At 38.1% G+C, this 121,896-nt stretch overlaps 13 protein-coding genes and 3 pseudogenes across 17 annotated transcripts; 6 read left to right on the forward strand and 10 right to left on the reverse strand.

Moving 5' to 3' along the window:
• The first annotated feature begins 860 nt into the window (after window positions 1–860).
• On the forward strand, window positions 861–2,690 carry LOC121770961 (berberine bridge enzyme-like 18). Its single transcript, XM_042167749.1, has one exon. The coding sequence runs from the start codon at window positions 868–870 to the stop codon at window positions 2,491–2,493; it is 1,626 nt and encodes a 541-aa protein (XP_042023683.1). The 5' UTR covers window positions 861–867; the 3' UTR covers window positions 2,494–2,690.
• A 21,912-nt stretch (window positions 2,691–24,602) lies between these two features.
• Window positions 24,603–34,464, forward strand: LOC121771323 (putative callose synthase 8). 3 transcript variants are annotated; one of them, XM_042168102.1, is made up of 40 exons: window positions 24,603–24,941; window positions 25,315–25,415; window positions 25,577–25,701; window positions 25,799–25,880; window positions 25,981–26,085; window positions 26,200–26,319; window positions 26,415–26,501; window positions 26,593–26,684; window positions 26,752–26,878; window positions 26,968–27,105; window positions 27,184–27,260; window positions 27,335–27,494; window positions 27,582–27,707; window positions 27,797–28,243; window positions 28,445–28,497; window positions 28,582–28,642; window positions 28,761–28,842; window positions 28,927–28,976; window positions 29,068–29,154; window positions 29,239–29,373; window positions 29,442–29,536; window positions 29,657–29,747; window positions 29,831–29,991; window positions 30,067–30,190; window positions 30,276–30,370; window positions 30,468–30,606; window positions 30,683–30,834; window positions 30,907–31,013; window positions 31,098–31,220; window positions 31,303–31,371; window positions 31,455–31,623; window positions 31,702–31,813; window positions 31,885–32,004; window positions 32,086–32,201; window positions 32,288–32,371; window positions 32,443–32,555; window positions 32,632–32,861; window positions 32,929–33,777; window positions 33,849–34,034; window positions 34,109–34,464. In XM_042168102.1, the coding sequence occupies exons 1-40, from the start codon at window positions 24,629–24,631 to the stop codon at window positions 34,340–34,342; spliced, it is 5,937 nt and encodes a 1,978-aa protein (XP_042024036.1). In that variant the 5' UTR covers window positions 24,603–24,628; the 3' UTR covers window positions 34,343–34,464. The 3 variants fall into 3 exon arrangements, with proteins under 3 accessions (XP_042024036.1, XP_042024037.1, XP_042024038.1); XM_042168103.1 differs by lacking the exons at window positions 24,603–24,941; window positions 25,315–25,415; window positions 25,577–25,701; ... (2 more) ...; window positions 26,200–26,319; window positions 26,415–26,501 and having other exon boundaries at window positions 27,188–27,260; XM_042168104.1 differs by lacking the exons at window positions 24,603–24,941; window positions 25,315–25,415; window positions 25,577–25,701; ... (3 more) ...; window positions 26,415–26,501; window positions 26,593–26,684 and having other exon boundaries at window positions 27,201–27,260.
• Window positions 34,465–34,906: 442 nt separating this feature from the next.
• On the forward strand, window positions 34,907–36,335 carry LOC121770644 (pentatricopeptide repeat-containing protein At3g14580, mitochondrial-like). The gene is made up of 2 exons (XM_042167402.1): window positions 34,907–36,220; window positions 36,318–36,335. The coding sequence occupies exon 1, from the start codon at window positions 35,011–35,013 to the stop codon at window positions 36,217–36,219; it is 1,209 nt and encodes a 402-aa protein (XP_042023336.1). The 5' UTR covers window positions 34,907–35,010; the 3' UTR covers window position 36,220; window positions 36,318–36,335.
• Window positions 36,336–38,708: 2,373 nt separating this feature from the next.
• Window positions 38,709–40,980, reverse strand: LOC121772223 (pentatricopeptide repeat-containing protein At1g53600, mitochondrial-like). Its single transcript, XM_042169233.1, has one exon. It carries the CDS (start codon window positions 40,918–40,920, stop codon window positions 38,758–38,760), a length of 2,163 nt encoding a protein of 720 aa, XP_042025167.1. The 5' UTR covers window positions 40,921–40,980; the 3' UTR covers window positions 38,709–38,757.
• A 102-nt stretch (window positions 40,981–41,082) lies between these two features.
• Window positions 41,083–46,394, reverse strand: LOC121772222 (C2 domain-containing protein At1g53590-like). 2 transcript variants are annotated; one of them, XM_042169231.1, is made up of 12 exons: window positions 45,909–46,394; window positions 45,739–45,813; window positions 45,271–45,414; window positions 45,045–45,140; window positions 44,828–44,959; window positions 44,599–44,751; window positions 44,439–44,480; window positions 44,206–44,254; window positions 43,521–43,613; window positions 43,269–43,452; window positions 42,836–42,959; window positions 41,083–42,295 (listed from the first exon to the last, which is right to left on the reverse strand). In XM_042169231.1, the coding sequence occupies exons 1-12, from the start codon at window positions 46,035–46,037 to the stop codon at window positions 41,279–41,281; spliced, it is 2,238 nt and encodes a 745-aa protein (XP_042025165.1). In that variant the 5' UTR covers window positions 46,038–46,394; the 3' UTR covers window positions 41,083–41,278. The 2 variants fall into 2 exon arrangements, with proteins under 2 accessions (XP_042025165.1, XP_042025166.1); XM_042169232.1 differs by lacking the exon at window positions 45,909–46,394 and having other exon boundaries at window positions 45,271–45,404; window positions 45,739–45,789.
• A 6,532-nt stretch (window positions 46,395–52,926) lies between these two features.
• On the forward strand, window positions 52,927–55,917 carry LOC121772545 (persulfide dioxygenase ETHE1 homolog, mitochondrial-like). The gene is made up of 9 exons (XM_042169682.1): window positions 52,927–53,624; window positions 54,094–54,222; window positions 54,383–54,490; window positions 54,921–55,055; window positions 55,140–55,181; window positions 55,258–55,317; window positions 55,391–55,444; window positions 55,561–55,585; window positions 55,671–55,917. Exons 1-9 carry the CDS (start codon window positions 53,391–53,393, stop codon window positions 55,763–55,765), a joined length of 882 nt encoding a protein of 293 aa, XP_042025616.1. The 5' UTR covers window positions 52,927–53,390; the 3' UTR covers window positions 55,766–55,917.
• Window positions 55,918–57,071: 1,154 nt separating this feature from the next.
• Window positions 57,072–59,913, forward strand: LOC121772093 (dihydroceramide fatty acyl 2-hydroxylase FAH1-like). Of its 2 annotated transcripts, none has more exons than XM_042169060.1 (7): window positions 57,072–57,311; window positions 58,126–58,206; window positions 58,360–58,452; window positions 58,568–58,764; window positions 58,891–58,996; window positions 59,212–59,358; window positions 59,558–59,913. In XM_042169060.1, the coding sequence occupies exons 2-7, from the start codon at window positions 58,156–58,158 to the stop codon at window positions 59,675–59,677; spliced, it is 714 nt and encodes a 237-aa protein (XP_042024994.1). In that variant the 5' UTR covers window positions 57,072–57,311; window positions 58,126–58,155; the 3' UTR covers window positions 59,678–59,913. The 2 variants fall into 2 exon arrangements, with proteins under 2 accessions (XP_042024994.1, XP_042024995.1); XM_042169061.1 differs by lacking the exon at window positions 57,072–57,311 and adding an exon at window positions 57,391–57,634.
• Window positions 59,914–60,014: 101 nt separating this feature from the next.
• On the reverse strand, window positions 60,015–65,088 carry LOC121772094 (annotated as a pseudogene).
• A 6,073-nt stretch (window positions 65,089–71,161) lies between these two features.
• On the reverse strand, window positions 71,162–72,872 carry LOC121770832 (annotated as a pseudogene).
• Window positions 72,873–80,650: 7,778 nt separating this feature from the next.
• On the reverse strand, window positions 80,651–82,349 carry LOC121770905 (cannabidiolic acid synthase-like). Its single transcript, XM_042167679.1, has one exon. The coding sequence runs from the start codon at window positions 82,344–82,346 to the stop codon at window positions 80,712–80,714; it is 1,635 nt and encodes a 544-aa protein (XP_042023613.1). The 5' UTR covers window positions 82,347–82,349; the 3' UTR covers window positions 80,651–80,711.
• A 5,001-nt stretch (window positions 82,350–87,350) lies between these two features.
• On the reverse strand, window positions 87,351–89,059 carry LOC121770770 (berberine bridge enzyme-like 18). The gene has a single exon (XM_042167543.1). The coding sequence runs from the start codon at window positions 89,057–89,059 to the stop codon at window positions 87,446–87,448; it is 1,614 nt and encodes a 537-aa protein (XP_042023477.1). The 3' UTR covers window positions 87,351–87,445.
• A 2,111-nt stretch (window positions 89,060–91,170) lies between these two features.
• Window positions 91,171–93,016, reverse strand: LOC121769852 (berberine bridge enzyme-like 18). Its single transcript, XM_042166617.1, has one exon. It carries the CDS (start codon window positions 93,012–93,014, stop codon window positions 91,398–91,400), a length of 1,617 nt encoding a protein of 538 aa, XP_042022551.1. The 5' UTR covers window positions 93,015–93,016; the 3' UTR covers window positions 91,171–91,397.
• Window positions 93,017–103,306: 10,290 nt separating this feature from the next.
• Window positions 103,307–103,912, reverse strand: LOC121771923 (cannabidiolic acid synthase-like). Its single transcript, XM_042168826.1, has one exon. The coding sequence runs from the start codon at window positions 103,910–103,912 to the stop codon at window positions 103,307–103,309; it is 606 nt and encodes a 201-aa protein (XP_042024760.1).
• A 2,333-nt stretch (window positions 103,913–106,245) lies between these two features.
• On the reverse strand, window positions 106,246–107,508 carry LOC121771924 (tetrahydrocannabinolic acid synthase-like). The gene has a single exon (XM_042168827.1). It carries the CDS (start codon window positions 107,506–107,508, stop codon window positions 106,246–106,248), a length of 1,263 nt encoding a protein of 420 aa, XP_042024761.1.
• Window positions 107,509–113,768: 6,260 nt separating this feature from the next.
• Window positions 113,769–115,367, forward strand: LOC121771132 (berberine bridge enzyme-like 18). Its single transcript, XM_042167925.1, has one exon. The coding sequence runs from the start codon at window positions 113,769–113,771 to the stop codon at window positions 115,365–115,367; it is 1,599 nt and encodes a 532-aa protein (XP_042023859.1).
• Window positions 115,368–115,805: 438 nt separating this feature from the next.
• LOC121771925 lies at window positions 115,806–120,954 on the reverse strand (annotated as a pseudogene).
• Window positions 120,955–121,896: the final 942 nt, after the last annotated feature.

A 121,896-nucleotide genomic window follows, 5' to 3' on the forward strand; every position in this document is an offset into this window, starting at 1 on the left:
GTGAACTACATAAATAGTATCTGATCTTCCACTTTTGCACAAAAATGGATAATCTTTGTTTTATATCGTTTTTGGTACCTAAAAATCAAATTTTTAGTATCTGGTGCTAATTTTCATCCCATAATATCCCTTAAAAATCACATTTTCACATTTTTGCCATGGAGTACATTTTCGGGCATACAAGAAAAGATGATCTAAAATGATATGTAATCCATCCGTCCGTGATTAAATGTCCCATATTCTGGCAAATAATATCATGATACATATGTTTTTCGTAATTTATTGACAACAACTTCGAGAGCTTCAAATGCTTCAATCTTTGAAGATAGTTTTTCTTGAAGCACACCCTCCAAAATTGTTATTTTATCCATTAATATAGCTAAATTTTTTTGCTGATGAAAAATGGAGTAATAAACTCGGATAAAGGGGAAAACTCTTTGAAAATTCTATTATGGGCCAATATCCCTATATTATATTGCATTTAGGTATACGTACTAATATATAACACTCTGTATAAGTATTATATTGCAGTTAGGTATGCCATTTATATAATACTCCAATCATAAGTAGGTAATCCTACTCCGGGTGCAAGCTAATGTAATTGACACACTATATGTTTAAAATTTACACCATTAAGGCTTTAATTAAATGTTTTATATATTTTCTTATTTAGAAGGTTATTAATACACATTTCATTTCATTTTTATTATTTTAAATTTTTAATAAATAGATGTCACGTTTCAACCACTTTGTTTAACAAATTCAAATAATTTTTAAAACTCTGCAATCGGTCAAATATATGTCATTTAATGGTGTGTTTATAAATACAGTAGAAGAAAAACAAACAATTAAAGCAAAAACCTAGAAATGGATTGTACTACTACACTCGTCATCTTGATTTTAACAAACCTCGTCTTCCTCTTCGGAGCTTCTTCATCCAACAATCATGGCTACCACGGTTTTCTCGAATGCATAATCCATGAATTCCAACTCTCTAATTCAGCAACTGATATAATCTACACTCCTCAAAATGCAACATACTCATATCTTTTACTAGCACAAAATCTCCGGACAGGTTTCACCTCCCCGGAGAAACCCGACCTCATCGTCACGCCATTCCACGCGTCAGAAATCCAGGCCGCAGTCCGCTGTTCCCGCATTCTCGGCCTCCAGATCAGAGTCAAGAGCGGCGGCCACGACTATGAAGGCCTTTCCTACGCCTCTGAGTCGGCGCCTTTCGTAATCGTCGACATGAGAAACTTCCGTTCAGTAACGGTCAACGTGAAGGCGAAAACCGCGCGCGTGGAGGTCGGCGCCACGCTCGGCCAACTCTACCACACAATCTCCCTCAAAAGCAGGACTCTTGCTCTCCCCGCCGGCGCTTGCCCCACCGTCGGCGTCGGCGGCCACTTCACCGGCGGAGGCTACGGCATGATATCGCGCAAGCACGGCCTCGCCCTCGACCACATCGTCGACGCTAAGGTCATCAACGCCGACGGAGAAATCCTGGACCGGAAAAGCATGGGAGAGGATCTGTTCTGGGCAATCAGAGGCGGCGGAGGCACCAGCTTCGGGATTGTTCTAGAATTCACGGTGACGCTGGTCTCCATCCCAGAAACCGTAACTGTCTTTAACGTTACACGAACGTTGGAGGAAAACGCGACGGAGCTAGTCCATAAATGGCAATACATCGCCAACAAGGTCGACGAGAATCTTCTCATCAGACTTTTTATTGCTCCGGCCCACAGCCCGGAGACCGGAAACCGTACGATCATGGCATTGTTCGTCACGCTTTACCTAGGTGGGACCCGCGGTCTTCTGGCTATAATGGAAGAACAGTTTCCGGAACTGGGATTGAGTAAATCAGACTGCATCGAGATGAGCTGGGTTGAATCAGCTCTTTTCTTCGCGAGAATTGAGAATCGGACGGTGGACGTTTTACTGGACCGGACGCCGGAGGGCGGCTTCGGCTCCGCCTACTTCAAAGGAAAATCCGACTACGTGAGCTCTCCGATCCCGGTGAGCGGTCTGAGAGAGATATGGAACTTCCTTCTAGAAGAAGAAGGGCATAGCTTGCAGTTCAGTCCGTACGGTGGAGTCATGAACTCCTTATCTGATGAGGAAACGCCGTTTCCTCATCGGAAGGGGAATATATTCATGATCCATTACGGCGCGATTTGGAGGAATGAATCAGAATCACAAGCGCATCTTGATGGGATCAGACGGCTTTACGGCTTCATGGCGCGCTACGTCACCCGGAATCCTAGGGCGGCTTACTTCAACTACAAAGATCTTGATTTCGGAAGGAACAACGAAGTTGGGAATACAAGTTACGATCAAGCTAGTGTTTGGGGGCTTAAATATTTTAAGAATAATTTTAAAAGACTGGTTCGTGTTAAGACTAAATTTGACCCCACAAATTTCTTCAGAAATGAACAAAGTATTCCGCCATTGGTATCGTATAATGAGGATGGACTTCATAAACCATACTAGTCAGCCATTGGTATCGCAAAGTATTCCGCCGTGGACTTCATAAAACCATATAATGTATTGGTACTTGCCTTGTTATTTAATTAAGAGTCGGAGAAGATTATTTCTCATTTGGAATGTACAATAAAATTGGCCTATGGTGAATGTATAATGTTTAATTGAGGTATTTTTTACAATTGAAACAATTTATTTTTATTTTACTCGTATCATTCTCAATGGCCCTTCCCCAAATCTCCTCTCTTGGTATTCTGGAAATCTACATGTGATATTCTCCGTACATCTCTATCTCTCTGGTCATGTCTTTTTGTCGTGGCCCTATCCTCCCCTTCTCATAATTGGTAAAAGTAGGATAAAAGATAAGAGCATCCACAACATCGGCGTCCCGGCGTACCAGACGTCCGCCATTACGCAGAATGGAGACGGATGCGGACGTCGATGCGGACACCGGAGTTCCGCGGCATTCTGGGGACGTCCGTCGTGACGTTCGCCATTGCGCCGACACGACTGAAGTCCCGGCGGGCTTCCCGATTTTTCATTTTTTTAAAAAAAAATTTCTATATATACGGCTCGTTGAACTTCATTTCATTCACACCACTTGTTTTAATGAGTTTCTCTCTCTACTTTCATTTCTTCAGAAGATATATGGAGCACTTCGATAGTGATTCCCCGCCACGAGCGAGTCACAAACACCGACTTTTCGCCTAGTTTAGTTCGGGTGTTGAAGCTGGCTGGCCGAAGCGGACGAAGATCAATCCCTCCCGGGAGTACAGCAGCAGTGCCGGTTCCCACGAACTCGCTGAAGTCGAGGCAGAGTTCCCGACCCCTCAATCCCGCTGTCGTCGCCAGGTTGGGCAAAAGTCCACGACGCGGATGGCTAGGGGAAGCCAGCGGGTTCGGACCCGAGGTCCAATCGGCGGCTCATTCCCAGATCGATCCCGAGCTCTCTGCACTCGCCCGCATACAACAACATGATTTACTTTTAATCACCATGGAGAAGTGGCTTTCAGCAACTGGCCCCTTATACAAGATTATGCTGAAGGATGTCATGGACAATATGCGGCATGATTTAGGGATGCCACCCCTGCCCGAGAATTACGACGGGACTGGCGGCGGGGACGACGAGGAGTGATGGGGGCCGCATTTGTCGAAGTTGTAGGTTGTTTTTTTAACTATGTATTTTTTTTTAATAATTATGTATGTTTTTTGTTTTAAATAAAGTGGTTGCATTTTCTCTGTATTTGTGTCAAAATTTTAATTCCGTAAATTGTTTAATTTGGTGAATTTGTGAATTTTTATTATTGTGGGAAGTCCGTCGGGATGTCCTTGGGGATGTCCGCCATTGTGCAGTGAGATGTCCTTATGACGTGGCCGGAGGTGTTTTTGGGAAGTCCGTCGGGATGTCCGCCTGGACATCCATCCCACTATGGATGCTCTAAAGTGATTAATATAAATAGTACTACTACTATTGCGGATAGAGTAGGAAGTAAAGAGCTCTTCAGGCCATCCGCAACGCGTTCGTTGCCATCTCTATCTCTATACATTTGCATAGTGTACCTCATTTTGATGGAAGTAATCTAACCTACCGAAATTAATTGTTATTGCATGTCATTATTGTTAAATTGGGAGTTATGAGTATATACCTCAGACTGAACAACCAAATCTATCCAAAAATAAGTTCGTTTGATGCCCCCATTTTGTACCCATCTTTGCAATAACACTCCCTATGTGATCAAACTTGAAACAATACCCTAGCAAATCTATCAGCAATCATCAAGTCCCCTGACAAACATCGAATAATAATATCACTAATTTGTTGAATCCTAATGTTTCTGATTGTTGCTTCAGTTTGGCAAATCTGTAACAAACTTTGCAAAAAAACTCCTTATATGATAAACAATCAGTTTAGCAATGTAATCTGCCACTTTTACAAACGAAATGAGTTCATAATTTCCAAGTCGAATGTGATGAGGAAATGTAATTGGTACAATCCATAAGCAGCCAAAAAAATCAAAACACAAAAAAGATTAAAGAGGAACAAGTTCGGTCAACTAAACAACAAGAACTCATCTAACACCTACTGATTCTCCCGCATGTAGTTCGCCATGTTTACACGCTTTTGATTCCAACCGGGTGACGCTTCAATTGTGTCGACAAACTGGACTTCAGCTGGTGGTTCTGACTGCGCACCCTCATGGTCCCCGTCTCAATCCCCGTGTAGTGCATCTAGTTCTGCTTCAACCAGATCCACACCCATTTCCCCTCGGACATAATTATGCAGTAGGAAGCAACACATAATCAGACAGGTTAGAGTTTCGATTGGGTAGAAACTAGCGCTATGCAATATACCCCATCACATCTTTAGAATTGCAAACGCACGCTCGATGACATTACATGCCATTGTATGTCGCATGTTGAACATTTCCTTGGGTGAGGCTGGTCTCTGATTGTTAGGGCCCCATTCCTTGAGATGGTAGCGCACGCCTTTTAAAGGTGTTAGGAAACATTCGTTGTTGGCGTACCCATTGTCACACAAATAGTACGAACCTTATATAAAATGCAAGTTAGCTACAATCTGAGGTATATAAAACAATTGAAGCCACTTAAATCCAATTAAAATGTAATCGAGTTCAATCCAATCGATGCCAGTCAAAGTTTATACCTTTAGGAACTTTGAGACCATTGGGTCGAGTAACAGCATCCCTCAGAACCCTTAATCTGCAACGGACCCCTCCCATCCCGATAGAATGTACACAAACCGAAGAAACCTGCCTCACACGGCTAGTGTGTTCGTTGCGATTTCACCCTTCCTAGACCTATACCGGGGAGCATCTGCTGTACTGACACGGACATTAATGTACGTCCCGTCTAGTGCACCTAGGCAGTCATGTGAAACATACAAGTTAATAAGCTTACCCATGACAACGAAGGCATGTGTTTGGATAACGATTTGTTTACCTTAAACCATTTCCATCTTGGATCGTCACAGTTGTCATCAACCGGAGACGGTTGCATGAATAGGGTTCGATGCAGATGAATAATGCCGAGCATAACCTCATGGATGTAGCGACTCACAGTATGTTTTGACCGAAGAAATTGGAACCCAACCACATGATTTTTTGTGTGATGAGCCAGAGTGCTAAGGAACATTGCAACCTGCTCCTCCACGCGAACATACCTTTGATCAACTAATCCAAACCTATCACGGAGAATGCGACATAGGCACCCAAATGCATTGCGGTCCATACGCAGATTGTTGATGCAGTCCACGTCAGCCACCCCTGTAAATCGGTTCGTATGTGAGACTTGAACTGGCATTTTGTCTGACATGCTGTAAGAGGCTCGTGTTTCCTCATCCCGGGTGTTGTTCGAATTGTATAACAAGTTGCTAACCATATTTAAAATGGTCAAGTAGTTCTGTTGATGGTCACGGATAATGTCCTCAATCATGACTACCGCGGCCTCCACCTCCTTTCGCTTTCTTTGCCTTGGGTCTTCCATTCTGAAAATGGACAGTCGGGAAGTTAATATCCAAGGGTCTAGACCATGCAATCAGGAGCATACTCGACTACAACAAGAACCAAATAAAGAGAGCTCTATCACAGAGCGACTGGGTTGATGGAACGAGGGACGCTAGTATAGATGGTAATCTTAAATAACCGAATAACAACCACTTGAATCAATCCAGAAATAGTCCATTCACAACTCCAAATTCGAACTAGTAGGTTACTTAGAAACAACAACATAGAAGCACAAAATAGATTAGAGTAGGTGCACAAGATCTCCTCTCATTTGAGTGACATTTTTTATGGCTGGACCAAATCAATTATTCAAGACAAAGTAAAAAACATATGCAACTTTACAAACTTTTGCTCAAAGAGCAGAAGCAAAGAACTACGGCAATAACATATTCCAAATCTTAAACAACCAGACCAATAACACATTCTAATCTTAAACCAACAGATCGCAATCCACAGAAGCTCAAATTCGAACTAATACGACAGCACGGAACGGGAACTTAGAAGTACGTCCTAGCTTTTGGTAGATGCTCAACAAGCTATCCTAAAAATGATTAACAATGGAGGATACAGGACGAAATAAACTCTGCAACCCAGACTTATCGAAGACAAATTCACAAAATTGGCATAAATCCAGAAAGAATGCAACATCACAACCAGACACAATTCGCATTTTCAAAACATAAACCAACAGATCGAACTTGAAAACAATGCAATTCGACCGTTTGGTAGTTTTATAGCTACAGATGCAGAGACAAATTTGTTCAAATCAGACCCAAATTCAAATATCAACACCAAATTCATATTCACTGCCAACAGACCGAACCCCAAAACTCGACAAATCGACATACCCGGACGAAGGTAATGCGAATGAGCCGGAATTGAAAAGAGTCTGACACCGGCGATTGTCGATTTGCACACAACGACGACCAAATTTCAGCTGCGAACGATTCACAAAACGAAAGGATTTAACGACTTCAGAGGGCAAATTGGTACAATTGTAAACTTTTTAGCCTAATCGACGGAAGCCGAAAACTAATACCACACCCTCACCTTGATAGAATTGACACAAATGCGCCGATAGTAGTATGTGAAAGTCTGAAACCCGACTGTTGTTTTCCGGGTCGACCGATTGGTGTGAGGTGTACCAAACGGTGGATTAGGCGTGATGGAAGTTGGGTTTCACAGCAAATGAGGGCTACCATACGAGCCCTTAGTAAATTTGTTATATGTAATATGTAACTTAATACTTTTTGTACTAAATTGTAACATAGATAAAATATTTTATAGTATAAAATATGTAATAACCCATTTAGGAGGAGACCGAAAGACAAGCTTAAAGAAATATTTTTATATTAAAATAGAAAAATACACATAATTCTGAACATTAATTATCGCATCGTTATCATTATAAAATAAATATGATTATATATGTACGAATCTCAGTAATTACTGAATGCTCGGAACTGCAAAATAACCTAACGCTTGATTTTCACAATCATTTAATGCCTCAAACTAATCACTTTTAATAAACTACTAATCATTTAATCATTTAATAAACTAATCATTTAATGCCTCAAACTAATCACTTTTAATAAACTACTAGGAGTAATACTGAACTCGTAGAAATACAATTTTATTTGTAAGACTCTTGTAATTGAATCATCACGATTCACGGAAATAACAAAAAGTTACTATTAGTAATATAGTCTACTAGTATAAAATTGTATGGATCTTTTAATTCTATTAAAATTTTAAATAACATACATAATTTGAAATATTATTTCTATTACATTTTTTTCTACATTAATTTGAAAATATATTATAAAAATAACAATTATAAATAAAATATATTATAAATATATACCGATGCATGTTGAGATATACTTCATCCGTTCCCTTATAGTTGAGTCATTTTTTTCATTTCGAGTAGTTCCCTCGTATTCGAGTAGTTCTCTCTATTTTATTCTCTCTACTTTTTTCCATCTCTTACTTTTTTCATTTATATATTAAACACATTCAACATCATTTTTTTATATTCTGTGACGAAAATTTTTGCCTCAACTGTGAGGAAACGGGGTTAGTATATCATTAATTAATTAAGAAGACCAGATCTGAGAAAATCGGCACCTAATTTTAAATTGGGGTGCGTGATTTTAATTATTTATGCCAGACTAGATACCAGAACTTATGGAGTATTAATTAATTCATAATGGTACATTAATTAATCGTGTTAACTGATCACCAGTAGCCCCAAGCCTGATTTAATTGAATATTTAAATCTCACATAGACAACTACCTACCTCTAACATATCATTACAGTACAAATATATTCGTGTTTAACGTGGTTTACTTTATTTTAGTTGACTAATTATGTAATTTGACAAAGCATACATATTTATTTTTGTTTTTTTTGGTAAAGATACATATTTGTTTTTAGTATAGAAAGTAAATAGGCATTTGCGATTTTATAAAAGAAAAAGTATGGTACTTAGAGCATGCGCAGCGGTGGCGTCCGTAACCACCGCCGTCCGCGCCGCTGGCACGGACGCCATCCGCCGCCGCTGCGCTCGCGCCGCTGGCACGGCGCTGCTCGATGTATCGAGCACGTCCGTGCCAGCGGACGCACACGTGGCGCGCTCCCATTCGTCAACGGCATAGCCGTTGTGTTTAAACATTTTTTATTTTTTATTTTTTAAAAATCGGTTTTTTATCAAAAAAACCGATAAAAAATAAAAAAAAATTTCACTTCCCCAAAAAAATATATCCGTTTATAACCGTTTTTTACACCTTTTTAATTTTTTTTTCATTTTTTTTTACCTCAAAAATACACACTTTCATCTATAAATACCCCCAATTTCACCCCAAAAATTCACATCAAACTACACAACTCTCATCATCATTCTCCAAGGAAGGAAGAAGGCGGCGGCCAACCGTCGTCGCGGCTCGACTCCCGAAGCCGCTCCCGCTCCCTATGTGCCACCTCTACCCCCGAACAACTCGCTGTGGATGCTCTTAAGCCAACTCAATATGGCCGATAGGTCATCTATGACCCCCACACAACTTGAAACACACGAGACCATGATAAAGGGTCTCCAAAAACAATTGGGGTTGATCCCGCCGGATGCGTAGTCTTATTAGGAGTTTAATTATGTAATTTTTAATTTTTAGGATTTTAATTATGTAATTTTTAATTTTAAGGAGTTTAATTATGTAATTTTTAATTTTTAGGATTTTAATTATGTATTTTTTAATTTTATTTGTAATTTGTAATATTTATTGTGGTTTTTAAATGGATTTTAATATTATGGAAATGTTTTTGTTTAATTGAATTTTATATTAATTGTGCTCGTCCTTGCGGAAGAGCACAGTTGTGGGTGTTGTGCTCTTGCCAGAGAGCAGACATGAATAGTACCGCCCGGGCCCACAACCGTGCCGCTCGCAAGAGCACGGTTGTGGATGCTCTTATAGATATCATTTATCAAAATAGAAAGATACCCGTAATTAATTATTAGAACATTATCATTAACACGTCATTGTACACGTCTTTATACGTGTTAAAACTTTATTTAATTTATTTCATTGGACCAAAAACATTACTATCACGACTTACGACATTTGATGATTGTATATGCCCATAAAACTATGTGCAACGCTTAGTAGTAATTGCTCCACGTGCTCTACTACTTCTCGAGAAATAATTAATTACTACTAGTATTAATAAGCAATAAATAGTAGTACTACATGATTCTATAAATAGAAATAAAATGAAAAATACCTTTTCTTTTTATTTTTTTTAAATAAATTCTTGTTTGTAAATTCTTTTAGTTAGATTTGACAGACAACGATTTCAAAGTTTATAGTATTTCGCGTTATAATTCATATGACATGCTATCAGAAAGTGTTCTGACATTTAGATAATTACACTATTTAGTGCCTGTTGTTTCATTTTTGCAAACAAAATGTCCTGCAAAATTGTTTTATGATCAAAATATCAACATATGGAATCCAAAACTGAAAGTTGAGTACCCAAAATTACTCTTAGATTATTTAATAGATGTATAATTTTAGTTGCCACACAAATATTCCACTGGATAGAAATTTTTTGCATGACATTTTATGCACAACACAACAATACAATGAATATTGAATGATACTAGTAAGTACTCTCTCCTCTGTCCCATAAAAGATAATACTTCTCCTGTCACATTCGACTCGGCACGAGTTTTTAAAAATGTAATAGAAAGTGAGTTGAAAAAGTTGGTGGCAAGTGAATCCTACTTTTATATATTATTTTTTATTATAAAATGTGAGTGTGAATGCGTTAGTGTAATGTAGGGTTCACTACCAAATATGGTAAAAGTGAAAGGTGATAAATTTTTAGGGACGGACGAAAAAGGAAATAAGTGATAAATTTTCAGGGACAGAGGGAGTAGTATTATATTTATGGGAGGCATAAGATTTTAGGAAGTTTTATTTGTGTGATTGGTAGGACGAGAAAATATAATGTTTATATTATTATAAAAGAAAACTTTTTATAAAAATATAAATATGATATCTTTAATAGGATAAATTAAAAAGAAAAGTGAGACATCTTTTATCTCTACGAGAGATAGAGAGAGTAATACAATTCTACATAATGAGATACATTTGGATACAAAACCAACCATTTAATGTAAATTAATTAATTCATGGCGTGCAACATGAATTTTCTGATATTGAAATTTGGGCCTCGCTACGTTATTGTATTCAATTAAAAAATAATTTGTCAAAAAAATTTAAAACTGAAAATAAATGTTGTTTTCTAAGAATGAATGGGGCTTCGAAATTCTTTATCAAGATTCGAGAGGGCTTAAAGGGCCCAAGAATATTGGATAATAGGCCCCAATAATATGGGCCAACATATTTTTAACACGACAAACAAAAAAAACCCAAAGGGAATATGACCGAGCTTAAATATCAATTTATCTTATCATTGACAAATTGCATCATTTCATTGGTGTAAAAAGAGTTTGATGGATCAGTTTAATTACACAACAGGAGTATGTTAATTATCCATTTAATAAAATAAAAAGTCATATAAAAAAAACTAAATTTTATACTCCATCTGTCTCACAAAAATATCCACTTTTTTCTTTTTAATCCGTCCCATAAGAATATGCATTTTTCAATTTTAGAAATTTTTTTTCTCTCTATGGGTTAATTTTTCAAGTGTCATATAACTATGGGTTAATTATTGGATCCATCTCGGCTTCTAAGTGATTAATTATTGAATCTTGATGACATGTTAATGAGTGTGCGTATTCTGATTTTTAGGCGTGATCTAACTAATTTATGGATTTTAGGTATCTGCAAGATACCTAAAAATAATTTTGCTATATGCTATAGAAAGTGATTCTAAATATCAGGGAATGATGCATCACGTGAATAATACAAGAAATTTAGGACGAAGGACACATGCCATTAGTTCTTTGTTTCCTGTCTGAATATTCATCACATCTTATCTGCCTTGCTAACTCACCAAGGGTTGGAGTAGAAAAAAGTTCTAGATATCTGGCACTTATATGTGATTCAGTAAATAGCTCCTAGAATTAGTATGGAATGCATCTTCTTTTCCCAACTTGTTTCTTGTAATATATTTGCAGGGAGAAACAGGGAAAATGTCTGCAACTGATCCAAATTCTGCTATCTATGTGACATAAAGAACAAGGTTTGGCTTCAAAACCTCTTAGCCTCTTACATTCCTTTCTTCTAGCTTAAGTGGGGTGGTCTGTCTTGCAGATGAACTCTCCGCGGTTTTCTTTATTGTTTCATTTTTATTGTTCTTTCAACACACATAAACAATCACAGTAAATCACTTTCCCAATTAGGCCCTATGAACACACTTTAATTTTCTTCAACTAAACCATAGCACATGGTTATCAAAACACTTCTGTATATAAATTTTGGTCTGTGGGATTCCTGATATATAAGCATCTGACAAATGTTGGGTGTCAAAGGTACAAAATCCAACTCTTTTCTTATTGACCAAACATTTTGTAATCCAACAAGAATCTAACTTCAACTTTACTACATGGAGCATTTATTTAGTAAAGTTTCATCCACTTTCTTTCATATATGCATTTTTCTATACAAAAGAAAATGCTCAAAGCCCTATTGGCGAATAGTAGGTTAGCAGAACAGATTCTGCCGTACTCATAAAAGAAAGAACAATAAAAGTAGAAATATTTTGCAGAAGTAGACTTACAATTCATTTTAGAAAACATAAGTTGCTAATTTGTGAAATAAAATTGATAAATGTTAATTTATATAATCCAAAGTGCGTCAATGACCATCGTTTAGGATAAACAAAAGCGTATAGAATACTATTATCACACAAAATTAAAGTACACATATAAAACTATGTTAGGAAGTAATTGGCTCAAAGCTTTTAGCCAACTTTTAAAAAATATTAGTAGGAGGATTAGGCCAAAAATAAATCACAAAAGCAAAAAAGAAGAATTGCTCAAATAATGATAGATTGTATACCCTACGTAATATTTTCAAAAAAGATAACGTAACCATAACCATTCATGAACACAAAAGTTGGTGTCATCTCACATATAAAAGTAGAAAATAAATTCATTATCGATTCTTGCATATCTAATTATGTCACCCATCTCTTTTCCCAATTTCGGTTTTCTACTTTATTTTAATGGGATAAGTTTATTGGTCACTTAACTTTGCAGCTATTTAGTGAGACACAATCTTGAAGATATTGCTTGATTGTACATTGTATGCATTATTATTTTCCTACCTTGTTTAGACCATACATGAACCAATTTTTCTAGGTGCATGTCCTTTGATAGTCACTTTGTGGTAGACAAAGACATTTTATCTAAATTTTATAGCCTTTGTTAGTGCGAGTGGCCCCTGTTTTTGTCAGCACTCGAATTTAATTTCTAGCTAATTTGTGGGTAGATATTTGACATAGAAAAAGATGACCATGGGCAACACATCACAACCATGGTTCCACTCTTTTATTCTCTTTGTATATTTTGTCTATAAAAAGGGTTGTGTTTGCCAAAGTGCCTTAAGCCCTTTTGAGTTTACATAATTATTTCCTTACCAAGAATTATAATTCTCTTAGAAATTTCTTTTCACATTGTCTTGAGTGCCATGGCCTCTATAGTAGGTGAGAATTGGGGACACGTGGACGGCCAAGATCGGCCGGAAAACTCTGAGTTGTCGGCACAAAATCATAACCTGCTCATGTCACTACTCGATGAAACGCAGATCGACGAGTGTGATGATGAGAGGCTAACAAAAGTGATACAATCTTTACAAGATGAGCTTGATTGTGCAGATCATTATGCATGGGATCAGGGTGATGTGGTGGATTGCGAATCGTCGATCGATGATGTTGAATCGTACGGTCAAGGATTTCCCTCGATGGCAGCCGTTGATCGTCTTGATTGGATGGATATGGAGATGGTGCCTACTTCACCTAGGGGTGGTGATCACCATGGACAAGGGGTGATTGATGATGATGGTGGTGTGAATGATGATCAACTTGGTTTCATCAAGAATAACAACTCTTCTCTTCTTCTTGAAGTTGAGCAAGATTTTTGGCATGGGCACTTTCAGTATGATCAATAAATTTCTCAAGATGTTATGAGAATTGGCCTCAATTCTTGTGTATAAAATGTGGGAGAAGTGAATAACACTTATTATCATTAACTTATTATTATTATTATTACTATTATTATTATTATTATCATTATAATAGTTCCTTCTTTAATATAATGCATATATTTATGATATTTATTGACACTTGAATGATGAGTAAAAAAATTAGTAATCGGGACATATTGCCATGTAAATCTAATCAATTATAGAATGACAAAAAAAGAGAATAGAAAATATAATTTTGATTAGTTGTATAAATGAATGTTTTCGTTAACCATGATTTTCACATACTCTTGTCAAGGAATTGCTTCATGGACAAGTTAGGTTGTATCTAAAAGTTACTTTAGTCCCTATTTGATAGTTTATGCTTGTAGAAAGGTGTTTATTATTATTATTATTATTATTTTTATTATTATTATTATTATTATTATTATTATTATTATTATTATTATTATTATTATTATTTGGTCTAGTGAAAGGTGTTTATTTTGTCCATTGTTTTTAGTATAAATTCATATCAAGTAGCTTCATTCATTCATAATTAATAGTTTAAGATTGTATTATAAAACTATTTCATTCTTCATTGATAGTTTTGGTTTATATTAAGAAGTTTCTTCATTTTTCATTGATAATTTTAGTTGGTATTAAGAAACTTCATTTTTAGTGATAGTTTTGAGTCGTATAAAGAAATTGATTCGTTAATTAGATATCTTTGAATTTTGTATCGAGTCTTGTTGCAGTGCCAAAAAAAACTGATGTTTTTGTCAATTAGGAGACTTAATTTCAATATAAAGGTAAGCCCAATTTTAGCAGGCCGCCCACGGCCCACTAAGGCTGCCCATATATAAAGGTAAGCCCAATTTAAAGCCATTTCCCCGATCTTATATTAAAGTAATTTACTAATATTAATTATTAGTATCAAATTGAGTAATTGCTTAGTTTCTTATATTGAAATGATGGACTGTACTTGGTAATATTACTAAGAAAACTATTATTCAACTAATTGTATTTAGTTTTATCTTTTTTGAATATTACTAGTTACATTTAGTTTTATTTCTGAAATTCTTATTGCAATAATCGTTATTATTATTAAATTTATATGGAAGCGTATTCCATGTACCACTTAATGAGTTAGTGCATGCTCTGTTCATATAGATGAGATTGATTTGCCACATTGACCTTAAATAAACATGCTAGCCTTGAATAAAATATAGAAATAATTATTTTTGGATGTCGACAACGGCCAGATCCTGTATGTCAAATTGTGTATACTGGTCAATCATACCTAGCTTTGACCTACTGGGCTGCTGAAGCCGTACAAGATGTGTATAATTTAATAATAATATTAAATTATAGTAGTATGAATTCATTATTATTTTTATAATTTATACACGTCTGATCCAATCCTAACAATTGATTTCACTTTTCCAGAAACCCATCGAATAATTTGAGGTTCTTGTCGACTTTATTACAATAATTAAATGCGTAAGACCTAAAACAAACCTCTACTTTTAATCTAAAAGCAAGCATCGATTCGACCGGCCACAAATGTGCAACCAGAGAAAAAAAAAGTTGAAAATATTGTTTCAATAAAATCCCTCCATCCCTAATAATTTGTCACTATTTAACCCTAAGATCAGTTTTAAAAAAGATAATAGAAAGTGACTTTTATATATCAGTCATATAATAAAATGTGAGTGAGAATTAGTTAGTGGAATGTATGGTCCACTGTCAAAAAAGTAAAAGTGAAATTTGATAAATTTTGAGGAATTAATGAAAATAGAAATAAGTGATAAATTTGCAAAGACAGACGGATGTTAAATTTACCGTGTCAAAATAACTAACTTTTCTTTTAAAAAAATGCTTAGACTATAATTAAATTAATTTATAAAACTCTTAACAAATTATATAAATTTGAGAGCATGCTGTCAAAATCTGTTCATCATGTGACAAAAGATTAGTATAGTTCCAATCGTTTGACTGATAACTGTACAGTTTTGCACGTTTAAGAGATCATATACATGGAAGCAATCACTTTATTTTAATTAAGTTAATAAATTAAAAAATGTAACGCCAATTCTGGCTTGATTAACTATGTCAATCACTAATTAACTTTATAAAAATCGTACCGACGTAGTGGTGTCTGGCTGTGATGAGCATCATGCTGGCATATTTCTTGACAAATGTGACTATATACTAATAATTCAAGGCTACTTTAATAAATATATTACTCCACTAATCATACAATATAGTACTAGCCCCAGTGGCGGAGCCAGAGATTTCATAATGAGGGGTCCAAAATTAAACTTCAAAAAAAATTACATAAATTAAATTATAAGGTTCAAAATGTAAAAGTCAAATGCAATCACATCATAACATTTGTCTTCTATTCTTCATCTTCTGAAACCGCTGCATAATAGTTTCATTGGTAACTTTAACAAACACATCCTTTTCGATGTAAGGAACTAAACAATCATTCAATAGTTGGTCTCCCATGCTATTACGTAGAGAAGTCTTGATGATCTTCATTGCTGAAAAGGCTCTTTCTACTGATGCAGTGGCAACTGGTAAGATCAATGACAACTTAACTAATGAATAAACCATTGGAAAAACTTCATGTTTCCTTGTAAAATTTCAACTACAGAACCACCGTAGTCCTTAGCCATTGAATTACATAAGCTATCTTCTTTCTCCCCATTTGAATTATTATTGCAGCCAAACAAAAAAACAACCTATGTAGAAAAATTAATTGAATTATATTTGAGTTTTGAATATACCTAGTTCTAGTTTACCAGATTTCAGACTTGGAACGGCAGAATGAATACGCTAAATTCAGACTTGGATTGGAACGGCAGAATGAATACGCTAAATTAAGAGGCACGATTCATATATATTTTGCTGAAACCTATCTATAATATTATATTTATTATAAATTATAATTATTATGAAATTACTAAAATACCGCTAAGTTTTTTAAGAATTAGTGGGGGACCATGGGCCCCCTGACCCCACCCTCCCTCCGCCCCTGACTAGCCCACTTGGTTAATTATTTAACTTTATTTATCATACAAGTACATGAGTGGTAGGATATCACCTGGATTAGCTGTCCACATGCCCAATGCTTCCACTCCAAATACTTAAAATTCTTCACCTTTTTTCATGAAACAAATGCACATGTTTTTTTTGTATAAATATGTGACTCCACTTTGAGACTCAACACATCATAAGTCACAACATATCTCTCCTCTCTTTATTTTCTCTCCCTCTCTCTCTAAAATGGCAGCAATTGAAAGCAACTATGATGAATTGAGCGTCGATGAATTCTCAAACATCGACACCTCACTTGTTATGTCTTTACTCCAAGAGGAAGATAGGCTTATGATTGAGTCTTTTGAACCCGAGCTCGTGAATCAGTGCTTGTCGTCGTCAGAAACTTCTGTCTCTGGCGACCACGAGTATGGTTTTTGCGACGAGATGTCTCATCCCGACTTTGAGTGGGTGGATATGGAGATGGCCTATTTGTGCCCTAGCGACGAGATCACGGGGTACAATTTCATCGGTCGTTTCACGGCGGAGTACGAAGGTTTGGAGGATTATTCACGAGTTTGGCATGATAATATGCCAATGGCAATGGAGGAGGAGGAGGATGATTATATTGGTTTGTGGCAATAGTTAGATTTTAATACATATATATTGTATTGATCTTGAACAATTTTTAATTTTAGATTATTGATCTATTTAATTGTTCAACTATATATCTTACTAGCTAGCCAAGTGATGCGCCTTAATTTACCGTGATTAAAACGAAATATATTGAGCTCAAGATGATTAAACGTAAGGTAAGGCAATGATAAATCGTAATTTTATTTGGGGTTAATTGCAATTTTAATCACAACCTTTTGCATTTTTTCCAAATTAAAATTTAATTCAACTTCTATAAAGTGGCAATCTTTCATATGTACCAATTGCCCCTCCTAAATGTTTACGTATATTTTCAAGGTGAGGTTTAGACATATATCGGAATTGATAGTTGAAATTGATTGAGGATTTTCGAATTCTATTATGAATAATCCTATGATACCATCGATTTCGTCAATTTACATCCGAAATTAAAATTACTATTAATGAAATTGACGTTACTAGAGGTCAATCTAAACAATAAATTTGTGAACCCCTCAGTCAATTTCGAATTTCACTCTTGGATGTGTATGAAAATCGATTTCAATTCCATTAGTAGGGACGAATTTGCTACAAATTTAAATGTTGCGCCAATTTTTATTTTTATTTTTTGCATTAAATTTAATTTAATGAATGATGAATATTTTGTGATTTATTTTGCAATTACCCTTTTTGTTTGCTCTTCTATTTCAGATTCGTGTTTCGACTATATATCTCATCTACTAATTCGGTGTATTCAGCACAAACTTAGGCATTAATTAACATCTATTATATTATAATTTATACCTAACCTTTTCAATTCCACCCCAACTTGACGTGACCAATTTATTCTAAATTACTGAAAATGTCGATGATAAGATTTGGCTTTTACACTTAAAGGCCGCCTACCCTCTCGGCATTAATTTAATCATGTTGTTTATTTTGAGGCTAAGTTAACACTATTTTACTAGTATTTGGTTTTTTCGAAAAATACCTCATTTTACATATAGATACGTGATCCGTACTTAATAAACTCATACAGATACATTACTTCATGATAATTATGAAACCTTGACTAATGCACCAGACAACTTGTATTTTAAAATAATAATAATAATAATAATAATAATAATAATAATAATAATAATAATAATAATAATAATAATAATAATAATAATAATAATAATGTTCTATTTATTTTCGTGATAACTTGAATTCCTAATTTATAAGATGCAGGAAAAACGTTTTACTAACTAAACTATGTTTCATTGAATTCCTAATCTTCTAATTTATAAGATGTAGGAGAAACGTTTTATTAACTAAACTATGTTTCATCGTCCCAACAACTCTATGATTTATTAACCAGAGTTTAAGAGCTTAACATCCCGCATGACTAAGGACTAATGTCATAGTCAGTGGGAGAGGTGGGTCTGAATAAAAATTAATTCAACTTCTACAAATTAAATAAATCTCCAAAATTATAGTTTTATCATAATTCTTCGGAAAAGTGGAGAGATGAATTGGTCGGATTGAAACTTCACCATATAACAAATTCTAATTTTAAAATTTAAATTATTAAATATTTTTTAAAAAAGTTAAAATTTTAAAATTACTACCTTAAAAATTTTCAAGATTGTTTAGGGTCAAATGACAGATGGTTATAGTATTAATCGGCCTACTAACATGGAAAAGCATTAGTAGTAAACAATTGTTCCTAATAACAAATGATACATCAAACATGCATTATTTTAGCTAGTCAAGATTATGCACAAGTATATCACACTTGAGTCTTGACCTAAAATCTCAAATCACAATATCCACACATTCATTACCTCTTGTCTGGTGTCTGCCATTGTTTTCCAATATTGTTATTACATAAATTTTATCGACATGAATAAATGAGTTTAATTAATGCAAGTTGGCACTCATCTCCACTATACATAAACTACCTGATTTGTGGGCCAAAGATCTAAATACTGACCCATATCAAAATAGTATGGACCAATAATTATTTTTGCACTGACATATACATTAATTAATTAATTTGTTGCTTCAATAATAGTTTTTGGACAGCAAATTGAATGTGCTAATCTTGATATGTTTGTTATGGCTACCGACATATACTACATAACTCCACTAGGCTAGACTGTGTCTTGCAATGATGAGCATGATGTTGGCAAATCTCATGCCAATTTGACCACCAAATATTTGGAATATTAATTCTAGAATCATGCAAAACCAACTAATTAATCACTATTATCGAATAAAGTAATTGAATGTGCATGAATGGTAGGATCACCAAGTTTTGCTGTCCACATGGGCTGGATGCCTTGTGAGAAATTACACGATTTTAATTCATTAATTAATTAGTTACCAAGTTGGGGCACATATTCTTCATCTTAATTTATTTTGAAAAATTTTCTTTGTCCTTATTAATATGTCTCATTTCAAAATAATTATCTTCTCATTTTATCTCTATTTAATATATTTAGATTTGGTAATTAATTAATTAATTAGTGTATACATATGCGTTTATCATGACATTTAAATAAATCATAAGGACAATTTTCTCTCGTTTTCTTAATATGTGCAATTTGATGTTTGATGACAATTAAGTATAAATAAATAGTGTGCAATTTAATAGCAAAGTAGTTTGATGGTCTATTTATTTTCTTTTTCAGACAGAATTCTCAAAATCACGTGGCAGGTCCATGGTGGATGGTATGCAATTATGGTGCACCTCACCATGGAATTTACAATGCACCTTCTAAATTGGATGTACATTAATAATTTAATAGGTATATTATTGAACTATATTTGCCACATTCAACTAATTTAATTAATTTGCACCCATTAATACTACTCCCCTGTCGCTGTCACCACCACCGAAAAGTTTGCTCGTCGTTTTGCAATTGGCCCTTTCATAATTCAATTTGTAAAAATGTCTCACTTCCAATTTTAATTACTATTTATTTTTTGCTAATAAACGCATGCACATTATTTAAAGTTTGTGTGATTCATCATTTAAAATTTATACACGTGAATGTGCCAAGTGCAAGATGATGTATGTTCATCCCCAGTTTCCAAATATACCAGCCAGCTAGCTTTTATTTGATCTGTTTATCATGTGACAAGATGCTAAATATATTCGATTTCTTCATAAAATTTTTTTTTTGTCAAACTTATAATCACATGGGCAATGCTTTCAATTCAAATTATTCAAAATTCGAATTATAATCAGATCAATCTTTAAGTTGAAACAACTTCACATGCAAAGACTTGGCAGTTGCCTAGTTGCTATCCATGATTAATTATCCCTATATATAGTGCACTCAATATTGAGAAAAAAGTGTGACATTTTAAACTACTTCATCCCTCTCCATCTTTTAGGTCTTTTCATTCATCCTTGCTTCTACAATATGGCCAATAGTGGTGAAATCTGCTTTCTTGATCAGAGTCAGAGCTATGATGATTTCAACCTTGATGAGCTACTAAACATGGATAGCTCACTTGTTATGTCTTTTCTTGAAGACTCAATAGTAGAGGAAGGAGATGATGATCAAGTGTTGAGATATATGGAGGCGTCCTTCTCAGACAACGGCTCTTCAGAGGAGTGTCGCTTCTCTGAAGAGCTTCATCAACAAGATTTTGAATGGATTGGTGTGGAGATGGATTATTCTTGTCCAAGCTACGAGGCGACCGGGTATTTTATCAGTTGTATCACAGGAGACATGGTTGATGTTGGAGGGTTGGATGATTACTCACAAGTTTGTAATGGGATGGACATTGAAGAGGATGGCTACATTGGTTTGTGGCAATAGGAAATAGGCATAGATAGTTTTGTTTGTATGTTTTGGTTGAAAAAACTGCAGAAATCCATTGTGTTTTGATGATATTGACAGCACAATTCATTCATGTGATAACACATTGGCTTGTGGAATTTTTCTCCCTTGATTAGCTAGCATACTCAGAAAGTATACATGAAAATTGAAAAAAATTAACATAACATGTTTGATTTGTACTATATAATATGTTATTGAATTTATGTACACATGTAGAGATATTGCAACAACGATTAGCTAGTTTTTATCCTTCATTCAAATATATACTAGAATTACAAAAGAAGAGAATATACAATAAGATAAATAAGGAATAAATCAAAAGAATAATGAAAAAATTATTGAACAAAACAAAAAATTAAAGAAAAGAAATTAGAAAAAAAATGGAAACAAACTAAAGAAAGTAAGAAAAATAAAAAAAGGTAAAGAATAGAAAGAAAAAGAAAAGGGGCTGGGCTTACCAGGTGCGTCATGTCAAACAAAGCCCACCATTCCCTTAGAAATATTTAATCCTAAAACGATGTCGTTTAATTATCGACTAAATAAAGGCAATCTTTTTTTTGAAGCACTAACTAAATACAGGTAATCTTAATAGTGATGATTAAATTGAGAATATGGCATTGCAAAAAAGCTGTTAAAAATGATGTATAATTAATTTCCAGCTTTCAAAATCATGTAAAAATTACAATAGATAAACAATATTGTTGATGTTAGTCATACTCATACATAATATTTGGGTGAGCCCGAGATTAATTAGCTAATGACATGATTAATTAAGTTAATCTTGATCTCGGCTGCCGACACCGCCCTCTAAATCAGCCTGCCTACGGCAATAATGAGCACAATGTTGGGAAATTTCATGACAATGTGACCATTTATAATTAATTGAAATCTTTAATAACCATACATACAACACCAAATCATTAATTTCTATTGCAGAGGTACATGAATGGTAGGATCACCTCCACATGACAATGCTTCAACTCAAATCATTCCAGAGTTATAATTGATTTAGTTTTAATAATAAGCACCTAAATCATGATTTTTAGTTGAAACAATTGCACATGCAAAGCCAATGGTAGTTGGCTAGTTGTCACACAAAATTACCCTATAAATAGCTTACTCAACATTGAGAAAGAAACAAACAAAGTGTGACATTTCTAATCACCTTCTCTATCTTTAATCTTTGATCAATCCTTGATTAAAAATTCCTTTTCCACAATATGGCCAATGCTGAATTCTGCTTTCTTGATCAGAGCTGTGATGATTTCAATATTGATGAGTTAATAAACATCAACACCTCACTTGTTATGTCTTTTCTTGAAGACTCACTAGTGGAAGAAGGAGATGATCAGGTTCTGAGGGCCATGATCGAGTCTCTTGAGCCAGAGATCGCGAATCAGGATTTGTGTTCCGAGACATACTTCTCAGACGAAGGCTCTTCAGAGGAGTGTCTCTATGAAGAAGTGGATGATCAGCTGGAATGCTGCAGCTCCATATCTCATCATCATAATCAAGATTTTGAATGGATGGATATGGAGATGGACTATTCTTGTCCTAGGTACGAGATCACCGGATATTTTGTCAGTCGAAACATGGTTGAGCATAGCGGTTTAGAGGATTACTCACAAGTTTGTGATGGGATGACTATGGAAGAGGATGGCTACATTGGTTTGTGGCAATAGGCATGTATAGTTTTCTATGTTTTAGTTGGAAAAAAATGCACAAAATGATGATTTTTCTTCTTTATTTGTATTTGGATCAAAGATGAAATTGAATGATATCTCAGTAGTGAAGGACTTTCATGGCCTAATTCTCTTCTGTGAGCATTTTTCACTTTATAATTAAGCTTGTGCTCAGTTTTCTTAAATACTCACATTAATGATTAATCTGAATTGTATGGCATGAATGAGTTGTTAATTCAATCATTCATTTGCATTATAAAAGAGATGAGTATTCACATGGGTGCTGAAAAAAGCAAAATCAAGATGGCATCTTTAGAAATCTTAACTAATCAGTAACAAAGATCAGAAGCAGAATATTTTTCTGCATGATTGGGGTGCCTTTGTGGAGTTTCTTTTTCTCTAAAAGTTATAGATTTGAATAATAAATTCATGTATATTAGTTCACAATGATACTAATTTTATATCAAAACAAATTAAATCTAAAAGTATACTGTATATGGAATTACTTACTTGCCCTTGAACTTTATAATAAGTATTGAAACTTTGTCTTCTTTTTAGAATGTTTATTTAATGTAAATCTTGGTGAATATGAAACTCAAACAATGTGAAAAACATATTATTAGCTGTTTTTAAGTTCAACTGTTTGATATACATAGAGAAGAAGAATCTTGAGCAGCAATATGTATCTCCTCATGTCTGATCAATATATTTATTTGGAATGTATTAGAACTTAATCTAATGAAACTTAAATTTTTGATGTTGTATGAAATTATCAACTAAACAAGCCTGGAAACCATATAATACTACTATACAAAGGTATAGTATTTTAATCATGTTACACGAAAATTGTTTTAAAGTATAAACCACAATTAATTATCATGTGTGTGTGACAGTGTAAGAGAGAAAGGGATATTTTCTTAATTGTTAGGCCAACCAGGGAGAAACTTAACCTGTGAGTCTTTGAGGTGTTAATCTTAGAGGCCAAGGAAGAAAATTTGCTAAAAAGAGTGTGCCAACTTTTTCTCCATGTATATGCTGCTTTGCTTTTGACAAGGTATAACCTTTTGTATTTCAAGGTTTAAAGAAACCAATAATTTTGAGTCCCATTTTAACTTTTGCAAACTAAAGTTGATAGACCCACAAACCACTCACCAATTGTATAACAACCATGAAGCTGCCTTCCTATTACTCACTTATTACAATAAAAAAATTGTATAGGTTCATCAAGATAAAATAAAGTGCTTCAATGACCCAAAAAGATAATTAAAAGCTTTCACCACAGGTCTGGTTTGGTGAATTTTGCTTCTTCTGTCATTCAATAATCCTAATTAATCAGCTGGAAAACCACAATCATACTTACTTTTCAGAAGTATTAGTATAGAAAAAGTAGCTTTTTGACAATAATTTATATTTCTTACCATGCTGTAAGATCTAAAATCTTTATTAGTTATTTAGTGCATGCATGTCCTAAAAATATTTACCTTAACAAAACTAACCTACAAAATTGGTTTTATCAGCCTATTGTGTTTCTATTTAGCTTAATCTTTTTGTTACTTTTTCTATTTGACTACATTTGATTTTTTTATAGGTTTAAAAGAATTTCATCCCAAATTTTGTTTCAAGTCCAACTCAAACACACACAGCAATTTCCTGAATTTAGCAAAGCAAAAGTGAAAAAGATCACACCCTATAAAGCAATATGGTGGAGAAAGCCAAAAACACAAATAGAAAATATAATAAACAAGGCAAATCATGCATATACACTTAAGATTCCATGATATATATATACTTTTCTGCTCCATGCAGCCTCACTCTCCCTCTTCACACCCTCAAAATGTCAGAGATTATTGCTGTAGACCCCATAAATGATGATCGAAATCAAGCTAGCACCAGCACCAGCACAAGCAGAAGAGGTTACGCTAGAGATGATTCGCGTCCCTTCACGAGATCCCTCACTATGGGGCGTGATCATGTCACTGAGCCCTTTGACAGTGAGAAGTTGCCTGTCACTTTGGTTTCTGAGATCCAAAGATTTCTTCGTGTCGCTAACTTGATTGAGGTTGACGAGCCTCGGGTTGCTTATTTATGTGAGTTGAGCTTTCGTATGCGTAGTTTCAGAAGATTGAGTCATGAGTCTTTTTATGTGTGTGTTTTATGTTGTTTTTGAGTTAGGCATTAATAACCAAGACTTGGTATTTTAGTGAGCTTTTGGTTGCTTGAATACTAGTGTTTCTTATTTTCATAATTTAGAAGATCAGTGATACATATATATGATGTGACAACATTTTGCAATGATCAAGTTCTAGCAAAAGGCAGGGGAAAGACAATGCAAGGATATTTGCATATTTTCTGCCACATTCATCCTAGAAATGAAGAAAAGACAAAATTATCTTCATTGAGTTAGATTTTAGGTGTGTGTGTGTGTGTGTGATGACAGTGACTGATTGAGGTTTTGTCCAGGCCGGTTTCACGCCTTTGAAGTCGCGCATAACTTGGACAGGAACTCAAGTGGGCGGGGGGTTCGGCAATTCAAAACTTCTCTTCTTCAGCGGCTTGAGCAGGTACACTGAAGCTGAAAAAGGATACTTAAGTGGGCAGATTCTTATGATTTCTTTTCAATTTGTCAAGTCTTGGTTGAACTCCTCTGTTTTGGTTTCGTATTGCTTAAATGAGCTTTTTGTGTGAAAATTGCATCAATCTTCAAACCTATTTCATTTCTCAGGATGAAGAAGTCACAATTAGGAAAAGGAAGGAGAAGAGTGATCTAAGAGAACTACGACGTGTATATAGACAGTACAAAGACTACATCATCAAGCATGGTGCCGGAGAATATACTTTGGAAATTAGGTACAAATACACAGCTCTTGTAGACATCCTAACGTTCATCCACAGGATCATTCATATATACTCACAGCACGTGTGTTGTTATCGTTCCTTGTGTTAGGGAAAAGTTGCAGAAAGCTCGTGCGATTGCATCTGTTCTATTTGAAGTGCTGAGCACAGTTACTTCAGCAGCAGGCACCCAGGTTTTCTTGCCTTCGCCATCTTTTCCCTTTCCGTTCACTCGATGATTTAATGCCTTGTATGCTCTCAATGCATACTAATAGTATATTTCATCATGACTAGGCACTTGCTGATACTGATCATTCGAGATCCGAATTCTACGTGCCTTATAACATTCTCCCGCTTGATCAAGGAGGTGCTCGTCAACCTATAAGGCAACTTCCTGAGGTTAGATGCCAATTTCAGTCCATGAGGAATGATAAGTTGTTTAGACGACCACTTAGATGTAGCTCGATTGTCTAGTTCCTATGGCGAGTTTTGACAGAATACAGAATTCCACAGATCAAATATGCGATAGCTGCTGTAAGAAATGTCCATGGCTTGCCTTTCTTGGATGAGTTTCAGAGGCGCATGCCGGATATGGATATGCTCGACTGGCTTCAGTTTTGTTTCTCATTTCAGGTGCCACTTTGTATTTATGTGATGTTGTCCAAGAAGCTATGAAGCAGTTTTGCCTTTTCTCGTTATAACTTGTCCTTGTTGTCGACTTTCATTAGAACGGAAACATAGCCAACCAGAGGGTGCATTTGATCCTTCTACTTGCTAATGCTCATGTTCGTCACTCTCATAAACAAGCACCAAAGGTGTGCCTTTGCTCTAGCATTTTATTTAGAGAAATTTTCTTTTATTTCTCTTCTCCAATCTTTGAGAAATGACTTCATTTTTGGTTACTAGTTAGGGGAAGGTGCTGTGGATGAACTGATGAAGAAATTCTTTAAAAACTACACAGAGTGGTGCAAGTTTCTTAACCGAAAAAGTAACATCAGGTGAGCATAAAACTTAATACTTTTTCTCTATTCGTGACACCATTTCTTACTACATTTCCTTATTCAGGTTGCCATACTTGAAACAGCAAGCCCAACAGTATAAACTATTGTACGTTGCGCTTTATTGCTTGATATGGGGAGAAGCAGCAAACTTAAGGTTCATGCCGGAATGTCTCTGTTACTTATTTCACCATGTAAGTTGATTGCCTAATTCTATCTGTCACTTGTTCTCCCATTGATGGCTGAAGATGGATAGCTTAATTTAACTTGTATTCTCTGGCAGATGGCAAGCGAGCTGCACGGTATGTTGAGTGGTGCAGTGAGTATAGAAACGGGAGAACTAGTGAAGCCCATTTATGGAGAAGGACACGAGTCTTTCCTAAGACATGTTGTTTCACCAATCTACACGGTTATATGGGAGGTACTTTGAATCCTAGACTGGTTAAACTAGTACATCCTCGTATCTGCCTATTTCTAATTTTCCACCAATTTACTGAAGGAAGCTATGAAAAACAGAAACGGGACGACTGATCACTCGACATGGAGGAACTACGATGACTTGAACGAATTTTTCTGGTAAGAAAATATATATGGCTGGTGCTTTTCATTCAACATTTTGTACTAGTATAAAATTTCAGATTACATTTCAGGTGTCCCGATTGCTTCGAGATAGGTTGGCCAATGCGTCTGGATCATGATTTCTTTTACACAAACCCCTCAAATAGTAGAAAAAAGAAGAAGAAACTCAGAACATCAGACAAGACTCCTGAAGAAGAGAGAATCAACATTGATGAAGACGAAGAGATGGGAGTAAGCCGGCTTCTAAATTTACACACTGTGCTATTGAGTTTGTTTCTATACCGAATTCTCTATATTCATGTTATTGGTGATCCTCAGGAACCTGTAGAAGAAGTGAAGGAGCCACAGTGGTTAGGGAAGACGAATTTTGTTGAAATCCGTTCGTTTTGGCAGATTTTTAGAAGCTTTGATAGAATGTGGAGCTTCCTTATTTTATCCCTTCAGGTAGTTCTGAAGCAACCAGCATCTTTTTCGTTTCCTGGAAAAAATCTACATTATCTTAATTTTTTTTTTCACTGTAAAATTCTGTTTAGGCAATGATCATAGTGGCATCCCATGATCTCGAATCTCCTTTACAATTTTTTGAAGCATCCGTGCTCGAGGATGTTATGAGCATCTTCATCACATCAGCAGTCCTTAAATTTATCCATGCCATCCTTGACGTTGTCTTCACATGGAAAGCTAGATGCACAATGGATCATAATCGCCATCGTAAAGATTTGCTGAAGATTCTAGGGGCAATGATATGGACAATTATCCTCCCTATATATTATTCGACGTCTAGGAGAAAATATAAGTGTTATTCTGCTCAAGAAGGGAACTGGCTCGGTGATTGGTGCTACTCTTCCTACATGGTAGCAGTTGCATTCTATCTGATTACCAACGGAGTCAACATGGTCCTCTTTCTTGTGCCTGCAGTGGGAAGATATATTGAGACCTCGAATACTCGAATATGCACATTTTTCTCTTGGCTGGCGCAGGTAAGACTTTCGGATTTTTTTTCATACATATAATATTTGGGAATGGGACTGAGTTCTGAAAAGCTGTTCAATCTTTCTTTCACAGACTACTGATTCTCTTCTTCATACTCAAATATGTCAGATATATTTTTTATTATAATATCCTATTGTCCGAAAATATATAATCCCGGGTGACATTTTTGAATGATCTGTCTCTTGTAGCCTAGACTATACATCGGAAGAGGAATGCAAGAGAGCCAAGTATCCGTGCTCAAGTAATTTCTCAAATATTTTCTCTGATTTTGTTTTGGTTAATGTGTTCTTTTATGATTTTTAATTGAGTTTTTTTGTTGGTTTAGGTACACTTTTTTTTGGGTGCTGTTGCTACTAAGCAAATTCGCATTCAGTTACACGTTTGAGGTAGTAATCTAATCATCCGCGTCTTACTTCTCATCGGCCTTAGACCATTTCTACCAAAGATCCTTTTATCTGTTGTTTGTAATGCTTCTATCTTCAATATACTTTTTCCCTTTTGCAGATAAAACCTCTCATACAACCAACGAGGCAGATCATGAGGATCGGGGTTAAGAACTACGATTGGCACGAGCTTTTTCCTAAAGGTAAGTCGTGCAATGCTTTTCATGCACCTTGCAGAAATAAGCAAGATAAGTTCAATTTTCATACTTTTTTGTGCTGATATTTAGTGAAGAGCAACGCTGGCGCCATGGCAGCTATCTGGTCTCCGATTATCCTCGTAAGCGTCTGCAGAAACACCAGTGCTTTAATACATCACGATGAATACTAAATCTTAAATGCTATCTATTATGTATGGCCAATATGTGCAGGTGTATTTCATGGATATACAAATATGGTATTCTGTTTACTGCTCTGCCTTTGGTGGAGTTTTCGGGATTCTCCACCATCTTGGTGAAGTAAGTTGATCTCTTCATCTACTGTCATTTCTTCGATTATGCAGGCGTAATGCTAAACTTCAGAGGCATTTCTCAATAAAACAGATTCGTACACAAGGAATGCTGAGGAGTAAATTTGATAATTTGCACTTGGCATTCAATGACTGGCTTCTACCGCCCCCAGCTAAAGAAAACAAAGACGGAATCAGAATGTGGCTCTGCCAGCCGGGCTTTCTAAAGGTACTTTCCTTCGTTTTTCTAAAAATGAAAAACTTCGTATGTGCTGCTATCTAACCGGCTCGTTTCAGGGTTTAGAGAAAAAGAAGGGAGGAGTTCTCAAGTTTGCTCTTGTGTGGAACCAAATCATTAGTAGCTTTCGGGAGGAGGACCTGATTAGTAACAGGTTGAATATGGCTCACCAGGTCTTTTCTTTCGTTTTACGTTTTTTATATGCTTATCATGGTAAATAATAACAACAATGTGTAACAACTAACAACAGCATCATATATCACATTGGATACAGGGAAATGGATTTGATGAAAATACCTCTTTCATCAGAATTGCTTAATGAAAACAATAATGTCCGTTGGCCTGTTTTTCTCTTAGCAAATAAGGTAATGATCGAGTGTGAGATTCAAACTCCTTTCTTGATCTGATGTGTTGATCAAAAGTTTGAGAAAGCTGTTTTCGTTTTCAGTTCTCAACGGCTCTGAGCATTGCTAGAGATTTCGTGGGAACATACAACAGTCTACTGAAAAAGATCAAAAGGGACAAATACATGCACATGGTTGTAGGTGAATGCTACGAATCGCTTAAAGAGATCTTAGATATCCTCGTGGTAGGCGACATGGAGAGAAGGTGACTATAATTTTTGAATCACGCCTCGTTTTCAAAACTATGTTATTTCTTGAAATCCATCATTATGTCTTTTAGAGTGGTATTTGGTGTGATTGATGAAATCGAAGAAAGCATTGGAAAAGGAGCACTTCTTGAGGACCTCCGCATGAGTGAGTTGCCGACTTTGCTTGCTCTTTGCACTAAATTGATCAAGCTACTGGTGAGTTCTATGCTTAATATATCTCTGATAGAGTACTTTCCTTCATTTTATGTACCTTCATGGAAATTTTATCACGTTAATTTAGGTTGAAGGCGAAGAAGATCATCGTTACAGAGTTGTGAAGACGCTCCAAGACATTCTTGAGCTTGTAACAAATGATTTGTTCATAAATGGCTCCAGGTTGCCAAACTAAAATCTTACTCTAAATTTCTTGTTACCAATTCCTTCTGTTTTTCACTCATAATTTGAAATTTTACTTTCATTCTTTATGCATCAGAACAATGGAATTGTTCGAACAAGAACAGCAGCAAGAGGGAGTCAGAACTGAATTCTTCGACCCTCCTGATCCAGAATTATTTGCTTCATTGCATGCTATCCATTTCCCTTTACCAGATTCTGGCCCTTTAATGGCAAAGGTAATTTGAACTCGTCTCAGATAGTGAACAAGATCGCAGGACATTCATCTAACTAACTGAAAACATTGGATGACAGCTTAAGCGCTTTCGTTTGCTGCTTACTGTCAAAGATACAGCTATGTACATACCTTCAAACCTGGAAGCTCGAAGGCGAATATCATTTTTCGCTACTTCTCTGTTTATGAATATGCCTAGAGCTCCAAAAGTTCGTAATATGTTGTCATTCAGGTACCATTTCTTTCTATTCGGTATTTCAAGTAGACCATAAATTTGTGCTAATGAAAGTTTTTGCAATGGCAGTGTTTTGACTCCATATTTTATGGAACAAGTTAAGTTTTCGAGTAGAGAGCTTCACTCCAGCAAAGAAGGAGTTTCTATTGGATTTTATATGCAAAAGATATTTCCTGGTTAGCGTTTGTAAAAAAATTTTAAAAAATGAAGAAAAGGTTCTTTCTAGTCTCAACCTCTCTGCTTTCCATTTTTTCATTCAGATGAGTGGGAAAATTTTCTGGAGCGCATGGGAAGTGAAAATGAAGATGACATGAGTGAGGATGTGAATGAGGAAGAACTAAGAGACTGGGCTTCGTTTCGAGGCCAGACTCTAAGTAGGACTGGTGAGTAACTTCCAAGATTGAACTACTGTTTTTGGTTAAGAATTCGTGCAGTCAACTGATTCTAATGTTCTTTTTCTTACAGTCCGAGGAATGATGTATTACAGAAAAGCACTGAAGTTGCAAGCTTTTCTTGAGATGTCTGAGCACGAGGGTTTGTTTCTCGGACTATTATTTCAGACTACTTTCTATCTATCTATCTGAGAGCTATATTCATGGGAAATTATATGCATCCAGATATTCTTCAAAGCTATGAAGCGATTGACAGGGCGAACGACACTTTATCAGCGCAGCTTGATGCATTAGTAGACGTTAAATTCAGTCACGTTGTTTCATGTCAAATGTTTGGAGCACAGAAGGCCTCTGGTGACCCTCAGGCTCAAGACATACTTGAGCTGTTGATAAGGTCAGTTGGATTCTGGGAAATCTTTGGATTAGTATACAACTTCCTGAAACTGATGTAATGAGCATGAAATGGTTGTAGGCATCCCTCGTTGCGCGTGGCTTATGTCGAGGAGAAGGAAAACTTTGAGGTGGATGGGCCTCCCAATGTATATTCTTCTATCCTTGTCAAAGCTGTCAATGGTTTTGATCAGGTATAGTTTACACTCACACCTTCATTTTGTGTGATTTCTTCTTTAGTTGTCCTAATTGAACTTTCGTGTAGGAAATCTACCGGATAAAGCTTCCCGGATCTCCAAACATTGGGGAAGGGAAACCTGAGAATCAAAATCATGCTATAATCTTCACACGCGGTGAAGCTCTTCAAGCCATTGATATGAACCAAGTAAGCCTTAGTTTCTTCTTCTTCTTCGCCTCCGCCTTTCTTCTCCTCTGTGATATCATTGTGATGAGGATTTTTTGACAGGATAACTATCTTGAAGAAGCTCTCAAGATGAGGAATCTATTGCAAGAGTTTCTACGGCCTCAAAGAAGGAGCCCTCCGACTATCATTGGCATGAGAGAGCACATATTTACAGGAAGGTTAGACCCAAAGAAATCTTGATCATATACTAATTGATGTGGTCTAATACAAGGGATGGAATCTGATTTTATTTCATTTTGTGCAGTGTTTCTTCTTTGGGATGGTTTATGTCATATCAAGAAACCAGCTTTGTGACAATAGGCCAGAGGCTTTTAGCAAATCCCCTCAGGTAATCTATCACTCATCTTCACAGCTAAACTAATCAAACAAGGTTTCTAACGTTGTTTGCGTATGATGCAGAGTAAGATTCCATTACGGACATCCAGATTTATTCGACAGGATATTTCACTTGACTAGAGGCGGCATAAGCAAGGCATCAAAGACCATAAACTTGAGTGAAGATGTGTTTGCAGGTATTTATTGAAAACAATGGAAACTGGTGTTTTTATTTATGGTTGGAAAGTGAAGGAAGTGTTTGTACCTTTTAAGGATTCAACACCACTCTACGTCGTGGACATGTAACGTATCACGAGTACATGCAAGTTGGCAAGGGGCGTGACGTTGGACTCAACCAAATCTCAAAGTTTGAAGCCAAAGTGGCTAATGGCAACAGTGAGCAAAGTCTTAGCCGTGACATATACCGCCTTGGGAGACGCTTTGACTTCTTTAGGATGCTTTCTGTTTACTACACAACCGTCGGCTTCTACTTCAACAGCTTGGTAATCTCTTCAACACTTTTTTTTGTCTGTCTTGAATTTTGCTGATATGTATAGGTATCCGTGGCAGATATCTGTGATTGGAGTCTACGTGTTCCTCTACGGACAGCTTTACCTCGTCCTCAGTGGTCTACAGAGAGCTCTGCTCTTCGAGGCAAAGGTGAAGAACATCAAGTCTCTGGAAACAGCGTTGGCGTCTCAATCATTCATACAGCTCGGGTTGTTAACCGGTTTGCCAATGGTGATAGAGTTGGGATTGGAGAGAGGTTTCCTCAACGCCCTCAAAGATTTCGTGCTGATGCAGCTTCAGTTAGCTTCTGTTTTCTTCACCTTCTCTTATGGAACAAAGGCTCATTACTATGGCAGAACCATCCTGCACGGGGGCGCCAAGTACAGGCCAACCGGGCGCAAGGTGGTGGTCTTCCACTCGAGCTTCACTGAGAACTACAGGCTGTACTCACGGAGCCACTTTGTGAAGGGGTTCGAGCTTCTTATTTTGCTGATTGTGTATGATCTGTTTAGGCGGTCGTATCAAAGCAGCATGGCGTATGCACTGATCACGTACGCAATCTGGTTCATGTCGCTGACATGGCTGTTTGCGCCCTTTCTGTTCAATCCATCCGGATTCGACTGGGGCAAGATTGTGGATGACTGGAAGGACTGGAACAAGTGGATTAAGCAGCAGGGTGGGATAGGGATTCCTCAGGACAAAAGCTGGCAGTCGTGGTGGATCGAAGAGCAAGCTCATCTCCTGCACTGTGGGATCGCATCTCGCCTCATTGAGTTCATCCTCTCCATCAGATTCTTCCTCTACCAATATGGATTGGTGTATCACCTTGACATATCAGGGCAGAACAAGAACTTTGTTGTGTATGTCCTTTCTTGGATTGTCTTTGTCATCATTTTCCTTCTTCTCAAGGTGATTAAACCCCCTCTCTCTTGTCTTTCTCTCATGTGCAATGCTCTTTCTCATCAAGAAGATATGTGCAGGTTATCAATGTGGGGAAGAAGTATCTGAGTGCTGATCACCACCTTGCATTCAGGCTGTTCAAGGCCTTCATTTTCATGGGAGTGGTGGCAACAATTGTGACTCTCTCTCTCATCTGCCATCTATCCATGAGGGATCTCATTGTTTGCTGCTTAGCCTTTCTGCCTACTGGCTGGGGCATGATACTGGTGAGACGAACATAGTTTATGCTCGTATCAAAGAGACACTGTTAACTTGCATTCTAAATTGATTGGTTGATCAGGTTGCGCAAATAGTGAGGCCTAAGATCGAGGGCACGGGGCTGTGGCACTTCGTCAGGGTGTTTGCTCGGGCCTACGATTATGGGATGGGTGTGATCCTCATCGCGCCCCTCTCAGTGCTGGCTTGGCTGCCGATTATATCAGCTTTCCAGACGCGTTTCCTGTTCAACGAGGCGTTCAGCCGGAGGCTGCAGATCCAGCACATTCTGGCTGGGAAGAAGAAGCATCAGTCATGAGTCTCATTAATGTAAATACACAACACACACTATATCAACTTAGTTTAGGTCATCATTTTTTCCTTTATAGAAGATACAGAAACAAGTTCAATAATTTCATTCATTGATGATTTTTTCATCTACATAAATTGGTTGGCATAAGTTCATAGTGAAAAATCTTCAACTCCGTTTTTTTATTTGATTTTGGACTTAGTGTAAAGTTGCATTGAATATGGCCGACGTAAAATCGTATACCAATGTCACTTATATTAAGTTAAACGACATCATCTATTCATAAAGAAAATAATTTTGTTTTATATTAAGTTAAACGACATCATCTATTCATAGAGAAAATAATTTTGTTTGATTCAAAATATCAAAATAAATCATATGTCGATGTCATCTATAATAAGTTAAACAACATTGTCTATTCATAAACAAAATAGTTTTATTTGATTCAAAATATCAAAATACATTACAGGAGCATAAAATAAAAGCAAACTTGTAATGACTGATTTTTTAATTTGGGTTACGAACCAAAAATTTGACAAAAATATTCTAAATAATTAAACCTAATTTCAAAATATTAAAATATTATTTTCTGTCACCTCTCTTCTTTTTCTCAATTTTAAATTGCATTTTCTGATTAAATACAGTTAAACCGTCGGAAACTGCGAAATGGAACAATAATGTCGCCGTCGCATCTCCTCCGGCGGCCGATCTCCCAATCTCCCCTCTTTCCCCCAATTCTCCATCTCTCTCTCTCCTTCCACCAATTCGTCCCCTCCAAAACCCGCCCAATTCCCCCTCTCGACAGCGGCGGTTGCCCCGACCTCCTCCGCCACAAAGACTGGCTCAGCCCGCCGCAGGTAATCCGAATCTTCCAAAACCTAAAAGACCCCAATTTCGCCCTCCCTCTCCTCGCCCAGCTCTCCACCCGCCGCGACTACAACCCCAACGAATCCCTCTACGCCACCGTCATCCACAAGCTCGCCCTCGCGAAGAACTTCGACGCCATCGAATCCCTAATGCAGCGAATCAAAATCGAGCGCAAGTGCCGCCTCTCCGACGCCTTCTTCCGCGATCTGATCAAGCTCTACGGCCACTCTGCCGGCCGGATCAACGCCGCCGTCGAAACCCTCTTCGCCATGCCGGATTACAAATGCTGGCCGAGCGTCGCCACGTTCAACACCGTCCTCAATCTGCTAGCCACCACGAAGCAATTCGAGGTGGTGCACGAGGTCTACACGGGGGCGGCGAAGCTGGGAGTGGAGATCGACGCCTGCTGTCTGAACATAATCGTGAAAGGACTGTGCAGCAACGGAGACATCGAAGCTGCACTCCAAGTGCTCGACGAATTTCCCCAACAGAAATGCGTCCCCACGGTGCGGACGTTTTCGACCATAATGCACGCGCTGTGCGGGCGGGGGCGCGTGGGGGAGGCGTTCGGGATGCTGGAGAGGATGGAGGCGGAGGGGGTGGAGGCGGACGCGGTGGTGTTCAACGTGCTGATCGCGGGGCTGAGGAGGCAGGGGAGGGCGGGGGAAGGGGTGGGGCTGATGGAGAGGATGATGAGGAGAGGGTGTGATCCGAATCCGGGGACGTATCAGGAGGTGCTGTATTGCTTACTGGATGGGAAGAGGTTTGGCGAGGCGAAGAGGATGATGGAGACGATGGCGGAGAAAGGGATGAGCCCGAGCTTCGAGTCGTATAAGATGGTGATAGAAGGGTTTTGTGGGGAGGAGGAGGGTGGTGGAGATGTGGAGTGGGGTTTGAGGGAGATGGTGGGACATGGATTTGTGCCTAAGATGGGAATGTGGAAGAAAATGCTGCATTCTGTACTCAGAAAAAATGTTGTTGATTCTGATTATGTTTTCTTCCAAATTATCTTAAATTAAGGTTGAGTCTGTTTGAGTTCTAAACTGCTTATCACAAATCGTCTTATGCCATTTTTACTATATAAAAAAGAAATGATTCGTAATACATTATGTGACAGGAGATCACTGGGGTCTGGGTCAATGAACTCCCCAATAATTTGGAAAAAAAATTTCGTAATTTCGGAGTTATGCCATGAGACTTGGCACTATGCTGCAAGAACAAGTGGACACAATGTGCTTAGAGCATCCGCAGAGGCAGCTCGATGCTGTCTCGGTCTCGTCTTGGCAAGACGAGACAGCATCGAGCCAGCAATGCGGCCACTCCGTCTCGTCCCGTATCCCTCCGCCGAGAGCATGTTGGTGAGCTGGCTCGCCACGCGCGTCGGCCACGTGGCGAGCAGCGGTTGGGTCGTGACGTCCACTCGCCGGCTCGGCGATTTTGGGGGTCGATTTTTGGCGATTTTTAATTTTTTTAAAAAAAATCTTACAAATTAAAAAAAATTACCCTTTTCCCCCTTTTTTTTTTGCAGAATTCTTTTTTTTTTTAAATTTTCTTTTTTCCCACATTCATCTATAAATAACCCAATTCCCCCACCATTTTTTCCACACACAAACACTACACTTTCACATCCTCCCCGCACGTTAAACATGCTTCGGAATCACCATCAGCGGGTGTGGAAGGAATGCCGCAATTTCAACGCCATCTACGTGGCCGAACATGCTTCACAACACCGAAGCCAACGTCGTGGGTTTGCACAAGTCGTTGCTATGTATTTCGTTGCTCAAAATAAATTATAATATTAGGATTTCAATTATGTATGTTTCGTATTATCCGATGATGTCATTTCCGTGGTTTTAAATGAATTTATGAAATTATTAGTATTAATTTAATATTTCAGTGAAATATTAATTGAATTTGTTGAAAAATAAAAATAAAAATAAAATGGGATGAATAGTTAAGGGATGAGATGGTTAAGAGATGGAGGGTTGTAGGTGATGTCTCTTAGTTATGAGATGGGATAAAAAGTGCAGTGGACTCATGAATAGTTAAGGGATGAGACGATATTGAGACGGTATTGAGGGACTTAGGAGCCAAGTGTTGTCGGTTAAGGACCAGGGTGCGCCAATAAGGGTTGGCGCGAATTGACTGCGGTGTGATAAAAATATAGATTTTTGTACAAAATTCATCAATATTATGAATATAAAAAAACATAGTTTGACAAAGGCTTAAACCCCTGCTTGTTACATAGTGAATAAAAAATTATTTGCACAACAAAAAAATACTAGTACTAACAAAAATTCAACAATATTATATGAAGAAAAAAAATAGTTTAGCAAGGGCTTAAACCCATACTTAGAAATTAAAAATAAAATGTAAATAGGCCAACAAAATAGTTTAACAAGGGTTTAAACCCATAACTAGAATTAAATAAAAATGTTACCCACACTTAGAAATTAAAATAAATAAAAATAAAAATATGAAAAAATAAAATGTAAATAGGCCAAAAAATAGTTTAACAAGGGTTTAAACCCATAATTAGAAATTAAATAAAAATGTAACCCAAACTTAGAAATTTAAAATAAATAATAAAAAAATATATAAGTACGCCCATCGTGGGGCTCAAACCAAGACCACAAGGTTAAGAGCCTCACGCTCTACCAACTGAGCTAAACGGGCTTGGTGCTTAGAAAAGAAAATATAACTTGTAATTAGCTAAACCAAACGATATAAAAGTGTCTAATCAAATTACCACTGAACTAAGTGTACTTGTTTTAAATCTTTAGGCAAGAATTTGATTAGTGAATGGAGCATCAAATAAAGACATGCTTGATATAAAAGTACAAAAAAAAAATCATAATATTAACCAGGATTGTCGAACATCTCCACTAGTTATATTTGAGCTGAGCTTTATATCTTGTATTTAATGATAAATTTGCTGCGTTTCATTCACTTTCACATAACTTGATTTTATTTATTGTTTGTAATAGTAAAAGATGATATCTCGTGTTATTTCAATAGAAAAGGTTGACAAGATAGTGGGATACCGACCAAGAAGGTTAAACAAAAGAAGAAAAATGAGGTTGATTTGAGAAACATGCTACCAACATTTCAAAAACCTCTTCTGGATTTGCTTCGCAATAGTACGACAACAACGTGTATTAAGTTGTGAAGAAGCCTCGACAACAAAGATTTTCTACATGGAGACAAATCTTGGAAGATTTTGTGTACTCCCTCCGTCCCGGACTACTCGCACATTTCCTTTTCGGCACGGAGATTAAGGAATGAGTGTATAACAAAGTCAACAGTTGCGGCTGTAGGTGATAATTTTTTCTACAAATGGAAAGAGTGCAAATAACTTGGGACGCCCAGAAAGGAAATAAGTGCAAGTAGTCCGGGACGGAGGAAGTATTATTTATGTTGGTAGCCTAATATTCAGGGAAAGAACACCAAAACAAAAGTAACCAATGAACTAATATAGAAATGAAAATGAACTAAAACAAGTTTAAAATCCAGATTTTGAACCCATGCTTCACAAATCTTGACTAAAAGTTAATTAATCAATGTGGTTGACAATCCAGGTCAATTAAACCTACATGTTTCATATCATGAATAATAGTCCCTAAAATAATTTTGATCTCTTCAAAGTTTACATGAGATTTATCTCCTGAGAGGAACAATCTGACCTTGTCCTTCACTGTAATCCAACTGCAACCGGGGCTCTTTTTCACGCCTCTTAATCTTTTCGACAGTCTCATTTGTTCTTCGTCTCCCCTATTCCCTGCGATGCCATATATATCCGACAACACCACATACGGAGTAGCATTATCCGGTTCGAGTTGGATGATTGTTTGAGCTGCAAGGTTTGCAAGATCAACACGCATGTGAGCCCGGCTTGCACCAAGAAGAGCGCCCCAAACTCCAGCATGAGGCTCGACTGGCATTGTCTCGATCAAATTCAGGGCTTCGTCAAGAAGGCCAGCCCTGCCGAGCAAATCAACCATACAAGCATAATGATCAGGACCAGGGTCGAGTTTAAACAAATCTCTCATGGATTTGAAGTGACGCCGTCCCTCTTCTACAAGCCCCGCGTGGGTGCAGGCACAGAGAACGCCAAGAAGGGTAACCTCGGTGGGAATATGTCCTACATCAACCAATTGAGTAAATAGACCAAGTGCTTCTTCTCCATATCCATTATGAGCAAATCCCATGATCATAGAATTGAATGAGACAATGTTGGGGTTGGTGATGGATTTGAATATCTTGTAAGCATCATCTGCAGATCCACATTTTGAATACATCGATACGAGAGCGTTTTGGATGGATAAATCATGCTCCATAACCAATTTAATAGCAAAATTCTGTATTTGAAGGCCAAGGTTTAGAGATGCCAAATTTGCAGAAGCACTAAGCAAGCTACTTAATGTGAGAGGGTTAGGCCTAATTCCATCACAGATCATCTGACTGAAACGACAAAAAGCTTCTTCGTGTTCTTGATTATTCACAAATGCTGAAATAAGAGCTGTCCAAGCAACATCATCCGGTTTAGGCATTTTACTAAACAAAGCACTGCATTCTCCGGTCATGCCTCGGCTGGAGAAGCCGGTGATCAAGGTGGTCCACGGGACTGGATCTTTGGAATCCATCTTATTGAAAAGCTCGTTCGCCTCTTCAAGCATTCCAGCTTGAACATATCCATACAGAAGGGAATTCCAAGAAACTACATCCTTTTCACTCATCATATCAAACAGACTTCTTGCTTCATTGACAAAGCCAAACTTTGAGTACATTGCAATGACTGAATTACCCAAAAACACATCGTACTCGAATCCCAAACGAGACAAAAGGCCGTGTACTTGCCATCCTTCTCTAAACCTACCAATTCTACCACATGATTCGAAAACCACAGTGAGAATGGTGGGTTCGATTCCCACCTCGCCTTCCCTTCTCATTCGCAAGAACAAGCTAAAACCATCCTCGAAGCAACCCTTTTTCATGTATCCATCAACCATACAACACCAAGTGAACTCATTCTTCCTCTCTTCCATTAAATCAAAAAACTCCCTAGCCTCATCAACTCTCCCTCTCTTGCAAAAACCGTCCACCATTAAGCTCCAAGAAACAACGTTTTTCTTACTCATGCGGTCAAAAATCCCAACAGCCTCATCCAATCTCCCAATCTTCAAATACCCATTCATCAGCACGTTCGAGCAGAAAGGATCCCTCCACCCCACCGGCGTGGTGTTGTAGAGCTTTTCGGCATGATCAAATCTACCCGCATTAACCAATCCCATCACCATCACCGAGAAAGACACCGCATTTCGCTCCGGCATCCTCAGGAACAATCTAAAAGCTTCTCCCACACCATCCACTCTAGTCATATTTTTCACGTAAGCAGTGATCATCGCATTCCATGTCGCTACAGTTCGTTGGGGCATTTCGTCGAACAATTTCCGGGCGGTTGCGATTTCACCGTTGATTGCGTAAACAGAGAGCATGGCGGTGTAGGTAACAACGCTTTTCTCCGGCATGCGGCGGAACAAAGACTCGGCCGCTGCAATGTCTCCGATTCGGCCATACTTTGTTATTTGAGAGTTGCAGCTGACAAGATTAGTGTTAGTTTTGGTGATTTGGGAGTATGGTCGAATAGGGAAACGAATGTTGTGGAGAGATTTACACAGATATACTAGATGATTATAAGTTGGATTCTTCAGAGCCAACATGAAAATGGTGCGCTTCGAACTTCGAAGTCTCGCACACAAAAAAGTGGTTGAATTCGTGAGTAAATTTAGTTACTGACTGTTCTATCTCATTTATGATTTATCAATAATAGTAAAAGTATATTTATACAAAAATACTAGAAAAATTCTTTTACACAAGTCTTCTACTTGAAAATTTTGCATTCATACAAACAGCTTCAAATGCGAAGTTGTGTGGATGAAACACCCAAACATTTCTATATTTGGTTTTTATCAAAACAGCATTGTACAGTATAACAGATACAAGAATCATGTCTCTGCATTTTCAAGCATGCTCTCAGACACCTGGATGGTGTCTCTCTCTGCAGGTTTCAAAGAAACATTACAAAACCATGTCGCCGGCCGGAACTGCTCTATCACCGGTCTCGGAATAATTGCCATTGGGCAGGTTTTCCATCTGAACATCATCCTTCAACTTCAACGAGTGGTCATCTGAAGCCAGCGTTGGAGGGGAAACGGCTGAACTTGAAATGGCCAAACCAGCATCTGTAACTGCAGAATCTACGGATGATGAAAGTGACTCATCATCTGCGGAATCCGACTCTACTGGCATATCGCCCTTCGGCTTTCTTATTTTCCTAGATAATGAGTGCTTCAACTCGCGAGCAGATCTTCCAGCGTGTTTTAAAATGCTCTTAGCCATGTCCTTGCCGTTCCTATGGCTGGGGCTCTCCGGTAGGATTGCTTCAAGCAACTCTCTACCATCGCCTTTTGGAGTTTTGGATGATGGATGCTGCACCTCTTTCTCATCACCTTTCGGAGTCGTGGAAGGTGGGGACACGAGGGAGTCGTCTATTATCAACTTGACACCCCCTTTCTTGAGGTTAGATGCCCTGATGTTGAAATTATCTTGGGAGGGGTGTTCGGATTCTCTAGGCGAGCTCATCTTGTCAGAATCTCTCCGTCTGAATACTGAACCGATCTTTTTTAAACCCCTCATAACTGGATTACCTGAACGCGACTTGTTAGAATCCGAGCTCTCGTCAGTGCTGCTGCTCTCGTTCTGACCAGAAATCCTTCCACCGACTGAATCACCACCCTCTCCTTGAATTTGTCTGCTAATTTCACGATGTTTGCTCTTCTTCCCCTTCCTCGGCTCCCAGACTTGTGTGACCTCTCTGCCTGGATAGTGGATCCAAATCCCAGTCTCCAACTGCCCTTCAACGTCAATTGGGTCAAACCTATCTGCGACTTTTGGGGATTTGTCTGATATTGTAGATGAGAACGATCCTCGGTGAGATGAGTCATCAGCGAAGGAGGCTCTCCTTTTGTCACCACAGGCATCATCTTTCCCTTTAGCACCACCAACATCTTCTTCATCGGGTGAAGACTCTGTAACCTGTTTTAGAAATCAGTGCGTTCAGCAGCTCGAAAATGATATGACATCGACTAGTGCAGTAAAAAATGAATAACGCTATACTAGCAGTTACTTGTCAACAGATTAAAACCATTCATGCACACCAACTCGGAAGATCAAACTACATTCCAATATTACGAATTCATGACCTAGTTTTTCTGCAGCAGAACTAAATAGAATATGCAATCACGTTTCAAGTGATTCGACTTAGACACTCACAGTTGAATTGCAACTCCGTTTCCAATTTATGCGTGTCCACAAAATAGGCCCATTTTCACTTTCAGACATAATCCTTAGCACAACGCTTCCTGTTATATTTTTTTTTCTTTTACATTACAAAGGACAAAGTAGGATAATTATTGAGTTAATCAAGTAAAAGTTGGCACATTAGTCAAGAAACAATGTTCCCACATTACCCAAAACAACATCTTCTCAGACTATAAACCCTCAAGTTTACCAAATAGAATCTTGATTTTAAGGTATATTTCATGTGCGGTTAATGACTAACGATTAATGGAATACCTTTCCTGTTAAATTGTTCACGGTTATAGCAAGACGCAATCTTCCTGTCTTTATATTCTTGAGGGGTAACCACAAGTCATACCTCTGGCCATCCCGATATTCATTGATGCTTGCGCAACAATCTCTGCAACAATTGCAAGACCATTTAATAAAGCTGAAAGCTATAAATTGATACACAAAGCCAGTCATGCCACACTCTTATATGAATCATCATGCTTGCAGCATGAAGAACAACCAGGTGCGATTTTTTAGTGGGGCGTAATATACAAAGAAAAGGAAAATATGAAATATGCATGGATACAAAATTAAATAATTAGATAAATAAAGCAACAGAATAACCCTGAAACATCAAGAAAACTAAATCTCCTGAAACAAACGATCTAAAAGCTGTAGCATACACATAATCAAGGAATAAAGTTGGAAGAGAACACACCCTATCATGTCATCAAATATGTGGTCCTTATCACAAACTTCAATAAGAAGCATGTTAGCTGATTCCCATGTGAAGATAGGAATCTTGAATTCCTCATGCCATTTTGGTGACAAAGTTTTCTTCTGAGTCCTAGTTCGAAATTTATAAGGTCCCAACTGTCCTTTAACATATGGATCAGCCAATCCTGGAAATCAACCTGAGTTTGAGCCAGTATATCTTGGTAAAATACTAGAAGAAACAATCAAAACTAACCATTTAAGTCCGATGGGATCATTTCAGTGGCTTCAAGAATTGCCACGGTAACAAACGCTACAGGTTCCTTTGCGTCAACATAGAACCAATTTTCTAACATGCAAAAGATAAGATTAATGAATTATTGAATTCAGAAGATACAAGATAAGTTACATAAAACTATCACAATATCAATGCACTCAATTCAGAAAATGTACCATCACACACTTTTTAGTAGTGCCAGGTTACTGGAGAGCCAGAATGGAAACCAGGAATTCGGAATCGTTTTACCAAATTTCAGTAGGAAATCTTCATCTTTAAACTCGAAGCAAAAACATATTCCATTAGCTAGATTTTACAGAATAATTCCACCAGTCTACACTTCAAGTCTGTTCGAGAATAGGGTCCATGTTCAGTATGATGGCTGCATACTATGCACCAGTTCTTGCTTTTCTAAGGTATAGTTGTTTGACAACTCAAAATAAATGATATCATGCTTGACAACAAAGGATTCTCCTGATGAAGCATTTACAAAAAACTTCACTGTATTCTAGGTGAGTTCCATGCACTAATTAAAGCTTTAAGATCAAAATAAGGAGATAAACCAGTCACTCGAGCTCATATGAGATTTACAATAATAATGTAGGTAACTAAAACCTAACTAACCAAGAAAATGAGTTCAATGTCTATATAAGGACATAAATACCTGGTTTAGGTGATGCGAATTTTTCAACATCAACCACCAGCATATTAGGCTGCAGAAATTAAAGTAAAGATAGCAAATCAATTGGCATCCTAAACTCACTAAATACTTACAGAGGAAAGAAACCAAAAAATATGCTATTCAAGCGTGCATGTGGCCTAAAAGAGAAAGAAGTGAAAATATTCTTATAACGGAATACTTTCAGCAGTACAAAGCATAAAGGAACATCATCTCACCTCCACTAGTGTTTGTTCAAAGATGAGAGCCAAAAGATTATCCTAGCACAAAAAACGGATATTAGCATATGAAGCTCCATGCCAGCATGCATGCCTGTCTGTGTGTGTTTCTCAGTGAGTGGGAGAGAGTTACGAACTGATAACTTAGCTATGTACTTACTATCCAGCCAGCTATCCCAGGAAGTTCTGTAACATCAAGACCATGAGTGAATAGAGGCTTCACAGTCATCTGAAAATATGGTGGTGCAGAAAAGCACACACGCAAGCGACTAATAAAAGGCCATCCTCGCCGGAACTTAACCCCAACCAATACCTGCAAGAAACATCTTGATTACTTCTTTCGTTCAGAAGAGATAGGATGATCACAACATCAAATGACCTCATCTTACCTTTCCTTCAACATGCATTCCTATCATATGCAGTTTAGTATGCATTCCAAAGCCCAATCTCTTCCTTAGTTTCACACCAAGTATAGCGCTCATATCATCCGCAGTGCAGAAATTCATACCCAGTTCAAGAACCTGCAGATAATTAACATGAATACCACCTTGTCAGGAACATAATCCAACCTATTCGAGTTTCTCATCAGTAGTCAGCCTCACTTACCAAGTGGTCATCGCCATTGGATTGATGAAGGACCCTGATTTCAGTAAACCTTGGAGGGGATCTTCCCAAGTAAAGATGCTGAAGCTCCACATCTTTCTGTACGTAGGCAGACCAGAACTATCATTAGCAAGCACCACACCATCCAGAACACGCACAACTCCAAATTATGATTCAAGTAAAGAAACTATGATCATGCTATAAAATGGGGGGTGGTTTCAAGTCATACCACTGTCCAAGGCTTGTACTTTTTCAAGAACCACGGGAAAATAGGGAGAAGAATTTTCTGAGAAACAATCTCTTCCATGCAGACGGACCATATTTTCTCAATAGCATGATTCAACCATCTAAGAGACTCGGAATCTGTAAGCAGCTACGCAGTCACAGAAAACACACTTTATACAATATATATCATAGATTTTCAATACCATAACTCACCCCTAAAAATCAAGGGGAAAGGAACCAAAAAAGGGACAAAATAAAATGAAAAAATTCTTCCTGGTCCCTCACTAGAGAGAAATACCATCAAGAGCATCTTTTAGACTCTTTCTCTTTTTTCTATTAAGAGGTGAAGTCAACCTCATAGACCAAAACTACATAAAGCGTGTTTATTATACCAAAATTGAAAGGGAAGAAAAACTCAAAAGCAGAAAATGAAAAGGAAAGATGTTATCATTCAATAGGAACTGGAAATTACCCGTCTCTGATCGGACTCTCTCTTCTCCTCAAACTGCATTTTCTTTCTCAATTTCATCACATATAATTCATGAACCTTCAAAAATCAACCAAAAATTTATCACCACCTATCCCAACGCGGCACGAAGATCGCACAAAGCTGAATAGAGAGGGAGAGACGAAAAACCTTACCAAATAAAGGTATATCAGAGAGAGGACATACGCAATTGGATGGCACCAGTTGAATGAATTCAGAAACCAGAGCACAATCAGCACAATGCACACATGATGCAACAGCGTCGAGTCGAGAACACTACCCATAATCTCTCCCTCTCCCTCTCTCGACTAAAACTCAAACCAATACAGAAATCTCACACACTAAATTAACAAACAAAAAATCCATCACACTCCTCCGGTTCATCGTTCATGTAGGTAGGGCCCACCGCTGACTCCAAACACACGATCAATCGACGCAATGAGTCAACAGCAGATGCGGCGTAATAAACGGCGGCGAAATTTTCTTCCTCCGGCGCGACGGCGTCGTATGAGAAAGCGCCGCTGAAAACTTAATTACAATATGGAATTTGCTTGATTGAGATATGGATTGATTGCAGCAGAGATTTATGAGAGATGCCTGCGTGTGCGTATGCAGTTGCAGAGGGAGGTTTGATTTCTCGGTTTCCGTTGTGCTTCTCAAAGAATATACAAATATGGAGTCATACACGCTTTTAGGCCATCCGCAATGGGCGGACGATGGCACGCCCGATGGCGCGCATCGTCCGCGCCATCGATCGTCCGCGCCCATTGCGGATACGGACGATAGGTCGCGGACGATCGTCGCGGCCGATACTAAGGGCGCGGAGGATGGCGCGCCCGATGCCTATCGTCCGCGCCATCGTCCTCCCCATTGTGGCGTACACGGACGATAGGTCGCGGACGATGGCACGCGGTTTGGTTTTCTATTTAAAGAGCGTTTGTCATTCATTTGTGCATACCTCTACATATTCTCTCTCACAAATCCAACCAATATGAATCCCGGCGACGACACCAATAGTTCTAGTTCCTCTGATGAGTCCAGTAATAGCATAGATATAGCATTAAATGCAGTCGTTGAAACGGCGATGACGCATTGCTATGCGTTGATGCAGCGCCAGGCGGCAGCGGCAGCGGCCTCTGAGCAAGTCCATAGACCTATTCGACATAGGTCGTATATCCGACGCGACCACGCGGAAGCTCACACACGTCTGGTTGAAGACTACTTTGCCGATCAACCGCGATGGGGCCCGGCTGTTTTTCGGCGCCGATTTAGAATGTCGCGGTACCTGTTTCTCAGCATTGTTCGGACATTGTCTTCACGTGATGAATTCTTCACGTTTCGGGAGGACGGCATCGGCAAACCCGGCCTTACACCATTGCAAAAGTGCACGGTTGCACTCCGTCAGTTGGCCTATGGCACCACGGCGGACCTTTTCGACGAGTACCTCCACTGCGGGGATTCTACAGGCCGCGATTGTCTGAAGCGCTTTTGCCGGGGGATAGTAGAGGCTTATGGCGACACATATTTGCGCAAGCCGACTGCCACTGATTGCCAGGGTCTGATGCAGATGCACGAGACGGCGCACGGGTTTCCTGGGATGCTCGGGAGCATCGACTGTATGCACTGGCAGTGGAAGAATTGTCCGACGGCGTGGAGAGGCCAGTTCACAAGTGGATACAAGGGCAGCCACCCGACGATGGTCCTCGAAGCCGTCGCTGACCATCGGCTATGGATCTGGCATGCTTACTTCGGCGTAGCCGGGTCGAACAACGACATTAACGTCCTCAACTCGTCCACCCTCTTCACCGATCAATGTAATGGCAACGGCCCGGCCATCGAGTTCACTGCCAACAGACGCCAATACCATATGGGGTACTACTTGGCCGATGGCATCTATCCACGGTGGCCTGTTTTTGTGAAGACGGTTAGCTGCCCAATTGGTGAGAAGAGGGTTTTATTTGCGCAAAAGCAGGAGTCGGCGAGGAAGGATGTCGAGCGGACATTCGGCGTGCTCCAATCACGGTGGGCAATTGTGAAAGGGCCGGCTCGTTTCTGGTTCAAGGATGTCATCGCCGATGTCATATATGCGTGCATAATCATGCACAACATGATAGTCGAGAATGAAGGCGGAAGCATCACCGATTGGAATGAAGATGATCGTGCATCTAGTTTGGCCGGCGCGTCGACCGAGCCACCCGATAGAGGGTTACCGTTAGGCTTCAACGAGGTTCTATCTAGACAGGCCTCAATGCGCAACCAACAGGATCATGCGCAGCTCATGAACGACATGATCGAAGAAGTGTGGGCTCGCAACCGCCGTTGTTGAGTTCGCGTTTTTTTAATTCGCATTGTAATGTATTAATTTTTATTCAATGAAATGAAGTTTTTGAAATTCGTATTTTAATGTATTAATTTTGTTAAATTCGTATGAGTTTTGTAATAAATATTAAAAAAATGATGATGTGGCGCGCCATAGGGCGCGCCTTAGGGCGCGTCTTAGGGCGCCCCACTGCAGGTGAGGAGGTAGGAGGATAAAACTGCTGACGTGGCGCGCCTTAGGGCGCGCCTTAGGGCGCCCCATTGCTAATGCCCTTAATATACTGAATTTTCATAAAATAGTTTATGTAAATCATGAAAGTGAGGAGTAATAAATAACATGATTTATATTTTGGTGATTCTCAAAATCTGTGGACTGATTTTGGAGGATTGATTTGGAAATTTTCAAATCGATTTGATTTTAGTCGATTTATATTTAATATATGTGCACTAGATTTTGATTATAATCCAATATAAATAAGATTCATAAATTCAAAGTATAAATAAGTAACATTTATGAATTATTCTAAATATATTTTAAATTTTATATTATTAGATTTAAGTTTGATGCTGATAATATTTTAGCTTGTAATTCAAATAAGGCTGATCTGAAATTTGATGAATTTAACATCGATATGAGTTAGTACCTACTGTGATAGTTTTATTAATCAAGGTGATAAATTTATAGGAATGAGTCAAATTAATAGTAGTAGTAGCGAAACTGAGTAAAACGGATAAGATATTGCAACTTGATGATAAATATATTAATTCATTGTAGTACTAGTTAAATGTAATTCATTGAGCCTAATCTATAACTGAAATGGATAGTATTGCACCTTGATGATAAATAAATTAATCCATATTAGTTATCTATAATTCATTCAGCCTAATCTATAACTGAAATAGAGATTTAACCATGTGTAATGATGTGAAAGAAGACTTTCTCTGGAATGGGACTATATAAACACAAAATATGGTATAAATGTGTGTATAGTATTCAATTACATATAACTAACTAATATCTTATGACTGAATATGTTTTGAATCTTTTGATGGATTTTGGACATGGGCATTTATGAGTTAGGAATATAATTATGTGTTTAAATGAAAACAAGTCAAGTACAAACGTGACCAGTTTAATGCAACGCAGTTCAATTAATAAACACATGCCATTTATAATCTATAAATGGAACTTTGAGTCATCATAAAGATAAATACTCTAAAATTTAAAACAAATATATGTGACCAGTTACAGTCTAAAAAAGAAATACTATAAGTCACCAATATTAACTTTAAAATAAAAAAATACACAATTTATTTATTTGAAATATTTTTTTATATCAAATTAAATACGTATGATATTAGGATCTTTAATTTTTAAAATGCAAATTGCATATGATTTTGACAAGAATAAAATGTAGATATTTTTGACACTGAATCATCATAATCTCACATGCATGTATATATAATAGGACCATCTTATTACGATTCATCATCATATATACACGTGTATTTCTAAGATCCAGTATGATAATCAGAAATATTTCTATATATAGTTGCAAATCAGTCAATAAAATTACAATATGATAAATTACGTACTACTTACTTTATAACAATATGCACATTATTTACAACATTTTATGATATATTAATAATTCATTTGATTTTCTTACGTATGATCCCATATATACCTCTTAGTTCACAGTGATAGGCACTTAAAACGCAAACGTCAATTATATAAGATTTAGTTATATAAAATAAAATAGTACTACTAAGTACTAAATAACAAAAGTTGTCAATATTTATATAGGGGAACTTTTTCTTTTAATGTGAAATAAAAGAGTGCATGCTAGTGAAGAAATGAAAAGCATGATCAGAAAATTTGTGTAGTTGGTATATAAAGAGACATATGCATTTTCCTATTCATCCCTTAGATCCTTTATTCTTCTTAATATGAGCAGTTAGATCTCATTCATCAACGGTCCAGATGATCTGCATTATTACACTATAATGGTGCATTATTAGTCGGTGTGCATTATTCAACTGAAAATCTGCATTATTACACTATAATGGTGCATTATTAGTCGGTGTGCATTATTCAATGAAAAATCTGCATTATTAAATGACACGTGGCACTAATCTAACCGTCGGATGACAAAATCGTGGGGCTGAGATCAAGAAGGAAAAAGGAGAAAATATGCAAAAAAGGAAATGAATACATCCCTATGCATGATTATATAAATAAATAATAGTATTTAGATATTGAGTATATATATTGTTCGAAGTCCGACAAAGCTGGATATTGAAGAATTCAAAGTCAGCAATTTAAATTATAATATTAATATGACCTGTTAATTTTGTTTTTACTTTCTATAAAGGTGCGAGAATTTCAAATAAATTTATTTAAAAATAAACATCAATTTCGTTTTCCGCCACTCGAGTTGAAAATAAGTGAAATTAACACCATGCTAGATGTTAATAATTCACCTATTCTCACAGCATTTGACAATTATATACTCTATAAAAAAGGTGAAATATCATTTTCCTAGTAACACAACTGCCAAAAAGTTTTTATTATACATTAATAATAATTTTGGGTTCATATGACCAAGTTAACCAATAATTTGCAAATAATCAATTAGCACAAAACTACCTAACTTAGCTTTCAATGAATAATGTTTATGTGACTTTGACGATTCCATAACAAATCAAAATCTATTCATCACTACCAACTACTATTTCTTCATTTTATTTTATTTGCCGATGGACTTTCCGTCTAGGTTTATGTAGAATATTGAACTTTGATAAAATGACTAGATTATTCTTATAATTATAAAAATTAGAATTTTTTTTACTATGCGTCCACTTTGAAAGTCTTTTGATAGTAAAAAAATGGTAAACAGGAATTTATATTCACAAATTTTCCATAAGTTCACATGTTATGTAGAGTGCATCATTTTCAAGGAAGACAAAATTTTCCGAGTGACTAATTTTCCCTTCTTTTCGATATAATTTATGATAATATACTTTTAAAGTATTAGTGTAACAATATTTTCACATATTTTTTTTTCTTTAGAAAATATATGTAAAAAAAATTGTGACAAAAAGAGAACAACAATATTTGTTGTTCTTGAGTTGTCGGTATATTCTTAATTAGCGCTATTGTCATAATTTGAATTGAATGTTTAATTCGCAACTATTAGATGGGTCAATTTCGTATTTAATCAATTTCTATTTATATTTCATGTACCATATATCTTATGTACTAGTATTAATGTATATTTTGTGTTTATCAATAACAAATCAGCATCACATTAATTGTTGTGCAAATCCAATTCGTATTCAACGGGGGTACATCTTTGCGTAAACATAATGTGATGAAAAAATTAATCCATGGGATATATAATACGTCAAAATATTATTTAGTTTGATGTTGACATGTTGTTACGGTAAAAAATAGTCCTAAAATAAAATACTAAAATAAAACTAGTCATTTTGTGTTAAAGAATATCTTGTAATCATTTTAAAACTAATTTATTTAATTCAATTGAACTATGTTGATTTGGAAAATAGTATTTTTCTAGCATTTTGTTTTTAGTAATACATCATGCCACATGGCAACGTGAGGTATAATAATTGCCTGATGAGGAGCCCAAAAATGCAAGAACATGGGTTGAGTTTGACTTACCAAAAAATTTAAGACAAATAATTAAATATAATGAAATTCGGCAAACCTTGTAACTATGGTCTATGCAAGTGAGCTAAATAAAAGGATACATTCTTCTAGATATTCCTTAACTGTGTCATCATATAGTCTACATTTCTTTTTAAAATAATAAACCCCTAATTTCAGTGACATGGTCGTTGGTAATTATGTCAAACTACAATTTAATGGGGTGCCAATTGAAACCTTAACTTATTAATTATCACGATATTGTATTTGACAAGAATTAATGGAGCAGTTGCATTTACAACAAGTGTTGGCTGAATCCACATATGGATTAATTTATTAAGTAATTTGCACCATTAGGCGGTCAAAATTATGTAATTATTTATTTACATAATTAGACGGTATCCTAATCGTGGAAAACTGGTTTAGTCGATTATTAATCCTATCTAATAATGCGAATGGAATTTATTTAGTAATGATAATTGGCCAAAAGTGCAATTTCTTTTCAAATTTTAGTTTATTGGAAAATAACGACCGAACATAGTAACATGTTATATACTGCGTCCACCTAATTAGAGATTATCAATCTCAATCATAATTTATTGATCTTTATTCACAAATTAATCTTTGATGATTTTTTAATGACAATTTTTTTATCTAGTTAGGACGTATAACCCCGCACTCGGATGCCTTAGATTAATTGAGTTCGCACCTTATATTTTTTTATTGCAGTTTTTTTAATCGAGTGTATCTTGGAATTTTTAAAGTGACATATTACCGTATGGCCATATAATCTTCGTGTTGATAAATGATAAATGATTATTACATATATGTTTGTAGGTTATATCGTTCAAAATTCAAATTACTCGTATATTGGTTAATTAGACTTATATACTTGAACTTGATAAACATTTTTTTTTTGTAGGGATAGAGTTGACAGTTGACACACTCAATTTAATGAAGTGGCAAGGACGTGTTTGGGCTGAGCATTTGCTATAAGGAATTAAAAGTTAATGGGCTATAAAAGCCCACGAATCTTATTTGGACTTGACCCATTGTTTAGGAAAAAATAAAATAAAACTGTCACCAGAATTGAGATTTATCTTAAATTGGGTAAAAATGGTTAATTTAGAACATGCTGAAACAAAATTGGATGTTGATTAACCTACAGATGACTTTGCCAAAAATCCGAAAAAATCGTTGAAAAAATCAAGAAAGATTTACAAAATTATGGGCAAAAATAAACCAAATTTTCGGTGAATTTTGTTGTCTCTTTATTCGTCACCGAAAATGTCGATTCCGATTTTGTATATGGAAACTGCCATTTTCTTCGACAACGACTCCAAAACCGACAGTGGGGGATTTGGCTCCCTCTGTATTCGTCACGCGAAAACTACCAATGGTGTAATCCCAAGCAACCACTCCAAAATTCTCAATTCGCCAAATCATTGCAAGCCCTAATTTTAATTTATCCATTCTTTGTCAGACTGGTAATAAACTATTGATTTATCTAGTCACGCGCCATCACCACTCACTTCGAGCGCAGATAGGATTACTTCATACAATATTGGAAGCTGACAAAGCTTGATCGATGTAATCGCCCCACAATTTGGTACTATTATAATCGAAACCCCTATTTACCTAATAAGAAATGCTGTCCAAAGTCCAATTCTTGAAAGTATCAGCCACATTTTGTGCCCCCACACCTCCCAAGAGGTCTTCTTTCCACCAGATTGTTACGTTCAGGGCGAAGCTCGGATCGCGGATGGGGTCGGCTTCCTATACGACGTCGTCTAAGTTGCTTTTCCGGCAGCTCTTTGAGAAGGAGTCGTCCACCTACACCTACCTTCTCGCCGATGTTTCTCACCCGGATAAACCGGCTCTGGTTGCTTCTTATTTGACTTAATTGATTTAATTTTTGTGTGTTTGTATTAATTGGTCTCTCTATTTATTTTAGTTGAAATTACACTGCTTTCTCCTTCAATAATTGTATTATACCCTACCGGACCACTTTGAGGAAATTGATGGCTTAAAAAGTGACTATGGCTTGTTTTCCTTTGCCTTACTTTTGCAGCTTCTGATTTTCTGTTTCTTCCCTGGCAAAAATGCAATGGCTTTATGCAAATTTTGCTCTCATCTTACTGGAAAATTGATTGTAGTTTTGCGGTGTTGTGTGTGTCTTAGGATTCTGGATATGAAGAGTAAGGTCTATTTGTGTTGTTGGTAATACAAAAGAATGTGATGCATATGATCAGACTCAGAGTTTCCTTTATACATATAAAGCATTCTGGCTTTCTTACATTTTTTAGTTGAACTCTTGACTTAAGTACTTGTATTTCGTAATATTTGTGCAGTTGGTAGACCCTGTGGACAAGACCGTGGATAGGGATGTGTCTCTTGTGAAAGAGTTGGGTTTGAAGCTTATTTATGCAATCAACACTCATGTGCATGCAGATCATGTCACTGGCACTGGCTTGCTGAAGGTTAGTTTAGTCCTAAACGTTTGTATTCTCCAAATGCCAAAAATGTACTCTTCTTTTGTGTTTCTCTTTCTTTTTTCAAAATCTTAATTGTGATGGAGTTCTAAGTATTTTGTGGCTTCATCATTTTTTGACTTCCATTTGACGTGGTTATGTTCTGCAGAGTAAGGCTCCAGGTGTAAAATCTATCATTTCAAAGGCAAGCCAAGCGAAAGCTGACCTTTTTGTTGAACCTGGTGACAAAATCTGTTTTGGTGATCTCTTTCTGGAGGTATATGAATACTCCACATATTTGTACTGACCACAAACTGCATAATGTGATTGTGATGTAAACCTGGATATATGCAATTGATGAAGTAGCATGCAGTTTGTAGGAATGTAAGGGAGTTGGTCATTTGGCATCTCGTGCCAGTTGACTTTCGTAATCACATGATATACTGTGTTTATATTATCAGCTCTAGATATTCATATATACTTTGTCAAGAAGCACCTATTGGTTGATGAAGTTGCTGCTATGTTGGCTCTTCTTCACCTCAATTCCTGAATCCTTTTTATGGTATTAATATGTATTTGATGTGTTGAACTGGTGTGTGTGAGAGAGAGCTGGTGTTAGAGGGTGCTTGTGATTTTGTCTCCTTTGTAGTTTTACAATGTCTTGCTTGATCTTTTGCATCACCCTTATATAATATTGCCATTTGCAGGTACGTGCAACCCCCGGTCATACACAAGGTTGCGTTACTTACGTCACAGGTGATGGGCCTGATCAGCCGCAGCCAAGAATGGCCTTTACCGGTGATGCTTTATTAATCCGTGGATGTGGCAGGACAGATTTTCAGGTACCTTTTTCTCCCCCATAAGCGTGTACACCAAGCTGATCCTCAAGCTGACACCAATGGCTAATATCCCCATTTTGTGCCCAGGGTGGGAGTTCTGATCAGCTTTATGACTCTGTTCATTCTCAGGTGAGAATACTGAACAACTCGAAAACATAATTGAGATTTTGTTCTCTGATACTCTCCGACTATTTGGTCATTATAGATCTTTACATTGCCTGAAGATACATTTGTGTATCCTGCTCATGACTACAAGGGATTCTCTGTAAGTACACATCCAACATTTGTTGCCTTTTCGCGATGCATAGTTGCTCACATTTGTGCTTGTATTCTACTAGGCGAGCACTGTCGGAGAGGAGATGCAGTATAATCCACGCCTCACGAAAGATAAGGTTATTTCGTTGTTTCAAATAAAATCACCACTCCATTGATTTTTTTTTTCTTCACATCTCTGCATTGCATAACATTAGTTTATACACTAATACATTAGATTTCTGGTCTTGTTCAGGAAACATTCAAAAACATAATGGCAAGTAAGTATTGCTGAGGTTAATTTGTGGAAATTCATCATATCACAGTTTCAGGAACTGCTGATATACTCAAATTTATATTTTGCAGATTTGAACTTGTCATATCCCAAAATGATAGACAGAGCCGTCCCTGCCAACATGGTCTGTGGTTTGCAAGATGTTGAAGCCAAAGTCGCCTCATAATTTGTGAAATGAGTCTTGTAATCTCTGTCATTGTTGTGAAATGGTTGATGGTTTAACACGTGTAAAATGCTGAATAAAGTTATGATATGGGACTGGAACATGAAATATTTGTTGGATTATTTTTTAAATTAATAAATTGGACCTGATTGTCATCCCGATGTATAATTTCATCACTAATTTTGCACGGTATTGTGATTAGTTTTGTAGATTTTTATTCTTGTAAGCTCATTTAGATAATTGAAACTATACTTTCTGATTTTTATTAACACATTTTCTTTACATAAACTCTCTTTATCTACCTGACTATGCATCCGAACGTCATTTTCTTTTAAATTAATTAATTACATATTACATATACCATATACGTACAACAATATTAGTGTTTTAAAATTGAACTTTTGTTATTGTGAGAACTTGAAAGTAAAATGTTCTATAAAGTTATTACCAAAGAAAAAATTTGTTCTACATATTCTTGTAGGGCGGAGAGAGTATTAAGTAATCATATTTGCAGTGAAACTTTTTTTCCTTAATTTTTAAATAAGAAAGATTTTTATTGGAATATTTTCATATGGAAATATATATTGAATTAATTAGCATAAGAGATATTTTTATTGGAATATTTTCATATGGAAATATATATTTAATTCATTAGCATTAGCATTAGCGATAAATATATTGAATTTATTGTCATTATCAAAATATATTAAATTAATCATCAATGGCGATTACATGAATGACAATTTAGTGAAAATTGTAGTAGATAAATAAATAAATAAATAAAGTAATTAAACACAACGACCGTTGGAGTCATGATCACAAACTTTTACCAAATACAGTAAAAAAATAAAACCAAATATTAAGATTTACTTAATCAAAAAATTAAGGGTGTGTGGTTCCATGAAATACCATGATTTGGGTTAAATTCATGGGTTTATCAGATGTTCAGTTTTCCGGAGTCAAAACATGAAGGCCCAAGATAATATGTCAGGCCCGCACTCTTCATTGATATTTGGCAAGAATTTTATCTTACGTCTGAGCGTGGTTTTTAAATCTAGTGTCAAATGTTGACCATGATTTGGAGAGGTGTTTTACACAATTATCCCCCACAAATTCACTTCCCCCACAAAATATGGAAAAAATGGAGGGGTGACTTGGTCCATTCAGCTGAAAATGGACATAACCAGCCCAAATCAGGAAAACTAAACGCCTACATTTAATTCTTCTAAGTGGGCCACCCTTCTCCTAATCTCATCTAGTTATATAACAATCAGTTTAGAAAACTTATTAAACACACCACACCCTAAAGAGTCAGAATCACAGGCTGTCGGAATATCGGCGGCCACGATCTTCTCTCCCCATTTTATTTATAAATTTTAATAATTTATTTATCAAGAATCCAATTCCCAGCCTCCTTCACTCTTTCCTTCATCCACGTCACGACACTGCTGCAGGAGGCGAGGAGAGTGTGGGTTTAGACTCTCCGCTTAAACCTCACGATTTTGACCTCCCATTCTTCTCCATTCGTGTCTCTTTCACCAATTTCGTGGTAAAGTTTGTTTCTTTTTTGGATATGGTCTATGATTTTTTTTGCTGAACAAGTGCTGCTGTTTGGGTTTTCTGTTTCTGGATTATACTTGATGGCGATGGTTCAGTTTGAATTTTCAATAAATATAAATTTAATATCTTGGGTTTGGTATCCCTCTCAAGAAGCATGTGAATGCTAATTAAGTTTGAATTTTTTCTATCATACATCTTAGGTCTTCTTTTGATGGGATATAGCTCTTGAAAATTAGGACCCTCTCATTAATTTTGCTTTAACTACAATGCCAAAAGATTCTTCTTCATTGTGAAAGGCTGAAATCAACAGGGGTAAGATAATTGACTTTTAACACTTGGGTGCAGCTGCATTGTTTGATCAATTTTAATTGGCTATATGCATTAGGCGTGTAGCTTATTAATTGTCATTAATTAGTTGAATTTGTATATTCATAAGTTGTGGAAAATATCTTTTGGACAATTTTTTTTTCACATTTTCTTTTGCTTTTCTGGAAGTTGCACAGTAGACAGGTTAGTATTCTTGATTGTGCTTCAGTATAATGATTTAAGTTGTTCACTGGTAGCTCTTGAGTTCTGGTTATGCGAGTAGCTTCCCATCACGAGATTTGTGGATTTCAGTGATAAATTTAGCTGTATTCGGGAGTTTATATGATGTTTTAACTGAAAATATGTTCTTTTGATATCTTGTTAGCATTCTTGTAGTTTATGGAGAATGACTCAGTATCAATGCCTGTTATATAAAGTGTTTATGGCTTAGAAATTTTAATTTCAGCCAAGTTTTTCTTATAATCTACTCTGCACAGAGTCAGAGACTTGAGTTTACGTGAACGGAAATGGTGGCACAGGGATTTACTGTTGACTTAAACAAACCCCTTGTTTTCCAGGTAAAGTGCGCTGGTTTTATTCATGTTTCTGAAAACTGAAATTTATGCACTTTTTTGCATTAAGCATAGTGCCTTTCTTATTTTTCTCTTCGATCAACCTAGTCTCATGACTCATTCTTCTTGTTTCTAATCTATTTGTTTGAACTTTCATAGGTCGGCCATCTTGGTGAAGATTATCAGGAGTGGATTCACCAGCCAATTGTATGCAAAGAAAGCCCTCGGTTTTTTGGAAATGACATTGTGGAGGTATTGATGTGCAGCCAATCACTTAGAAAAATAAAGTTATAGCTACAAAATTGTTTTCAACAGTTTTTTGAGGAGTCATCTCTGGGCTATATCAGTTACTCTTTTCTTTGAACAGTTTTTGACAAAGAATAAATGGTGGTACATTCCTGTTATTTGGCTCCCGGTTGTCAGTTGGTTTCTCTCAAGGTCCATTTATATGGGTCGTACAATTCTTGATGTGGCATTATTGGTAGCACTTGGCATTTTTACCTGGACATTGATGGAATATTCGCTACATCGATTCCTTTTCCACATTGAGACGAAGAGTTATTTGTGAGTTTCCTCACACCTTTTTCCAACTAATCATTTTAGTCTCTGTGTGTTCGAACATTCTTAGTGCATCTCAATTTGTATAATCTTGTCTTTACCAAACTCATTCAAAATTTTAATAACTTGCAGGGGTAACACACTTCATTATCTTCTGCACGGCTGTCATCATAAGCACCCGATGGATGGTCTACGCCTCGTTTTCCCGCCTGCTGCCACTGCAGTTCTTTTATATCCAGTATATTTCTTATTAATGCCTCTCTTGCATTTTTTTTGCCTTAAGAATGATACACTTTTTTTTTCCAGCCAATGCTTCTCTACTTAAGATCGTATCTTTCTTCATACTGCAATTTAACTCAAAATCGACATTATTTGCTGATATTGCTGCTTTCTCTTGCAAATTATGTAAGCCTCGAGTTCTAATTTTCATCCCGTTACCAACACCAATTGCAGTTATGGAACTTAGTTAAATTGTTGGCTACTCCCTCCACTGCTCCTGCTTTATTTGCTGGTGGACTTCTGGGATACGTGATGTATGATGTTACTCATTACTACGTGCACCACGGGCAGCCCACCAGTGAATATCCAAAAAACCTCAAGGTAAATAGTAATGCCTATTTGTTAGAGTTCCGTTTTGCTTCATTCCTGTAATGCTATTCAATACTATTTATGGCATAATTTTGGCTGTTCTCATCCTTGTTCTTGTACATAGGAAAGAATAATTGCATCTCTGTTTCGACCAAATAGGCCGTTTTTCCAAAGAGAGACAATAACACCACTCTCCTTTCTCTGTGTGCAGAAATATCATCTAAACCACCACTTCCGCATCCAGGATAAGGGTTACGGCATTACTTCCTCATTCTGGGACAAGGTCTTTGGAACTCTACCCCCATCAAAAGTCGAAGGGAAGAGTAGATAATTTTTTGTTATAGATTCTTTCTTTAGTAGTATTAGCTACCAAAAACGCCTTCTAAAAAAAGAGCTTTTTGCATCCACAATTTGGTTCGTCCAGCTTCAAAATGTACGTCGTGTCTCCTTAGCAACTTGTGTGTCCAACTGTATAAATTGTTATGGATTTTGTGTTTAGATGGAGTCCCCCCTTCTTAGCTAACTTGTTTAGGAACTGGTATTATTAATCTGTAACATTTTTTTCAATCTATTCAATTTCAAGTTTTAATTGCAAAGTGAAATCTGAAACATATCACTTATATAATAAACATAGCATATCTTGTCAAACTCTTACATTACTAAGCATAGAAATTTGTTAGTGCATCATGCTCTTCTCCCCACCATGGTTCATCAATGGCAGAGTTGGAATGCTCTGCTCATGTCTGAAGAAATTACCAGGATCAACTTTAGTCTTCACCTTCACAAGTCTGTTGAAATTGTCCTTGAAATACCTCGTGCCCCACAATTTCGCCTGTATGAAACTCGATCTGTTCTTGTTCATTCCCAGGTCAAGATCTCTGTAGTTGACGTACGCCTCTCTAGGGAACATGGAGGCATACGAGGCCATGTAGTTGTACAGCCTCCTAATCCAATCCACATGCTTCGCTGCCGTCTCTGGCTTATCGTCTGTCCAGATGCTCATATACTGGATCATGAATATCACACCCTTCCTGTGTGGGAATGGAATCTCGGATTCCGGAATCTTGGCCATCATCCCTCCGTAAGGGTTGAAATCCATAAATGGGATATCTTCTTCCACAGCCCTTGCAGCCCATCTTCAGGTATGGGAGTTCTGATGAAGTCTGACTTGGCTTTGAAGTAGCTTTTGGAGAGAGATATCCCCTGTAGGAGAATCTCAGGTTGCACATTTCCCGGAAAGCTGCCAATGTAGAGCACCGACTGAATCCAGCTCGTTTCCGTGCAGTCTTTCTCAGTTAGTCCCAATTCCGGGAAGCTCTGCTGCATCACTTGGAGCAATCTGTCGGATCTTCCGAGGAAGACGGCGTTGTAGAGAGTTTGGACCGTGCGATCGTCTTTCCGGGCACTCTGCACCTTCCGTATGACGACTCTAATGAAGAGATCTTCGTCGACTTTGTCTGCGATTTGCTGCCATTTGTAGAGAATCTGTGATAATATCTAGAAAAAAAAAGATTTATACCTTGAGAATCTTGTGCTCGTATACCAACTTTCTCTTCAAAATCTGATTACATTTAGTTAAAAAATGGAAATCTCATTTCTCAGAATAAGATTTATACAAGCGCATCATTGAACTCTGAATTCTTGAACAATTGTAATTACAAGAAGATCGAAGTTCGATTTTATCTATTTGCTCAATATATTCCTGTATATTCTTCTGTGAGCAAAGTTCCATTATTTGGGAATTTGTAAATGCACATAATTTACTTCACCAAGAAAGGATAGTTTCACTTCTGTGGACAAGATCCATGACATCATGTTCTAGAGTTTCCACAATGCCAAGCCAAGCATTGTCACACCAGGAGGAATGAAGCCGGAACTTGCAGCGACGCCTCCTTAGATCGCAGTTGCTTTCATGTCCATACTGTTTTTTTCCCTTTGCATCAACATTCTTAACTTGCATTGATCAGACATGTAGTCAACTATAAATTGGACCAAATATGTATGGCATGTTATGATGTTTAGTATTACAAACCACGCACATTTATGTGGCCCAGCCTCAAACACGGTTGGACCCAACCCTATAGGAAGCACGCGTTAGTTTTTACGTTTTACTTGGCTAGATACAATGTCATTTATTGAAGCGTACTTGATACACGAAGGTGCTACCAATGAATATTGAACCCTAGTTAAATTCTTTATCAATACACTTGTGAGATTCTTTTAATGGTGTCACAATAAGTGAAGGTTTTCTTGTTGCGTATAAGCATTGAATTTTTCTTGTTGTTTATACAGTTCACATGATGAGAATGATTCGTGATTTATGTAGGCCTTTATTCATTTGAAAAATATGTAATAAGAGTTTATTCCATTATACCTTTTGAAAAAAAGACAAGTGCTAATAAATAAGATTGACCTAATCAATAATCAGGATCACGGATCACGTACAATTAACAAAAGGATTTTGCTAACCAAATTATAATTAATGAGCAATACACTATTAGCCATTTGGCATTATATTAAACAGTCAACTTACTTAATTTCTTCTTTGCTACCATTAAGTCTATAAAGTCCCTTGTATTGAATAACTTGTTTTGACAGATTTGATAAGACTAATCACGTTCTCGAGAAAATTTGGTTAAATTAATTAAATCCAGTCAATTAACTCAACTAGGTGAACTCATCATATCTCGTAGCCATGCATCACAAAGTCCAAAACTTTTTATCAGAAAAAAAAAAATTCTGTTATAAGTCTAGATTAGGATTTTATGATACTAAAATCACATGGATTTTTAAGCTAACTTTTTTTGAGCGGGGATTTGCAAGCCAACTTAGTTAATTCTGACTAATTTGAGTGAATCCGATCCCATTAGCTACTACGAATACGATTGATTATATATAATCTCATTAATTAATTAATGACATTTATAGAATCACTTAATTTTTAGTGGATCAACACATAGACAAAAATCACAGCTACTTACTAATTAAGTTTTTTTGAATTAACTAAGACTTAGAATTATCAACTGAAATAGACTTTGAAATATTTAATTTATTTTTTGAATAGTGTTAACTCAAAAAATAATAAAAGGCCGCTTCTTTTCATTCATCCTTAGAGCATCTCCAATGGCGGACGTCCGGTCGGACATCCGGTCGGACGTCGAGACGGGCGACCGGGACGTCCGCCATTGTGGCATTTAGGGTCGGATACGGACGTCCCGTGAGGACGTCGGGTGTCCTCGGACGTCGGCGCGACGGGCGGGCGGACGTCCGCCATTGTGGCGTCCAGTCGGACGTCCGGTCGGACGTCCCGTTTTTAATTTTTTTTTTTTAAAACTCTATATATACGACTCGTCGAATTTTATTTCATTCGCACCACTTGTGTTAGTATGCAATTTTTTTTTCGAATCATATATGTTTTTTCCGATGAAGTTGTTAATTTTTCCGATGAAGTTGTTAATTTTTCCCGTAATTTTTTCGAATAATGTATGAGGTTTGGATTCGGAGGGGTTGACGTCAAATTTTATTTCCGTAAATGTAAATTGTTTTATTTGTAAATGTGTGATTTTTTTTATTGCGGGATGTCCTAGTGGGAAGGGCGATGGGAAGGGCGGACATAGGAGGGGATGTCCTAGTGACGTGGCAGTAGGATGGGAAGTCCTAGTGACGTGGCAGGAGGTGTTTTTGGGATGTCCTAGTGGGATGTCCGCCCACTGGAGATGCTCTTAATCATTTTAAGATTAGGAATTAGATCCTCAATTTTTAGGTCATATGTCTCATCTTTCAAGATACCTTATGTCTGTGTAGCTACCCCACATAGCAAAACCTCGTTAGGCGTTATGTTCCACACACTTGCTACAAAACATCACCATAAATATCCGACTTAGTATTAAATTTCTTTTCATTTTATAAACTTTTGAAGTACAAATGTATAGAAAGTACAAAAAAATTCTATAACGAATTGCACCATATCAACTGAAATAGAACAACACCAATAACTGTATAACCGGCTCTTCCAATTATACCCCTCTATTTCCCGGATTTCCTCCCTCCAGTCGAGGGCAAAACTGGAATACTCTGCTCATTCCTGAAAAAGTTGTCGGGGTCAACCGCCGTCTTCACTTTCACCAGCCTATCAAAATTCCCCTTGAAATACTTCACGCCGTAGACTTTTCCGTCACTGTAACCGTTCTTACCGTTGTCGGTGGTTCCAATGTCCAAGTCTCTGTAATTCAGATAAGCCTCCCTCGGATTATTCGAAACGTACGGCGCCATGAAACTGTACAGCGCTCTTATCTGATCGATGTAGTCCTTGTCCGCCGCCTCTCCCTCATCTTCCCAGCTCACCGAATACTGAATCTTGAACAGATTCCCGGCGCGGTGAGGAAACGGCGTTTCGGATGCCGGAATCTCCGCCATTCTCCCGCCGTAGGAGTTGAACACGAGCCCCACTTTCCCGATTTCCACCATTTTCTTGAAGATCGCCTCTAGACCGGTAACGGAAATCGGCGTTTTCACGTAATCGGATTTCCGCTTCAAGAAGTTGATTTGATCCGGCTTTCTGTTCAGCAGCACCGTCGGAGAAGTTTTGTTGTCGAAATTGCCCCAAAATAGGACTGATTCAATCCACGACATTTCTTTGCAATCGGATTTTCGGAGCCCTAATTTCGGGAATTGGGAATTTGTGATGGGGAGGAGTTGATCGGCGCCGCCGAGGAAGAGCCCGATGAAGGTCGCGCGGACGCTCCTCTTTTTGTTTTGTGTGATCGGCTGGACGAGAACTCTGATGAAAAGACGGTCGTCCATTTTGTCGACAATTTGCTGGTATTGATAGACGGAATCGGTTCTGTTATCCGTCTCGTATTTCTCGAGACGGAAAACAGTTACCGCGGCGGGTACGGGGACCAGTTTAATTTTATAAGATATAATCACTCCAAAGCTGCCCCCACCCCCGCCGCGGATAGCCCAGAACAGATCCTCGCCCATTGATTTTCTGTCGAGGATCCTTCCGTCGGCGATGACGATCCTTGCGTCGACCACGTGGTCGATGGTGAGGCCGTGCTTCCTCAGCAGGTTGCCGTAGCCGGCGCCGCTGATGTGGCCGCCGACGCCGACGGTGGGGCAGATGCCGGCGGGGTAGGCGTGGAGTTTGCTCTTTTCGGAGATTCGGTAGTAGAGCTCGCCGAGGTAGGCACCGGAGCCGACCCAGGCGGACTCGTCGGCGATGTTGACGGCGATGGAGCGGAAGTTGAACATGTCGAGGATGAGGAAGGGCGAGGCGGCGGCGGAGACGTAGGAGATGCCATCGTAGTCGTGGCCGCCGCTGCGGATTTTGATCTGGATGGAGAGCTTCTTGGCGCAGACGACAGCGGCGCTGATTTGGGGCTCCGTCGTTGGCGTGACGATGATGCTGGGTTTGCGGGTGGTGGAGACGTTGAAGCGGCGGTTTCTGATGTAGGCTTGGAGGACTGTTGTGAAGGAGGGGCTGTTTGGGGAGTATGCTATTTTTTCGATTTCTGCTTTTGGGATCTTGGCGTCGGAGAGGCACTTGACAAACGGGTCGTAGACATTTTGTGCGGAAGTGCAGACGAAAATAAAATTTAGGAAGAAGAAAAATCTCATCATTTTAGAGAGAGATGGTTTGATGTGGTACGAACTCTGGCATTCTGCACATAAATATATATAACTATATGCAAGAATATAAGTTTGGCAATCACTGCGACTACTATATATACCTTGTTTGTAGTAGTAGTAGTAGGAGTATAATATAACGTTACTTAATCATGTCGGATTTTGTGATTGTATTTATATTTGGTTGTTACGAGAATATGATTTGGGTAAAATATAATTTTAAATGTTAAATTTAGATATTTGCCTTTTTGTAATTGGATAATTATGGAGATTGATTATAGTTGCATAATTGAATGCATAAATATCAAATAAGAAAGTGGACCCAATTTATTAATTGTGCATGTGAGGTTTTGGCGATATTATGTACGGATAAATATTATGCCGTTTACACTTTGCATGTAAAAATAGAAATAAGTATAGATAATGTATTATTGTATTATATATGAATATTAAATATAACGTGAAGTATTCTTGCCTCTGATGTGGGTAAAGAATAATTAGTGGCTTTTGCAGATGTTAATACCATAGCAAAATAAGACATTAAAGCTCTTACAAACTGAATAATTAAGGTCTGACCAAGTACTATAATACTCGCTGTCCCTCAATAATTATCCACCTTGATTCCAACTTGTGTTTTAAGAATTAAGAGAAAGTAAGTTGAAAAAGTTAGTATAATAAAATATGAGTTTAATGAGTCAGGGAATCTGGGGCATACTTACTAGCTATTTATGGTAAAAAACAAAAGTGGACAATTAATTGGAACGGATGGAGTAATTAGTACTACTATCAAAGACTCAAGTAATGAAAACTCAAGTTTACTTTTCCAATAATCTTTTTGGGAAAATAAATTGCATTTGGAGTAATTCACTGAAATAATAGACTAGTAAGACTAATTAATACTACCTCCATTCTATAAAAATATTAATATTTAGGATGTCATGAAAATTAATGCATGATTGGTAAAATAATTACAATATTATTAGTAGAGAATGAGGCTCACTTTATTAAAATGAAAGAAGTAACAAAAAATTAAAAAAGATATTTTTATGGGACATTTCAAAATAAAAATATTTTTATTTTTATGAACCGAAGGAATATAAGGGCAAATTGATGAAAAATTTAATGGAATTAGAATTTGTTCGTAATCATCACATGACATCTAATTTGGCAGTCGAAATATTGGAGGTGGCTTTTTTCATTGTGACATTGTTGTGAACAAATCATATGTATGTGGCTTGATGGAGTACGTACTAAACAAGCCCAACAGCAGTAAAGCCCATCAGCCTAAAGCCCAAGAAAGAGTATCAGTCCGGCATGACTAAAGAGTTCAGTTCGGCACAACCAAAGAGTTCGGCCCCAGCCTACAGCTCGGTAAAAGCCAACCAATCAAACTCTGCTCTCAGGTCGGCATCAAGTTCTACTCTCAGATCGGCAAAAGCTACTCGGCAATAATTCAGCAGTTCGGTCTCAGTATTCGACCGAACTGGGAGATAGCGGACTCATGCATGACCTCCACGACATCCACGACATAATTACTGATGATGTAAGCCACTGCCTAGTTAGTGGCCACGCAGGATCTCATGACCTCCACGACATCCCCGACATAATTACTGATGATGTAAGCCACTGCCTAGTTAGTGGCCATGCAGGATCTCATGACCTCCATGACCTCCACGACTTAGGGTGGTGATGCAAGCCACAATCTCTGTTCAATATATAAATAGAACTTAGATCTGACAGAAGAGGACTCTCACTCTTTCGTTCTCTAGAGACAGAATAGATTATATAGCAAGTGTGTATTGTAAGCTGTAATCCCAGATCAAGCAATACAACTCTGCCCTCTTTTCTTCCCGTGGACGTAGATTTACTTCAGTAAATCGAACCACGTAAAATCATTGTGTCGTGATCTTTATTCTCTACCAGCATTTACAAACATCAGAAATTCGCGGCTCCATCACTGGCGCCGTCTGAAACGAGCTGCAACAAGCCAACGATTGTGAGTCAAAGCTTCTAAAGAGGATACAAGACCACAATTCAGCTTAAACAAGCAGTTCGTCTGAAACGAGCTGCAATAAGCCAACGATTGTGAAGTCCAAGCTTCTAAAGAGGATACAAGACCGCAATTCAGCTTAAGAATCAAGCACTTCGTCTGAAACGAACTGCAACGAAAGTCCGACTCTCGCGATAAAACTTGCCTGAATTAGGACAAGGGAAAGTCCGATCCCCAAATTAGGACAACGGAAAGTCCGATCCGAGCGATAAAACTCGCCAAATTAGGACACAAGCTTAGTCCGGTCAAAGATGTTTATTTCATCAGACCAAAGACGAGTCCGGTCAAAGATGTTTATTTCATCAGACCAAAGACGAGTCCGGTCAAAGATGTTTATTTCATCAGACCAAAGACGAGTCCGGTCAAAGATGTTTATTTCATCAGACCAAAGACGAGTCCGGTCAAAGAAGAGTTCACTTCATAAGACCGAGGACAAACATCAACTTACCCCGTACCTTTATCCAGAATACCGAAGTAATTCACTTCGCTTTCCGGGGGGGGTAGTGATGGAGTACGTACTAAACAAGCCCAACAGCAGTAAAGCCCATCAGCCTAAAGCCCAAGAAAGAGTATCAGTCCGGCATGACTAAAGAGTTCAGTTCGGCACAACCAAAGAGTTCGGCCCCAGCCTACAGCTCGGTAAAAGCCAACCCAATCAAACTCTGCTCTCAGGTCGGCATCAAGTTCTACTCTCAGATCGGCAAAAGCTACTCGGCAATAATTCAGCAGTTCGGTCTCAGTATTCGACCGAACTGGGAGATAGCGGACTCATGCATGACCTCCACGACATCCACGACATAATTACTGATGATGTAAGCCACTGCCTAGTTAGTGGCCACGCAGGATCTCATGACCTCCACGACATCCCCGACATAATTACTGATGATGTAAGCCACTGCCTAGTTAGTGGCCATGCAGGATCTCATGACCTCCATGACCTCCACGACTTAGGGTGGTGATGCAAGCCACAATCTCTGTTCAATATATAAATAGAACTTAGATCTGACAGAAGAGGACTCTCACTCTTTCGTTCTCTAGAGACAGAATAGATTATATAGCAAGTGTGTATTGTAAGCTGTAATCCCAGATCAAGCAATACAACTCTGCCCTCTTTTCTTCCCGTGGACGTAGATTTACTTCAGTAAATCGAACCACGTAAAATCATTGTGTCGTGATCTTTATTCTCTACCAGCATTTACAAACATCAGAAATTCGCGGCTCCATCATGGCTATTTTAAAATTTAAAATTTGACTGAATTTCATAATTTTTTTTGACAATTTAACATTAATATGAAAGGAAAAGTGAAGTTATTTTATGAGATATAATGGAGTTAATTAGGCATTGACTCGGGAAAAAATTTTCCGAAGTCAAACAAACCTTTGTAATTATTACCAAATCCGTGGTTGGCTGGTTGCTGTGTGCTGTATCTTAATTGCGTAAATCTTAAATTAACTTGCCAAATGTCATCGCCGCAAATTATATTTGGAGTTTTTCAAATGTTATTCGAAAAAAAATCAATTATTTTATACAGGCAATGCAATTAATTAAATTGAAGCGTAGTAGGTACAATTTGAAAATTTGTAAAAATATAAATTTTCTAGAGGATGAAGATGAAATGTATAGAAGGAAAAGTATTATGAAAATGAAATGCACTAAACGAAGAAAAGTCGCTAATGAGAGGGAGAGAGCTTATGCTGTTATGCTTGTGAATAATAGTGTCTAATGCAGTGGAATGACTAGCCTATTTATAGGCCAAGCCACCATGCAGGGTCAACCAAGCCATGGAGGCTCATCATGGCAGATTCGTAACCGCCGACGGTTACGAGCGTGTGCTTTTCTCACGTGGCAGCTCTGACTGTGCCACGCTTGACGACGTGTAAAGCCACTTGGATTGCTGACTCTGCGGTGGTATAAAAAGATTAAGTTTGGGCTAGGGACAAGCCCAAGCACCAAGCCGAAAGACCAAAGACCAATTGCCAAGATCCAAGGTCCAGGTCCAGGTCCAAGATCGGGATCAGGACCGGGCCCGCGAGCACGGGCACGGGCTCGGGCGGGCGGGCGGGCGGGCGGCGGCGGCGGCGCGCGCGTGTGGGCTCTTTCACCCATCTTGGTCCACTATAATTATTAAGTAACATAAAGTCACTTAATTTAAACACGTTAAAAGATGTGTTAATCCTCCAATGTGGGATAATTAACACTAGTTAATTATTCCCTAAGCTCCAACTCTAAGCTTTAATTAAAAGCTAATTATGCCCAACTTTAATCCATTATTTCTCACTCACCGGAGATCGGATTTGAGAAAGTGAATATACTACATTTATCTACGTAAAATGTAGATCGACGCTATGTCATTTAATTTCACAAAATTAAATGTCTTGTCACATTTATTATTTGGTCAAAATCCATTGACCGGACATATTTAATCCATGATTTTTACAACACCTTCTGCCGACAAAGAATGCAACAAAGAGGCAAAAACAACACCATTGCCAAAAGCCAAGAACTATCCCAACCGTAAGCAAAAGAGGGCAAAAGGGGCGAGATGAAGTTCACCCTTTGTAACATTTGGCAAGTGGTATTGATTCTTCGATAACTTCCAGACCATCTTCTAGCTTTGATCAGCTCGCCACACATGTCTCCTGGTAGGAAAGGAAAGTTTGGGCACCACCCTTTAATCCATGAGCGAGTCTCCACAAAATTAATCTTCTTTCAACATCCCAATTTGGTTCAAAATTTTGGAAAACCACTTTGTTTCTAATCCACCATATGGACCACGAAATCACGTAGAAAAGAAATGTCCATATTTTCTTATCAAACTTGTAGAAAGGTGCATTCATTCAAGTGAGAAAGCATAAGATCGGGTCTTCGGGCTAGCTGAAGGCGAGATTCCATTGGTTGCTGCAAAAATACCACAGGCTGCTAGAGTACTTGTACCCAAACATGATGTTCTGGATTCTCTCGCTCCCCCTTACAAAAAATGCACAAATCATCTGTGATTCCGGAAACTCCGAATCTTAAAAGTCTGTCCCTGGTGTTAAGTTTTCCCCGTGGGACAAACCAAACCAAATCAAAAGTTGGGCAGCAGGTGGGACAACCTAACGGTAGTACAAATTTAAGTTTTCTATATGTCCTAATCCTAATGTAAGTATAATTGCAAAAAGACACTCACATTTATGAAAATTCACTTTTACCTACAAATATATTATCTCGGTGCTTAGATCAGATGATGATGTGGCATACCAAAATTTACACGTGACATTTCTTACACGTCTACAATATATGATGTGGAATTCTATAGCAAATAATATGTGATTTGAAAACGTCACTTACGCTCAGTGAGGTTTGAGTAATTGTCTTGGCACGGGACGAAAGACTTCAGGAGAGAGAAAGTGTCTAGAAATAAATTTTATTTGTCGAAATTTCCATTCTTTTTTATTTGAAATTGGTTTGAGTTGGATATGACTGAAGAGAACATTGATGGTGGTGGAAATACGTGTGTTTGGAGTTTCAAATTTAAATGTATTTTGTCTCTCAATTAATTAGGTTTGTTTGTTATCTTTGGTTCCTTGTGCTATTAGAACGCTGGCAGTTAGATTATACGTAACACGTCTAAATATTAATGAACATTAATGAATGAGAACAAAAGCAAGTGAATAATAGCATCAAACTAATCATCACGGGCCGGTGGAAGACTTCCTTATAATACAGCCAAGGCCCATTACTTATTATTCGCAAGGCACTTGTAAGTGGGCTGGGCCGGCCTAACACAACACAGGTCCATCTCAGCCCGATCAACTTCTGAGGACTGTCTCTGCCGAGACCCCTAACTGAAGTGGGTCGAACTTGGCAAGACAAAATAATCTTCTTCTTTTTTTCGTGCATTTCTCACATTTTTTTTATGTAATTTTGAATTTTTTACAAAATAAAAATTGTGATAATTAGAGGGTTCAACCGTTCAAGTCATAATGATTTAATCATATAAATGTTCCAATCTTATTATATATAAAAATTTCCACATATTGGACATTGATTAGAAAGGATAATTAATTACGATATTCAAATGGAAAATTTTAATAAAAGTTTCTCTCGGCTAAGACTTCTTGATGATAATTATGGTGTAACGAATTCGCACTTAATTTTAATACTAATACAAATAAAATATAGTAATCAATAAAAATAAAATGATGCACATTCTTCAAATTCCGTAGTCAGAAATCTAGCTAGCTATATATACTAGTTCATTCGAATCACACATGGATACTATATTTGATCACTTTTTCCATGGGAAAACCGGAATACTTTGTTCGTTTCTAAAGAAATTATGCTTATCAACTTTGGTCTTCACCTTCACCAACCTATTGAAATTCTCCTTGAAGTAGCTCGCGCCGTACACCAGCCCTTCCAAGTAGCTATTCCTCCCATTGTGATTTATCCCGATGTCGAGATCTCTGTAGTTCAAGAAAGCTTCCCTCGGCGCCATGGAGACGTACGGTGTCATAAACTCGTACAACTCCCTCGTTTGTGTCAAGTACCGGTCCGCAGCCTCCGCGCCTTCCTCGTTCCAATTCGTCGCGTATTGCAGCTTTGCAATGTTGCCGGCCCTGTGGGGGAACGGCCTCTCTGGCGCGGGAATCTCGGCCATTCTTCCGCCGTACGGATTGAACGTCAGCTGCGGCGTGCGCAACTCGACCATTTTCTTGAATAGGAGGTCAAGTGCTTGTTTTGGAATGGGTTTCTTCAGGTAGTCCGATTTTCTCTTTAGGTACGTTAGAGACTGCGGAACCCTACTTAGGAGCTCTGCAACCGGAGTTCCTAAGGGGAAGTCTGTCCAGAAAAGGACTGACTGGACCCAGCTCATTTCTAGACAGTCTGACAACAACAGTCCCATTTCAGGAAAACTGTTGTTAATTAGGGCAACTAAATCTCGCGAGTTCCCAAGGTACATCGTGCGGAAAGTAGCCCTGTTGGTTCCGTTGACCACACTGAGTGTCAGTCTAAGGAACAGTTCCTTGGGAAACTCGTCTGCCGCTATCTCCTGATAGCGGTGGACGAGGTCGACGAAATTTTCGTCGTAATCCCTCACGACTCGGAAAACCGTCACGGTTTCTGGGACGGGTACGATCTTGATTTTGTACGACACCACGACGCCGAAGCTGGACCCCCCGCCACCGGTGATGGCCCAGAAGAGATCCTCCCCCATGGCCCTCCGGTTGAGGAGGCGGCCGTGGACGTCGACTATCGTTGCGTCGACGATGTTGTCGACCGAGAGGCCGTACTTGCGCATCATGTTGCCGTAGCCTCCGCCGCTGAAGTGGCCGCCGACGCCCACGGTGGGGCAGACTCCGGCGGGGAAGCCGTGAACCGGGCTTTTCTCGGCGATTCTGTAGTAGACTTCGCCGAGAATCGCCCCGACCTCGACCCACGCCGACTCGTCTTCGACGCTGACGTTGACGGACCGGAAATTGAACATGTCTAAGACGAAGAAGCTGGGATCGTCGGACCAATACGAGACTCCCTCGTAGTCGTGGCCGCCGCTGCGGATCTTCATCTGCATTCCGTGAGCTTTGCCGCAGAAAACGGCGGATTGGAGATTTGCTTTGCGGTGATGATGATTTGGGGTTTCGGAGTGTAGGATTCGTTGAAGCGGAGGTTTCTTATGTAGTTTTGAAGAACGGATGAGTAAGAAGAGTTGTTTCGAGTGTAAATGAGTGAAGAAATGGATGGATCGGAATGGTCTTCAAGGCATTGGATGAATGCATGGTGGGAAGAGGTGTTGGAGCTCGCCCATGAGAGGGAAAAGAGGGAGAAGAGGAGAGAGAATGATACTGTGATTCTTGAATAATTCATTGTCTGCAAATGTGATGTTGTAATGAGGGGTTTGTGATCGAATTATATAGGGAATTTTTTAAGTATGTGGGAAGACACGTTTGATGCAAATCGGATAATCATTACATAATGCATAATTTGACCTTGAAATATTCAAAGAAGGTAACGTATTCGACCTCTGACAATCCGTTTGATTAATGCATTGTTGATTTTTGAATGATTATTTGTTTACGTATACAAATGTAAATAGATTTCAGCATATAAGGGAAAATATCAAATAAGATATTGATCAACTTAATATAAATGTCTAAATTAGCTGCTATTTTGGGTTTGAAAATTATTACTTTATCTTCTTGACTACTATTTGTAGGTGCAAATTGAATAAGATCCAACTTTTAATTGAGATGATTAATATGTTGTGTTCTTTTTAAATCTAAATTTATCATAAGAAAACGAAGTATAAGAAAAGATGAAATTTTTATTAATATTTCATCAATTCTCACTCAATTTTTTTATTTATAAATAAACAATTGTTTGAAGCCTTCGTCATAGTGGACTCGAACTAGAGACCTTTAACATTGAACGTGGACATTAAAAACACTACCACTATGCCAACATGCACACAATTTATGTTTTTTTTTAATTTCACATGAGGTAGAAAAAATGGAAACATATTATCATATTAATATGTTATGAACTTATGATATATAGTAGTATCATAAATTAGAGGGAAAAAGAGTTGCTCGGAAAAAAAATTATCTCTTACTTTGGTAAAAGGTGAAAATATATGTTTTCATTTTTTTCATCAAAGAGAACAATGGATGATTTAACTTGTGATGTTATTGCACTTTTCGTACAATTTATTATTATTTCTAGAATTATGCATGACCCAAAACTACTTCATCTACGTATTGTGGATATGGTTGGTGAAAATAAAAGAAATTATGTGAAGTAAAATTCTACGGCGCCTGGTGCCTAACTTTCCCACTAATAGAGATGGTTCTCATTTTAAAAAAACAATAGATGAAATTCTTGGTTGACTAATGTAATAGTCAATTATACTGCTGACGTAGATACACCAATAATTGAAAATATATTTAATAGAGAGAAGGGTAATGAAAGAGATCGTTGAAAATATAAAAAGTCATCCCACAAAAAATAACACTAACACAAATATATACACAATGTAAAATGATCAATGGATAGAAGTTCGCTGAGATGATATATTTGACTCCAACAGTTCCTTTTATAATGTTTGTTTATTTATGAGCAATTGTTCTTAATAAGTTTACTTTACTTACATAATTGTATCTATTTCACCAAAAACTATAATACTATAAGATAATTTCAAGAATTCAGTGATGTACGTCAGCTTGAATTTATGGTGAAGTAATAGTAGTATTTAACTTATTTAATAATTTTTAATTTCGATATTACTTGATCGAACTTTCTTGCACGTATTTATTAATGAAGTGAAAACTTAAACAACGAAGTCTAGAATTGATGACTTGCACGGAATTCGAGACATTTTAGTAGTAGTAGTAGTAGTAATATTTTGTAAATTATTATTAGGGGAGGAGCAGTATAGAAGATTATGATCGATACGAAATTAATTAATTACGATATCGATATTTGAGTAATGTAAGTTTGATTTTGTAGATGTATCCAAATTCGATTTGGATTTATGGTTGTCTGGAAAGTGCAGAAACATGCTGTGTTCATGTAATTTATTTATTAATCATGACTGTATTACTCTAGTAATTTATTTATTAATCATAGGAGTAGTATTTAAATAGATATCTTAGTTGCATATATAGAACGCCAAAATTGCCCTCCATTAATTAACATACGGAATAAGCCCAACATGGAAATGTCATACGAAGCCCGGCCCGGTGCTATATAAAATTGTAAAGGGCTTGGATTGGAATTATTATATGACTCATCGACTAGTTAAAAATAAAATGTGTAAGAAGTGTGACTATGTGGTAATTTGTTTGGATAGAATTATAATAAGAGTTAATCCGTAATTATTTCAATATATAGGTAGTGTCTTATCAACCCCATATAAGAATGTCTTGCTAATATTTTATTGCTATGGAATTAAATAGGTACCTTAAGGTGCCGTTCGGTTCGATAGATTAATTAGTAGTGAGATACAATATGAGATAACTTTAGATGTGCCTTGTCTAGGATTAAATTAGCATTGGATTCTATATTATTGTTTTGTTGTTTGGATTATATCTAAGATAAATTTAATATGGTGTTTGGTTAATAAAATTAATGTTTAGATTATGTGTTTAGGATTATTTACTATTAAATTATGAATGATATAATTGTTTGATTAACTAAATTAAATATTAAATAAAGCTTATTTAAAGATTGAAAATGTTAAAAATAAAAAAAAGCACTACATATAACCCCATTCATTTTACTAAGCACTAAACATCAATAATATCGTAATCACCAGCTAATTCCATTAATTACATAGCAATGATTATGTTACTTATTTTTTATGGAACTGAGCAGACGGGCTTTGACGCGGGCTGCTAAGTAGTCACGGGCTGCATTTTTTATGGTGGTGTTCGGGTTGCAAGATAAAATAATACCAAGATACAATCTAGGATTGAGTTGTGAGATTATTTTAGTCATAGGAGGTTAGTTATGACTAATTATCTCATGATTGTTCATTTAGGTTTGAGTTGTGGGGTTGAATCTCATGAGCCAAACACACTACAAATTTAATCCCAGATTCAATATTGCAAACCGAACACCCCTATGTGTATTGAGAACCGAACAACAGATTAAAGACAGAGTGAGATTGAATCTTGGTTCAATTAGGCCAAGCGAACAGGCACTAATTAGATTCAACGTCGAAATTGACCTCCAAAAACTAGTCCATCCGTCATTAAAATATGCAATAAGCCCAAATTGGATGTAGAATTAACTAACATCGAGCCCAAAATGAAGATGCCTTACCAGGCCGATATTACATTACCTGTAATGGGCTTGGATTTAATTAAAAGAAAGTCGTAATTGCCCTCCAAAAAACCATATTTAAGCGTATAATTTCAAATTTAATACTCATATTATATACTCATCCGTCCCATAAAAATATGAGCATTTTCCATTTTCGTCCGTTCCATAAAAATATATGCATTCCATTTTTAGAAAGTTATATCAATTTAATAATGTAGGTTCCACTATCCACTACACTACTTTAACTACCATTATTCTCATTCTCTTACTTTACCATATCATTATCCTCGTCTCCCTCACTTTACCAAATTTGTCTTAATTCTTATGACATACTCATTGCCCATATTTTCATGAAACGGAGGGAGTACTAATCTTGAAGGACGGATCTAGTGTGTACAATTGTGTTACCACAATTCAATTAAAGTGTTTATTAAGGCTTTGATTTTGGATAATATAGCATGTAATTGTAATGAAAATATAGTGTAGATACCATACATAGGGTTGCGTTAGTGTATTAACTAATTTACAGTAATAACTAATAACTTTCAATTTTGTGTATTAAAATTATCAACACAAAGATATGATTATATCAATACAACATGTAAATTTAAATATCAACACAAAGACATAAGTTTATCAACACAAGAAGATTGATAAATTTATGTCTTTGTGTTGATATTTTTAACATACAAAATTGATATTTAGTTATTACTATAAAAAGTTAGTATTTGATCACACACACACACAGGGTTGCGTTAGTGTGCTAACTAATTTACAGTAATAACTAATAACTTTCAATTCTGTGTATTAATATTATCAACACAAAGACATAATTATATCAATACAACATGTAAATTTAAATATCAATACAAAGACATAATTTATCAACACAAGAAAGATTGATAAATTTATGTCTTTGTGTTGATATTTTTAACATACAATATTGATATTTAGTTATTAGTTATTACTATAAAAAGTTAGTATTTGATCACACACACACACACACACACACACACACACACACATATATATATATATATATATATATATATAGGGTCCTGTTGGGTTGAGATTTTTAGGCCTAATTGAGAATTAAGATGCATTTTCAGTCACTCATTCACAATTTTCGCGCGATGTCAACTATTGAGACATTATGTCAACTAGGGGGCAAAATTGTCATTTTCGCGTGATGTCAACTACAGAGACATTATGTCAACTACGATGTCAACAACAAACGTTATTTATGTCAACTATTATGTCAACAACGTTTTACAAATAATTAATGTCAACAATAAATATTTTCATGTCAACGACCTATATTATTTATGTCAACAACAACGTTTTACATATAATATGTGTAGATATATGTAGTTGACATGGATTGTACACATAGCTGACATTATATGTGTATAGTTGACATGAATTGTATATGTAGTTGACATTATATGTGTGTAGTTGACACGAATTGTATATGTAGTTGACATGGATTGTACACATAGTTAACATTATATGTGTGTAGTTGACATGAATTGTATATGTAGTTGACATTATATGTGTGTAGTTGACATGAATTATATATGTAGTTGACATAGATTATATATGCAGATGACATTATATGTGCGTAGTTGACATTAAAAAAGGGAGATAACTATATCTTGAATCTAACTCTTAGCAACTAATTCCCAACTAGGGAATATCACCAAACACCTAGAGTGCATTATGATTAAGCTTGATTTCCCAATCCAGCTCACATCCAACACAATTGATAATCCAAACCCTAAAACTTCCAATTCCATAAACGAATCAATAATTAAGCTTGTAAAAAATTCAAATCCTATAACAAAAGCAAATTTTGGAAAATCAATCTCTCAAATCAGTTCACATCCTACACAATTGATAATGCAAAGCCTAATACCTCCAAATCCATAGTTCCATGCTCGAATCAACAATTAAGCTTTTCAAAAAGCTCAAACACTGTTTATTAATTAATCGAGGCCATAAATCACCCTCGACGGAGGCGACGGTAGAGCTGTTTCTTTGATCGGCGGCGATTGGTCGGAATTCACCCTCACCGGTGGAGTCGCGCACACCGGAATCACGGACCTGATTTGCACCGCCAGCGCGAATTTGGGGATTGATCCAATTTGAGGAACCTTGATCTCCTCCTGCAGGCTTGATGAGGATTTCACTAGATGAAGTCTCGATTGCTTGACAATCGGCCGCCTACAGCCGCTGCAGCGGCGGCGGTGGGAGAAATCGTTGGTTTTGTGGAGGAGAAAGAGTTGAGGCGTTAGCGCAGTGACGGATGACATCCTAGACCAGAATGAAATTACCATTATGCCCTTTCATAATTAATTAATGTAAAAATATTTTCCATGTGGCAAATTCTGAACCACTCATTTAATAAAAATGAGTGGTGCATCTCAGTTCTCAATTAGGCTAAAAAATCTCAATTGATCACGACCATATATTCATATATATATTGATAATTGGTTTATGGGCCATAAAAGAATTATCTGAAAAAAACAATTGTTTTCCATAAATAGAAATATTATACGCATTTAACAAAAACATAAACACACTGCCATAGCAATTCATACATCATTATCACTAGGGGTGTGCATTCGGGTTTCTGTTCGATTTTTTACCAAAACCGAACCAAAACCGAAAAACTGAATTTAGTTCAAAATCCAAATCGAACCGAACCCGAAAAACTGAAAAACCCGAACAAAACCGAAAAACCCAAAAAAACAAAAAAAAACCCCGAAAACCCCGAAAAAATAAATACAATATTAATATATATATATATAATTTATTTTATTTTATATATACTAATAGAATATTTATATATAATATAAAATGAATAATACATATAATATGTATTATATAGTAGAATATATTAAAAGACTATATATATTATATATAATATAATATATTAAATTAATAGAATATATATATAATTCGGTTTTTCAGTTTTTCGGTTTTTTTCTTCGCCCGAACTGAACCGAAAAATCGAAATTTTTATATTTTCAAAACCGAACCGAATCGAAAAACCGAAAAAACTGGACTGAATTTCAAAATTTCGTGGTGGCTCGGTTCGGATATTCGGTTTCCGATTTTTTGCTCACCCCTAATTATCGCGTGCAAGAATAGAAATTAAATAATAATCACAACTTGTTTTGTCAACAAAAAAAACAAGCATTACTAAATACGGGCGACAATTATCTTGGACTTGTTAGGGATAATACTGCTCATTTCTGAAAATTTTAGGTGGACGGGCTACCGTTTTCTCATGTACAAGCCGATCGAAAATGTCGTTATAATACTTCTTCCACCAAACACTCGCTTGCGCATGGCTCGCCTCCCCGATAACATTGTTGACTCCGGGGTCGAGATCGCATTGGGTCAAAAATAAGAGCACGGCAAAATCAAGAAACGAGTACGACACTAACAATTCTACAATTACAATATTATAATTCTTTTTTCTTTTAATATTTTTTAACTTTATCAATTGCATATTAAAACTTGTGTTACTTCATATATACAATACCCATTAATTTATTCCCACAATGATATAAGTCAATCACAGTTTAAATTTAAAACGACGTTCGAGGAAATAATCTTGCAACTCTGGTAAGAGAAGAAAAGTCGATTTAAATTGCAATAAGACTACGGTGTTCAGTTTTAGAAATATGAACTATATCTATTTGTGTTAGTATATTAATTAGTTTGCTTGTTACTACTCCATAACTTGTAAATTTCGTCGCTACTAATTCAAGGTAGCGATTGGAGTGAGAGTTCTATGTACAAACTAATAGTAGTATTTTATAATCGTTGACTTAGTGGGTTGTGTTATTTATAATAAAACTGTAATTCATACAGACATGATCTTTGTATAATTTTAAAAGTAAATAAAATACTATAATAATATTTACTAAACAAATAGTATAAAAATAGGTATGTTCAGGCTGATCTTATTACGATTAATTTTTTAAAAATTAATTGAAAATATGTGAAATTTGGATCGATAATTAAAATATAAAATCAATAGTATAATGAATTTGGGACGGTCCAACATTAAAAAATGCCAAGGGTAGTACCGTACTTTCATGTAAGTTACTCCCTCTGTCCCACATAATTTGGGACACTTTGACCGGGCACGAGTTTTAAGAAATGTAATGAAAAGTGAGTTGAAAAAGTTAGTGGAATGTGGGTCCCACTTTTATATATTAGTTTTATAATTAAATGTGAGTAGGAATGAGTTAGTGGAATGTGGGGTCCACTACCAAAAATGGTAAAAGTGAAATGAGTCAAATTATGTGGGACGACAAAAAATGAAAAACTAGGTCAAATTATGTGGGACGGAGGGAGTAGTTGCGATAGCGAAGTTTGACCGTTGAGGTTGACGCTCATTCGTGGCGCCACATCACTTTATGGTCAAATAAATTCCCATTAAATTTTAGTAGGAGTAGTAGTATTTATTTTTTGGTAAATCTACACTGCAATTTGGGCCTATGGATTGAGCCCACGTATTTCTTCTGCAATTTCTGTCCATAATCCAACCAGTTTTACAAATATTAATCCAATCAGTTTTACAAAGCAAACAAACACACAAAATTTTGATTCTTTTATTAGAATTGTCCTATTTCAACATGTATAATCTTACACTTTCATAAAAGGTGTCTATCGGTAGACATCAAAATATATGTTTGGTATAGAGAGATCTAATTAGGTTTTAAATCTCATCGTTGCTTTATCTAGTATTCAAAAAAAAGTACATGAATAGAAGAACCATACAACTATCTAAAAATGAAAACCAAATACGATATAACAATTCCTTATTCAACCAATCCGATCAGACTGAAAAATGCAAATCAAATCAAATCAAATCGGACACACGCCTTTGTCGCTCGACCACGAGTGAACGGGCGGAATGCTCTGTTCAAATCTGAAGAAATTCTCGGGATCAACCATGGTCTTCACTAGAACAAGACGATCAAAATTGTTCTTGTAGTACCTCTTCCCCCAAACACTCGCCTGTGCATAGCTCGTCCTCCCCTCAACGTTGTTGACTCCAAAGTCGAGATCTCTGTAGTTGACATACGCAGACCTCGGATTGTTGGAAACATAAGGAGTCATGTAATCGTAATACCTCTTCATCCAATCCACATACCTCTGCGCATTCTCATTATCTTGCCAGTACACAATAGTCTCCACTTTAAACAAGTTTCCCGCCCTGTGCGGAAACGGAAGCGCCGATTCCGAAATCTCCGCCGTCCTCCCGCCGTGTGGGATGAAAGCGATCAGCCCCGCCACCGCCTCCGGCGCGAAGAGAAGATTCAACAAGCCCCTGACCCCTTCCTCCGGAAGAGGCTTCTCTACAAAATCCGACTTCATTTTCAAGAATCTCAAATTCGGATCCTTCCTGATCAGCAAATCCGCCGGCGTTTGGAGATCCAACGGCAATGCGGAGGTGAATCGGCCGAAGCTGACGACGGAATCGATCCAGCTCATCTCCGCGCAGTCTTCTCTTACCAAACCCAGCTCGGGGAATGTTTTTTGGACAAGCGCGACTAATCTGTCGGCTCGTCCAAGGAAAAGGGAAAAGAAGTTAGCCGAAACCGTCGAACCGACTCTGTTCAACAAGATACCGACGAAAAGATCCTTGTCGGCGTAGGGCGCGACGGACTGCCATTTCTGGACAAGTTCCGTCGCGTTCTGCTCCAGAGTCTTGCTGACTTGGAAAACAGTGACAGTTTCTGGAACATCCACCAGCTGCACCTTCCATGCAACAATAACACCAAAACTAGCGCCTCCGCCGCCTCTGATCGCCCAGAACAGATCCTCCCCCATTGATTCCCTGTCAAGAATCTTGCCTCTGGCGTCTACTATTCTCGCGTCGATGATGTTATCCGCCGCCATGCCGTATTTCCGCACCAACGTGCCGTCGCCGCCGCCGCTGAAGTGGCCTCCGGAGCCGACGGTGGGGCAGAATCCGGCCGGGAAGCCGAGAAGCAAGCTCTTTTGAGAGATGTGGTAGTACAGCGCGCCGAGGGTCGCGCCGGCGCCGAGCCAGGCGGTTTTTGCCTCGGCGTCGACGGTTACTTCGCCGAGATTGAACAAATCGATGATCACAAACGGGGCCTGCGATCGGTAGGATAAGCCCTCCATGTCATGGCCGCCGCTTCGGGTTCGGATTTCGAGGCCGGTTTGCTTGGCGCAGCGTATGATTGGTGGGATTTGGGATTCGTGGTTCGGGGCTATGATCACCTGCGGCTTGGGAGTAGATTCTGTGGTGAATCTTAGATTCCAGATGGCGGCTTGGAGGATTGAAGTGTAGGAGGAGTTGGATTTGGTGTAGACAAGGTTGGATATCGAGGCGTGGTTGTCGGAATATTCCGACAAACATTCGAGGAAATGGTTGTGGCCATCGGCGGTGGCCGCCGGTGAGAAGGTGGAGATGAAGAAGATGATGAGAGTGAGAGTGAGAGTGAGAGTGGAGATGGAAGGAATCTTCATGGTTTAGAGAGATTCTACTTGTGTTTAATATTAAGTTAAATGTGTTCTATTTATAATGTTTAATGAGAGTAAGAAATTTATGGTGAATGGGAGATTTTTCGTCGCCCTCGTCTCTATTGGCGGCACTTCTTTGATTTAAAAAAAAATAAATATAATGTGAGTTCCTTTCTTTCTTGAAAAAAACATTTAATGTTGATTTATGAACTTTTTGTTGGAAGCTGGAAAATTACTAAATTAGTGTCTAATCTCAATTGTTTAATGCAGGGTTTAGTACAAAGAAGTAAGATGAATAAATCCACATGTCGTTTCTTTGGAGACTTTGATTAATGAAAATTAGTAGTGTTTAATCTATTTTTTGTGCTTAATCAACATGAAAAAACATGAATATAGTTATGTTGATGAGATGTCGATGGGTAATAAGATGAGTTACCTTTCTTCTATATTTTTAAAAATATCAATTTGTGGAACCAAGCAAGTATCGTGGCATCATTTCAAATTGGGTGGCTCGTTAGTTTTTTTGCTTTAAAATTTTAAATATTTTTTAACTAGCTATACGACAATGGTTGCTTACATATATGCAACGATGTTCAATTATTTCACCTAGTGCAGTTTTCTAGTCTTTCCTGGTAGCTTAATAAGTCCAACTCGAAACACAAGCATGTGATGGAGACTACAAAAAGAAAGACCACTTTGGTAGTATGATTAATTAAAATTTAAATTCGAACTCTTACTTTTTTCTAATACGATATTATAATTAATAAGCTTGTTATTCATTTTTAGACTAGTCCAATGAATATAGATATTAATCATGTTCTTGCAGCTAAGTTGGACAAATCGGTCTTAATAATAAAGCTTGAATATTATAATTTCAATCGTGGCATGCATATATACATAATTATCACTTCATCTGATTAAACTTGTACCTAGATGATTAAAGGTAACTGTTTATAAAGTAAAGCAGTGATTTTGATGATTATGGTCACTTATTTATTATCTAGTTATAGTCAAAGATTCGTCTCCTTGTCAAATATGATGGTTTATTTAAGTTTGTTGAATATTATACATCACAGTCATGATTCGTGGTTTTATTTCAACTTTCATAGTTGACACTATTGACATTTTATCTTTCGTTGAATTCACTATTCTCAGTCTAGTTTAATGAAGTTTTCTGTTTCGTTTTTTAGCCCTTCTTTCTTAATCATAAGAAAAAGTTTGAAGGGAGCAATTAAGTTTTCTTACTACTAACATTATATAATATCTCAAAGTGATAATTATATCATAAAAATAGAAACATGGATATCTAAGAACATCTTATAAAAAAGATTATCCCCTTAAGTTCGAGATGAATGGCGCTGGATTAGTCTCATTTTTCTAGCTACCAAATGGATTCGAATACATGGAAAAAGGAGTTGATTAATCCCCTTATAAAAAGGAGTGAATACATGGAAAAAGGAGTGGATTCAAATGGATTAATCTTATAAAAAGAGATTATCCCCTTATAAAACATGGATAATTTTATAAAGTGATCCCGGCTGTGCTTGTTTTATTTTGGATTTGATCTAGCTAGGGAATTTGTAGTTGCCCTAATTAGAAATTAAGCTTTGGAAATATGTATTTATTTGAAAACTAAAATACCAAGGTATGAGTCCAAAAATATAATGTTCCAGCCCAGTTAAAAGCCCAACAAATGCAAATGTAGAAGACCGCCATGTTTTATGGCGTGTGGGCTGATGTGGGAAAATAGTTAGTTGGGCTAATAATTAATGTTTGGGCTTGGATTTTAAATTGAGCCCATGCATGATTTGTTAAAAAACCCCGAAGTTAAAATCTTATTCCCGTAATATATTCTATTTAAGTTAATTAAATTCACGTTATTATTGATAGAAATAATAAATATAAAAACGATAATCTCGGAAGTCAGATATTTATATAAAGTAAAATTCTAACATAACCGTTTTTCCATAAACGAACTTCCACAATAAAAAAAAGTCTCATTTCACATTATTCCACTCACATTTATAAAAATAAGACTTATATTCTGCTTACTATTTCCACTTATTTTCCTTCGCATTTCTTAACATTTGCGCCGAATCGTAATGAAGCTTTATATTGTGAGCAAAGGAAGTAAAGAAAAGGAAATTCAAATATATGCAACCATAAAAATACAGCACTTGAACAAATAAATCAATTTATTAGGACATCAAAAAATTAAACAATCGATTAGAACAACAATTCTTTGAACAACAAAAACAAGTACTATTGGAAACTTATCATAAGAGACTAATCAGAAAGCCTTATCCAGAGACGTAACACAACACAAGTTCACTTTCATCAGAATATGTCTTAGTTCCCTTTCTTAGTCCACTTTGCCTGCAACGGCCGAATGCTCTGTTCATTCTTGAAGAAATTGGTCGGATCAACAACTGTCTTCACCCGAACAAGACGATCGAAATTATCCTTGTAATACGGCTTCCCCCAAATGCTAGCTCGCGCATAACTTGTCTTCCCATTAGGGCTATTCACTCCGATATCGAGATCTCTGTAGTTGGAATACGCTTCCCTTGGGGAGTTCGAGACTTAAGGAGACATGTATTCATAATATCTGCGGCTCCAACTTATGTAACGATCCGCATCAGCAGCCTCGGAGTTTTGCCAGTAAGTAAGGCCAGCAAGTTTGTAGAGCGCACCAGCTCTGTGAGGAAATGGGGTCTCTGATTCTGATATTTCATCCATTCTTCCACCATATGGCACCATGTAATAGTTAGTCTCGTCGGCTTCTGGTTCACGTAGCATGCTCACCATCTCTTCGATCACGTTCAAAGGAAGGGGTGTCCGAACATAATCCGACTTGGCTTTGAGCTGTCTGAGACAGAGCTGAGTCCGGTTGAGCAGAGCATCTAGTTGATCAATCGGCATTTGGTTGCTAACTCGGGGAAGATTTCTTGCATGTATGAAACTAATGCGTCGGCACCGCCTTGGTAAACTGAGAAGAAGTTTACTAAGACCGTCGTGTTTACCCTGATTACGATGACTCCAACGAACAAATCTTTGTCGGCTTGAGGCGCCACGTATTTCCAGCGGTGCCACAGTTCAGCTCCGTTCTGTTCTTCCACGTTCCTCGTGATTGAGAAAACAGTGATGGTTGCTGGAACATCCACCGGTTGTACCTTCCAGACAGTGATCACGCCAAAACTGGCACCTCCGCCGCCTCTGATAGCCCAGAAAAGATTCTCTCCCATTGATTTCCTGTCGAGGATTCTCCCATTAGCGTCGATCATTCTTGCATCAACGACATTATCTGCAGCAAGGCCGTATTTTCTCAGCATTGCACCGTAGCCTCCTCCGCTAAAGTGGCCACCGACGCCTACAGTAGTGCAAATAGACCCAGGAAACCCTAAAGTGGAGCTCTTTTCTGCAATCTTGTAGGACACAATACCGGTGGTTGCGCCCGCTTCAATCCACGCAGTTTTCTCCTCCACGTCGACCGTGACTTCGCTGAGATTGATCAAATCAATGATCACAAACGGACTTGTGAGACATAAGACAATCCCTCCATGTCATGGCCGCCACTTCGAGTTCTGATTTCCAAACCAGTTTTTCTAGCACAACGTACGATAGGCGGGATTTGGGATTCGTGCTCTGGGGTTATGATCACTTGTGGTTTAGGGAGTGGATTCGGACGCGAATCTAGGGTTTCGAGAACTGTAGGATGGAAGTGTAAGATGAGTTTGCAGGAGTGTAAATATCATCTGAAATGGAGGAGTAGTTCTTGAGTTGGTGGGTGAGACATTGAAGGAATTTGTCTTGCCTATCAACAGAAGCTGCAAGAGTGAATGACAAAATGAGAAGAAGAAAGAATGAGAAGTGAGTTGAGATTGAAGGAGGTTCCATGATTTATGATTTTGATGAGAAGATGAATTAATTTATGTGTTTGTATGTTGTTTGAGAGGCATGCATGGCTCCCTATTTATAAGGTAGTTCCCTTTGAATAAATCTATTATATTAATTCAAAGTCCACTGTCTTAATTTTCCTGCAAATGTTTGATTTTTTTAATATGCCACTCTCATATATACATACCTTATCTTCTAGGTCTGCTTAAATAGATAAACTGAATGGTGAGCAAATTCAAGTTGAAGAATATTTTCTAGGTCTCCTTAATCACATTAACTTAGTTCGCCCAATATCAAGTCATTTTATTGGTAAATATGAAGATTCTATAATATTTTTGACATTCAATGTAGAAAATTAACGTGTATTGCAGAGACGGTCAATGATTTTGATAAATTAGTCACGACTTTACCACGAGGGAATAAGTCAATTACATTTTGAGGATTGATAAAATTGTGTCTAAGCCACTTTCATTTTCATACTTGATTCAGACACACTGCTATTCATATAAATTAGAATGACTTGGACAATTATACAAATTAAGAAATATCAGCTGCTTGGAATTGGTCAGATTATGCATACTAGAATCAAATATTTAACAATTGAACTTCTTCATTCAATTCACATAGTAATAAATAGGATCATTTCAAACCTTAATGTCCTTACTAGAACATGGGAGCCTTATAAATAGGGTTCATGCATGCCTCTCAAACAACACTAAAACAAACTCATTTTCTCATAATCAAATTCACTATGAAAATAGCAAAATAATACTCACTCTGTCTCTATGTAGTTGAGTCGTATTCTTTTTTATATCGTCCCACTATAATTGAGTCATTGAAATTTTTGGCAACAAATAACATATCTTATCCGTGTTACTTTATTTTCTCATCTACTTTATAACATATTCATCTCTCTATTTTATTCTTTCTAATTACTTTATTTTTTCTCAACTTAACACATTTGAGATATTTTTTTTTGTGCAAAAAAAATACCTCTACTATTAGAGGAAGGAGGGAGCAATATTTAATAGCAAAATATTGATACATGGTCACAAAATGGAATGATGTAACGTTTTATTCATGTAACATTTTATTGTTAGTAATTACATCAAATAAATTTAAGCACCTCTTATTCAAATCAAAACAATAGCATGCAGCGTTTTTTTGTAAGAAATTACATAAAATAAATAGAAGAACCCTTAATCTCACTAATCTTTCTCAGAATGCAAAGTTGGAATGCTCTGTTCATTCTTAAAGAAATTATCTGGATCAACCACAGTCTTAACGCGAACAAGCCGATCAAAATTATTCTTGAAATATTTCATGCCCCAAATGCTGGCTTGTGCATAACTTGTCTCTTCTCCAACGTTATTGATTCCGATGTCGAGATCTCTGTAATTGAGGTATACTTCTCTTGGATTACTCGAAACATAAGGCGCCATGTAACTGTAGTACCTTCTGCTCCAACTTATGTACCTCTCTGAATCTCGAGCATCGTTTCCCTGCCAAATCACCGTGCTATAAATCTTGAACAAGTTACCAGCCCTGTGAGGAAATGGAGTTTCTGATTCAGAAATTTCAGACATTCTTCCACCATATGGGATCATTACGACAGCAGCTGGAATTTCCGGTTCGTATAGTAGTCGCTCAATTCCTTGTAACCCTAGTTCAGGAATAGGTTTTTGGACATAATCTGATTTCGCTTTGAGGCTTCCTAGGTTTGGTTGAGTTCGGTTAAGTAGTAATTCGATTGGCGCTGGGGTTATGGGGGCTCCTGAGAAATATAAGACAGATTGGATCCAGCTCATTTCAACGCAGTCTTCTCTCACTAAACCCAACTCAGGGAAGCTTTCTTGCATCATTGGAAGTAATCTGTCAGCTCCACCAAGGAAAAGTGACCAGAAGTTGGCTTCAATGGTGGCATTCCGTCCATCTTGGCTGGAATTCACCCTCCTTAAGATGACTGCGACGAACAAATCTTTGTCGAGATTCGGACCCACATTTTGCCAGCGGTGGACGAGTTTAGTCGCGTTCTGTTCTGATGTCCTGAACACTGAGAAAACAGTGACGGTTTCTGGAACGTCCACCAGCTGTACCTTCCAGGCAGTGATCACGCCAAAGCTGGCGCCTCCGCCGCCTCTGATGGCCCAGAACAGATCCTCGCCCATCGAATTTCTGTCGAGGATTCTCCCTTTGGCGTCGACTATTCTTGCATCGATGATGTTGTCAGCGGCTAGACCGTATTTTCTCAGCATCGTGCCGTAGCCCCCTCCACTAAAGTGCCCACCGGCACCAACGGTTGGGCAGATGGCGGATGGGAATCCTAGAACCGGGCTTTTTTCTGCAATCTTGTAGTATAAAGAACCGATGGTTGCGCCTGCTTCGACCCATGCGGTTTTTGCTTCGGCGTCCACTGTGATTTCACTGAGATTGATCAAATCAATGATCACGAATGGGACTCGTGAGACATAAGATAGTCCCTCTAAGTCATGGCCACCACTACGAGTTCTGATTTCCATGTCATTTTCTTCAGCACAGTATATGACAGGCGGGATCTGGGATTCGTGCTCTGGGGTTATGATCACTTGCGGTTTAGGAGTTGATCCTGAAGCAAACCTTAGGTTTTGGATGGAGAATTCGAGGACAGAAGTGTATGATGAGTTGGAACGGGTGTAAATGTCGTTCGAAATCGAGGAGTAGTTCCGGAATTGCTCAGACAGGCATTCTAGAAAATCTTCATGATCATCGGCAGAAGCTGCCCAAGAGCTTGAGATGATTAGAAGAAAAATGAATGTGAGAGATGAGATGGAAAGAGTTTTCATGATTGAAAAGATGATGAGTTTGCGTTTGAGAATGTGTTCTATTTATAAGGCTTAATTATCATGGTAAAAGATAGTACAAAGCTGATGAAAATAAAATATTATTTGAATTTTTATTATTTGATGTAGCATATGACATAAGATTAAATTGAACATTTCCAACGGCGCGCTTATTTGAATTTTTACTAGTTTGTGAGAAGAAAACGAACATTAGTCACTTTTTAAATATTTTTATATAGAATAAATTGGATGGGCCAACGGAATTTGATCGAAATTTTGGAGAAAGATCCTAGCAAATTTAATATGTGACGATAGACCGGTCTTAACTTTCTAGATTAACTAATATTTTGAAGTTACCCAATTTGACAATTCATCTTGCGTAAACAGTTTTTATTGGTAAAGTATTTTGACGCCGAGACCAAATCCTTCAATTTACTAGTACAATAGTATTTTTTAAATAAAAGAACATGCATACACTATGATGAAGGGAACTTTACTAATACAGTTTTAGAAGATTTTAAAAAGGGGTGAAAATTGAAAATTGAACATGATCTGTTGCAAATAAATTAATTTACTAATACAAATAGGGGTGTCGAAACGGGTACCCGTACCCGGAGAACCGGGTACCCGTACCCGTTTGTAGCCAAAATCTTTGTCCCGTTACCCGACCCGCACAGTGACGGGTACCCGCCTTGTCGGGTACGGGTATCTCGTACCCGACAGGCAGGTACCCGTACCCGACCCGTTTAAAACTCCTTTTAGGTTACGTGTTATAATTATAAAACTCATCCCCAAATACTTGCCACCTAAATCTATATTTTAATGCATAAAGAGGTTGCATGAAAGAGTATGCAATATTTTGTAAACACATAACAAAATCTTGTTTCAGTTTTAATAATTTCCAACGCAGTTTCTTAGGAATTGGGGCAGCAATCTGGAAGTTATTGACTTGAGCCCTTACCTTCTTCGCAGCAGGGGTCGGCGGCTGATGTGGGTGGTGGCGGGCGAGCGGGTGGCGGCGCGGGTGTGAAGAGCAGACAATTTAGGGTAATGGACAAAAGACTTCAGAGTTAATCCTAAAACGTGTATTAATTAAAATTACGGTAATGGACAAAAGACTTAAACGGATATTAATTAAAAAATTTAATACAATATTTATATTTAAACGGGTATATAAGCGGGTATCGGGTGTACCCGTTCGGGTATCGGGTATACCCGATACCCGCAAAAACCTGAAACTCAATACCCGTACCCGAACCCGTTCCCGCTTATGTCGGGTAGCGGGTACCCGAAACCCGACGGGTAACGGGTCGGGTGTGCGGGTACCCAATACCCGCTACCCGTTTCGACACCCCTACAAATAAGTACTCCGTACAATAAATGTCACCCAATAAACGTATTTGCTAGACCACTACAAGAAATAAAATATGAGATTAAAGATTTTACAAAAACTAAGAAAACAAAATGTGTTTCAAGTACACATAGAATATGTTGGAGGATTAATGATGTGTTGCATCTATTATTAGTTGTAGAAAGAAATGAACTTTTTTCTATAAATTAAAGGATAAGCAATAATCTAAAATATAGTCTATTTTTAAGGGACACGTGGAGCATATGTCATCTGACCATAATCTCGTATCGACCTTGTAAGGATGTAACATTATTGGTAGCTCAAAAAAACCACATCCGATTATTGAATATTGCAAACTTCTGAACATGTAAAATTTTAAACTTGAATTACGACATTTGACTATTGAATGTCAGACTTCTGCATATAATCTCGTTAGAAGCCTGAAATACCACATCTGACTTATGAGCGCTGGGCTTCTAGGCATTCACCCTTTGTGGTTTGAAAGATCTGAACTAATTTATGAGCATAATCAATTATAATTTATGAGCATAATCAATTATAATTTTAAATTTAAAGACTGTGTGGTGGTGGTGGTGGTGGTGGTAATTGTGTGCTGCGTATATTAAATGAAGTAGTAATATCTAATATTTACAGGATCATTAAATTGGAAAAAAAATCCCGTTTGTTACTAAAATATCTAATCCCTTAAAGAAAAAAAATAAAATGATGTAACATTTTATTGTAAAAAATTGCATTAAGTAAATATACGAACCTTATCTTAAATTAACGTATAATTGTAAGAAATGACATCAAATAAATATAAAAAAACTCTTTATTCATATCAAAACTATAGCATTTTATTGTAAGAAATTACATCAAATAAATATACTAATTCAAATGCAAACAACAGCATTTTATTGTAAGAAATTACGTCAAATAAATATAAGAACCCTTCATTCAGCATGGAGGGATCTGAGATGAAGATATATCTCAATCATCCAACGGCGGAATGCTCTGTTCATTCTTGAAGAAATTATCGGGATCAACAACGGTCTTCACCCGAACAAGCCGATCGAAATTATTCTTGAAATATTTCATACCCCAAATGCTGGCCTGTGCATAACTCGTGTCTTCTCCAATGTTATTGACACCGATGTCGAGATCTCTGTAGTTGAGGTACGCTTCTCTGGGATTACTCGAAACAAAAGGAGCCATGTAACTGTAGTACCTTCTGCTCCAACCTATGCTCCTCTCCGAGTCTCGAGCCTCGTTGCCTGCCCAAAACGCATTGCCAGCAATCTTGAACAAGTTACCAGCCCTGTGAGGAAATGGAGTTTCTGATTCATTAATTTCGGACATCCTTCCACCATATGGGATCATTACGACAGCAGCCTGAATTTCTGGTTCAAATAGTAGCCTCTCAATTCCTTGTAACCCTAGTTCAGGAATAGGTTTTTGGACATAGTCTGATTTCAATTTTTGGCTTCCTAGGTTTGGTTGAGTTCGGTTAAGTAGAAATTCGAGTGGCTGTTGCTGAGAAGGTGGTATTACGGGGGCTTCTGAAAAATATAACACAGATTGGATCCAGCTCATTTCGACGCAGTCTTCTCTCACTAAACCCAATTCAGGGAAGCTTTCTTGCATCATCGGAAGTAATCTGTCGGCTCCGCCGAGGAAAAGTGACCAGAAGTTGGCTTCGATGGTGGCGTTCCGTCCACCTTGGCTGGAATTCACCCTTGTTAAAACAACGGAGACGAACAAATCTTTGTCGAGATTCGGAGCCACATTTTGCCAGCGGTGGACGAGTTGAGTTGCGTTCTGTTCTAAAGTCCTACGGACTGAGAAAGCAGTGACTGTTTCTGGAACGTCCACCAATTGTACTTTCCAGGCAGTGATCACGCCGAAGCTGGCGCCTCCTCCTCCTCTGATAGCCCAGAACAGATCCTCGCCCATTGATCTTCTGTCGAGGATTCTGCCCTTGGCGTCGACTATTCGTGCATCGATGACGTTGTCTGCGGCCAGACCGTATTTTCTGAGCATCGGGCCCCAGCCCCCTCCACTGAAGTGCCCACCGACACCGACAGTTGGGCATGCGCCGGCCGGGAATCCTAGCACCGGACTCTTTTCTGCAATCCTGTAGTATAAAGAACCAATGGTCGCGCCTGCTTCGACCCACGCAGTTTTTGCCTCAGCATCCACTGTGATTTCACTGAGATTGATCAAATCTATGATCACGAAAGGGACTCTTGACACGTAAGATAGTCCCTCTAAGTCATGGCCACCACTTCGAGTTCTGATTTCAATGTCATTTTCTTCAGCACAGTATATGATAGGCGGGATCTGGGATTCGTGCTCAGGGGTTATGATCACCTGCGGTTTAGGATTAGATCCTGACACGAACCTTAGGTTTCGGATGGAGAATTCAAGGACGGAAGTGTATGATGAGTTGATTGGGGTGTAAACATTGTCCGAAATGGAGGAGTAATTGCGGAATTGCTCGGTCAGACATTTGAGAAAATCGTCATGATCATCGGCAGAAGCTGCCCAAGAGCATGAGATGATTAGAAGAAAAATGAATGTGAGAGATGAGATGGAAGGAGTTTTCATGATTGATGATTTGAAGTAGATGAGTTTGTATAAGAAATAATGTGTCCTATTTATAAGTACAAAGTTCATGAAAAGTTATTCTTATCCACATGATATTAAGTTGAATTTTCCAACGGCGGGCATAGCTATTTCAACCTTTTACTAGTAGTTTCTGAGGGCGAAACGAAGTTTAGTCAGATTTTTAATGTTTGTTTTACTATACCATAATTCCACATGTACATAAATTGAATGGGCAAATGGAATTGGATCGAAATCTTGAATTAAGTTCTTAACCATTGATTTTGAACATTCATGTGTAATTATAGTCAACAATCTAGATTAACTGACATTTAAAAAAACTTAGTGGAAAAAAGTACTTTGATTTGTACAACATCCTTCAATTTACTATTTATGTCTTATTTCGTGATAAAATTACATTGCTCTAGTCAATAATGATACTATATATTTAGAATATTTACCGAAAACCATCAGAAATTACTTGTCCATTAATATGATTCTCCCATTGTTGTGTAGAATACTAATGCATCAACCAAATGAAGGTGATTGTTTTCAAAATAACATTGAGTCTAGTACCAAAATTAATTACTAGTTTCGAAATGAAGGTAATTGTTTACAAAATCAAATTGAAATATTTGGTATACTAAAAAATAGGAAGAAATGAGCTAAGTATTTTAAGTGGGGTTATACATGATATTAGCAAAACTCGATTTTATTGCATAATACCGTCATTATTAGGTAGTTTTTATGTTATTTTAGAAATGATAATGATACTAATGAGGTTGTTAATACCTAAAAAAAATCTAAAATCGACATCCGTATTTTTCACAATAAAGAAATAAAGTATGTTGTAAATTACTTTAGCATTAGACAAATCAATCAGTTATCATAATGGCAATATTGTTAGTTGAGTAAAATATTACTAGGAAAGAATATTCAAAGTAACTACACAAGAAAAATGGAACACTGCATTCATATATTAGGTATTAGAAATGAGCTACTCACCCCTTAAAAGAGGATAAAAGATAAAATTCATCACGTGGGTAGGCTTTTAAGGGATAAAATTCATCACGTGGGTAGACAAGAGAAGAGATAAAGAGATAGAATGCATCATTGACTTGGGCCGCTCTGATACCATATTAGAAATAAGTCACTCACCCCTTAAAATGCCTTATAAGGGGGAGGATTATCCATACTTTTATAGGTGACCTAGGATCGTTACCAAATCAATGTGGGACAAGATATTAAGAATTTTAATATTAAGTGTCACCATATAAAAACTGAAAATTAAACCATTCAACTGAACCTATCTTCATCTTAAAGGTTTAAACATCATGACTCAATCAAACACGCAATCAAGAATTTGAATAGAATTTTGACTTATAAGCTCAAAACTTGAAATTCTAGGAAACTTATATTTGCTTTTTCTTTTTTTTTCTATTATCTTTGTATCGTTACACAATCCGCCTCCTCTATTATTCACATTAGGTTTAGAAGATAATATTTTTCAATGAAAAGAAATAGGAGGCTGTTATAGACCATCTTTATCGGAATACCATCAACAACTGACGGGCCGGCCTGACAACAAGGACGGAACAAAAAATTACTTTAGCAAGGAATATAATTAAGTAGTATATTATATAAATTTTGTGTTTGGAATTTCGAAACAATAATTTCAATACATTTATCTGCTTATATCATAGGGGCTTAATTTTCTACGATAATTCATATAAAATACCACAAAAATCGATAATATTATATAAACAAAAACAAAAAAAATAACTTGGAGGGGCTTAAGTCCATTCCCACATAAACGTGTTCATATACATTTTTTTGAATTTATAATATATTAGTACTAATACGATAGGGTATGGATCAAATAATACTAATTCTTATATTAAATCTAAGGTCAAACTTAAGTTATAAGATTAGAGTAATTAACTATCTAAATTATGCCAAGCGACATATTTGGATTGATACAATAAAGTCTAACACAATTAACAGAGCAGCCGCCCCTGTTTTAATTTGTATTTCTGTTTCAATACAATAATGAAAACAGAGATATTTAGATTAATAAAAAAAAATCTTCACATATAAACTCACGCTTCCTGAAATTAATAGCATTTCAGTACAATCAAATAAATTACGAAAATAGACATTATAACAACACCTTATCCACTGCTAAATACAGCATGATGGGCGTCGAAAACACTGTATCTTAATAAAATATCTAACTCGATACTTAAATATCAGAGACAGACGACACTGGCGGAATGCTCTGTGTGTAATAATGGACTGCACTTTTGGGCTTTGCTAATTAAATCAGCTGGGCTGGTGATAAGAGTTCCACAGCAGCAACCCATCTTCATGCAGCCGTCGACCAGATTGATAGTCACAACAGAGCTCGTCGCACACGGAGGCCGTCAACTCATTTTCACGACTTTGCTGTTCATTAGATGTGTTGGGATTTAGACACACAAGGCTTTCACACACTCAAGAAGATCACACACACTCACTGTTGTATGAGATCACACAATGCAGAAACACACACACTCACACTTTGAGTATTGAAGATGATAATCTTGGAGAGAAACTGGAAAACTCTTTATTGATAAAACTACTAAACTACATACACGGTTTATGAGCTATTTAAAGCTCTACAAACAAGTAGCAACTGCTACTAACTAACTACAACAAGAATCAAGAAAACAAGAAGAATAACCGCTACATCTCAGCAAACTAACTGCTGCTCCAACGGCTAGTTTCTCTGGGTTGCTTCTTCCTTCTCGGCTCAAGACCGAACTCCCTTCTCGGCTCAAGACCGAACTCCCTTCTCGGTTCAAGACCGAACTCCCTTCTCGGCTCAAAACCGAACTCCCTTCTCGGCTCAAAAACCGAACTCCCTTCTCGGCTAGTTCCAGCTCAAAGCCGAGCTTCCTTCTTCTGCCTTCTTCTTCCAACTGAAATGAGCACTCCATTATTACAATTCTCCACCTGAGGGCTCATCTCAGTTCTTGCACAAACATTGATCAACTTCTTGCAATGATCAAACTTGTCTCTACCTAGAGACTTTGTTAGCATGTCAGCCGGATTGTGCAAGGTGTTAATCTTAATCACCTTCACTCTCCCCTTCTCAATCTCATCTGTATTCAGCTTGGATTTGTCCACCAAAATCCAGGTTTTGTTCTTGAGTAAAGACTCTATTTCTTCATTCATGGCCTCTATCCATCTCTCTCTGTCTTTGCTTCTCATGGCCTCTTTATAGGTAAGAGGATCAGCAATATCAATACTCTCAGCAGCACACAGTGCATAATAGACCATATCTGCAAATTTCTCAGGAGGCTTTGCATTTCTCCTTCCCCTATCTCTTGCAATCTGGTACTCTCTGGTAGGATCTGCTGTGGGCTCATCATTTCTTCTACCTTGAGCTGGAGCACCATCACCCTCTGGATCAGGTTCATTTTCTGAGTCAGTGACTCCACCTGCTCCTAGGCCAACTCCCATAGGCTCCACCTTGAAGAAATCACTCTCAACTTCACTGGAGTCACTGGAGTCCAGCTTATCTTTCAAGTAGGGCATCTGATCCTCCAAGAACACCACATCCCTACTCACCAACACCTTCTGCCTACCAGGCTCAATACACCAGAGCCTATACCCCTTAACACCCCTCTGATATCCCAGCAAGATACATTTCAGAGCCCTAGCTTCAAGCTTACTTTGCCTAGCATGAGCATAGGCTGCACACCCAAACACCTTGTATTTTGAGTAGTCACTATGAGCTCCATACCACATGTAATCAGGAGTTTCAGATTTCAGGGCAGTAGATGGGCATTTATTGATGAGATAGGCTGCTGTATACACTGCCTCTCCCCAGAACCTGCTGCTCAAACCAGAACCAAGAAGCAGACACCTCACCCTCTCTAGGATAGTCCTATTCATCCTCTCCACAACACCATTTTGCTGGGGATTACCAGGAACAGTACGGTGCCTCTTCATACCCTTCTCTTTGCAAAATATATCAAATTCAGCAGACAAGAATTCCAAGCCATTGTCAGTTCTTAAACATTTAACACTCCTTCCTTTCTCTAGCTCCACCTCCTTACACCATATCTTGAACTTAGTGAGTGTTTCAGATTTTTCCTTAAGAATATATACCCACAACTTCCTTGTATAGTCATCAATGATAGCTAGATAATACTTTCCTCCACCAATTGAACACACCGGTGAAGGCCCCCAAAGATCACTATGTATGTAGTCTAAAGGGGCTGTAGAAGAGTGAATACCTGTAGGATAGGGTGCCTTCTTTGCTTTTCCAAGTATACACTGCTCACAGGGGTCCATCTTGTTGAAATCTCCAGAGATCAGGCCCTTCTTGATGAGTTCTTTCAAGCTTCCTTCTGCTGGATGGCCCAGCCTCTTGTGCCATAGCATTAGGGAATCATCTGACACAGCATTGCTTTCTCCATCAACAGCCTTAGCCTTCAAATAATAGAGAATATGCTCTCTGTCAGCCTCCATCATCACTGCATCTCCAGATTTCACAAACAATTTTCCTTGACTCATTAATATAGTGAACCCCCTCTGCTCCAGCATTCCCAATGAGATGAGGTTCCTCTTCACTTCTGGAATATACCTCACCCCAGTCAGGATCTTCACAGAGCCATCTTGTAGGCTTAGCTTCACCTTCCCTATCCCTTTTATCTGACAAGTATGATTATTTCCAAGAACAACCGTACCCGATGCTTCTTGAAGATCATGAAACCAGCTTCTATTGGGGCACATATGGAAGCTGCACCCCGAGTCCATTATCCACCTGTGACTGACCCCACTGTCACTAATATTCATAAGTTGAGCCGGGGGATCAGCACTCTCCACACAATCAGATTGGTTGTGTCCCTCAGAGGCCATCTTTCTCTTCCATGCATGACAATCTTTCTTCAAATGTCCAGGTTTCTTGCACCAATAGCAAGCTCTGGTTTCCTTCTGAGCATCAGAACTTGAGGGTTTAGGGCCCTCAAACTTCTTCTTGAAGTTCTGCTTCTTGAACTTCTTCACATTCAAGGCATCTGCAGCTTGAACATTGGAGCTTGCAGAGCCTCTGTTGGCTGTCTTCTGGAGTTCTTTGGCCATCAAGGCTGAATAGACTTCTGCATAGGTGATAGGTTTATCTCTTCCATAGATAATTGCATCACTTAACTGGTCATACGAGCTAGGCAAGGCATTCAATGTGAGAATGGCCTTATCCTCATCTGAAATCTTGACATCAACAGATCCCAGGTCATCAATGATCTTGTTGAACTCCTCTAGCTGCTCAATGATGGACCTATCTCCAGAAAAACTATAGGCATACAGCCTCTTCTTGAGATACAGCCGGTTAGCCAAGGATTTGGCCAAGTAAACTTCATCCAACTTGTCCAAGATCTCCACCGCAGTCTTGGCTTCTTGAACATCCCTCAAGACCTTATCTCCAAGGCACAGAATCACTGCAGAATGTGCCTTGAGCTGCATCTCCTCCATCTTTGCCTGAGCTTTATCATCAAGCACTGGAGCCTTTCCTTTCTCCTCTGGTTTTGCAAGAACTGCGGCCAAGCCTTGTTGAATCAAAACCGCCTTCATCTTCATCTTCCACAGGCTATAATCATTCTTGCCTGTGAACTTTTCTGCATCAAGCCTTGCTGCCATCTCTGAAACCGTTTGATCCTCTGCAAATCAGCTTCAATATCCCTTCCCACAGACGGCGCCACTTGTTGGGATTTAGACACACAAGGCTTTCACACACTCAAGAAGATCACACACACACTCACTGTTGTATGAGATCACACAATGCAGAAACACACACACTCACACTTTGAGTATTGAAGATGATAATCTTGGAGAGAAACTGGAAAACTCTTTATTGATAAAACTACTAACTACATACACAGTTTATGAGCTATTTAAAGCTCTACAAACAAGTAGCAACTGCTACTAACTAACTACAACAAGAATCAAGAAAACAAGAAGAATAACCGCTACATCTCAGCTAACTAACTGCTGCTCCAACGGCTAGTTTCTCTGGGTTGCTTCTTCCTTCTCGGCTCAAGACCGAACTCCCTTCTCGGCTCAAGACCGAACTCCCTTCTCGGCTCAAGACCGAACTCCCTTCTCGGCTCAAAAACCGAACTCCCTTCTCGGCTAGTTCCAGCTCAAAGCCGAGCTTCCTTCTTCTGCCTTCTTCTTCCAACTGAAATGAGCACTCCATTATTACAAGATGATTATGGTTAGTTATGGTTTTCTTTAGTTATTTAGTACAAATATAATGTAATATGAACAAAGTGTCGAGCGTACTTATAAGCTCTATCTCGGGTTTTCTTTGTGGTTCTTTCCCGAGAGATAGGTAGGTTGAACCTCCCTAGGTCCTAGATATAAAAAGGGAACTTGTCATCACATTTTAATTAATGAATGAATGATAAGAAATTTTCCCAATTTGCGTTCTCTTTATTTTTCTCTCAACAAACTGACGAACTGTCCGACGGAGGAGACCTCCGCGTGCAGCCTGAATTTGATCGCCGAGCTCTCTCGCCGTCGATCCTTGTCTCGATACGATCAACATCGTATCATCTGGTGCTTTCATTGACGTTCTCATGGCTACCAATCCCAATGACATACCTATTATTCCCAGCCGGGAACAGCTCGGGTTGCCGCAAACTGATGTTGTTCGGCCTGATCCGAACATGCCGACGGTGGCCGCTCCTGCCTCGGAGGTCATGTCCACCGGTCAGTGGGAGTGGATTATGTCCTCGTTTGCAAGATTGGAGTCACGATTGGCTGCATCTGAACACCGGCCAATAGACCATCGTGTTCCTCCCCGGCCCGATCCTGATCCACCATATGCTATTCCACTCTCCGCAGCGGTTCTCCACCCTCATCCGATTCAGCAACCGCCCAATTCAGCAGTTAGTGGGTTTCAATTTCCTCCACAACCGTCCACAACTCCTCTTTCCCACTACCAACAAGTAACTACATCTTCACAACCTCCACATACTGGATTCGTACTACCACAACTGCCTCTCCAATACAACTCTCCTCCAATGTACGGCTCTGATCCATATGCTCATGCTCGACCTCATCATCCACACACGCTACCAACTAATCAGGTGCATTCGCAGTACGGCCCAACGACGATCGTCGACCGCCTGTTTTCTTCACCAATGGTCGGCCCTCGGCCTACTTCTTGTTGGTATCCCTCGGCAGATCGACAGCCTCGCGGGAGTCATGATCAACACAGAGGTGTTCGTCTGGATCCTCCCCGTTTTGACGGTACTGACACAGCAAATTGGATTTTCAAAATCCAATATTATTTCGATCATCTGATGATGCCGGATACAAACAGGTTGCACTATGTCGTCCCATTATTCGACCCGCCGGCCTCCGAATGGATAAAACATTATTGCTCTAATAATGATTTTGTTACTTGGCAAGACTTTCTATCCGACGTACGTTATCGTTTCGATCCGGACTGTTATGAAAGTTACATTGGCTTAATCGCAAAATTGTGTCAAACCGGCACGGTGTCGGATTATCAGCTTGAGTTTGAGAGATTGCAGAATAAGCTCTCCGGCGTCCCGGATTATATTCTTCTTCCCATTTATATCGCTGGTCTTAAACAACCATTGCAACGGGAGGTCAAGTTACATCGCCCTGCTACACTTGCTGCAGCTTTTGCCTTGGCCAAGGAATTATCGGCATGTCGTCCGGAGCATCAACCGTCAACCTCTAATTATCAGCATCAACAATGGATTCTGCGTGAACCGAGGACTACATACAGCACCTCTCCTACCCCAAACCCAATTACATCTTCTTCTTCTCAAGGTCCACGGCCTTCGGGTGGCAGATTCCGAGAGCTCGTCAAACTACCGGTGATGCGCCTTTCTGCATCGGAGAAGGCAGATCGATCTCGTCGCGGGTTATGCTGGTATTGTGAAGACAAGTGGGCCACGGGTCATGTGTGTAACCATAATTTTTTGGCTTACATGGGCGTCGATGCTGACGAAGATGATGTGGTTGAATTAGAGACGGATGATAATGATATCACAGCGGATCTATCTCACTTGAATGCCATCGAAGGCCGACAACACCTGAAGTCTTTTAATTTTGTGGGAACAATCCACAAATCTGCTGTGAATATTCTAATTGACAACGGAAGCTCCCATGATTTTATACATCCGTGCATCGCCGAAAAGCTAAGTCTTTCTTTGACGAAGATTAAACCTTTTCGTGTTTATGTCGGTAATGGTGAATCCTTAGTTTGTTCTCATGTCAGCGAGGAGACGGTTGTCGATCTACAAGGCCATATATTTCTCATTGATTTATATATTTTGGCATTTCATGGTCCGGATATCATATTGGGTATGGAATGGTTGGAATCATTGGGATGTGTCACACATGATTATTCGGCCCGGACTATGGAGTTCTTCCGTGATGATGCTCTTGTCGTCCTTCGTAGCCTTTCAACTTTGCCGCACCGAATGTCGGCTGCTTTGACGATGTTGATTTCACATATGGACGAGCTGGATTTTTTAAAGCTTGCTGAAATTCCAGCAGATCAGCCTATAGACCAGCCTGGCCTCCAGGATGAATTTCCAAAAGAATTGCCTCCTACTGCCCTTCACGTTTTGTCCCAATTCTCGGCAGATTCTGCGTCGCAGGCTGTGGCACCACTTCCTGAAGAGTTTTTCATGTCGCGACCTGTTGTCAAATTGATAAGGTTGCAGGAACGTCGCGTGGTGATGCAACACGGACAGCCGGTTGAACAAGGGCTGTTTCAGTGGTCTGATTCGATAGACAATTCCCCGACTTTTCCTCCATTTATCCTTGAGGACAAGGATGATCCTATCGGGGGGGGGGGGGAGTTGATAAGAGTTCCACAGCAGCAACCCATCTTCATGCAGCCGTCGACCAGATTGATAGTCACAACAGAGCTCGTCGCACACGGAGGCCGTCAACTCATTTTCACGACTTTGCTGTTCATTAGATGATTATGGTTAGTTATGGTTTTCTTTAGTTATTTAGTACAAATATAATGTAATATGAACAAAGTGTCGAGCGTACTTATAAGCTCTATCTCGGGTTTTCTTTGTGGTTCTTTCCCGAGAGATAGGTAGGTTGAACCTCCCTAGGTCCTAGATATAAAAAGGGAACTTGTCAACACATTTTAATTAATGAATGAATGATAAGAAATTTTCCCAATTTGCGTTCTCTTTATTTTTCTCTCAACAAACTGACGAACTGTCCGACGGAGGAGACCTCCGCGTGCAGCCTGAATTTGATCGCCGAGCTCTCTCGCCGTCGATCCTTGTCTCGATACGATCAACATCGTATCAGCTGGTTTATTTTGATGGCCCGTTTGTAATTGTGTATTGATCCAATCCGGATTTGGCCCAATACTTAATTGACTGTCCCGATGGCTGCCACGTGTGCCCTCTCACGTGGATCATGACGCTGGAACGTTGGATTTAGGGTGTGTTTGTTTGGAGTCTATACACTCCTATCCGTCTATTTGACTCCTCAGTCGGTTCATGTACTCTCTCTCTTCTCGACTTTGCTCTAGCTTCTCTCTAAACTCTCTTCTCTCTCTCGTTGAAATGCCATCCGATCTTCTTCTCCGGTGGCTCCCTTCTTTGTTTTAGTGAGGATCGAGTGTCGTCTCTCAACTCTTGTGTTGATCTGGAGATTTGTGTGAGATTCGAACGGTTGAGTTCGTTTCTGGTTTGTTTCTGGAGAGTTCTTTGGTTGATTTCATAGATCTGGAGGTTGCTGAGTGTTCTTGAGGCTTGAGACTGTGGTTGTGAGTCTTTGAGCGTGGGGCGGTTTATCATGTTGTAGTAATCGGGAAACCCTAGCTCGGGGTCAGATTGTTTCACGGTGCTCTCTTGTGACTTGTTGGATAAGATCGAGGAGGTCCTGGGCCCAGTTAAGTCGTGTGTGCGACCTGAGCCATTCGCTGATCTTTGTGTTCCAATATTTCTTGTGTTGTCAGTTTTGTTGCTTAGATCCGAGAGGATCCTTTCCCTAGTGTTACTAACTTGTGTACTGAGTTGTGCAGGTGATTTCCAGAGGAGAAATCCGGTGCTATTGCAGTTGGTTAAGACTCGATAATAGATTAGGGTTTTCTGTAAATCTTGTACTTGTCTCAAGTTGTATTAGTGTAATACTTTGGTTTTGTAACTGGCTTGTACTTGCTGAGATTAGCCATCTCAGTGGTGATACAAACAAAAAAAGTCCCGGTAATTAGTGAATCCTAAGTGATCTGATCCCTACACTCTGTTCCCCGGATCAACTACGGTTTTCACCCGAACAAGACGATCAAAATTGTCCTTGTAATACGGCTTCCCCCAAATACTCGCTTGTTCATAACTCGTGTCACCAACAACATTATTGACTCCATGGTCAAGATCTCTGTAGTTGAAATACGCTTCCTTGGGCGAGCTTGACACATACGGAGTCATGTATTCGTAATACCTTCGACTCCAGCTTATGTAACGGTCCGTATCCCCCGCCTCTAAGTCTTGCCAGTAAGTCAGTCCGACAAGTTTGTAAAGCGCACCTGTTCTATGAGGAAACAGAGTCTCTAACTCTGATATCTCTTCCATGATTCCACCATATGGAACCATGCAGTAGTTAGTCTCGTCTGCATCGGGTTCACGTAGCATACTCACCATGTCCTCTATCACGTTCAACGGAAGGGGCGTCCGAACATAATCCGACTTGGCTTTGAGCTGTCTGAGACCGGGCTGAGTCCGGTTGAGCAGAGCATCTAGTTGATCTATCAGCATTTGGTTGCTAAATAAGGTGGATTGGATCCAGCTCGCTTCGATGCAGTTTTCTCTCACTAGCCCTAACTCGGGGAAGATTTCTTGCATATACGAAACTAATGCGTCCGCTCCGCCCAGGTAAAACCTGGACAGTCGTGTTCACTCTGAATATGATGACCCCGACAAACAGGTCTTTGTTGGCTTGAGGCGCCACGTATTGCCAGCGCTGCCATAGCTATGCGCCGTTATGTTCTTCCACGCTCCTTGTGATTGAGAAAACAGTGACTGTTTCTGGAACATCCACCGGCTGCACCTTCCAGGCAGTGATCACGCCAAAGCTGGCGCCTCCGCCGCCCCTGATGGCCCAGAACAGATCCTCGCCCATTGATTCCCTGTCCAGGATATTTCCGTTGACGTCGACTGTCGACTATTTTCGCGTCGATGACGTTATCCGCAGCGAGGCCATATTTTCTCAGCAGCGCACCGTAGCCTCATCCGCTGTAGTGCCCACCGACACCGACCCAGGTGCAGATAGACCCGGGAAATGCCAGAGTGGGACTCTTTTCTGCAATCCTGTAGTATACGACACCGATGGACGCGCCTGCTTCGATCCAGGCCGTTTTCTCATCCATGTCGACTGTGACTTGGCTGAGGTTGACCAAGTCAACGATCGCGAACTGGACTTGTGAGAACTGAGACATAAGACAGTCCCTCCATGTCGTGGCCACCGCTTCGCGTTCTGATCTCCAGACCACTCTGCTTGGCACAGAGTACGACGGGTGGGATCTGTGTCTCGTGGTCCGCGGTCTGGAGTTATGATCACTTGCGGTTTCGGAGTGGAGTTGTATAAGAATCTTGTGTTTCGGATGGAGGATTCGAGGATGGAAGTGTAGGAAGAGTTTGAAAGGGTGTAGACAACGTTGGAAATGGAGGAGTAGTTGTCGCATGTTTGAGAGAGACACTGAAGGAAATCGTCTTGTTCATCGGCAGAAGCTGCCCATGAGCTTGTCACGATTAAAACAATAAAGAGTGAAGTAGTTATCATGATTTGTGTAACTGAAAAGATTAATTTGTGTTTGTGTTTGAGAGGAAAGTACTTATAAGGATGGATGTATTGATTCCTCAAATTTATTTTCTTATCTTTTTAAGTGTGATTATAATCATTTTTTGTCATTTTGGATTGTAAACAATTTATATAACCATTTATTTTATTTTAACTTTAGAATGTGAATCTCATGTTCTATCAACTTTTTACACTCATAATTCAATATAAAACTAATACTTTAAATATATCACACATTTCACTCATTTTTTCTCTTTAATTTTCTTCATAAAGTAAAACAATTTATTAAAATTTGTGTCGAGTAAAAGTGCTCAGCACTTTAAATGGTGGATGGAGGAGTATTTTTTAATGGGACAATCATATTCTAATTTAATTAATATACTCCGTATATTTGTAGTTGGTAGTATGATTAGTATCTTAGATTCATTAGAAACATCATATCGATCGAATGATCCATAAGAATAAAATATCACTAACTTGGTCAAGGATCCAACTCCCTAATTTTCTTTACTCGTCATGATTATAGGTATAGACAATTAATCAGATGGATATTTCAATTTTACTCAATTTGACATTGTGATTAGTAATGAAAAAAATGAAATCTAAATTCCAATTTGAATTTAGCTATGGCCAAAATCTAATACCAATCTCGTATATATACGGTATTACCCTTTCTCTTAAAACATGTTCACATACAACCACACTCCTAATTAATTTGGACATTTCCTCAAACAATTGTATTTCTCATAATAGAGTTTTTCCCAAACAAAATATTGTACAAATTGTACATGCATTGTATCTCGAACATTTGTTAGGAACTTAGGATCTACATAATTTTCTTGGAAGTCTCTTCCGTTCGGATAATACTCCTTTTTACTTAACTAAATAAATAATTCTTCGATAAAATCCACTCTTATCCCATTTTTAGTAAAGGAAAACAAATTTTGCATTTGCAAGTTTCAGGTTCGAAATATCAATTATTAATTTGCTTTGAAAAGTCAAAAAAGTTGCTCAAGGAGACACCTATTATTTTTGTGGCGTTATGTGTGGCGAATTTTTTTTAAATATTAAAAAGTAGATTAATTAGGGATAAAAAAAATTGAATAAAGAGATTATCTTTTGGAGATGGATGGAATAATATTTTTATGTTCAAAACACGTTTATATCTCAATTAAGTTCGAATATCTTGTCAGGTTTAAATTGAAGCTGTAGATAAACTAAAACAAATAGAATCAAATAACGGAAAAGATTATTTCAATACAAATATTATAGAAATGCCACTCGTACAAATATATGGTTCAATAATGAGCCTTATTATTCATAACAAAATGAATAGAAACAATGTTATATGGTGAATAAAATATGTAAATCCCCATCCTCAAACATCCGCGGCTGCAGACGGCAACGGTGGGATGCTCTGTTCATTCCTGAAGAAATTGTCCGGATCGACTGCGGTTTTCACCTTAACAAGACGCTCGAAATTATCCTTGTAATACGGCTTCCCCCAAATGCTGGCTTGTTCGTAACTCGTCTCACCAGCAACGTTATTGACTCCAATGTCGAGATCTCTGTAGTTGTAATACGCTTCCCTGGGCGAGCTTGACACATATGGAGTCATGTACTCATAATACTTACGGCTCCAGCTTATGTAACGGTCCGCATCCGCAGCCTCCGAGTCTTGCCAGTAAGTCAGGCCGGCAAGCTTGTAGAGTGCACCAGCTCTGTGAGGAAATGGAGTCTCTGATTCTGATATTTCGTCCATTTTCCCACCATATGGCACCATGTAGTAAATAGTCTCGTCTGCTTCGGGTTCGCGTAGCATACTCACCATCCCTTCGATCGCGCTCAAAGGAACCGGTTCCCGGACATAATCCGACTTGGCTTTGAGCTGCCTGAGACCGGGCTGAATCCGGTTAAGCAGAGCGTCTAGTGGATCGACCGGCATTTGGTTGCTAAATAAGGTGGATTGGACCCAGCTCATTTCCGTGCAGTCTTCTCTCACTAGCCCTAACTCCGGGAAAATTTCTTGCATGTACGAAACTAATTTGTCTGCGCCGCCCTGGAAAGCTGAGAAGAAGTTAACTTGGACGGTCGTGTCCACCCTGAACACGATGACTCCGACGAACAGATCTTTGTTGGCTTGAGGCGCCACGTATTGCCAGTGGTGCCACAGCTCAGCGCCGTTCTGTTCTTCCACATTCCTGTTTATAGAGAAAACAGTGACTGTTTCTGGAACATCGACTAGTTGTACCTTCCAGGCAGTGACCACGCCAAAGCTGGCAGCTCCGCCACCTCTGATAGCCCAGAACAGATCCTCGCCCATTGATTCTCTGTCGAGAATGTTTCCTTTCACGTCGACAATTCTGGCGTCGATTACGTTATCTCCTGCAAGGCCGTATTTCCTCAGCAGTGTGCCGTAGCCTCCTCCACTGTAGTGCCCGCCAACGCCGACTGTTGTGCAAATGGCTCCAGGGAATCCGAGAGTGGAGCTCTTTTCCGCGATCCTGTAGTATACGACACCGGTAGTTGTGCCTGCTTCGATCCAGGCAGTTTTCTCCTCAACGTTGACCGTGACTTCGGTGAAATTGCCCAAATCGATGATCACGAAAGGGACTTGTGACACGTACGACAGTCCCTCCATGTCATGGCCTCCGCTTCGGGTTCGGATTTCTAGACCGGTTTTTTTGGCACAACGTATGATAGGGGGGATCTGGGATTCGTGTTCTGGGGTTATGATGACTTGCGGTTTTGGAGTGGATTCGGATAAGAATCTTGTGTTTCGGATGGTGGATTCAAGGACGGAAGTGTAAGAAGGATTTGAAGGAGTGTAGATAACATTGGTAATTGAAGAGTGGTTCTCACATTCTTGAGAGAAACATTCAAGAAAAGATGAGACAGAAGGAGTTTTCATGGTTGATGATAGATATATTGAGATGAGTTTTGTTGGTATTTGTGTTTGTTTTTGTGTCTGTGTTTGTGATGTTTGAGAGGAATGCATTTAGCCCTATTTATACTGATTGTTTTGAAAATGTAAATTCAATTTTAGACTGCTTTGACCTCTCGAAAGTTCGTGGAAGTGAAACTTATCTGATCAACCTAATTCAAACTTTTTCAAGCAGACACGCTTATTATCTATTTGAAATTAATAATTCGCCATAAATTAAATATCATATAGTAGCAATGCAACACCAATCATTTTCTTAGCTAGCTTCTTCAGATACATTGAATGGCCTAATATAATATCAATAACTCACTCCACTTGCTTATTTTATTTCCCTCATGATCAAACTTATCTTCTAGAAATATACAATATATATATAGAGAGAGTACAGTATAAAGTGTAACATTGTTATTATAACAATCATTTAAGCTACATCACTACTTATAAAACATTGATTAATTATCCTATACATATATTTAAACTAATTCTAACCATTTGTTTACAGGTTTGATTTATGAGATCAGTAGTGTCATGATCAAGCTTTACTAAATTAACGAGTTTAAATTAATTTTAAAAAATTACTCCCTCTGTCCCAGTTTAGGAGTGCAATTTAGTTAGGGCACATGTTTTAAGAAATTGTTGGAGTGTGTGATAATTAAAGTGAGGTAATGGTTGTTGGAGTGTGTAATAATTGAAGTGGGGTAGTGGAAAGTGAGACCCTTTTGACTTTTTGTATGTTTAGGATTTTGTTTTGTTTTATTTTTATGAAAGTAAAGACATTTAAGTGTAAATTTCATCAACAATGAGGTTACATTTTATGTCCAAACATGGTAAATTCTAAATGAGACTCTTAAATTGGGATGGACGAAAATGGCAAAATAGGACTCTTAAACCGGGACGGAGGGAGTACTTAAGCAACAATATTTAAAAAAAATAGTAATGCTAAAATGCTGTTTTACAAAATAAAATTCGAATACTGCCATTAAATACGCATTTTCTATTACATATAATGCCAAATTAAATTTATTTCTATCATTACTAGAAGGATTAGGTTGTGATTCACCTATTCCGTCGTGGAATGCAGCTCACCATATTGAACTTCAACTTAGTAATTGTTCATTTCTTTGTTCAACTAAGACTAGCTAGTACTTTCGATGGAGTAGTAAATAGTATATATAAAAAATTAATTCTTGTTTTTTAAAATGGTCGTGTTTTTCTAATGATCGAACACATAATCATTTACATGAGTCGAGCTACTCCTGAGGCGAATATGAACTTAATAAAAGCCCGTCAGAAATTAATTAACGAAGCATATTAATATTAATTTCAGATTTAAAGCGGTCTTTGAAAAAAAAAGAAAACATAAAACATGGTCAAGTATAATCCAAATAAGTAACATATTTTTTATTTTTTGCCACTTTTTGGACCACTCGACGTCTTTTATAATAATAATAATAATAATATATGGTAGTACTTAATAAAAAAACACCACGTATAATTAGTAAGTTAGGATAATTTTAAATATTATTTCAAAATCGCCAACAAGAATTATAGTTTTAATTTTATTATTTTTCTCAATACATTAGTATATTACTCAATCATACCATCAATTTGAAAAACTTATATAACAAATAAAAAATATGTTACAATAGAAAATCGCATTATAAAAGCATGCAAAAAATTGAGAATAATGTTAAAATTCATGAGTTTTATGACTGATATTTAAAATAGTGACACATATCAAATTTGACTAAAATCTGTGATTTGTCTATATTGCCCTTTCCTTAAATTACATTTACTGTACTAAATGAAAATAAGTCTAAAATTGTGGAGTAATACATAATTCAAATTCGCACACTTAAATTGAAAAGTCAAAGTCAATGTCAATCGTCTTACTTCGACGCGGCACGCGGGAATCCTTCCTGTCAGCGTTGGAGAAGTAGTGTTGTCCTGCGGCAAGAGCTCGGCGGACAGGCGGGACTCGACAACCAAAGCAGTTGCTGTGCGCGGAATGTTTTCCGTCGGGCAGCGGTGTAGCTTCGGTTCGAGATGGTGGGAGGGTCAGCTCTCAATGAAAGCACCAGTTGTTAAGGATCGTCCTCCTTAACGTAAAAATTCCATACACACGAGAAACACACGCCGGAGTTGTCGAGTGCCCAAGAACCTTGGGTCGGCGATTCTTCCGGCGAAGGGGGTTGCTGAGCGCGAGAGAGATTCTCGTCGGCAGCGATAGAGAAATAGAATTTTGTGATTCAAGCCAAGTTGGGCGAAATACTGATTTCATTAATGGGTTGAATGAATAAAATGATAACAATCTATCCTATTTATAATACTATTATACTAGCTAAGGGAACAAGAAACAAATATAAGAAAAGATATGCAAATCCCTAATATATCTAAACTAATTAATACTAATAGAAATACTCGTATCAGCAATCCATCAAGTAATCATAAACCTAAGATATCGTTATTTGGAATCAAACTCATTCGTGAAGTGCATATTAATTAGTAAGTAAGACATTTCTATTCCAATTAATATGTAAAAGCTTATCTTCGCTTCAATAACATGTAGGGGAGCTTATCTTCACTTCAATAAAACACATGAACGCCATGTTTGGTTGGCGGGAAAGTAAAGTTGACAAGGAAAATGATTCCTGGAAAAATGAATCCCAGGAATATGATTCCCAATAATTTTACTTTCCTGTGTTTGGAAAATATCAAAATTTTAAATTTTATTTGATTTAAACACCAAACTAAAAATATACTAATTATTATTTTATTTATAAAGAATAATAATAATAAAAATTTTAATAAATTATTAATTCCAAATGATAATAACTATATTATTATATTTATTATTACGATGAGTAGTTTAAATATGGATCATCCATCACAATATATAATAATACAATTATAAAATTATAGTTACATGGAGTATTATAATCATATTTATTAATTCCAAATGATAATAATTATATTATTATATTTATTATTATGATGAGTAGTTTAAATATGGATCATCCATCACAATATATAATAATACAATTATAATTATAGTTACATGGAGTATTATAATCATAATTGATTATAATAATTAATATTATTATTATTATTATAATATTTATAAATATTATAATTAAATAAATTTTTTAATTTAAATTTTACTACGATTTTATTGATTAATTATTAATTTATAAAATAATATTTAGTATTTATTATTATATAATATAAATTATATAATAATATTTTGATTATTTAATTATTTAATAAATTATTAATTAGTATTTTTAAAACATTGTAAATAATAATAATAATAATATATTGCATTAAATATGTAAGAATCCTAAAACTGGGATAAAGAATATCTAAGAAAAGTTAGGATTTAAAATCCTGCAAAGTTGTACTAACTTTCCTTGTTCTCGGGATTCTGATTACTTTCCCAGTTTGATTAAATAACGAAACAAACAAATGAATTTAAAATTAAGGAATCAGATTACTTTTCCAGACAAAATCCTGGCAACCAAAAATGGCAGAAGGGTATCCAATAATTCCAATTGTAGACTAGGGTTGCCAATGTAGAATAGGCTTATCTTTACTTCAATAATAATGCATGGTCTCTCATTATTGTTTTTGTATTAAATTTCATCTATGCATTTGGAGGGATACATACATTGTCCACATTTAATATGGAGATACGAACAATTGACATCCTGATTTAGTTAAATTAAATTATCCATGCGTTGACTTGCTGATAATTGGTCAAAGAGCTTTTTTATACTAGCAAATATATGGTAAATCTACTCGATCAACAAACGTGATTTCATAAAGTAGTCTATCCTCTATTCCTCTTAAATATTTTAGGCCATTTGAGCCAATATCTATCAATTAATGAGGTGATCAGTTATCCGCTAACGACAACCTTGGCCATACCATTTTTTTAAAATAGTACTCCATCAATTTGATTCTGATCTAAACCTTTGACTCACTGCTTAAAACTAAAATTTGCATCACTTTAATTTTCCCTCGCTAATACTGATTGCTTCTTTAACATATGGAGTACTAAAATATAAGTATTATAAATAAAAAGTACATTAACTATATCACTAATTATTTTTTGTAATGAACATCAAATAACCAAATACTACCCTAATAAAATTCAAATTAGACTAGAGCAGATATAGAGTGAACTGATATATTTTCATATTTTAGCCACAGGAATGCTTTGTTCGTTCCTGAAGAAATTCTGCTTTGTCTTCACCCGAACAAGCCGATCGAAATTCCTACCAAAATATTTCTTCCCCCAAACACTCGCTTGTTTATAGCTTGTCTCTCCTACAACATTGTTGACTCCGATATCAAGATCTCTGTAGTTGATGTACGCCGCCCTCGGATTCTTTGAAACATAAGGAGCCATGTAAGTAAGGCAATCGGTAACACAACCCTTTAGGATTAAGAAGCATTAGATTTACACTTATATAGTTTTATTAATTATTTCTTATTTTATTTAAATAAATTCCTTTATAAATAAATGGACACACTTATTTTATTACAATTTTAAAAATTAGAAAAAAAATTAAAATTACATAAGTTTTATGGAGTAGTATTTATTTTACTTAATATAGTTTTGCTGAATATGATTAAAAGTTTAAAATTAATTCAGTGGCTATTTTTCTTTAATTACTTTAACGGCTATAATTTTGATTGAAATTCTTAAAAGGCTAGAATTTAGCCCTGGCGTACTGCAATCACTTGTGCAACACGCGCCACTTTGAATGGTTGAGGAGGGCGCTTGAATTGCACCGCAAGTGGCACACACTTACGTAGTCAAAGCTTAGTTGCATTGATAGATACTTATCAAAACAATAAGCAAAGCTTAATTGTGGAAATAATAGAGCATCTCCAATGGCGGACGTCCGGTCGGATATCCGCGACGGGCGACCGGGACGTCCGCCATTGTAACGAAGCAACTCGGATACGGACGTCCCGTAAGGACGTCGGATGTCTTCGGACGTCCGGGCGACGGGCGGGCGGACGTCCGCCATTGTGGCGTGGGTCGGACGTCCGGTATTAATTTTTTTAAAAAAAACTCTATATATACGGCTCGTTGAACTTCATTTCATTCGCACCACTTGTATTAATATAAAACTCTATATTAATTTCATTTCATTTCGTTCGTATTTGTGTTGAAATTTTATTTTCGTAAACGCAAATTGCTTTATTTGTGAATTTGTGATTTTTTTATTGCGGGAAGTCCTAGTGGGAAGGGCGATGGGAAGGGCGGATTGTGCAGGGGAAGTCCTAGTGACGTGGCAGTGGGATGAGAAGTCCTAGTGACTTGGCAGGAGATGTTTTTGGGAAGTCCTAGTAGATGTCCGAGTGGGACATCCGTGCATTGGAGATGCTTTGAAGAAATTGAGACTAATTCTTTATATCTATATATTCTCCTTCCATTAATATTTTACTATAAAATTAATATATAAAAGTAAGATTCATATTTTATCAAGTATAACTAACTATTTACTTCTTTTATAATATTTTTTTAAAACTCAAACTGAATCAAAGTGACACACATATTCGCAGACGAACGGAGTACTTGAAATCAAGATGACGAGCGCGGCCGCATGCATGCACCGATGCAGGCCATGCCGGAGTATTTTCTAGTTGGCATCCTCTATTTTTATTCTATTTCTTATCTTATAATTAATTTTACACCATTGATTAAGTTATCTATGCATTAATCACAATCGTCTTATTATATTAGCACAACCCTTGATTAAAATTGGATCACATCGGTTCAACTAAATTGGTGAAATTATGTATAGACTAAGTAACCGATAATTTCCGGAAATTAACCATGTTTCAAACTTCATGATTTCATTGAAAACTCTAGCATGAAATTTCCTCTTGTTAAATAGAACTTGAACGCTAGCTTCTTTCCACAAACAAATCATTTCTCAACTATGATCACTCCGATAAGCATTTTAAGTCTTACTTTGATTCTTCTCACCACCATTTCATGTTCACAACCATCATCTTATGCACATAGTAATTTTCTTGAATGTCTATCCAAGGAATTCAACAACTACTCTTCCATTTCCAACAACATCTACACCCCAATCAACTCTTCCTATTCCCACATCCTCCAATATACAATCCAGAATCCGAGGTTCGCCTCGGATCCTACTTCATCACCAGTAGTAATAATTACTCCCCAACACGAATCACAGATCCCGCCTCTAATCTGCTGCGCTAGAGACACCGGCTTGCAGATCAGAACTCGAAGCGGAGGCCATGACTTCGAGGGACTATCTTACAGAGCACTACAGCAAGTCCCGTTCGTTCTCATTGATTTGATCAATCTCAGGGAAATAACAATTGATGTTGTCAAGAAAACATCCTGGGTTGGAGTAGGTGCAACCATTGGCTTGCTATATTACACGATCGCGGAGACAAGTCCGGTTCTAGGGTTTCCTGGCGGCATATGCCCAACCAATGGCCTTGGAGGGTTCATAAGCGGAGGAGGCTATGGCAGAATGATGAGAAAACATGGCCTGGCTGCAGACAACGTCATCGATGCAAGAATAATCGACGCTAGCGGCAGAATTCTCAACAGAAAATCAATGGGCGAGGATCTATTCTGGGCCATCAGAGGCGGCGGCGGCGCCAGCTTCGGTGTGATCACTGCCTGGAAGGTACAACTGGTCGATGTTCCAAAAACAATCACTGTTTTCAGAACTAGCAGGACACTGGAACAGAACGCGACTCAACTCGTCCACCGCTGGCAATACATAGCTCCAAATTTGCACAAAGATTTGATCATCGGAGTCATACTAACCAGAACGAATTCCAGCGGGAAAACGACGATTAATGCATCTTTTGACTCGTTGTTTCTTGGCGGGATAGAAAGGTTGCTCTCAATCATGAAAAAGAGTTTCCCTGAGTTAGGGTTAATGAGAGAAGACTGCGCGGAAGTAAGCTGGATACAAGCAATGGTGTTTGAAGCTGGTTTCCCCATTGAAACTCCTCCACAAGTCTTACTAAATAGAACTGTGCCCAACACAAGAAGGCCCTTTGAAGGAAAATCAAACTTTGTGCAGGAAGCCGTTCCGGAATACGGGCTTGAAGGGCTATGGAGACTGTTTTACGAAGAAGAAGCCGAAGAAGCGTTGATACTGATGAGTCCTTTCGGTGGAAGAATGGCGGAGATCTCCAACTCCGCCACTCCTTTTCCTCACAGAGCTGGTAACTTGTACATAATGTTGCAATCGACGTTCTGGGAGGAAAGCGAAAATCAAGAATCGGAGAAGTATGTAGAGTGGAGTAGGAGGGTTGACAAATACTTGACTCCTTTTGTTTCGAGGAATCCGAGGGCAGCGTATGTCAACTACAGAGATCTCGACCTCGGAGTGAATAACATTCATGGAGAGACTAGCTATGAACAAGCCAGTGTTTGGGGGAAGAGATATTTCAAGAACAATTTCGATCGTCTTGTTTGGGTTAAGACTATGGCTGATCCGAAAAATTTCTTCAAGAACGAACAGAGCATTCCGCCGATCTAGACACTAAAACATAGTCCGTAAAAATTTAAATTGTACTACTAATTAGTATAATTGCGTTAACTACTATCATAATTTCAGTATGTATGGTAAACTAGATCATAAAGAATAAACACATCTAGCTATTAATTATCAGCATTATTTGTGGATGTTCAAGTTAAATAAACTTCCAAGAAATACCCAATGTGGAGTCGTTATAGAACAGGGGAACGGTGAAATTTGATCCCTACACGGCTACACCTCCCCTACTTATGAAGGTTTTCACCACACTTGTGATGGAAGATACAAATGATATATCAAGCACTGCCAAAAACATACTAAGCTATCTCACTAATTAAAATAAAGATTATTTTTAAGTTTTTTGATTCTCTGTCTCCGTTGTGGATGTGACTTGCGAAGATCAATAGCTCCATTGTTCCAAAAAATGTTGAACAATTAATTTCAAGAACGAATGCATGATGAAATTATTGAAATGCTTGATTTGATCACAAACGTGGGTGAGAGTGAAAGGAATAAAGTGGGTGAGTCAGAGTCAAAGAATAACAGGCCGTCGTAAATTTGCCAGTACACCACGCTGAACAAATTCTCCCCTCTGTGAGGGTAAGGAATGGCGGAGCTTGAAATCTCCGCCATTCTCCCGCCGTAGGGGGTGAAGGCGAACTGTGCCATCGCCGCCTCTGCTTCGTAGAAAAGCCTCCATATGCCTCTAAGGCCGTGTTTGGGGATCGGTTTCTGCACGTAATCGGATTTTCCTTTGAAGAATATCTGCTGCGGCATAGTTCTGTTGAGCAGAATTTCGATTGGCGTCGCGATTGGGAATCCGGCGAAGTAAACGGTGGATCGGATTCAGCTCACCTCGGTGCAGTCTTCTCTTTTCAGGCCTAATTCTGGAAAGCTTTTTTGCATCAATGGAATCAATTTTTCGATGTTTCCGAAGTAGATTGAGCTAAACGAAGCTTGAATCGTCATTTTCCTTTTGTTTTGGGTGGAATTGACTCTTCTTACAAGCTGTTAAGGATGAAGTTCCTTAACTCGTAGATTTTGCGTCGAACGTCGCGGGAGCTTTTGCCCGTCGATCAATCCGGTGTCAAAATTATGATTTTGTGCGTTTTGCACGTTTGAAAGGAAAGAGAGTAAGAGAAAATAAAATAGAAGGATAATTGATATTTCTTGAATGAATGGGAAGAATACAATGCCTCCTATTTATAAGACTATCCTGACTTAGAGAACAAGAAAATAAAGATCCTAATAATATATGGGAAATATATGCTAAATCAATATTAAACTAAATAAGAGAGATTTGGGGATATTCGTAGAGATATTCTCGTATCAACTCCCCCTCTGTTAAAATCCACCTTGTCCTCAAGGTGGAAACCACGACAAAACAAAGAGTGTCGCGACTAGAAGCTTTGGCGAGGTATCCCCACCCGGATCAAATGTATGCAAATCCTCAAGAATTGCACAAAGTTGACGAAGTGCAAGGACACCCACAGAAGTCCCGAGCTTAAGAACATAATTCTGTGGATGATAACACATCTGAATTGTTGTTGTTTCCCGACCATCAAATGCTTCAATCTTTTTACAATCACGAGCAAAGTGTCGCAAAATACTCCCTCCTGGATCAAACGTACACGACCGTTGCTTTGCACTTACTCGACTAGGAGAAAGCGAAGCAATAATTCCTAGGGAAGTCTCGCCCACCTTTCGGTATTCAACAAACCCAATATCAATCCAAATATGATGATGCACCGCTAAAGCATTGATAGCACCTTCATCAACTTCGTGAATACCTACGATCACACGCATTCTCGGTCGTCGTGGACAATACATCACCATTGCCTTACCGCCATAACTACAGAACATCTCACAGAAATCCAATCCCACCGGAATGCACTCCAGTGCTTCACGTTGAGCTTGGAAACAAAACTCCTGTATAGTCATACCCTGTGATGAAGCTTTTAGAAATCCATTCGTTTCCTCATGGTCTAACAAAACCCCTTCCACTCCAACTTGATCACATTTAGGTAGTCGATCAATTGTAGTATTTGGACAAGATTCTACTGCTTCATCATTATTAACGGCAATTAATTCCATTGAGTCATACCCGAAATTGGAGTCGCACGATAGAGATATCGAGGCTGGTGGAGGCGGGCTAGCAACGACAACAGGCAGCGAGCTTCTAGATGGATCGTGATGGAGATCGGCTGGGGCGGCGGTCGTCATCTGTGGTAGGGGACACGATACCGGCTCCGTGTCCATGACGCTGGGTGTAAGGTCTGGTGGAGGTCGTATCGCGGCGTGTGGATCACCCAGGCAACGTTCACGTGAATCCATCTGAGACCCTAATTCCCTGACAATAGCAGTCAAATGCTCGAGCTGTGAAGCCAAGTCAGCCACTGTTAGGCTCGGTTCAGACTCCGCCGTCACTGGATCACGTGGCATGTCGAGAGGCTCCATATGGCCGACATCATTAGTCGTTGGGAGACATTGCCAATCCGGTTGATCGGGAGGTTGCGGATATAACAACGGCGGTTGATCATAGGTCGAAGAACTCTGCTGCGTGCGCACCCATGGCGGGTCCCAGCAAGAGGGCGGTGGTGGCGAGTACGAATTTGGCTCGTAGGACGATGGTTGCCGATACGCAGTTTCCTGGCGCAGCCATGGCGGGTCCCAGGAAGTGGGTTGTTAAGGATGAAGTTCCTTAACTCGTAGATTTTGCGTCGAACGTCGCGGGAGCTTTTGCCCGTCGATCAATCCGGCGTCAAAATTATGATTTTGTGCGTTTTGCACGTTTGAAAGGAAAGAGAGTAAGAGAAAATAAAATAGAAGGATAATTGATATTTCTTGAATGAATAATATGAATAACAATGTCCACTATTTATAATAGTGGATACTAACTTAATGAGCAAGATAAAAGATATGAAAAAGATATGTAAATCCATAATTAACTAACTAAATAATAATAATAATAATAATAATAATAATAATAATAATAATAATAATAATAATAATAATAATAATAATAATAATAATAATCGTATCAACTCCCCCACGGTTGAAATCCACCTTGTCCTCAAGGTGGGAACCATGAAGCAACGATGAGCGTCGAGGAATCCTCCTGGATCAAACATACACCGAATAGTTGGGCGTCTCCCTGCATCATCTCCATCAAAAATCACAAAGGGATGACCCTTATGGACATGATAATTCAGTTCTAAAATCTTGTGAATGCGTCCATGAATGCTCAAGCATAGAGTGTCATTTTGCGGAGGAATCAACCGGGCATCGGCGTCAAGCGATGTTGATCGATGATTCATACTTACGACAACCTTGACGTGAGATGAATCACTCAATAATTTCAGCGATGCATTGTCCACAATGGAACTACCCAAGCCAATCTGGACTTGGGGAATCTTGAATCGAGAAGCATTCAATTGTCGCGCGCACTGAATCTCGATGCAACCGTGAACCGGTTTCTCTTTACGTGCGGAATCCGGACTGGACTTCTCTATCTTCTCAACCTTTTCAAGTCCACCAAAACCAACAGAAGAAACAGGAATCATCTTGGCAGAATCAGCAAAGCCTCCCTCAACTCGATCACAATCAGGAATCAACGTCGACGGTGGCGGCGACTGATCGAGGGCGGTATTGGGAAGCAGCGCAAAGGGTGGTGGTGATGTACTCGACTGCTGCGGCGGAGCCAATGAGTCGTAGGGGACTAAACCCGACGGCCCCGGCGAAGCCTTGCTATTTCCTGATGGAGGAAGGTGCTGAACGAGGTCCCCAAACCCAAAAATTTGAGAGTCGTAGGGCTGTGCAGGTTCAGGCAGCTCGGGAGGAAGCATGTTGTCGATGCGTCGGTCGGCTGCAACAAGGTGAGACTCCATCCTGTAGCAAGCTTCCAACAATTGTTGAAGTTGTGCGATAGTCGGATGTGCCGTGGTGGTGGCTGGACAAGGTGGCTGCGGCGCGGGTTGATTCCATCCTGAGTTATGGTTGGGGGACAGCGGATGATCGTATGCCGAGACCTCGTGGAAGGGGCGTTGTCCCGTTGTCTCCCAGTAGGCAGGTGGATCCCAACTAGTGGGTTGTCTGAGCGCGGTGTGGTGTGGCTGCTGAGGCGGTTGATAAGGCTGAGAGTATCCCTGCTGCGTGCACAACCTTGGCGGGTCCCAATAAGAGGGCGGTGGTGGCGAGTACCAATCTGTCTCGTAGGACGATGGTTGCTGACACGTAGTTTCCTGGCGCAGCCATGGCGGGTCCCAGGAAGTGGGTTGACGGGCTTGGTAGGGATGGTGTTGTGGGTGGAGTCTCCCATCCTGTGGATATGGATATGATGGTTGTTGATCTAACGCTCTGATCGGTTGGAGCAGGGGTTGAGGTACGGGCTGCCATGGGTGGTAATCCGACTGCCGGAGTTGATATCCGGTGTAGCCGTACGACATGTAGACAACGATTTGGAGGAAGAGCTCACGATGAAAGCACCAATTGTTAAGGATGAAGTTCCTTAACTCGTAGATTTTGCGTCGAACGTCGCGGGAGCTTTTGCCCGTCGATCAATCCGGCGTCAAAATTATGATTTTGTGCGTTTTGCACGTTTGAAAGGAAAGAGAGTAAGAGAAAATAAAATAGAAGGATAATTGATATTTCTTGAATGAATGGGAAGAATACAATGCCTCCTATTTATAAGACTATCCTGACTTAGAGAACAAGAAAATAAAGATCCTAATAATATATGGGAAATATATGCTAAATCAATATTAAACTAAATAAGAGAGATTTGGGGATATTCGTAGAGATATTCTCGTATCACAAGCACTCTCACGAGCAAATCTTTGTCGAATTTATGCGCGAAGTATTGCCAGCGGTGGACCAGTTCAGTCGCGTTCTGTTCCAACGTCTTGTCAATTGTGAAAACAGTGACAGTTTCTGGAACGTCCACCAGTTGTAACTTCCAGGCAACGACCACACCGAAGCTGGCACCTCCGCCGCCTCTGATGGCCCAGAACAGATCCTCACCCATTGATTTCATGTCTAGGATTCTGCCGTTGACGTCGACTATTCTTGCATCAATGATGTTGTCCCCTGCCATTCCGTACTTTCTAAGCAATGTGCCGTAGCCTCCTCCGCTGAAGTGGCCGCCGACCCCGACCGTTGGGCAAAGACCGGCCGGGAATCCCAGGACCGGGCTTTTCTCTGCTACCCTGTAGTAGATGGATCCGGAATGGGACTTGCGCCGTGTAAGATAGCCCCTCGATGTCATGGCCCCCGCTTCGCGTTCTGATCTCTAGACCGCTCTTTCTAGCACAATGGATGAGAGGCGGGATTTGAGATTCGTGTTCTGGTGTTATGATAACTTGCGGTTTAGGCGTGGATTCTGTCAGGAATCTAAGGTTTTGGCCAAGGAATCTTAGGATGGGAGTGTAGGATGAGTTGTTTGGAGTGTAAACGATGTTTGAAATTGAAGAGTAGTTGATGAATTGTTGGGAGAGACATTGAAGAAAATCTTGGTGTTCGTATGCATTTGAGCTTGAGAATATGAGAAGAAGGATGAATGACAGAGTAGGAATAATTGTAACAATCTTCATGATTTAGATATGATGACTTTGTGTAATTGGAGAAGATCTTAGTTGTATTCTATTTGTAGGATATTTTTGAAAAAGTTGTCTAATAAAGCTTGAAATTAGAAAGAAGACATCAAGTTTGAATAAGGAGGCCATGTTTGAAAGTTACCTGTGTGTCGTCAGTGGCATATGCCTGAGCAACAAGTCAAACGTAATAAATAATTTGGGTTTAATTGGAGGGTAAATTATCTAGATTATCTGAATTTTCCAAATATTCTTATTTTGATTGACATTATATATTTTGTATGCTTGAGTTGACAAAAGGTTATGGGCTTATGGCCATATGACAATTTTAAAATATATGGAAGGAGTATACATATTTTAGTACTCTGAATTAGTCTTCCTTAGGGAGACTACAGTTATGATTAATACATTTAAAAATAGGTAAATAGGAGTATATGTGAAATGCTCCATAGTGTTTATGACTTGCTGATGCCCTTATGCAGGTTCGTAAAGCGTGATTTTATGTGTAATAATATTTCAATACACCCATCAAATACATATACATATACATATACATATACAAATACAATTATACTAGTATTAACTATTAAGTTTTTAGTAAGGAAGCTCAAATTATTGTGGCGGCGTAATCGATGTCAACGGCTTTTTGGAGTGTAACATTTGACAATTTTAGAGAACCTAATGAATGTATTAATGATGTTTGACAAAATTGAATATTCACGTTTGTAAAATTATTTAGATCAATACCATTCGGAGAGATAAATGTAAGTAACTACATAATTGACTTTTTTAGATATTTTATATTGAAAATCAATTTATATATACAGTTAATTTAAAATAAATTATGTACTACTAATCATTCTGCAATAATTTAAGATAACATTAAAATTTTAAATTAAAGATTGACAAATTTAAAAAAAATTCAATATTGGTATAATATAATT

The sequence above is a fragment of the Salvia splendens genome, chromosome 16, assembly GCF_004379255.2.
Source record: "Salvia splendens isolate huo1 chromosome 16, SspV2, whole genome shotgun sequence".
In the NCBI taxonomy this organism is placed as follows: Eukaryota; Viridiplantae; Streptophyta; class Magnoliopsida; order Lamiales; family Lamiaceae; genus Salvia; species Salvia splendens.

Bases quoted from the DNA above. Each gene is read 5' to 3' on its own strand.
- LOC121771924 (XM_042168827.1), bottom strand. From the start codon at position 107,508: ATGGAGGGACTGTCGTACGTGTCACAAGTCCCTTTCGTGATCATCGAT.
- LOC121771132 (XM_042167925.1), top strand. From the start codon at position 113,769: ATGATCACTCCGATAAGCATTTTAAGTCTTACTTTGATTCTTCTCACC.
- LOC121772545 (XM_042169682.1), top strand. From the start codon at position 53,391: ATGCTGTCCAAAGTCCAATTCTTGAAAGTATCAGCCACATTTTGTGCC. The intron at 53,625-54,093 runs GTTGCTTCTTAT...ATATTTGTGCAG, and splicing joins ACCCGGATAAACCGGCTCTG to TTGGTAGACCCTGTGGACAA. The intron at 55,182-55,257 runs GTGAGAATACTG...TGGTCATTATAG, and splicing joins ATGACTCTGTTCATTCTCAG to ATCTTTACATTGCCTGAAGA.
- LOC121770961 (XM_042167749.1), top strand. From the start codon at position 868: ATGGATTGTACTACTACACTCGTCATCTTGATTTTAACAAACCTCGTC.
- LOC121771923 (XM_042168826.1), bottom strand. From the start codon at position 103,912: ATGCAAGAAATCTTCCCCGAGTTAGGGCTAGTGAGAGAAAACTGCATC.
- LOC121769852 (XM_042166617.1), bottom strand. From the start codon at position 93,014: ATGAAAACTCCTTCCATCTCATCTCTCACATTCATTTTTCTTCTAATC.
- LOC121772223 (XM_042169233.1), bottom strand. From the start codon at position 40,920: ATGTTGGCTCTGAAGAATCCAACTTATAATCATCTAGTATATCTGTGT.
- LOC121770770 (XM_042167543.1), bottom strand. From the start codon at position 89,059: ATGAAAACTCTTTCCATCTCATCTCTCACATTCATTTTTCTTCTAATC.
- LOC121770644 (XM_042167402.1), top strand. From the start codon at position 35,011: ATGTCGCCGTCGCATCTCCTCCGGCGGCCGATCTCCCAATCTCCCCTC.
- LOC121770905 (XM_042167679.1), bottom strand. From the start codon at position 82,346: ATGAAGATTCCTTCCATCTCCACTCTCACTCTCACTCTCACTCTCATC.
- LOC121772222 (XM_042169231.1), bottom strand. From the start codon at position 46,037: ATGGGTAGTGTTCTCGACTCGACGCTGTTGCATCATGTGTGCATTGTG. The intron at 45,141-45,270 runs GTATGACTTGAA...GCCTACGTACAG, and splicing joins AGTACAAGCCTTGGACAGTG to AAAGATGTGGAGCTTCAGCA. The intron at 43,614-44,205 runs GTATTTATGTCC...TTTGCATGTTAG, and splicing joins ATTCGCATCACCTAAACCAG to AAAATTGGTTCTATGTTGAC.
- LOC121772093 (XM_042169060.1), top strand. From the start codon at position 58,156: ATGGTGGCACAGGGATTTACTGTTGACTTAAACAAACCCCTTGTTTTC. The intron at 58,453-58,567 runs GTATTGATGTGC...TTCTTTGAACAG, and splicing joins TTGGAAATGACATTGTGGAG to TTTTTGACAAAGAATAAATG. The intron at 59,359-59,557 runs GTAAATAGTAAT...CTCTGTGTGCAG, and splicing joins AATATCCAAAAAACCTCAAG to AAATATCATCTAAACCACCA.
- LOC121771323 (XM_042168102.1), top strand. From the start codon at position 24,629: ATGATATATATATACTTTTCTGCTCCATGCAGCCTCACTCTCCCTCTT. The intron at 24,942-25,314 runs GTGAGTTGAGCT...GGTTTTGTCCAG, and splicing joins GCCTCGGGTTGCTTATTTAT to GCCGGTTTCACGCCTTTGAA. The intron at 32,862-32,928 runs GTAATCTCTTCA...TATCCGTGGCAG, and splicing joins GCTTCTACTTCAACAGCTTG to ATATCTGTGATTGGAGTCTA.